The 144,179-nt window shown below is 40.2% G+C and overlaps 1 protein-coding gene across 1 annotated transcript; it reads right to left on the reverse strand.

The window, feature by feature from the left end:
- Positions 1-45,006: 45,006 nt before the first annotated feature.
- Positions 45,007-110,395, reverse strand: COL6A1 (collagen type VI alpha 1 chain). Its single transcript, XM_063430058.1, has 35 exons — positions 110,079-110,395; positions 101,523-101,652; positions 86,936-87,136; positions 86,496-86,655; positions 86,279-86,401; positions 85,073-85,093; positions 84,949-84,969; positions 84,337-84,381; positions 84,179-84,232; positions 83,255-83,299; positions 83,136-83,162; positions 82,346-82,372; positions 75,616-75,660; positions 75,439-75,492; positions 75,214-75,276; positions 74,892-74,954; positions 74,329-74,382; positions 74,205-74,240; positions 72,837-72,899; positions 72,396-72,458; positions 60,380-60,442; positions 57,257-57,319; positions 55,776-55,826; positions 55,232-55,267; positions 55,079-55,141; positions 53,833-53,898; positions 53,471-53,506; positions 53,111-53,147; positions 52,231-52,239; positions 51,653-51,786; positions 49,988-50,097; positions 49,488-49,671; positions 49,226-49,400; positions 48,247-48,276; positions 45,007-46,342 (listed from the first exon to the last, which is right to left on the reverse strand). The coding sequence occupies exons 1-35, from the start codon at positions 110,254-110,256 to the stop codon at positions 45,747-45,749; spliced, it is 3,126 nt and encodes a 1,041-aa protein (XP_063286128.1). The 5' UTR covers positions 110,257-110,395; the 3' UTR covers positions 45,007-45,746.
- Positions 110,396-144,179: the final 33,784 nt, after the last annotated feature.

The following is a 144,179-nucleotide window of genomic DNA, read 5'->3' on the forward strand; positions in this document are numbered from 1 at the left end:
ATTATGTAGAGCAACAGACTGTGCAATATGCCTTTTATCTACAACTCTAAGTCTACTAGATCCTACAGTACAGTAATCCATCTGCCATTCCTAGTATGTCTCTGTGGCAGTGGTTTTGCAGCAGTTCCAGCCTGAGTTTGTTTACCAGATAATTTACAAATCTCAGACTTCAAACATACAATCTCCTGCCGCACGATAGAGAACTGTCTACAGATTAGACAACAACCAAACCTCCAAAAAGTGGAACGTGAAACAAATGCATAGCAACTATTACACTGAACTAAGTCTGCCATTCCAATGAGGTAAATAATTTAAATCAAACGAATCTTAACTTTTAATTTATCCTCCTGAATACCTCAGATTACCTCCAGTTTCTCTCCAGAATATCTCCAACCACACACACTTAGAAGCAACACTTAGATGAAGCAACCAAGCTATATTAGCCAAGCTAATGACAACAACTCTTATGTACTCCTAAAATCACCACCCACTAGGAATGTTTAACACCTGGGTAGGCCTCTGCTTATTTGCAAACAATAGCTAATTTACACAGCAATCAATAGCAAGTAGCTAACTAATCAAATCAAATGCCTTATAATTACCAACAGGAAATCAAACCTTGTGCAATCAGTAACCTTTTCCTACAGATGAATCTTACCAACAGGAAATCAAACCTTGTGCAATCAATAACCTTTTCCTACAGATGAATCTTACCTGTAACAGTAAAAAAGAAAACTCTTAGCACAAATCTTAGACAGTTGAAGCTTCTGTAAAACTCTCCAGAATATCTCCAACCACACACACTTAGAAGCAACACTTAGATGAAGCAACCAAGCTATATTAGCCAAGCTAATGACAACAACTCTTATGTACTCCTAAAATCACCACCCACTAGGAATGTTTAACACCTGGGTAGGCCTCTGCTTATTTGCAAACAATAGCTAATTTACACAGCAATCAATAGCAAGTAGCTAACTAATCAAATCAAATGCCTTATAATTACCAACAGGAAATCAAACCTTGTGCAATCAGTAACCTTTTCCTACAGATGAATCTTACCAACAGGAAATCAAACCTTGTGCAATCAATAACCTTTTCCTACAGATGAATCTTACCTGTAACAGTAAAAAAGAAAACTCTTAGCACAAATCTTAGACAGTTGAAGCTTCTGTAAAACTCTCCAGAATATCTCCAACCACACACACTTAGAAGCAACACTTAGATGAAGCAACCAAGCTATATTAGCCAAGCTAATGACAACAACTCTTATGTACTCCTAAAATCACCACCCACTAGGAATGTTTAACACCTGGGTAGGCCTCTGCTTATTTGCAAACAATAGCTAATTTACACAGCAATCAATAGCAAGTAGCTAACTAATCAAATCAAATGCCTTATAATTACCAACAGGAAATCAAACCTTGTGCAATCAGTAACCTTTTCCTACAGATGAATCTTACCAACAGGAAATCAAACCTTGTGCAATCAATAACCTTTTCCTACAGATGAATCTTACCTGTAACAGTAAAAAAGAAAACTCTTAGCACAAATCTTAGACAGTTGAAGCTTCTGTAAAACTCTCCAGAATATCTCCAACCACACACACTTAGAAGCAACACTTAGATGAAGCAACCAAGCAACCAACCCTACCCCTAACCCTACACTTACCCGAAGTACCAATGCACATCCCTACTGCTTTCTTTTTTGTATTGAGGTAGACTAAATAAAGTGCATGACACACTAATGCAAAATTACACTTATATCCATCAAGTCGTCCCAAGTCAAAATAATTTCTAGGTTGTATAAATATACTGGACCCCTGTTCAGCAAAAATGTTTTCCTGTCAAGGGCAGTTCCAGAACCTAACTTCAGGAGGGGCACTGGTACATTATTTAAAGAAACAATCCAGGTACAATAACCACTACAGCACTTTGTAGTGGTTATGGTGCCAAGAGTGCCGTGGTGCCCTCCCAGGGTAAGTAGTCAAATTTGTTAAAGAACAGTATGACAACTTATCTGGGGGTCTGCCAGGATAAGGGTTGTAGTAGGGGATGGGTGTAGTAGTGTGTGAGGGGTGCAATGTGTGGGGTTTAGTGTGTGTGTGAGGGGTGCAGTGTGCATTTTTGTGAGGGCTGCAGTATGTGTACGGGGTATTGTGTTTGTGAAGAATGTAGTGTGTGTGAAGGATGTAGAGTATGAGGGGTGCATTGTGTGTGTGTGTTTTTTGTAAGGGTGCAGTGTGTGTGTTTGTGAGGGATACAGTGTGTGTGAGGGGTACTGTGTGTGTAGGGGCAGTGTGTATAATGGGTACAGTGTGTGTGGGGGCAGTGTGTGTGTATTGAGTGGTACAGTGTGTGTGTGTATTGAGGGGTACTGATTCATAAACATAAACAGATTCACATTTGCAGACATAAACCTGTAGACAAATTCACACAATGACAGAATCAATTATGCATAGAATATGTCTAGCTTTGGTGAAAGGTGGATGGCTGAAAACAGGGTAAAGGGAGTAAGGTGGCATGTGTAGGTGACAATGAGGTAAGGAAGGCAGTCTATTTTGCAGGAAGGTAACCTGTTTAGACAGCCAGTAGGGTGTGTCTAAACTCTAAACACTGTAATGCAAACATTACAGTTTCTCTGAAACTACAATGTTTTACATTGCAAGGTTATGGGAACAGGGACAGTGCACCAAGACCTCTTTAATGACTTGAAATGATCTGGGTGTCTATAGTGTCCATTTAATGTGTTTATTCATATGTTTATTACTGCATATACACTGATCAGCCACAACATTCAAACCACCTGCCTAATATCATGCTTTGTGCTGACAAAACAGGTCTGGTGCATTGTGACATGGACTCCACAAGACTTCAGACTTCACCCACGTGACCATGATTCCAGTTAGTTATCTACTAACCACTGCATACTAGGAACACGCCCCAAGACTTGCAGTTTTGGAGATGCTCTGACGCAGTCACCTAGCCATTACTATTTTACCCTTTTCAGCATCACTCAGATCTTTTTGCTTGACCGTTTTTCCTGCTTCCAACACATGAAATTCAAGAATGGACTCTTCACTTGCTGCCCCATATATCCACCCCTTGACAGGTTCCATTGTAACAATATAAAAATTTTATTCACTTCAGTGGTCTGTCACTGGCTATAATGTTGTGGGTGATCAGCGTACAGCTGTGCATTATACTGTATTACAGTATGGATTTGAGATAGATAGATACATACATACATATATGTGTATAGAACATTTTCTATATATTGAAGGCAGTGCTCTAGGGTTAAAATGTCATACTCTTCAAATATTTTTGCTCATCTAGGAACTAATTCTGCCTTATTTTAACAATGTACATGTTACTGCTAAACTCTCTTATGCATTAACTATGTACATTAAAGGAAAACTCCAAGCACCATAAACGCTACAGCACACTGTAGTGGTTATGGTGTCAGGAGTGCCCTGACACTTTGCCAATGTAAGAATTTAGACCATTTTAGACTTGGCTTCCTGCATTGCGTCTCCCGGGTGCAGCTGTCTGAAGAGCTAGAAGCTCCTGTTTAGACCTACATTTCCTTTGCTAGATCCCACAGTTCAGGAGTAGCTCGTTGGCTGACAGTATCAGCTGATTGCTTTCAGCAAATGAGCTCATCTCTGCACCAACGGGCTTAGCTCAGACTGAGAACTTACTGCTTACTAAAGGCTGTATTGGAGGTGGGAAGCTGCTGTGATCAGCAGAAGTAAAAAGTTAAAATGTTCTAGAATTGCTTGACTACTCACATTGGATGAGTGTTCCTTTAAAGAAATACTCCAACACCATAACCACCACAGTGCTCTACAGAGCCATAAGCTCTTTGCACTGAGCTAATCCTGGTAATGTAGGGTTTAAATCATTGGCTAAAAGTGAGCTGGTCTTGCACTGCAGGGCATAGCTCAGATGTGCACAGAGGATGCATGCAGAAGTTTCTGCCTCTCCCGAATGATTTGACCAGTGCCCAGTAAATCCCAGGTAAGTTGTCAAACCACTTGAAAATGATTAGATTACTTACCCTAGGGGGTGCCAGGGCACTCCTGGCATTATAACCAGTACATCATGATGTAGTAGTTATGGTGCTTGGAGCGTTATTTAACTTATGCATGAAAATTTCATGTTCTTCAAACATAAACTTCTGTTTCCTATTACTCTTTTCACCATTGGAGGTGACACATTCAGACAAAAACAATCCTAGATAAAGAAGAAATGTTTTGCAAGTTGCAACACCAATCTTTTAATGTGACAGTTACAATCACTTCAACCTTTAGCCTTGGTCTATCTACAACAGGGATGCCCTAAAGGTAGATCCCCATATGTTATTAGAACTACAACTCCCATAAGGATTTGCATGCCTTTAGAAGACAAAGCATCATGGAAGTTGCAGTTTTAAACCATCTGGGGAGCTAGTTTTTGGGTACCCTTGATCTACACGGTCAACTGATCCTTGATCTAGAAGGATTTTGGCCAATCATTTGCGCTGTGCCATAATTATGGTCTAGCACAGCCATGTCAAACTTGCATTCCGCAGGCTGCAGGCCACATGATGTCCACAACTAATATTTATGCGGCTCACGGGCCGCGGAGAGGGAGAGCTGAGTTTAAGCTCTCCCTGCTCAGCTCCCCGCAGTGATGCCGGGAGCTGGAATATGATGTCACTCCGGCTCCCGGGATCACTGTGGCTTGTGAGGGGGCTGAACAGGGAGAGCTTACAGTCAGCGCTCCCTCACTGCCTGTCTGCCCCCAGCCTGCCTGCCCAGCAGCCCAGCTAGACCCCAGGGTAAGAAACCAACCCAGTCTGTGTGTATGGCTGTGTGTGTGTGTGTGGCTGTCTGTGTGTGTATAGGTGTATGGCTGTCTGTATGTATGGCTGTATGTGTGTATAGGTGTTTGGCTGTCTGTGTGCATATGTGTATGGTTGTCTGTATGTATGGCTGTCTGTGTGCATAGGTGTATGGCTGTGTGTGAATGGCTGTGTGTGTATGGCAGTGTGTATGGCTGTCTGTGTGTATAGGTGTATGGCGGTGTATGTGTCTGGCTGTGTGTATAGGTGCATGGCTGTCTGTGTGTATAGGTGTATGGCTGTCTGTGTGTGTATAGGTGTGTAGCTGTCTGTGTGTATGGCTGTCTGTGTGTTTGGCTGTCTGTGTGCATAGGTGTACGGCTGTGTGTGTATGGCTGTGTGTGTTTGGCTGTCTGTGTGCATAGGTGTACGGCTGTGTGTGTATGGCTGTGTGTGTTTGGCTGTCTGTGTGCATAGGTGTACGGCTGTGTGTGTATGGCTGTGTGTGTTTGGCTGTCTGTGTGCATAGGTGTACGGCTGTGTGTGTATGGCTGTGTGTGTTTGGCTGTCTGTGTGCATAGGTGTACGGCTGTGTGTGTATGGCTGTGTGTGTATGGCTGTGTGTGTGTATAGATGTACAGCTGTGTATGTGTCTGGCTGTGTGTATAGGTGCATGGCTGTCTGTGTGTGTATAGGTGTGTAGCTGTCTACGTGTATGGCTGTCTGCGTGTATGGCTGTCTGCGTGCATGGCTGTCTGCGTGCATGGCTGTCTGCGTGTATGGCTGTCTGCGTGCATGGCTGTCTGCGTGCATGGCTGTCTGCGTGCATGGCTGTCTGCGTGAATGGCTGTCTGCGTGCATGGCTGTCTGCGTGCATGGCTGTCTGCGTGTTTGGCTGTCTGTATGTGTGTCTGTCAGTGAGTGTGTGTGAGTCTGTCCGTGAGTCTGTTCGTGTCTGTGAGGGAGCCTGTGTGTCTAATAAAATATATGCAAAAGTGACAAAAATAAATAAAAACAAAATTGAAGATACAGTCCTCTCTATTGAGGCAAATGGACAGCAGGGATATAATACTAGGATCCTGGAGGTGATCAAAGTACAATGCTTTCATAATTGTTAGCGGCTTAAATAGTATGGAGAGAAGGGAAATAATGTCCCAAAAGTATATCTCCTTTTAAGAGTCTGATATGCCTTTGAGGGCAGCCCTGCTACCTACCTAGAGATTGTTGCAGACCACATAAACCCCTTCAACGCAATGGTGATAGTAGTGGCCCCTTTCAGCAGGATTATGCACCATGCCAAGATGTTGCCTTGGCTTACAAATTCTCAGGATCTAAATCTAATTAAGCATCTGTGGGATTTACTGGAACAACAAATACATGCGATATACCACTGGAGATGGCCTACATACCATGTGTGTACCCACTGTGGCCAGCCTCTTCTCCTGGGGGGCCCAGGAGCCGGCCACCTCAGGGCCCCCCGAGGCTGGACCTGGTATCACCAGGCAGGCTGGCAGGCTGGCGGGTGCACAAGGGAGCACCCTCCCCTGTGTGTTCCCTCTTCAGCTCCCTTGCGCACCGCACTGATACCGGAGCCGGAAGATTACGTCATCTTCCGGCTCCGGCATCAGTATGCGGCGCGCGAGGGAGCTGGGCAGAGAGCGCTGAGGGGAGAGTGCTCCCTCGCGCACCTGCCAGACAGCCAGCCTGCCCGCCCGGTTACCGGCCGCCCAGGAGCACAGCAGCACCACTGGACCCCAAGGAATCCCCTCAGCACTCCAAAAGGTAAGGAGGCTGGGGGATTGAATTAAAAAAAAATGTGTGTGTGTGTTAGTATTAGTGTGTGTGTGTGTGTTAGTGTGTGTGTGTGTTTGCGTGTTAGTGTGTGTGAGTGTGAGTGTCTGCTAGTGAGTGTCAGTGAGTGTGTCTGTTATTGAATGTGTGTCAGCTAGTGAGTGTTACTGAGTGTGTTTGTGTGTGTCTGTTAGTGAGTCTGTTTGATGTCTGTTAGTGAGTGTGTGTTTGTCAGTGAGAGTGTATGTTTTGTGAGTGTGTATGTATGTCTGTCGCTGAGTGTGTCTCTGTCAGTAAATGTGTGTGTCTGTTAGCTGGTGTGTATGCGTCTGTTCGTGAGAGTGTGTGTGTGTGTGTGTGTCTTCAGCACTTACCTTTCTCCAGCGCCAGACTCCCTTGGCGCTGGGGATCCCTCCGCCTCTCAGCTCTGAATGCGCATGCGCGGCAAGAGCCGTGCATGCATTCAAACCGCCCATAGGAAAGCATTACTCAATGCTTTCCTATGGACGTTCAGTTTCTTAGAATCGAAGAAGCTCCTCTAGCGGCTGTCAATGAGACAGCCGCTAGAGGCTGGATTAACCCTCAGTGTAACAGCAGTTTCTCTGAAACTGCTATGTTTTCAGCTGCAGGGTTAAAACTAGAGGGACCTGGCATCCAGACCACTTCATTGAGCTGATGTGATCTGGGTGTCTGTAGTGGTCCTTTAAGTGTGTGTGCATGCACTGGCGTACATACTGCGGTCGCAGGAGTCACAGCCCTGCAACGACCAGAGTAAGCGTGGGGGGCAGGGGGGCGCCCACGGATCAATTTTTGCACCAGGGCCCCATGGGTCATGTGTACGCCACTGCTCAGAGGTCTTGTGAACTCCATGTCTCTATACATCAAGGGTAACCTACACAATATTAGGCATGGGGGTTTTAAGGTTGTGACTGATCAATGCATTTGTCTTTTTCTGCATTTCTTTGTATTTCTCCCCATTATCTTCTATTTGTTTCTCATCCATCCATTGTTTTTCCCCTGTCACTTTATCTCTCTGTCTCTTAGTATCCAACTTTCTCTCTCAATCTTCTAGCCCCCTGCCCTGTGTTTTCTGTAATTTTCTCTAGACTGTTCAGTTTACCCATCTCTGTCCCTCAACTCTACAGCCTTAAAATCTTCATTATTTACCTCGAGCGTTGTTCTTCTTCTCTTCTTCATTAGTTATGTCATTATGTCCCAGCTCCACTTTATTTGTGATTATTCCTGTGCCCCTTAGATTTTACCCTCTTATATCTCGTAGTCCCCCCACTTTACATTTGCCTACCACTCTGTCTCTTTGACAACTGCTAGCCCATCTCACTGTATCTCTGACACTTTCAAAACCATTAAAAAAAACTGTTTACTTTCTTGCACTAAGGGGGTGCAAGGACACTCCTGGCACCATAACCACTACAGTGAGTTGTACTAGTTATAGGGCTTAGGGTGTCCCTTTAAGGAAAGTGGCATATATATGGCAGTTTCAGTATATGTGATTTTTTTTGTAGACTGTAGTAGAATTATTTATTTTTAAGGTTACTCTGTGTTGGACTTACAAACATATGTGGTAAAGAGCATTCAGATTTAAAAGTTGCATTTAACTTTAAAATTAAGTTCAGGGTCTGCTGAATTTCTGTGGATATACCACAGAACACAGCCTTAGAGGAAACATATTCTATTTCCCAAGTATTTATTAAGAAGTTTGTCCAGATGTTTCCTTACACACCAAGAGCATCACCCTCAAAAAATGTTAACCCAACCTGTCCTGTTGTCCCTTAAGCAGAGGAGCCGAAACATGATTTTGTACGTTTTACATTAACAAACAGGTGCCCAATGAATGATGTCCAACTTGGACCGTACATTACAAGAGATATTCAGTGTGTGTTTAAATTAAGGAGAACGTGGGTCCCATGTGAGTAATTGTATTTTTGAGATTGCTTTACCACATAGGAAATAAAATAAGCTCAGGAATCTCCAAAATTAAATTAATGAAATTGTGACAAGCAATACAATGTATGGATACATAAGAGAAGCTTTTAAAAGACCTATAGCAGCTCTGTAGTATACATTTTAATATTTATATGCTCTCCTCCTGAAGGATGTGGGATCAAAAAAGGAAGCATATGGGGGGACCTGTCATATGGTTCTACTGATGCCTTCACTCACAGGCAAAAGGTGATAGGGTTGAAAATTAGCAGCTGCATAGCTCCTATATTACCCTCTAACATGTGCTGTAAGCTAGCACTATAAAGTGCGAATTGTCTCCCCATATGTCTATTCACCCATTTGAAGCTAGCGAAGTGTTAAGAATAAAAAGGATCCCTGTATAACTGAATGAAAAATTTCAAATGGTCCTCCGCTACCTCTCATCTGATCTGCTGCAGGTGTCTAACATACCACCTTCCTGCTACTGCTCATCATCAGAGATATGCACTAGGCTTGCACCATCCCCCTCTCCTCACCCAAATTCATCTATACCATATACTGAAACTACCAGCCTTGCAACATTGGCTATTGAGACCAGGCACTGAATTTCTGCTTGTCAAGGGGGGCCCCAAGCTTGGCAAAAATGTCAAATAACTTTTAAAATTTGCAAGGGAGCACTTGGTACCTCTCAGTATCAACTCTGTTACTGGGTTGTCATGGCAATGCTCTAACTCAGTGGTTCCCAAACCAATCCTGAAGACCCACCATTATTTTAGGTTTTGTCAGTGTCTCCATTAGATTAAAACAGGGAAATACATAAATCCTGGATTGTTAGTGGGCCATGAGGACTGGTTTGGGACAACTGTTCTAACCCATTAAATGAGTGCTGACTGGAAGGATTGATTATCGATATGTTTATCGCAGGGATTACGTGTACTATAGTCATTGCTGTCACCCAGGACTAGTGGGAGTTTTAGCACAGGGCTTAATTTTGTATATTTGTATTTGCTTCTATATTATGCAGCCATATTACAATGCTGTCACCCACCCCATGTGTTACCGTTTAAGCATTAATAAGTGTGTAGTGGTTTAGAAAAACACTCCTCTCTGTCCAATTGGAGATTTTACCTTTTAGCTGAAAGCAGCAAGGTGAATTGTTAGTGTAGGACCCACCTAAGAGGTTTGCCTTGATTTGACAGATGAGCTTGCACTTGAATTGCCAATGCAGTGATACTAAAGAAAAATCAAGTTTTTTAAAGGTGCATTGGGATTTGGGAAAGTGTACAAGTAACTTTGTCTTTGTTTTTTATTGTATGTATTGGGGCTGATATGTACTATAGTCATTGGTGCTGCCCAGGAGTAGTGGGAGTTTGAACGCAGTGCTAAATTCTGCATGCTTGTATTTGCTTTTGTATTACACAGCCATGACACGGTACTGCCGCCCACCTCATGTGTAAACACAGTCACATTCCCACACACAATCACACTCAGCCAACCCCCACACTTTATCACATTGAACTAGCCACCACACAGTCAGACTCACACTCAGCCAATCCCACACACAAGGCGAGGGGAGAGTGAAGGAGGGGGACCCCGAGTTTCCAGTTACACAGCTGATCCATACCTATGTTATCTGATAGTAGTGATTTTTTGTTACAGATGAAACCAATGCATTTTTATTGTTATCTGATAGCATTTTTATTTTCTGTCTATAGACGTTTATTCAAACATATGTAAAATCTTCTATGTAAATAAACACAATAAAACAGTCAAAGCAGTAAATTATTGGTTGTTTTGAAATTCAAGTTCCATCACTAAAAGCTTTCTACCTATGCAGCAAATCTCTCTCTCACAATCTGTTTTTATGATTTTAAGATTTATGGCAAAAGTACAAAAATTCACTACCTACATTTGATATGTTTGATTCAAATGCATTCTTATGCATCAAAGATCATCCTTTATGCAGCCTTGATAACAAAGATGTTTAAAAAACTAACTACCTGTTTCCAGAGATAAAAGGTTTTTCACATAAAAGGAAGATGTGAAAACTCTTTAGAACTGCTTTGCCCCAACTCATCTACTGGCATTGGATTTTAAATAAACTATTCTGAGGTCTAAAGGAACCACTCTACGTAAGGGATAAATGTTCAGGCCAAAAGGCCTACAGTTCTGGGATGTATTATTGAAACTATAAAGAAGCCCAAAGTGGTTTCCCCAACACTGTGGGCGCCTGTAGAAGTAACGTCACGTCCGGATTCATGCGTTATGGTGTGTGTCCATGGTCTCTATGAGCTTTTGCATGGCGCTGAGTAGGTAAGGCTCCCTCCGCTGTGAGTCCTTCCCCTGGTAAAGAGAAACAACAAAGGTGTTAGAACATTGCACAACTATAGTGAAAACTGTGGGAATATAGTGAAACTGACATACCCTAACGAATAATTTTAAAACTTACGTTTTATTAATTCAAAATATATACAGTAAATATATCTAAGAATGAAATGCATGTGTTACAAGCTTCATGGTGTGGCAGCCACCCCGAGAGGATGAGGGGTTTCGCCGTCAGAGATGTTCTTTCCCCCTATTTAGAGTGATGCTTTCCAAATCCCAAGGTCGGTAGCTGTGTAGCTCTTATAAGAGCTGGTGATTATAGCTGGTATAGCGGTTCCCTACAAACATGAGATGAGACTATGTTGAGGGTAAGCAGGAACTGGTTTATTGGTAGCCATACTGGGCTTTTATGTCAATCCCCTCTGGACCTGAGAGTAGACTACAGTAAAAATATATACACAATCAAATTGGCTCTCAGGTCCAGGACACCCCCATCCAAAATAGGTTAATCCCTCCTCTGTACTTGGGAGATAATTGAATCAAGCACTGTACCAAACTCAATTATCTCCAGGCACAAAAAAACATAATTTTGACAACATTTTAAAAATACCCTCAAAACACATGGAAACCCCAATATAGTCATATAACCTGATAGCCACGATATTGGGGGACCAACATATCCAAATATGACCGAGATCGGTTTAGGGGTTCAGGATTTCTAGTTTGGCCGACCGCACACGAGGTTCTTGCCCCAAAAGAGTTCCATAAAATCCGGCTGTGCAGTCATTCTCTTTCAGGAGTGACAAATAATATAATAAAAGTACCTAACGTAATGGTTTGGGAGTATAATCAGTCTTTTTTCCTTGTTCGAATGCCATTCAGTTCTCACATATTTTACCGAACTTCTATGGAGGTGGAAGTTCTAGCGGTATTCGCACCGTCGAGTGCCCGATTGAGTTCCATGCACTCGACGACCAAACACCGCTGTATGTGTATGCGGCTAAAGATGGCTGCGCCACATGCTTGGCCATACGAACGGTGGCCACCCAGCCAACCGCTCAGAAATTTTGTATAATTGCGGTTACTGAGGTGCGAACAAAAGTGAAAAGGGCCAATGAGCAGAACACGCCTGCCCTGGGTGGTCTGGCTGTTCGGTAGTTTGTTCGGTATATGAAATAGTTAGGTCTCAGGTGTTCAAGGAGTTCGTATGCCAAACTATGCAGGGTATAAAAATAAACAAAAATTAACAGCATGTAATCCAGTGATAGGGAATCTGTCACACATGGGTTATCTCAGATATTGCCCAGATTGTTGAGACAATTAACTGTATCCAAGGTAAAGGCAGATCACATCTGTTGTAACAAAAAAATTAGTTACAAATGGAAATAATCCATGTATCAAAACAAAAGTGGTAATCACACTCACCCAAGACTCAGATTGGAGCTCACAGTCTGGTCTTGTAGCACAGCAACTTAGTAAGATGCTCCTCTAAATAGAGAGTAAAAGCCAAACAGATATTGATCGGCAGGAGGGGTTAACGGGTTAACTACGGCAGGAGGGAAATATGCCTAGGCTGCCTATATGTACCTTAGAGAGCACCCCCCTGAGATACCACCAACTCCCACTATCTATCGGCTGTTCCTAGCAATCCTCATGATTCTAACTGAAACCAAAAGTGCTGACTAACGTAACTACCAAGATCAGGAACAGCACAAAAGCTGTACTAAAGCTAAAAAATATAAATGGATCTAATACTTTCCTTTGCTCTGTGATAAGTCAGCAAGTATATTTGTATCGTATGATAAATGATAATAGTAAGATCCTATGAGGAAAGTCAGTAGAGCCCCTGGCACGCGTTTCGCACAGTGTTAGCTCATCAGAGGGGAACTGACTTATGGTGCACCAGATTTAAATAGGGAGTTTTTCATTCTGATTGGATCCGAAAAATTTCTAAACCGGAAATTGAGATGTTTGATTGACAGATACAACCTCCAATCTGAAATACGTACAAAGATGTCAAAAGTATTTAACCTTTGCTATACACAAATACAATACGAAGCATGGAATAACTAAGAGATCAAGTCAATTAGACCAACTATGCAGAAGAAGTATGTTAATACACTAAAGTAAAAAAAAATAAAAAAAATAGAAAGGGTCTCTCGAAATCAAACATTAAATAATCTAAATAGGAAAAAAGAAACAGTTAATTTGAGGGTCGGGTAAAATCTCAATCCCAACCAAATATGTATAGATCAATATTAAATCTCACTATGGGTCTAGAATTCGAGTTTTGTCAAAATTTTACCTATAACCAGTGATTATATATATCCCATAGAAGCGATAAAATTGGTTAAGTTTACGTTTGTTTATTCAAACACTTGATTAGGGATCGGATATAAGCATTCGGGCTATTATGAAACTAAGGTAAGTTTTCATGAAAGATGTAGCTATGTATGAAATTCTGGTCATTCATATGTACACTATATTTTATGGTGCTATAGACTGATACATGCCCCTCATAATGGTGGACGTCAAAGAAGTTTCAGAAATAATTATTCTGTTTCACTGGGACCAGATGGAGCGGACACCCCACCTCAAATATGGAAGTAGCAAACCTAGTGCAATATAAATCATAAATACAATAAAACATGGTCTAACGTTGACAGTTAGCTATGAATATCCTTCGTATCTAATAGAAGAAATTAATGCACCAGATGTTATATAATAGAACATGACATAAAAGTCAAATCTATCTATAAGGTTAGAGAATAAATGAAAAGTGCTGCCCTAACACGTATAGGTGGTTGAAAATAAAGCTGTAATGTGAAATAAATGTTACCTGTTCTTACAACCCAGATGGGAACTGAACAGCTGGTCGATAGTTTCTTTGTGTACGAGCTTTTCTCAAGGAAGAAAAGAGAGACAATTTAAAGATAGTCTGTTATGAAAGTACAAAAATAAATGTACAGGCACTCTTCTATCCTAATAGGTGCTAAGTATCTAGGTAGCCCACTTCAAATACCTCAAAAAATATCCATACAAATATATGATACTGCACTCTAGAAGTACTCAATACATTTATATAAGTACATGCTTAAACGCTAGATAAGTACTAGTTCAAAGAATTTATTGCCACATATAATCTGTTAAATCCATGTAGTTTAATATAATCAAATATCACATACACAAATACACAGGTCGCTTTGTTATAATATGGTGTATCATTAATAACGTGTGTTAGGAACAAAATAAGTTATGTGTATTTAACCATTTCAGCGTTTTTCATATATAAATCTATATAAAACAATAATTATACAGGAGGTAAATATGAAGTAGTAAATGAATTTTATATAAATATTGCCAATGCCGCGGAATACGCTTTAGGTCTTCCATGCCGGTGGATATCGGTGGGGGAGGAGCGTAGACAGGGCTGATCTAGCGGAGCGGGCCATCAGCGCTGGACCCAGGTAAGTGACAGAAGGAGTTATTAACTCATCCTGCACCAGGGGGGTGGGCCTTGACAAAGGGGGAAGCTATAGTGCCAGGAAGCTATTACTCCTGCTTATATAGTTCCACCAGCAGTTATCAAGGATATTGTCACATGAAAAAGTGTAAATCTGGTATCACTATTATTTGCTTTGCACAATGTCATTGAAAACTCTAGGGACTCGAAATTAAATAAAAAAACTATCGATCCCTGAATTTGTGCCATACAAGAGAAGAACTTAATTTGTATATGTATAAACTGGTGTTTCTAAGGCACAAGTATGGTGGCATGGCTTTCATAGACTATCACATATCATTTTCAACTAAAGCAGCAACTGCACTTGCTCAATTTAATATCAAAACTGAATCAGTTGGACACCAAACTTTACTGCAGGCATTTTGCAGGCCTAAAAGCTCCAGTATGTGCTGTAAGCCAGTCCTTCTCGCCCAGCTAACCTGTATCCAAATGATCCTAATATTATGATCAGCTCTAAGGCCAGACTTTCAAATACCGGTAAACCTGAGCAGAGTAAACTCAAAAACAAATTGGGATGCCATATGGTGTTCCTTGGTAAAAGCCAAGTCAACATATTGAACACAGCAAGCTGCACATTTCATGCTTGTAGGTTAATTTAACGTTTGTTACTATTTGGTTACTTTAACATTTGTTACTTTAACGTTTGTTACCATTTGTTTACGGGCTCATTCCAGGAATACGTGCCCTAGCAGATTTCTTCCATGTCAATTACTAGCAGAGGTTAAGATTGAAATACTGAACCAGATGTTTGCATCACAACCCTCACCCTCACTGGCCTTATTCCTAGTTTCAGGGTTCTCCAATGGGTTTCACACAGTAATGATCTTTCTTCCAATGGGTTCTTTACAATATAAAAGTCTGCCATCTGCCACAAACAATCCTAAAACAGTTGATGTGCTACTAAGTACTGACTTAAAAAAATTGCAGCATTTAAACTCCACTTTGTACACCCATTGTGGCATCTTCGTATTGTAAAGTAAAGGAACATGTATTAGTTTTCTAGACTCACTTTTGGGGCTTAAAGTAGTCTTAGGCTTTTTGACATATTTACAGAATTGTTATGTTGGTTACTTTTAAACTCATGCTGTTGTCCAACAGTTGTGTTCTGTTTGTTGAGCCTCCACAATACTTGCCAAAACATATTTAAATTCTGCATTAACATAGTTCCAAACTCTTTGTGTATCTATCTCCCATAAAAATAAAAAAAAGAAGGTCCAGCAACACAGTACTTTTGTCCACCAGTCTCCCCAAAGAAAAAGTAAATAGCATTTTAGACACATCCGATTATTCCTTAATTCAAACCACTGCATTTGTAAACAACTAGAGTTGTTAGTAGGCCCTCTCTATGAGAATTATTCCAAATGGAAAATCTGTTTGTTTCCAAACTATTAGATTTATTCATACTTCTCTGACAATGACGCCAGAATTACCGTGGACATCTCAGCTAAAGCAGATCAACATTTGTGGGCCAGGTTTTTGGCAGATTGGAAGTTGACAAACTATGTGTATTCCACAAATTACAGCTGAATACCTTATTGTGTGGACAGACGCTGCCGCAGGCTTTGCTGCATTTTTTCAGGACAATTGGCTGATCAGTCATTAGCAGGTACGAAAAATCATCCTGATAGTAGCACTCTTGGGGCAATAGATGGACAGGCCAAACGGTTGGATGCTTTTCAGATATTCAAGCTACTTGTTGTATCATCAAAAAAGGACAGTGAAACTCTTTAGGTCAGGTCTTTTTTATGCAGGTTGACATGTTTGGCAGTCTCGATTACTTGCATACACATTCCAGATGTGCTTAATGCAACCATTGATGTTCTCTACTGTTTCAAATAACAGGAATTCTTCAACCTGTATCCCACAGCAGAATAATCTCCCACAGCCACCCCAGTTTGGAAAGAGCAGATATTGAATTAGGTCAACTAAAGCAGTATAGTAGGTTCCTCCCTCGAGACTCATTGGCAGATAATACTAAGAAAATATACAATAAGGCTTTTAGTCTGTTTAAGATCTTGATTTTAATGTTTCAAATCCATTTTCAGCCGATACTATCTTGTCTGTTGCCTCCTTTTGCCACATCCATCTATATCTCTCCCAAAGTATAATTAAACTCTGTCTCACAGGTGTATAACATTTAATTCTATTATTTTATATTGATCACGCAGTTTTCATGTTTACCTACCCGGCGAAGTCAGTCCTTAGGGGCATACAGAAATTTGGCACTAAACAACTCACTAAACGCTCATCACTAGATGGGCCACTGTTCAAGGCATTGTCAGAGACTTTGGACAAGTCCACATTTGAGCACTTTACCAAAGCCATCATAAAACCAGTCATGCATCTTGCCTTTTATGGGTTCCTATGATTCTGTGGAGTCTGTAATACACTAATGTCAAAGGGCTGTCTACATTTGACTTAGTGAAGGTAAATTACTTTTACAACCTCACTTTACCATGTACAAAGACTAATCAGACTGGACATTCTTTTAGGATTGGGGCACCTTCAGCAGAATCATAACTCAAGGTCCTTGCTCAGATTATAAAATTCATGGGACATCCCATCACCCGTGCAACAGATTTGCTATGCCTTTGGTAATTTGGATTTGAAATTTTGTTTGTGATGTGTAAATAAATGGTTGATTTAGCAAATAGTGTTCAATTCTCTCTTTGCCCTCTTTTCTTTAGAGGCCTGACCGACCATCAGTTCTGGCAAACCCCAACCAACTTTTTCCTTTTGATACTTGGGTCAGACACAACCACAAGTGTTCAGGCCAAAAGGCCTGCAGTTGTGGGAAGGGTTATTGCCTCTATAAAGTCAACCACAGTGGTTTCCCCGTCACTGCGGGTGCCTTAAAATGTAACTCCTCCCATCTTCACCCTTTAATTCTTCACTGGTAAGTCCTCTTTTCTTTACAGTCCTAACCCGAATGTGGGTTCCAGCACACCTCAGTTGACTTTTGCCTTTTGATACTTGGTTCAGACGGCTTTGTTTTCTGATCACAGACAAGTGATTAAGAATTATTTATGGGCATCTCAAATAGTCCTTGTACAGCAAGACCATTTGATCCTTCATAGATCAATTCATGCAATGAGTAGCAAGACATGAACCACAAAAGTTGATGAGAGAAGAATTGCAGTTTCTAAACTTTTGTCAATGTAGACTCTTCCCATAAGACCTGGTAGTCTCTGCTTTGTCTTATATTTTTAATGGTGTTTGAATTTTAATGAAATCCTAGTGCATTCAAAATGAGTATTTCATAAAGAATTCATCTTATGAAACTCATAAAGCAGGCGGCAGACTTGTTTTAAAATCCACTTTTTGCAAAAATACATTTAACATTGAAAAAAAGAGTATTTTATCAAGGACATATGTGGTAATAAAAAAAAAGTTAATTAATTCAAGGCTAGTTTAATTATTGCAACATTATTAAAATTTTAAATAGGAGTAAAATAAAGATTTTAAAAAACAAAAGCATACAAAAATGAGAAGATTTATCTAATTATGATCATTAATATTATTTCTATTGTTATTATTAATTAAAATGTATCAACATTTTCAGAAGGTCTGAATAATGGGTATATAAACAAAAGCTAGGAAGTAAAGACAACAAAATACATATTGTAGACAAACTGGTACAAAAGGACCCATTATTCTAAAATCTAGTACATATACACTTTTACACAAGCTGGTCCAGGAGCTGAATCCAAAAGAGCAAACGAGGAGTGAGACAAGTGGCTGCTGTAGTGGTACTTACCTGGTCCTCGTGCCGGCTGGGGTCCTCCAGACGAGCCGGAACAGTACTGGCGGGTCACGCACGACGAATGGTCTGATCGGGCGCACGCCGTATACAGTGTCAAGGTTAGTAAGGTTAGGCTCCCATTTCCCCTTTAAGTCTTGAGCATGTTCTTAAAGGGAAAATTGGAGCCTTACCTTGCGGTTGGCTCTCATTGGCCCACGTCATTCTGGCGCACCCATTCACACACGTTTTGGCGTGCAGGCATGACGTGGACCAATCAAATGAAACACAGGCTTATTTAAACTTACCTTGCCCTAGATACTGTACCCTATTGTGGTTTCTGTTCCTTGAGTTATTTTATTGTGTTCTGATATTGACCTTGGCTTTGTTTCCTGACGCTGAATTTCTATTTAACCATTGCCTGTCTTGTTTCTCCTTCTGACTAATTACCGTGTACCTGACTCTGGCTAGTTCTCGTTTTCGCTGTCTCTCCGTTACCCAAACCTCGGCTTGTATTTTGACTAAGCTTAACTCTGTCTAAAGTTAAGTCCGGGCCACTCGTAGTATGTTTATTTTCCTTTGTCCGTTCATTGCTATACTAAACTCTGCATGTTAGAGTTATAATTTTAGACAGTTGCCAGTTTAGTCTGCAAACTCTTAAATGCTGAAAACAGCCACAAACTGCCAGCCAGTCCACAAGACAGACATGTTTCTAAAATATATACCGTGTAAAGTACTGAAATATAGCCTCTTTGTATCATCCTTGCTCATATATTTATTTGATACTTTCTATTTTGTTTCATTTTATTTTATTTTCATTTTCCTTTTTTTTTTTCTTTTCTTGTTTGTTAGTTGCTTTTTGGAGTTTTTTTCTGCTTTCACACTGCAACATTATATACTGTCAATCTACCAGTATATGAACATGTCTGTATGTCAAAAACATCCAGTGAAATAAGTGTTATAAGGTCATCTTTAGCTATGAAAATGTGAACCAGTTTTTGCACAATGTGCTACATTACATACAATGACTGAGAAAAATAGTGTTTTATAAATTCATTTTTTTTGCCTTAGAATTATTCCAGTTAGCCTTGACAAAAAACATACTTCAGAAAAAGTAGTCTTTGTTTGTTAGTTCATCTGCAGTAATGTTGTAGTGTTTACATTGTCCTGATCCCTATCTATACCAGTTTTGCACCCACAATATTTCATGTACAGCTGTATACACATTTTACTTCCTGGGAAATAGAGGAAAGCGTACAATTGCCCAGTCCCCCATTAAATATATCGTATTCCATAATGCTCTTGCATTATAAGGGCATTTGTTGTTCTTTCAAACTTGAACTTATAAGGATATAGCAATCTGAACATGGAAATATGTTTACTGATAAAAATGTTCCCCATTTTGTCATAAAATTTGTCAGTTCTGCAGAATTTCTGGTTTAGAGAATAACAGCATGCTTTTGGAAACAGCAGCTGTGGTCAGCAGTTCAGATGTCTTCTAATCTAATTTGAATTCACCAGAAGAGTCTCCAGTGAATTATGAAACGAATGACTTTGACTACTTGAATGTTAAACAAAACATTGGTCCTGTCTTTTATTATCATATATCAAGATGTTAATTGGGTAGTGATATCAGGAGTATTATAAATGGATCTTTTGTACTCACGTTTACCATACCATTTTTAAGTCAGCATTTTGACCCTCCAGAACTATTTGGGGTCTACAGTTTGTTTACACGCTCATCACTCTGCTAGAAGATACTGCTCTAAGATTAGATAAAACATATAGGGGAGATTTATCAAAGTGTTCTGTTCTAGAACATGGTGCAAAAATATAAATGGGGAGGAGTCATCAATGTAATGTGCCTGCTGGTTTCACTGGCGTCCATGGTGATTGCCCCCAATTCTGGTATTTGAGACCACTGTTTTAGAACAGAACACTTTGAAAATCAACCCCACTGAATAGACACTATAGACTAGTTTTATCAATGTGCTGTGTTCTATAAAACTTTCTAAATTATTAAAAGTGGAGTAATCGCCATGGAAGCCAGCAGTACTAGCAGCCACATTAGGATGGTAACCCCCCCTTTTACATGTTTTGCACAACTTTTAGGAAAAGACTATAGGATGTATTTGGGAAGGAAATGTTATGGCAAGACATGAGGCTTTATATTTGCTTTACTTTCTTTACTCAAACCTCCCAGCAGCAAATAAATGGTTAACAGAGTAAAATGAAAAAACAACCAATCACATAGAAGGTATCAGTAACAAGGGATAATGAAGCTCCTCTTACTTCCTCTTCCTTTGCTGCTTTCCTCCCAGGTGAGTCAACTCCAATTATACTGCTATTAAATTGTATTTTTATCTTCTATTTTCCCCCTTATACTTAATTGTATTTTATCCCCTTTTTTTGTGTTGGGATTATTTTTCTCCTTGTTTTTAAACTTCATTTATTTTTCCATTACTCCTTGTATCTTTTACTTAATTTTTCCTCCCGGGCCGACTTTCTGTGGTCGGCTCGTAAGTGCTTGGTGCCTTTCCCTTTGGTTTCCTCTCCTACACTAGTTTTTACACACCGCCCGGTTTTCCAGCAGTATTTACCTTTTCCACGGCACCCTGACGCGAAGGACTGCAGCCTGCCTGCCCTGTTTCCTCCTACTCGCATCTCACAGTGACGCTCAGTTCCGCCCTCTTCCTCACTCGCTGCGATTTTAAACAGCTTTTTTGCACCCTATCACTTTCCCAATGTTTTTTTTCCTCCCCTTACTCTTGCGACCTGGAGATTTCGCAGTACAACGATCGCGTACACGGATCCTTCTACTACACATTCGTCTAGGGCAGGGCAGCCTTCGGCACTCCAGATGTTGTGGACTACATCACCCATAATGCTCTTACACCCATAATGCTGGAAAAGCATCATGGGAGGTGTAGCCCAAAACATCTGGAGTTCCAAAGGTTGCCTATGCCTGCTCTAGGGTAAGTTTTATTCTATTTTTTTATGGTGCTTGTTTTGCTTTTCTCCTTAAACTTAAAAATCTTAAACTGATTATCCTCTCCTTTATTTTACATATTGAAAAAAAGTCTCTCCCTCCAATTCCCTGTCACCTAATCATATTATTTTCTGACATAATTTAATTGGTCTACCATTAAATTATAAACTTGCTTGCATCTTTTAACAAATTGTGGGTAACCCCCACTATATGTAGCCTCTGATCTGGGTGACCCCATTATATTATTATTTTGCCTGTACTTTACACTTTTTTATTCTGTCTGCTTTTACTATACTACTATGATTCCCTATTCCTACTGATATTAAAAATATAGAAAATTGTGTGGCTAACCTCACTCTGAAACTGTTTGGTGGCTAACGCCCGCTTTATATATATTCATTATACCTCAGGGACTGTGAACTAAATATCATGTTTATTTTCATTTATATAATCAATTTATAATATTGATACTATGTCTGACCTACCAGATGCCTCTATTTCAGCCGAACTTAAAGCCTAGCTTTTTTTATTTTATTGCAGAATCAATACCTAAGGCCTTAGCTGTCCTACAGGAACAGCCCAATTCTGCCCACAAGGCAGCATTACAACACCTCTCTGACTCTGAGGAGTTGCTTGATCACGAGAGTGCTCCCCGCAAACGCCCTTGGGTGACAGCGCATCAGTCGGCAAAGGGAAGGTTAAGGCTCCTAGATTGGTCGGTTCTTCTCTACAATGGTTTCCAGACCTAGACCCTTGTTTAGGGTTCTACGTCACATGGTCTACAGATCGTGGACAAGTATACTGCTGGCTATTCTGATGACGACCTTCCCTTCAATAACAGAGCTAACGCTCCTTCCCAATATGTCATAGAGACTATCATTGATCACTTTACAGAACTCTGTTAACAATTCTCAGCAGGACCAGTCCCACAAGACCCTGCTGGATTCCCAGTGCCAACCCTTAATTGACTCAAGACTGATTAAGCACCCTCGCTCAGCCAAATGGGCTCCACCTGAGCATATTGCTCAGTTTTGCAAACTATGGTAAAACCTCTGGATATAAAGGTCAGAAATAAATTCAGAGCCGTATGTCCTCACCCAATTATCCCAGTCGCTCCACACCTAGGTTTGACCCTATTCTGGTCACATTTCTTACTAGATTGGGTAAAGACCGTGGTAAGGGCATCGAACAAGGCCTTGAGGCTGTGCAAGATAAAATGCTCGATATTGCCGGGTCACTTATTCAGATCTTCATTTTAACTGAAGATACTCTAGCAGACAATGCAATTGTGTGAATGGGCGCAGAGGGCCATTTGTAAAATATATGCCGAGCTAGCTGAATTAGACTCTTGAGAGCTGGGCCCTGAGGCTAACAGCCTCCTATTTGGTGAGACCTTAACAAGCATGTTTCCATATTTAACTCCCTCACTAAAGCCCAATCATCACTCCGCAGAGTATTCCATTCCCATCGTTTATATGGTAGAGCCGGTCGGCTTAGAGGCCACCAGCAGACAAACCTTCTCTGGCTACAGGCCTCGACCTACCGAGCCTTGGAACTTACTACAGTCAACTTTTTCCTGGCAGAGATCCCATCAGAGGACGTGGGTCTGCTTCTCTACGTGGATGTATTAATTCAGGTAATCAACCTTCCTTTGTTACATGTTCCTATAGCAGGCCGTCAAAATGCGGCCTTGCATACAGAACTCTGCAAGCTCAGGGACAAAGGGGCTATCAAACCTTTGACCACACTCCTGACATTCCTCAACAATATTTTTCTAGTCAAGAAAAAATCCGGAGAGTTCCGTCCGGTTATCAACTTAAAGGAACTATACCTTTTGGTCACTTACTGTCACTTCAAGATGGAGGGGATACATCTTTTACGCGACCTTCTCTGCAAGTGAGAGTGGTACTCCCGCTTCGACATCAAGGTGCTTACCTAACGGTCCCAGTAGCAACTTCCCATCTGTGCTATCTCCAATTTATTTGGCACCACGATCTCTGACAACTCACCTGCCTCCCGTTCAGCCTCTCCTCAGCTCCATGGTGTTTGACAAAACTGATGAAACCAGTTATGGCTCTCCTCCGCTCTTAAGGCATCAGATCCATCGTCTACCTCGACGATATTTTGATTATGGCTCAAGACTGTCGCACCCTTCAACTTTACATGTAGACGAAAAATCTTCTCTGATCCCCTTACAAACTGTACAGTTTCTGGGCTTCCAAATAGACTTCATTCAAGCTATTCTACAACTCTTGTCCTCCAAAATAAAGACTTTAAAGAAGGACATTTGAAAACTAATTGGCTCCCCTCACATCTACCTTCGTGATCTAGCAAGAGTCATCGGTCTCCTGTCAGCCTCCATTCAGGCCACCTTCCCAGGCCCATAACATTACAGAGCAATGCAACGCCTCAAGGCCTTCTACCTGCACAGATCCGCTTCATACGATTAACTGATCGCTCTGACAAAGGGAGTCCACTTGGAACTGGATTGGTGGCTTCACAATATGGAGGCATGGAATGGAAAGGCGATTCTTGTCTCACTGCCGGATTTCATCCTGGCATCAGATGCCAGTCTCTCAGGATAGGGCGCCACCTGCTCAGATCTCTCCACTGGAGGACTTTGGACACCATCAGAATGCGCCTTACACATAAATTGCCTTGAATTGATTGCCGGCTCCTTTGCGGTCCGCAGTTTCACCAAACACACATACAACAGATGGACAATATCTCCACCATTCGTTGTGTCAACCGTTTAGGAGGTTCTAGCTCCAAACTCCTTTCAGATTTGATGAAGGAACTCTACCAATTCTGCCTGGCCAGGAACATTTCCCTTCAAGCGGAGTGCATACCAGGTCTGGGCAACTTGGTGGCGGACTGGTTCTCTAGTCACTGGAGAGACGCCAGCGAGTGACATATGGACCAACACATCTTCCATCTCCTTCACTTATCTTGTGGCCCTCTACATCTAGACCTCTTCATGTCCTGCCTGCATCGTCAGCTGGCTGCCAGACCCATCCTGTCAAGCAGTCGATGCATTCCTACAACCATGGCCGAGCTCAGGGGCATACGCCTTCCCTCCTTTTTCACTGATCCCTCGACTTCTTCAGAAAATCAGAACTCTCAGAGTCACAATACTTTTGATTACCCCTCTATGGAGAGTGCAACCTTGGTATCTGTCACATCCTGCTCTGTTCTGTGGAGATGTCTGGCCTTGGTTTCTAGTATCCAGTACTCTTGTTACAATTCTTGCTTAGTTTTCCTTGGTTTTTTGGTTTTCTAGTCTATGTCTGGTTTTCTTTATGCTGGGATTTCTGGGTTCATTCCTATAGTTCGTCCCTGGATTTCTCAGTCTCCAGGTTTCATTTAAATGTTTGTTTTATGTTGCCACACCCGTTTGTTTTCCATCATTCACTCTGTTTCAGTGTTCCTGCAGGCAGCTCCTCAAGGCTTCTGCCTTTTCTTTCAGGTAAGTGCTATATATGTCTTTTGGTTGTTTTAGCATATATTAGGCAGTGTAGGACCTGCCAGATATGGGGTACATTGGCGTTGTTGGCAGGCTTATTCAATGTATGATCATATAGTGTGACTAAATCCCCATAATTTACATATGTAGTACTTAGTTATTTTTCCTCTTGTTTTGCCTATGTTATCTTGTCTTGTTTTAGGTTGTATACCCAGTCCATGTACAGTCCTGTCCAGTCATGCCCATGTTGTGTTCATGTTTTCCTCATGTCTTGTGTATGTGTTCTGGGTTTGGCTCACTATCCTTCTCTGGTTCTGGGTTCTATTAGTTCTGTCTTGTTTTCATGTTTGGTGCCTATCTCTAGTCTTGCCTTGTTTCTAGTACTGGATACAATCTTGCTGCAGAGCCTCCCTATTCAGCTCCTCGGAGGTCTGCTAATTTCCATGCTCCTAGTTCCTGGTATCCGCTGAAGCTGATTCAGGGTCTTGGTATGAGGCTGCACAAATGCTGGTGCACAACACCAGGGGGCGTGCGGTTACCCGGCACCAGACCCTGCTAATCCCCCTCCACACTGTGACTCCTACTCTGAACATCAGGCATACTGGGTCCCGGTCCTGCTCCACCGCCTGGACACTGTGTCTGGGTTCCGGACACCGGACCGCCACCCTGACAGTATCCCAGTCTGTTGGAACTGTCTGCAGACTTTCCTCTCCTCCTTCCTCGGACGTACAACCTTCTCTGAGGTCCCTCAGGAGAGTTTTATCCTCTCCTCCTTCAGGAGCACCTTCAACACTTGGCCTGGACCATTTCAGGGGATCCTTTTGACTTCCATGCTATTGTAATCACACGTGAGGGGGTCCGGTTTTCCATTTCCCATGGATCCAAGATTCTCTCCTCTTCCGTTTTTTACCCCTATTTCCCAGCAGACTAGCACTTTGTGTGGCACGTTGTCTACGTCAATATGTCACTCTTACTACTCCGCTCTGATCCCCATCAGGACCTCTGTTGATCTCCTACGTTCGTTCCCACCAACCGGTGTCATGTCCTACAATTGGTCGTCAGATCCGATGGCTTTTGGATTTTGCTGGTGTTGACACCTCCTTTGGGGCACATTCGGTGTGCAGAGCAGCGGCCTCCTCTGCCTTTGTAGAAGGAGGAGCCCTCTCTGATATTTTGTCCTCTGCTGATTGGTGTAGGGAATCTACCTTCCATACTTTTTACTTCCGTCCGGCTTCACATGGCCTTCTTCCTCTTATATCTAGGTGTTAAAATAGCAAATATGAAGCATCCTGTCTTGCCATAAAATTAGAGATTATTCTAGTGCTAATGACCGGATTATCTAAATTTTGTGAACAACAGGAGGAGAAAATTTTCCCACCCTTTTTCCCTCCCTTCTTACTAACTGTTGACTCTACGTCTTTTCTGGTGGGCTCTGACTTATTTTATCAGATGTTTCTTTCTTCTGCTACGAATAGTCTCAGTTATATTGTTCATTTTCTGAGGATAGTTACTGATGTTAAGCGGTGTTGTCTACTGTTCTTGGATGTTGCTTACTTATATGATTGCCAATAGTCTTAGATACTTTCACAATGTTCCTTTTTCCTTCTAGGGTGAACATTATGTAAATTCCCTCTGGAGGTCAATTGTATCCACTTGAACTTGTTTGTTTCCGGTTTACATGGTTGAGGACACTGTTTACGATTACTTCATTGTCTCCGATGGGTGCAGCTGCATCATACGAAAGAAGAAGTGGGAGGAGCTTAATTATCCCTTTTTACTGATACCTTCTATGTGATTTGTTGTTTTTTCATTTTACTCTGTTAACCATTTCTTTGCTGCTAGGAGGTTTGAGTAAAGAAAGTAAACAAATATTCGCCTCCTGTCTTTAATAAAATGTAGATTATTCGGTCATTAGCACTAGAATAATCCCTCATTGGGGCTGAGTGTGTGTGGGGAAATTGGGGCTGTAGTGTATGTGTGAGGGAGAATAAGGGTTGTAATGTATATGTGCGGGGATAGGAGCTGTAGTATTTGTTGGGGAGGGGACAGGGGCTGTTGAGTTTGTTGTGCGGGAGAAAAGGGACTGTAGTGTAGGGGATAGAGGGTGTGGTTGTATGGTGGGGCTATAATGGTGTGTAAAGGGGCTATAGTGGGGTTATAGTGGGGAAAGTACTTGCAGTGGGGTAGTGTCTGTAGTGGAGGGATAAAAGCTCTGGTGTGGCGAGATAGGGTATAGGTATATAGGTATAGTAGCTATAGTGGGGGAGATTAGCTGTAGTGGGAGGTGGGGCTACAATAGGGGGTCAGTGGATGTAGTGAGTGTAGGGACTATACTGTAGGATTATATCATTAAAAACAAACTTAAAGAAACCTACTGGCTCGCCCCTTAACTCCTCATTACTGTTAACCTTTCTCTGCTGTCTCCCATCCACTGTACTCCCTCCTTACAAATGCCTCTCCTATCTTTCCAGAAATATCTAGATAATTTTATTCCCTCACTTCCCTCTGTGGAATTATCCCTCATCTTTTTAAATTTTAAATTGTAAACTCATGTGGGCAGGGCCCTCTTCATGTACTGTTGCTATATGTCAAAAGAGTGGGGGGTGGAGAGTGGCCAAGAGAGTACTGGACCAGACGTGCTTATGCGTGGAGCCAATACTGCCTCACTATAAATTTATATTTTCCATGGTTAACAGCTACATACCGATCGCCAACCCACAGCACCCCCGGATGACAGTATTAAGTGTAAGCACAAAAAGTCTCACCACCCAGAGGATGGTCCGTTGGCTGCAGTTTAAGCAGTTTATGTATATATTACTGCCAATATAGCGGCATGGATATGGTTATGATCCGCCTCTAATGTCCAGCTGTACCAGGGCTATAGTCCAATGCACAGAAGCATAGCATTATCTAAGATAGTCATTACCGTTTTGTTTGTTTAGCGCCTTGATTAAACCTATTATTTAAGACTATTGATTAGGCCTATTTATTTTTAGTTATCAGCCCTTATTATAACAACAGGCCAGGTGTGCTTATGGCTTTATGCACATAGTCAACTTGTATGCTTTTCTTTTATTAAATGTTTTTATTTTACTTGTACTTGTGGGGTGATGCAACCCCTATTTGACTGTTTTCTTTTACCTTACTCATCTCACTCACTAGAATTCCTGTGCTCCCCTTTCCTACTTCAGATCTCATAGTTTAGATAGATAAGAGGGATATATTATTATTTTTAAATGTGCTCAACATAAGAGAAGAAAAAGTAACATTCTGTCATCAAACTTATATGGTGACCAGGGGTCAAGTTCCTGTAGATCTTTCTTACAGGGGGATAAGCATTACCCTTTGATATGGTAATTGGGTTGCTTCCTTTTCTTCCTTGGTGGATGTGATGTTGGACTTGCAGCAGTGAGCCATTACTAGATGTGAAGGCCTAACCGTGGGTGAGATCAAACGTTTGGGGAAGGGGATTACTATATAGATAGATAGATTTAAAAAGGGTTGTTGCTCTGTGGGTCTGGGCTGTGTGTTTGTGATACATTTATGTGTTGTTGCCTTCTAAATAAATACCTTTTAATGTAGACAAACCTTGTGTAATATATATATATTAATTTGGTTATACACCACAGTACTATTCTCATATTATGATACGGATGTATACTGTGTGTAAAAACGCCAATAAAAATGGGAAAAAACTTGTTTTGTTAGAATTTTTGTATTGTTTTACCTATTGAACAACACTACATAATGTGTTGGCACTATATTATAATACTTGTCATTTGTTAAATAAAGAGATAGTAAAACAATATTAGAAATTCTGGGAAGTGGCAAAGCCTTGAATAGTTCACAGTCAAAGTCATTTCTTAGTAAATAGTGTTACAGTGGCCTAATTACACTGTGATACTATTTATATCTTTCCTATTTAACAAAAGCTAATATCATCTAACTCTTGGCAGACACTGCCTAAGACTGCACATCTACAATTATTCCCAGATCCTTTTAATGGATGACTTCATATTACTGTTTAAACTATGCATAACCTTTTCTTGAAAAATGCATTGACAGTTACCAATACATGTCTGGCTTGTAGAGTTAAGGCCAGTGTAAAAGTGGTAAACCTATCGCTATCTTGATACCTCTTCACTCTTTATATTTATGTAAAATACAAATCCAGGGAACGGACTCACTCACTAAACACCAACTTCAAAGCTTACATAATTTTAAAGATTTTTTTTTAAAGAAACTCCTGTGATGTAATTACAGTATATAATTATACATTGCCACAAGCCTGTCACAATGCCAATATACCCCATCTTTAGCAGGTTCCATTATAGTACCCTAACGACTTAATTTGGAAATCCTTCCTTCTGAGACTCTTTGATGTGCAAGGTTAAATAGGGCCCTGGAATAAACTCCTTCTTTACATATGGCCCCCATCCTTCCTGCTGAATGCCTGATGCCTGTCACCAGCATGTTGTGCTGGGATACAAGCTGTAGTGTGAGTGGATGAGCTGTAGTAGGTGGCTATATCCAGAGGCGGCTCTAGACTTTATGAGGCCTTAGGCGAAACGCAAACATGAGGCCCCACTAACAAAAAAGTGTCACATATACACATTGATGCACTGTCTACCTGTGTATGTGCCTGAGAGTGTGTCTGACAGAGAGTATCCTTGTGTGTGCGAATGTATGTCTCTGTGAGCATGTTTGCGTTTTTATCTGAGACCCTATGTGTATGGGGTAGCTGATGGTGAGAGGGAGCGGGGGGTGTGATGGTGAGAGGGAGCGGGGGGTGTGATGGTGAGAGGGAGCAGGGGGTTGATGGTAATGTGTGAGGGAGCGGGGGTGATGGTAATGTGAGAGGGAGCGGGGGTGATGGTAATGTGAGAGGGAGCGGGGGTGATGGTAATGTGAGAGTGAGAGGGGGTAATGTGAGAGTGAGAGGGGGTAATGTGAGAGTGAGAGGGAGGTAATGTGAGAGTGAGAGGGGGGTAATGTGAGAGTGGGGGGCTAATGTGAGAGTGGGGGGATAATGTGAGAGTGGGGGGCTAATGTGAGAGTGGGGGGGCTAATGTGAGAGTGGGGGGGGCTAATGTGAGAGTGGGGGGGCTAATGTGAGAGTGGGGGGCTAATGTGAGAGTGGGGGGCTAATGTGAGAGTGGGGGGTAATGTGAGAGTGGGGGGTAATGTGAGAGTGAGTAATGTGAGAGAGAGGGGGTAATGTGAGAGTGAGTAATGTGAGAGAGAGGGGGTAATGTGAGAGTGAGAGGGGGGTGATGTGAGAAGGAGGGGGTGATGGTGAGTGGGGGGAGGCTGAGGGTGGTGACGGAGGGTTATGCTGAGGGTGGTGATGCTGAGGGTGGTGGGGGGTAATGCTGAGGGTGGTGGGGGGTAATGCTGAGGGTGGTGAGGGGTGATGCTGAGGGTGGTGATGCTGAGGGTGGTGGGGGGTGATGCTGAGGGGGGTGATGCTGAGGGGGGTGATGCTGAGGGGGGTGATGTTGAGGGTGGTGGTGGGTGGTGAGGGGTGAGGCTGAGGGTGGTGGGAGGTGAGGCTGAGGGTGGTGGGAGGTTATGGGGGATGGTGAGGCTGAGGGTGGTGGGGGGTGAGGCTGAGGATGAAGGGGTAATGGTGAGGGTGGTGGGGGTGAGGCTGAGGCTGAGGGTGGGGAGGGGTGAGGCTGAGGGTGGGGAGGGGTGAGGCTGAGGGTGGGGAGGGGTGATGGTGGTGGGGGTGAAGCTGAGGGTGGTGGGGGGTGATGGTGACTGTGGTGGTGGGTGTAGCTGAGGGTGGTGGGGGTGAGGCTGAGGGTGGTGGGGGGTGATGGTGGGGAGGGGTGATGGTGAGGGTGGTGAGGGGTGATGCTGAGGGTGGTGATGGTGATGGTGGTGGGGGTGAGGCTGAGGGTGGTGGGGGGGGTGATGGTGACGGTGGTGGGGGGTGAAGCTGAGGGTGGTGGGGGTGATGGTGGGGAGGGGTGATGGTGGGGAGGGGTGATGGTGGGGAGGGGTGATGGTGAGGGTGGTGGGGGGTGATGGGGGTGAGGCTGAGGGTGGTGGGGGTGATGGTGGTGGTGGGGGTGAGGCTGAGGGTGGTGGGGGTGATGGTGGGGGTGGGGGTGAGGCTGAGGGTGGTGGGGTGATGGTGGTGGTGGTGGTGAGACTGAGGGTGGTGGGGGTGGGGGTGAGGCTGAGGGTGGTGGGGGTGATGGTGGTGGGGGTGGTGAGGCTGAGGGTGGTGGGGGTGATGGTGGTGGGGGGGGGGGTGAGGCTGAGGGTGGTGGGGGTGATGGTGGTGGGGGTGAAGCTGAGGGTGGTGGGGGTGATGGTGGTGGTGGGGGTGAGGCTGAGGGTGGTGGGGGGTGATGGTGGTAGTGGGGGTGAGGCTGAGGGTGGTGGGGGTGATGGTGGGTGAGGTTGAGGGTGGTGAAGCTGGGGGTGAGCCTGAGGGTGGTGGGGGGTGGTGGGGGGTGATGGGGAGGGAGAGCCTACCTTTCCCTGGTGGTCCAGTGGGCTCCCTGGTGGTCCGGTGGCCACTGCTCACGGTCTGCAGCTCCTCAGAGCTGCAGACCGTGTAATCTTGCGAGATTTCAGAGCGTTGCCGTGGTAACCCGCGGCAACGCTCTGATTGGCCAATTCTCGCGAGTCACATGGTCTGCAGCTCTGCACACTGCGGAGCTGCAGACCAGTGTCTGCGATGGTGGCCGGGCAGCCAGGAGGGGCCTCGCACCCGGCGGCATACCGGGCAAGCCGCCGGGCCCCCTCCTGGTGTCAGGTCCTCGGTCAGTGACCGAGGACCTGACACACTCTGCCAACAGGCGGTTTAGGCGGCCTCGAGGCCCCCGCCAGCGCGAGGCCTTAGGCGGCCGCCTAAACCGCCTAATTAGAGAGCCGCCTCTGGCTATATCATGGGGGTATACGTGCTGTAGTAGGATAGGGCTGTAGTGTAGAGGAAGATAGGAGCTGTTACATGGTGGAGGATAAGTATGAAGCAAGTGGGGTATACTAAAACATACAATGTTTAAAAAGCCAATTTCAATAAGATTAGAGCAGCTCTACAACATATTGACTGGCATAAACTCCTTAGTGATAAAAACACTGAGGATAAATGGAAACTATTCAAACAAATATTAGAAAGGTACATTTCTCAGTATGTACCATTGGGTAATAAATATAAAAGAAACAAATTAAAACCAATGTGGCTCAGTAGAGAAGTAAAACAAGAGATTAAAAATAAGAAAAGGGCATTTAAAGCATTTAAATCAGACAAATCAGAGGCATCCTATTTAAGATATAAGGAAGCCAATAACGCTTGCAAAAAGGCAATTAAAGTGGCTAAACTAGAAAATGAGAAATTGATAGCTAAAGAGAGCAAAACCAACCCCGACATTTTTTTCAAGTACATCAATTCTAAAAAAAAACATAAAATGAAAGTGTAGGTACGCTGGAAACAGAGTTGGGATTATTAGCTAATGAAGACCAGGAAAGAGCTGAAATTTAAATAACTATTTTTCTTCAGTATATATTAATGAGGATCCTATGGCAAGAGATATGCAAATGATTGCTGCAAATAACTTGTGATTGGATAACTCGAGACAAGGTGCTACAGCTATTAAAGAAAATTAATGTAAATAAAGCTCTGGGGCCTGGCGGTATTCACCCAAGAGTACTTAAGGAGCTAAGTAGGGAAATAAGTGAACCTCTGTATTTAATTTTTCAAGATTCTTTTGTTTCAGGTGTTGTACCGGAGGATTGGAGGAAGGCAGATGTTGTTCCTATATTTAAAAATGGTTCAAAATCATTGCCTGGAAATTATAGGCATGTGAGCTTCTCTTCTGTAACTGGGAAAATATTTGAAGGGCTATTAAGGGATAATATTCAGGAATTCATTGGGAAGAATTTTGTTATTAGCAATAATCAGCATGGTTTTATGAAACATAGGTCATGTCAAACTAACCTAATTGCATTCTACGAAGAAGTAAGTAGAAGTATAGATCAGGGTGTTGCAGTGGATGTGATCTACTTGGATTTTGCCAAGGCATTTGATACGGTTCCTCACAATAGGTTAGTCTTCACACTAAAAGAAATTGGTCTAGATGAATATTCTTGTTCTTGGGTAGAACATTGGCTTAAGGAGAGAGTACAACGAGTTGTCATTAATGGTAAAATTTCAGGCTGGACAAAAGTGGTAAGTGGTGTCCCTCAGGGATCTGTTTTGGGACCACTTCTCTTTAACATATTTATAAATGATCTTGAAATAGGCATTGAAAGCCATGTATCAGTGTTTGCAGATGACACAACATTTTGTAAAGTAATAAAATGTGAGCAGGATATTGCTTTGCTGCAGAGGGATTTGGATAGATTGGGGGACTGGGCACTAAAATGGCAGATGAAATTTAACATAAAGAAATGCAAAGTTATGCACTTCGGGGTTAAGAATGCACAAGCAACTTACACACTTAATGGTAGTGAATTAGGGATAACCACACACGAGAAGGATTTGGGAATTGTTATAGACAACAAATTAGGCAGCAATATGCAATGTCAATCTGCAGTTGCTAAGGCCAGTAAGGTTTTGTCATGTATAAAAAGGGGCATACATTCTCGGGATGAAAATATAATTTTGCCTCTTTAGAAATCGCTGGTAAGACCACACCTTGAATATGCTGTGCAATTTTGGGCGCCTGTTCTAAAGAAAGATATCATGGCACTGGAAAAATTCCAGAGACGAGCTAAAAAATTGATAAAAGGAATGGAGCATTTTAGTTATGAAGAAAGGTTAAAAAAATTAAATCTGTTTAGTTTGAAAAAACGGCGCCTGAGAGGGGATATGATAACTTTATACAAATATATTCGGGGCCAGTACAAACCATTATCTGGAAATCTATTCATAAACAGGGCTATACATAGGACTCGAGGTCATGCATTTAGGCTGGAAGAAAGGAGATTTCATCTAAGGCAAAGCAAAGGTTTTTTTTACAGTAAGAGCAATAAGGATATGGAATTATTTGCCTGAAGAGGTGGTTTGTCAGAGTCACTACATATGTTTAAACTGCAATTGGATAAATACTTATCCAAACACAAACATAACATACAGGGATATCATTTCTAATTAGTGGGGTAATAGCTGCTTGATCCAAGGAGACATCTGACTGCTATTTTGGGGTCAAGAAGGAATTTTTTCCTAGTTTGTGGCAAACTTAGAAGTGCTTCAGACTAGGTTTTTTGCATTCTTTTGGATAAACAGCAAAAACATATGTGAGGAAGGCTGAACTTGATGGACGCAAGTCTCTTTTCAGCTATGTAACTATGTAACTATGTAAGTATAGGGCATGTTGAAAATAATAATTATTTTACAAAATAATGATGATGCTCCAGTGATGGGATAGGGACAGTATTGTGTGAGATGAAGGTGCTTCAGTGTGGGGGATATTCGTATTGTGGAGGGATAGGGGAACCATTGTGGGAGAGCGATAGTGCCAGGAATACAGCTTTGTAATTCTGGCACTATAGTATCCCTTTAAAGCCAATGGGATGTAATCAGGTTAATGAATTTTTGCAAAAATGAAAAAACCTAGGACACACTCTTCACGCATAAAACTTTCCAGCAAGCTAATGTGCTTTAGGGGTCTGAAATGTCCCTTTAAATATGAGATTCACTTTGAATTCATGACAGTTCTCACTTTAGTGAATTTGTGTTTCCTCTCCTTTTTTGTTTTTTAGTGAATAACTCAATGAGTTATCATCATATTGAGCTCTTTGATGACACAACTGTAAGCAAGTGAGAGCTGGGGAAAAATCTAGTTAAGCATTTACTTTACTATAATTTGTTTCTTTAGCATCCCTCAGCATTCTCTCATTAAACTATTTCTTCCTATATTTAAATGATTTCCATTAAGCTTGTGTGTGTGTTTTCACTTACATACTAGCCTCTTGTATGGCACCAAATCAAACGCTTTTTCAACACCCAAGTAGATCATAGTCATTCTACTCAAAATTCCTCTTTTGTTTTAACAAAAAGCAAGAAAATTAGTTCAACATGATCTATAAAAATCGCTATTTTTTCAAGTAATCTGATTCTAATTTTGCCAAATATTACAGACAAAATAGATGATGTCAAGTGAGAGAAATTTGTCAAAATATCTCATGCTGATTCTTGAAACTTATGGAACTAAGTGTTCTACTTCATAAAGTGGGTATGTAACAAGTGCCACTAATAATATACAACAAAACTGGTGTCATTGTCTATCATGTATTTCCAAGTCCATCCACCCCACACAAAACCCTCTTATATACATTTTAACACACCAGACGTTGAAACAACACGTACTGTTATGTATGGAATATATCTACGTAGTATGTGTGAATTCATGTATGTAAGAGAAGCCTGTGCAAGACCATGCAAATTCATGACTGTTTTTGATTATGCATACAATGTGTATATGTATACATTTTTGTATCAAATTTTTAATCTGCAGATTCTGATCTTCATAAGTGGTTTTGGACAATCTTGAAGTGCCCTGTGGGATTATTTCTGTAGGACTCAGGTGGGCAACTGTGTATTTAAATCTAAGTGGCCTGTGGCTAGTGATTACACACTGCACACAAATGTTGGTATAAATTCCAATTCAGCATTGGTGATCGACCTATAAAGTTTTGGGACTTTCAACTTTTCACAAAAGTCATAAAAATTGAATATTCATTGAACATTCTACAGCCAGGCATGCTTCATCAGAAGAAAATGTATCAATGGAAAACTAGGCATAGCTCATCATTTACTTGTTAAAGCAGCACTGGTATGCCGAACTTACCTTTCTTGTTATTGATGTTTCCATTTCTCTATCTCTCTCAGAATCTGTTCTTCTTTTCTTCCTACCTTATCTAGTTTTCTTTAAGGCATAAAACAAAGTAGGGACTTTGTCTTATGTATATTTCCTACGCTTGACCTGCTTTGACCAAAAGAGGAGCTTAAGTCCGCTGCATTTCCTGTGGTCAAAGAAATTTCCCCACAATACTCACCTCTCCTCCGTGTTCTCGCGTTTCTTCTTTCGCCTTTCGATCGTCCTGTCAGTTAGACTAGGGCGCAGACGAATTCACCAAATGTGTACAGTTTGTCCATTAGTGTTATGATGAAATTTGTGCATTTTGTTTGGTTCGTAGAATAGCCCCCTAATTCCCACAGTATTAGGGAGCCATCTTCTAAAACGGTGAAATACCAAAATTGGTATTTCAGCCAACTTTACTAACAATAGATAAAGATTACTTAGTATTGGTAAATAAGGGAGAAAAAGGGTGAATAATTGAAATCTCCCTTCTGCCCCTACTCGCTATGCTGCGGACTACTAAACAGTGACAAGCTATAGGTTACAGAAAGGGGGCAAAGTTGGAAACATTTTTATTGTGTTGCTCTTCTGATTTTTTTTTCCATCTGATCAAGAGTTGTGTCGTGATTCATGGATTTCTTTTTGGTCTTTTTTGAGGCTGAAGATAAGAAGATTTAAAAGAAAGATAGGTATTAGTTTAATGCCCCCCCCCCCTCACTATTATTAGGGAGAGGGGGAAAAGTAGGGTTTATTTAATATAAAGATGGTTGACTAGGAGGTTGTGGACCCATGCCCCCCTTACAGCACAGATAATTGTTAATTATTTGATAGCGCTGCCAGTGGGAAAATAACTCTTTTTTTTTTTTTTAAGTATTTACATTTGAAGCTCATTCGGAGCCTTGTATGCAGAATCTGGACATTGCTTAATAGCATGAACAACGTCAATGGCCCCACATGACCTTGGATGGTTTGCCCTGTTTGGTACAGGGCCATTAAGTATTTATAGAAGAACCCTGAGAGTTTACTAGCTGGACAAAATAGGTAAGTGAAGTATCTTAAGTTCTGCCCTGTGTAAATTTCAAAATGTAGGTTTATTAAGTAATAAGTGACAGCAGCATAACAAAAGTTGCTAGTTGGAAAGGAAAGTGAAAAAGCTGAAGCGCACTGCAATCACTCCTATCACCTGTATTGCACAAGCAAAAATGTAGCATTTAGGCTTGCACACGGTGAGAAAATGGGCTCAGCTGAACCAATTTTGTTTGAAAGTCTGTTCAGCTCGGCATAATTTTGGTACCAAAAAAACTAAAACAGTCCAAACAAAAGAGTGTGAAAATGGGCCAATCAGTGCTTAATATATCAGTGGGCCAATGAGTGCTTAACATAATAAAATGCTATGTATACATTTTGCAGTACACTGATAAGAGCATTTTCCCTCCATTTGGTTCACTGCTCAAGTGAGAAAAAGCAGCCAATACAGGGAAAACCAGGATGAGCAGTAAAAAACAAACAATGCAGTTCATTTGAAACAAATCTCCAAGTTTAAGTCAAATTTTCTGCCCACTTTATGAATTATACATTATCTACTTCAACCTTTGTTCTATCGCAAATCTCACTAACATACCTGTCTCACATCCTAAACTACAATCTTATGTTGCCTCACATCACACACAAACCTCTAGAGAAACCTGAAATGCCTTGATCTGCAACACCTTTTCAATTACATTCATCCTCTCTTCTCAATAGTCTTGACTACCACATGTCCTTCTATGCGGTAACTATCCTCTACAACTCTACCCTTTCAAATACCCAAGATAAGCTATCTCCACCCAAGGCAGGTGCAAAGATAAGGTGGCACAGGCGTTGACTGGCCTTCAGATGACAGTATAGTGCTCCCCTGCTGCCAGTCACCGTGGACCGTGGTGGAGGATGTTCTGTACTGTAACGGCACCCCAGGTATAGAAGGGGTTAACGCCGCCAAAGATGTTCCCTTCCTGAACGCAGGATCAGCTACCGAACACTCCAAAGCGCAGAACAGGAAAACACACAAATAATCCCGCCCAAGTACGAGACAAGGCTCTGTATTGAGGGTCAAGCAGGAATCTGTTTAATATGGGCTACATGCCCGGCTTTTATGTAGGTCTTCCAACCAGGGACACTCCCATAAGGGACCTGGTGGAAGACTGTAACCAATCACACCAGTACAGGTATAAACACTCCCCCCTGAATAGTATAGGACCCTCCTCTCTATCCTGGAGATTATTGGGTTAAGTGCTAGAAGTAACTCAATTATCTCTGAGGATAGAACATAACCACCATTTTACAAGGATAATAAAAATGCATAAAAATACATAATTTCAAAACTACCGAACAGAATCCCCAGATAGCTTAAATCTGAGCGCACAATATCACCGAACAGGGCTCAGATCCTATACACACAGTGCAATCGCCATGGAGCTAAAGTCTTTCACATAGTCTTTTCGTCATACGAATGGGCTCCAGGGGATAACTATCTGGGGTGGCTCTGTTCGCATAATAATGTACCAAATGGCACTGCGTTTGTATGAACAGATGAACAAGATGAAGGAAGGTTGGCGGCTTCAGCGCTGTTCGTATGAAAATAGTGTCCATTTTTAGTTCCATTCGTCGATGAACAAAGCTAGGCATTCGAATGTCCAAGATGGCCACCGCCACGTATTCGCTCATACGAATGACGACCACCCAGCTGACCATTTGACAATAGAAAGTGTCTGCGGTTAACCACACGTTCTAATGAGGCCAATAGGTTAACAAGCAGCACACTTCCCTGCTGGGTGGCCCGCCATTCGGTAGTTCTTCCGGGAAAAAGCATAGGGACCGTACGGACAGGGCAATAACCGAACAAACAGACAAACCAAGGTGAAGCAACAGTAATCCAGAGACAGAGAGGTCTGTCACATGTACCCACTACAGTTTAACAGGAAGTGTTCACTAATAGAAACTAGCAAATTCCTGTCAGATGAGGTAAAGGATACGTGGCTCAGCCACACTACAAAAGAGAGGTGAGCAGGCAGGCAGGCAAGTTGGGAAATGGAGGTATATAAAGGGAGACATATAAAAGGGCCTGGGGAAGGGGACAATGACACACACAGAGGGGCTGTGGAAAGAGACACAGAGACACACAGAGGGATTGGGGAAGGGAATACAGAGGGATGGGGAAAGGGACACAGAGACACTGAAAAGTGATGGGGAAAGGGACAATTACACACTTGGAGGGATTGGGAAAGGAGACAGAGAGACACTCAGAGGGGCTGAAGAATGGGACAAATAGACACACATAGGCCTGGGGAAGGAGAAAAAGAGACACTCAGAGGGGAAGGGGAAAGGGGGCTGGCTGGGGGAGAAAGAGACACACAATGGGAGTCTGTGGATAAATAGACAAAGGTGTTAGGGGAGAGACAAACAGTGTCTGGGAAAGGAGAGAAATAGACACGAAAAGTGTTTGGGGAGAAAGAGGCACACTGAGGTGCTGGGGGAGAAATAAACACACAAATGTGTTAGGGTGAAGAGAAGCACATAGAGACTGGGAAGGGAAAAAAGAGGCACACAAATGGGCTTGTGGGAAGAGACAGATAGAGGAGCTGGGGAAGGGGAGAGAGAACAGAGAGGTTGGGGGGATAAGAAGACACCCAAAGGAGCAGGAGGGAGAAAGAGACACGTAAAAGGGGATGGAAGGGAGGGACACACAGAGGGTCTGGGTAAGGGAAAAAGAGAAAAAAACACAAATAGGCTAGTGGGAAGAGACAGATGGGTTGGGGAAGTGTAGAGAGAGACACACAGAGAGGTTAGGGGGAGAAGGGGACACACAAAGGAATGGAGGGAGACAGAGACAGGCAAAAGGGGGCTGAAAGTGAAGAGACACACAAAGGTTTTGGGGGAGTAAAAAACACACATCCTTCTGTACCTCCCTCAGCTCGAGTTCCTCAAGGCTCTGTACTGTGACCTCTTCTCTTCTCAATGTACTACCTCTCTTGGTGACCAGGTATCATCCTTTAACTTTTATTATCACCTGTATGCTGATGATACCAAAATCTACCTCTCTTCACCTGGTATTTATCCCCATCTGTTGGATCGTGATGCCAAATGGACTATTCTCTGTTTCTGACTGGATGACTTTATGATTCCTAAAACTCAACCTCTCCAAGACTAAATTCTGTCTTTTCCCATCTGTGCCTGTTTCAGTTAATGATACAAAAGTGAATTGGTGCATTGTGAATAAAAAAAAAAATATATATATATATATATATATATATATATATATATATATTTTCCCCAAAGTACCAAATAATATATAAACTACACCATTGAGAAAAGAAAATGTGCAAAGTACAATACCCCTTCAAGTTGTTTCAGTAGCAAATAACTATTTCCTTTCAACATAGTAGCAGAATAATTATACTGTGGTAAAAAGTGTATAACCCTTCAAGTAATTTTAGTAACAAATTACAATTTCCTTTCAAAGTAGTGCTTTGGTGTTCCTTTTGGTTCTGGGTCACAAAAATGGCCTGCATGATCATGTGACCCTGAACTGAAAAGGATTTTTTAACCCTTTACCTGCCACCAGGGGGGCCGTGAGGGAGGGGCAGAGAGACCCATAACTGTTAGGAATATGATAGAGTGTATATGGGATGGATAGATATGGCATAGAAGCCAAAAAACTACCCAGGGCAATGGTGTTCACTTAGGCATTATACTGTTTAGCATCACTCTTTTTTGTGGTTATTTTATTACATTCCTTCCATATAAGAGGTTTTCCATAAATGTATAAACTGTCTTTCCACTCCCGTTGTCTTTGAAATCTTACTTTTACTCCCACCTTGTTTGTTGCATATTTATTAAATTATTCAGTTTAAAAGCTTGTAGGTCCCTCTTGTTTTTCATTTGTTTGACACATTTAAGTTCCATTCCAGGACTTTCGCGTTTTAATGGGTAATATATTTATTGGCATCCACCATGATTTATGGAGACTAAGCATTTTCTTTACTCTCCATAAATCGTTATTCATTTGGGTAACTCCTTAGGATTACCAACTCTATTACAAGTCATTTGTAAAGATACACACTTCCACACAATGCAACTTCTAAGCAGTCAAATATATGCTTCTTGGAAAAACAAACCTGTTTTAAAATGGTATAATGTATATTCATTTTAATTAATACACTGGTTTGCTTCTTCATCATATCAGGACCAAAGCCAAGAATTTTGATTGCAAAGAACTGGATCTGCTCCTACCTTACTCCCACATTCAATACAACATCTGGTACATTTTTATTATAGAATGGTCTAGAGCCACCATTATGACAATAAGAAATTCTCACAAAAGTATTGCCATTGATGCAATGGACCTCCACTGAGACAATTGCTTTCCGAGATGAGATGATAAGTGTCAATTTTTCCCCTTTTCTATCTTTCTACTGCCTCAATACTTTACCATGTCACCTTTATTAGTATTTGCTTTCGTAAACATATTTGTACTGTTTAGCTTTTCAGCAATTTCTACTTCTGTTATCAATACAAAAGAATTTTAAAAATCTGATGAACCTTGAAGCTAGGTGAAATGCGCGTCAGGCAACCATTGCTGTGGCTTATCTTGTATAGGTGTCCCCTATCGATCAAGAAAGCATTTGTTATTTTTCTTGTCCTTTAGTTAACCCAATAAAGGCAGTGGGAACAGGTTCCTTGCTTTTCCCCTTTTTCTAAATCGTTACATGAACTTGTTGTTCAAAATAAATTCCTGAATTTTATCTCTTACAGTGGCAGTACTACCATAGTTGCAGGGGTCGCAGCTTTGAGCGGGCCTGTCATTCCAGTGGGTCTGGATGCCCTATCAACCCCTGGTCGTGCACAGAGCAAGACCGGTGAGCCGACATAATTTCAGGGCTGTTGCATGGCCAAATGGGCTCGAGGCACACTGACCCGGGTGAAAGGCAGGATGGGACGGCACAGCACAGTGCTCCCCGTCCTGCCAGTTACTGCATGAAGCATGGCCAAACAGAGAGCAACGAGTAAGATCTTCCTGTCAGACCGGGTACAGTGGTCTGCTCGCCCACACTACATGGAGATGAGCAGGTGAAGGAGGGGATGGGGGAAAGTAAAACGTGGAGGGACTGGGGGGATAAGACACATGAAGGGGCTGGGGGAGGAGAATAAGACACATGGAGGGACTGGGGGAGAATGAGACAGATGGAGAGGCTTGGGGGGAATGAGACACATGGAGGGGCTGGGGGAGGAGAATAAGACACATGGAGGGGCTTGGGAGGGAATGAGACACATAGAGGTGCAGGAGTGAGATGAGACACATGGAGGTGCTGGGGGAGATGAGACACAGGGAGGGCAGGGTAATTTTCGCACCAGGGCCTAGTGGTTTCCAGTTACACCCCTGATCTCTGATTATGTTAAAGTAAATCAATGGTTTAAGAACTATATCTCCTTTGCACGATTGAAACCGTTATGATGCAGAGAGTACCCTGAAGTGCAGCTATAGTTCAGACACAACAAAGGTGTAAATTTCACTTTTTTCTGGAGAGAGTTGAGCTGCAGCTCTGCCAATGGTTGGACAGTTCTCAAAATTAGGAGCTGAGCTGTGAATAAACTGATAGCAACTGCAGTACAGCTGCAATCCCTATTCTCCCGTTATGTCTATCCAAGTGGGTGGAGGTTAGAGAGGAATGAAAGCATAAGGGCAGATTAGAGTGATGGGGATAAAGAGGGGCAGATTGAAGTGATGGGAACATGGGAAACGATGGTAGTTATAGAAGCACAGGGCTGGCTGGGAGTGATGGGAGATTAGGGAGGAAATGAAATAACGGAAGGGCAGAGAGGGAAGAATAGATATGGGTGGATAGGAATGATTGAATAGGAAGGGGTGGTCATGAGTGATAGAAGGACAGGGAGAGAGGGATGGATTTGAGTGACGGGAGGACAGAGAGGGAGGAATTGGAGTGGTGGTAGGTTAAGGAGGGAAAGAATGGCATAATGGGAGCCCTTCTTTCCCGTTCTCCTGATATACCCACTCAAGTTCCCTTCCCTGCCATATCACTCCTCCCTACCCCACCAGTTACACCTTCTGCTTTTCAGCTACTCTTGCATGGTTATCCTCAATCCCTTGCTGCTCATCAATGACTGGCAAATACTGTATTTATATATAAAGGGCTGACGGAGAAGTGCATTATGGAAACTGGCCTTGGTGCAAGAGAGAGGATATATCTTTCTCTATATCTAAACTAAACTCCATGTCAAACTGTGTCGGATTACCATCTAGCCTTATTTAGATTTGTTTTATTCCTGTGTCTGCTAGTCATGTGTGTGATATAAAGCTTTGTTTTTTCTGTAAGAGTAATTTGCCTTTCCCCATCTATTTGTTCCCCCTTAATACATGCTACATAAATAAAGTATTTCTTTATCATTACACCCTGCAGGCACATTGTCGTGGTGTGCTCTCTAACTCTGTCCTTTCCTCCACCCCTTACAGAAAATCTATCACCAAATTCTGTCACTTTCACCTTAAAAAACAATTCTCACAATTACCTTTTTCTCACTCAGGAAGCAACTAAAATGCTTGTCCATGCTCTCATTGTTTCCTGCCTTGATTATTGTAATTAAAAAAAACACTCAGGTTGCCCCTCTACAGTCCATAATGAACACCTCTACCAGACTACTTACATCTTGTAACTTTCAAACCTGACCCCTCTGTCAATCTCTAAACTGTCTTGATGTTTCATGTAGGATTCGATTCTTGAGCCTAACTACAAACCTCTCCACTACTGTTTCCATGCTTATATTTCCTCCCTCATTCAAAGATACATTCCAGCCTGGCCTCTTTGCTCCACAAATGACCTGTTACCATACTGTTCTCAAACCCACACGACAGACTCTAATTTGCAGGACCTCTCCAGAGCTGCACCACTGGAATGCTCTCCCAAGCCACATCCAACTCTTCCCATCTTATTGGTCCTTCAAAAGTCCATAAAAACACACTTCTTTCGAGAAGTAATTAAGCTCTCCAATTAACTCCTCATCCCTTACAACCTTCCTCTGCCATCTCCCATCTACTGTGATCCCTCCTCCCAAACACTCTTCCCATCCTTTCAGGTATATCTAGATCATTTGATTCCCTCTCCTCTCTCTGTGGATTTGCAACCTCATCCTTTAGATTGTAAACTCGTTTGGGCAGGTCTCTCGTCACCTACTGTTCCTGTATGTCATACGTGTTTTGTTATAAATGGCTTATTTTATCTATTGTACAGCATTGCAGAAGATGTTGTCGATATATATATATATATATATATATTAATGTACCATCTGTTTTGCTCTTACATTTTTGCCATTAATATAAAAAAATTCTGTCATTTGTCATTTTTTAGTTTAGTCCACCTCGTTGCCTTTTTACACAATACCCTGAACGATGTCATTTTCATAAATTATTTATTTTTATGATATCACTGACCCTTCTAGCATGTCCCATTGGTTTTCTGTGTTGGTATTAATTTCCTAAAGGCATATTTATATGTAGAAATATGCAGATATTCCATTCTGTACACAACTGTCATTAACTAGTAAAGCTGTCCATATCTAGAGTTTATTTAAAGTTGCTCATTAACCTCAGTGATGAAAATAACAGTTTGGCTTATTATTTATTACCAGATCCAATCAAGTATCTATTAGTGCTAGATTATGAGCTTCAAAATATGAATTTGTTTTTGTCTCTTGTGCTTAAAAGAATGTGGGCCTGGAGCTTCAGCTACAATAGCTCTTATGGTAATCTGAACCCGTAGAACAGCACAAATAGAAAAATTAAAAAAAACATGCTCTTTGATTACAGTTAAAGTTATGTTTTTACTGATTAACAACACAAACTCAGTGGTGGAAAAACCCTTTATTCAGAGATAAAGTGACTAGAGGTTGCATGACATGGGGGGGGGGGGGGGAGGAGGGGTTACAAGACCCCAATTAAAAGAGCTGTTTATTTAATTTCCACATAACCCATCCAGCACCAGTGGCACAATATGCAAATAACAGATACCACCCATACACACAGATATATTGGGTTATAGGATATCACTTTCTCTGAATGTAGCACCAATAAAATGAAAAACACTCATGTTGAATCTTCGCAGTATTAGGGTGCTTCTCACATCTCACACTTGTTGTCTTTCTGCATATCTATGTTAAAGATTTCTGTACACACCCAACATTCGACTGCACTACACTGTCCATAAAATTAACTTCTCTCTACTGTAGGAATTCTGCAAGGGAATAATGAGGGTCCCTGTTGGATTATGTAAATCCCCTTAATTTAATGTAAAAGTTAGACACCAAAAAATACCAAAGACAAAGAAAAACTAAAATGATACTTCCACGTGGGCCATTAGGCCCTTTTACAGACAAATGCATTAAAAAGAAAGAAAGAAAACAGTAATACAATTTACAAACCATCTGTAGAAATGTTTCCAGCTAAAATAGATTTGTTTTGTTTCCTATAAATGTTTCCAATATTCCCAGCCCTAATTCTGTATGTCAGTAGGCAAACAACGAATATCTGACAAGAAACACTATTGTGTTAATCTGGTAGTTTTTATATGCCTACAGCACCTACTTTTACCTCATTGGAATGAACATAACCTCAAATCAATGATATTTTTCTCACTTACAACAAAACCCCTCTATTCTCATCTCCCCATTTCTAGAAATAATGGCAGAAGAAAAAAAATGGTCGATGGTATGGTGATGTCTAAAATATTATCAATAAAATAATGGGCATCAAATGGTACAGTGGTTGCTATCCTTAACTAGTTTTTAACAAGGCACAAGCATGTGTGTTTATTCATTAAAAAAATACACACAACAAAGTTTGAGAAGGAAATACAAAATGCACCCTTGTTGGGAACTTTTAATTCTAAAGGTAGAGAATGCTAAATTAGCATTCTGATAACTGCAATGTATTATTAATGTAACCTTCCAAATCAGGTTGCATACTGTGGAAAATGGGTGTTCAGCATCACTAAAACATGAATTTAATTTATAATTCCTCACATCGGCCATTTTAAAAAGTCATTAGAAAAATTTGAGATGAAATGTGATTTCAGTACAGATCATCTCTATACACGATGTACCGTAGAATACATTTGTGGATCCAAGAAAGATTTTGAGGGACTGCAGGGATTGGGATGGGATTACAGTCAAAGAATAAGGTTAAATTTCTTTGACTATAATCTCAGCACACTGCATCAGTGGAATTCTGAGATGTACAATCTCAGGCTTTGTGTGCTGTCAGGAGAAGGGAGGTTTACTCTGTGCCCTTATTGTTTGGGATTGAGGGAAACTCTGCGGGTGATGGTCTGGTACAGAACGCCCCGAAGCAGAGAAGGATAATCAGGGACACGGAAGAGCTGACGATCAGGGACAGGAGCACCTGTTAGCAGTATCTTCAGGTTAGCTTCGTTTGGTCGGTTTCCCAAAGACAGTACAGAGATTTCGATACCAGCAGCCTGTGCGTCCCGGATTGCTTCCTGAAGTGTTCCTTCTGCAATTGTATTTCCATCAGAGAACAGCAGTAGCTTCTTGCTTGATGTTGGTAGGGAATCTTCACGATAAAGCTCTGTTACAGTCCGCAAAGCAGCTCCTACATCTGTGGCACCATTCAGGAATTCCATTTTATCCACTGCATCAACTACCTCAGTGTAATTAGCCAGGAATTGTACTTCAACCTTCTGTTGGGCAGTCCCACTGTACTGCACCACAGAAAGACGTACGGCATCAAATGACGGACTTTTAGCTTCCAGGAAACGTTGTGCCAAACGCTTTATAAAGCTCTTGGTAGTCTGAAAGTTCAGGCTTCCTACACTAGCAGAACTGTCCACGAGCAGTGTGATATCAGCTGGAACAAAAAATTCAACTATGGAGATAAAAAATAAATGTATTATTGCATGGCAAAAAATAGGTCCTAATCACATCATTATGATTAAATTCATCAGATATGTACATGTGGAATTATGACATCATCTAACTTTTGCCTTAATTTTATTTGTTTTGATCATCATATCCAATGATCACTCTCTGTTAGCAAACTTTTCAAAACATTTATTTACAGAAGTCACCACTAAAAGGTACCTGTCATGACAAATACAACTTAAACATAAATGAAAATAATCACATTGCATCTATATATTGTGCTAACAGAAATAGATTTCTCTAAAATCAGAGGTTAAAAAACAACCCTTCCCCCTACTAACACTCTTTCTGTGCCAGTCTGTGCCAGTCAGCACAGAGATAAGAAAGCTGTGCTCTGCATATCTGTTATCAGGGAAAAACTCCCCTGTGCATCTCTCCTGCTTGAATTCAGCCCAAGGGAGAGCAATGCCTGCAAGGGGAAGTAGGGAGAAAGGGTAGGCTCTGTGTGAGAGCAGCACCTCCAGGGAGAGAAACAGCCAGAATGATTTTTTGCAGCAGTTTTGGACAGACAATCTGAGAATGGAAAGAAAACAGATAGCATTTATTTACACTAAGCCACCATAAAGTGTTGGGGATTTTTAACTTGTTATGAGATGCTTGTCTGTGCTTCCCAAACAGAGTTATGCAGGATATGTGTTCCTTAAAGCAAGGGTAACACCCACTGAAAACATAATTGATGCTCTGAGAAGGAGACAGGTGTTATGGAAATAAATTAAAAACATAATACATGGTATTATGTGGAAAAACACTTAATTGTGTAACACAAGCTAAGTCAGATGGTTATAAAACTGCAAACCTATATCTGTCATGACAGGTTCACTTTCAAACAGTTTGTTCATTTGGAAAGCTGATCCAAGCAAAAAAAAATCAAGGCCTTAGTCTTTTTTTTATATCTTCTAAACCTCTCTTTTTTTTTTTTTACAACGATTCATTGTTGTTCAGTGAATGGAGGAATAAAGATTATGGCACAATTAATTTTAACGTTCACCTGAAAGCTTCTAGTACGATAAGATCAGCATTGGTGGTTTCTCATCCAGAAAATAGTCATCAGTTTGAATGCAATGCCTATATTTGGCACTACAAAACAAGTGACTACTAGTACACCTTAACTAAACTTAATCATGTAATTTCTTTTTGCAGCTCTGGGCAATGCTCAGATGTTCTGAAGCCCATGTAGTTGAAGATCAGAAAAAAGAAAGCTTCTTTGATGGAGTATTCTTATATAACTTCCTCATCCTATATCTACTCACCATCTACTTTGGCCATTCCTTGTTCCTTGCAAAATCCCTGGCCATGACCATGTTTAGATCTTCCTGTCCCAAAGTGAATGATACCACTACTTCCTAAAATCAGTCTCAGATCTACCTCTTTTTTTTCTGTTCTTTATCAGCTACGAAGTTTTTCCCAAGTGCTTTTAGTCACAGCCTGTTACGTTTCAGGCCTTTCTTTGTAGTGGTTGTATCCTAGGGTGTCCCCAGCTAAAACCAGGGTTCTAATGAAAGGCCCTCAAACCTGACACTTTATTTTTTTTTATTTTTTTTAAACAGGGTATATCTTCAGCTTGCAGAGAATCATAATTGTTAAAAGAGCTTGAAAATAATTAACTAGAAAAATAATATACTTATGATACACAAAGTAATGCATATATCCACCCATAATGGGTCAGGTTTTGGTGTGCACAGAATAGTATATTCAATGTTTCCATAGCAGATGTTATGGATCTCCAAGCACTGATTGGGAATTAGTGATGGGAATCAAGATTGGTTTACTAGAGAATCTTCATTAATAGTTTGGTAAGTAATTCTTCCTTTGGATTACAGATAATATAGTCAAACGTTGCATACTTACTGGGGCAAGTATAATCTGGGCACTTCTTCTCTGTAAAACAGAATTTAAAACATCAGTAATGAGGTGATAGAACAGGTCACTGTCAATGCTTGGTGTTAGCCTTCTGGTCTATACTATGATTATTTGATAGTGCTTCTTCTGCTGATGTCTACATGTTCATGATGCCAACATCTGTTTGGTCAATAATTTGATATCTAAACACTCTTTAACCAAGTATGTCAACTGTCTTAACTAACTGATACAATGTTTTAATCACCCAATTTTCTTGTTTTTAATTAACTTTGCTCAAACCTCAGAATTTTATACATTGAAGGAGAAATCAGCACTTTTATAAATCAATAAAGAAACGCATCCCTTGCTGATAATCAGACAGCAAGAGAGGTGTTCCTCCTCCTTCCATTAGCTCCCCTGAGAACAGAAGTGATAGGAACAAGCCTATATTCTCCTACTGGTGCCAGTGAGCCTGTGAGTCCACTGAGCTCAATCCTACCATTTTTTTGTGACTCCTGAGTCCTCCTCCCCACCTGCAGCTTCTTCCCTAGTTCTCCTTGCGAGGGTACACTTGTGGCTTAGAGGTTTTGCAATGAGAAATTTTTTGATTGGCTATTTTCCCATCACAGACTGAGGGCTTACAAAGGCAGAAAACAGACAGAAGAACTGCAGCTTTTGCAAGCTGTTTAAACTGTACCCCTGTGTCAACATGCATAACTAAATGCATTCATGTTTTCATTGGGGTTTATCTACAAAACATATATTTTTGTACATTTTATTTATTTATGTATTTAGGTTTTAATTTTCATGTGGAGTGTTCCTTTAAAATTAGAACATTAGACTATATAAATCCAAGTAATCACAATGCACTGCCGAGAATCCTTGCATGAAAACTAGACTCTCTGATAAAACACGTGAATTGAAAAGTAGTGAATTGAAAAGTATTTTCGTCTGGTTGTCCTTTCATTTCATCCAATTTGGTTCTCACCTTTGCAGATATGAGCAGTTACATTCTGCAGGAAATGATCATCTAGAAGCTCAGCAAAGTTTGACTTCTGCAAGGTCAGACCTCCACTGTATGTTGTCCCACCACAAGAAATTGTCTCTATTTGGTCTGGGTTAGCAGCAGCCTGGAAAATGTCACTCACTCCCACAGAGATTACCTATATTTAGAAAAAGATATATAGTGTGACTATCATATGAGATTAGGAATAATTTGCATTCTACATGAAATTCTAGCATTCCCATACCGGAGTGACTTCACAAAGGGTATTGAGTGGAGTCTTGTCCCTCAAGACATCAGAATGGCCATCTGTCAGAACAAGTGCCACTCTCTTTTTAGAAGAAAACATGTTCAGTAGATTGTCTTTAGTGAAAGCCAGGGCTTCTCCAGTCCATGTTCCACCTGCGATCCACTTCAAATTCTGTATTGCCCTACGACATAAAATATGTATTTCTCCCCATTACTGTACAAAAGTCAACCTTTATCTCTGGTTTGGGGAAAGGGTGCATGGATTTCAAAGCTTTGAATTTTGCTCTCCAATCAATCAATTAATTTGGCAAATACTCTAAAATGATAACCAAATGCACCAAAATGTTCAGTTCTACACGTTTCATTTTTGATCAGTGATCTTAATTGTTACTTAGCACGAACAAATGATATCCTTCAAGTGCAATAAACAGCGTACTATGATATATAATTTATATTATCATGTATATAATACTGTCAATGGGTTTGAGTTGTACTTACTCCTTCAGCTGTCCAATGGTTTGGATGTTTGCATCTCTCAGTGCAACAGCTTCTTGAGTGTTTCCATGACTGTATTGCACAACACCCACCCGAGAGTCATCCGCTTCAAACTATGAAAATGAAATAGAACTTTCTCAATGTTGTAAAGAGGATTACCATTGCATCCCAACAACAAGAGTATAAAAAGCACACTATGTGCAGTATCACATAAGCAGGACTACCATGGCATGATGGTATGTAGATTTATTGTCATTGCTTGAGATACAAACACCAGATTGCTATTACCGATGTCTGTGCAATATGTTGTCAGCTTAGGGTTTTTGCAGGACACATATGAAGATATCATGCTTTGTGGCTACATATGAAAAATGCATTGGTATTGAGTAACATTTTTATGTTACAGAGATGAAAACATATGATTGCAGTAAGGAACCTATACTTTATTTGTTTTCATCCCTTGATTCGTACTGACATTGGTCATTTTTATGCGACGTTCAAAATCTTAAAGTTTTCATATGGGGTCTGCACAGACATAGCGATCTCCCAATCTTACCGATAAAGACATTTACTAAAAGCTGTCATACATACAGAGGTTGCTGAACTAGCAAGAGAACAATTCTATCCGTATATAAGGATGGAACTTGATAACCCTATTTGACACATTTCACTTCCATTTTTAATAAGCTGATCTGATAAGAGTTATTCCTCCTCCAGAAATACTTTAAAAATGCATATTCCTTTTCTACTGCTAGCATAGGGAAATGAGCATACCTATCAGCAAAAGTTAATCTGTGCACATGTAAACATTTTGATTGGTTTGCATTAGAACTGAACTCAACAAGCTTGGCTCAATTTGACTATTTTGAATATTCAGATAAAAGCAGTTATATTTTGTAGCAAGACTCTCTCTGTAAGTCAATGATTTCATGCATTGATGAACAGGACTGCCTACCCCATAGAAATGGGTAGACCTATGATAAAAAGAAATACACCGAAATGCTATATAAACCCCTGGGCATGGTAGAGTAAGAATCCAAAGTTGTTTGGCGTTTTTCTTTAATGGCACAAGTTTGCAGTTTGACAAAAGTTAGACTTTTGCTATTATACAGTGTGAATGGATTTTTTTACAAAATGTTTCACTGTTAAAAATATATATTATAAAAAAATAAAATAAATATATATATATATATATATATATATATATATATATATATATATATTAAATGTTTCTATCATTCCGTTCTTCCTTACCACCTTAATCTTCTCTCAGGCAGTGGAGCATAGTTGGCCAAACATAGAATAGAAGCAGTAGTTATATCACTACTCGTTTATGAAATGAAAAAAAAAACCTTAAATCTATTTTTTCCACACAATTTTCCTCTTAAAAATAATTACAATGTACTATACTCACATCTTACTTTGCTCAGTAGCTAGTGCTTGATATCTTGATACAAGAAAGTAGCTTACGAAGAACTTATTCTCTCCTGCGAGGTGTCTGCTAAATCTACCACGGTGGGCATTTGCATAATGGGTAGAGTTGGAAGACCTTAATTTTTATTAAAAATCCCTAATAAATGTTGTTTATACCCAACGATTGACTTAAAAGTATCACAGTAAGAATGTTTTCTTCAAGATATAACCTAATAGGCATATAGGAATTCTTACATTGACATGTTCATCTCGTATTAGACGATCAATAACTTTTATAATAAATTCTTTAGCAAGTTGGAAATTGGTATGACCGATACTCTCTGAACTGTCAACCACAAACAGTACATCAATGGGACCACAGATGCAATCTGGGAAGAAAAATGGATAAGGAGCTGGCATTAGCTCATTTACAAACACACATACACACATGCAAACACATACTTTAGTACTGCTAACATGACTGATGAAGAAGCATAGGGCTGAGAAATTTAGATAACATTTTGCCAACATAATTCCATCTTTTAGCTTGCTCATATCTAATGCAGAAATGTAGGTCTGCAAGTAATGGGAGGTAGCAAGTTCAATATCCAACTTGCAATTCAATGCATTGTAGTGGAATTTGGGAACAGAGCATATTGTTTGTGCAGTGGTTAAAAAAGTGAACTTAATACGAAGAAAATAAAAAGATGGAAACTTACGGGCAGGTTTAAAAAACGGTTTAAAGGAGACGGAATTGTGAATTATAATAGGGAAATGAGATAGTGGAATGAGTGAATGGTGACAGATGGTTGGAGGGTTGACTTCATACTTACCACAGCAAGCTGCAATAAAAGAAAGGAAAAATTAGGTAACTTTCGAATATAATTGAAATGAATGTATCATTATGTGTATTTAATAAAAAAATATTTAATGTGTATTTAATAAAAAATATGTCAAGCACATTTACAATGAGGAAAGGTGTGATTGGTTATTCTGGGTACAGATTTCTCGAGAGCTGCACTGTTCCTGTGGAACCTGCTTCCCTCCTTCGTTAGATGCTCACCCAGTCTCCACTCCTTAAAAAAATTGTTAAAAACCCACTTCTTCATAAAAGCGTATCAATCAAACTGTTAATAGCTCCCGACTGATTCCTCTTCTGCAACTGTCACTAGTCTAATACTATCCTAACCTTTTTGTGTCATTTTACCCCACTCCCTCTAGCATGTAAGCTCATTGAGCAGGGCCCTCAACCCCTCTGTTCCTGTGTGTCCAACTTGTCCCGTTAAAACTACATGTCTGTTCGCCCACCCATTGTAAAGCGCTGCGGAATTTGATGGCGCTGTATAAATACCATAATAATAATAATAATAATTAGCAAAATGTTAAAAAGTTTAAGCAATGCTTAAATATGTGAACTAGTGAATGGAAGAACAGCTAGAAAATGTCAAGTAACCAATCAAATTGTCTTACTATATTATATCATTCTCTTGTGTATAGTCACTCATTCATAATGTGCAGTTATTCTAGTTCAGTATAATATTATTATTTACAATTCAAAAGTTAATGCAATCAGGGCCACTAATAACTTCTGCCTCTTTGTATTACAGTTTATTAAGGCCATTTAATGTAAATTAATCCTCATAATGTATGTTTTGTCACTCATGTTCCCATATATATAGATAGACATAAATATAGAAATTGACTGGCACTCACAACACATTTTCATTATAATGTCCAGGATCTCACACTCCTGAAAGCAAAAAAAACATTCACTGTTATCAAATCATAAGGGAAAGCAACCAAACAAATGTTTACAGCAGAACAAATTGTTTATCTGACCACAAGAATGTAAACACCATAAACATGAAAAATATTAGATTTGTTGGTTACATGTTCTTTGGCAGAAGAAGAATGGGATTTTGCTTCCGACCCAAGAGAAACGGGGTTAGATACACAATGTCAACTTTCCACGACAATCTCTCACAATCACACATCAGGGGGTTGCTAGTTTGTTCATATATATGTTGATGATTGCTAAGCACGCTGTGCCAACACAAATAAAATGTGACTCACATCTGGGCCTGGAGGTCCTGGGGGTCCTGGAAGTCCCTAAAAGAGAATATAACCTGTCTGTAAATGCAGTGACAATGACAACAGAAAGAACAATTAATGTCTTGAAGGGTAATATAAAGCAGACAAGCACACAGTGAGTTAAGGAGAATATAAGCGTAAGACAGTATGAGGCAGAATTTTTTCAGGATTATCCCAAGAGAGACTGGGCAGAAATCTTAGCTACTGGCAGTCGTGCTGTGTTATGCTGAGCAAACCCATGTTTAGACAGAATTCAACTTGCTTTCCTTATAAAGCTGGGTTATCACACAGAATCCGAATATGGCGATTTGGGACTCTGCTAAGACGTGCTCTGAGTAACTTACCGGTGGTCCCTCTGAACCTCTGTAGCCTTTTGCTCCCTTAGCCCCATCTGGGCCAGGAGTGAGATTCTGCAACAAGAAACAAAACCTAACAGTTACTAATCCTTCAGTTTCACTGGCTATATGATGTATGCATGTATATAAGCTACTGACAGGCAGAACATCTCTAACTACTTCATGCTAATTTATATTATATAGTCTGGGGAGAATTGTGATGAGTGCAAGCTGTAAGGATAGTACACTATGTCTACATTTGTTCCGGAATGCACACATTTATTTTCTCTTGTACGCATATATTGTGTTCTGAAATCCAATATATGCTAAATACCACGAAGTAGTAGATTAATGAATATTACCCACTCTCTATATTCTCTTTATATACTACTGGAAAAAATAAAGCAGTCCTAGTGGTGGAACAGGTCACTTTTTGCGAGAAGTTGTATAGTTTGTAGTAAGTGTTATGATCAAGCAATGTTGAGGAACTTTATGTTCTGTTTGCCTGACGTAAGGAGTCAGGTTTCCAAAAAGAAAGCCTGGGCACTTTGTTAAAGTGGAAAAACAGCACATTTATTTAGTGATGTTGGAATAAGTCTGTAATCCCACCCATTCATTACAGGTCCATCAGCAAAACCTTGCCTATCTCCACAATGTTTTTGTGATAATGTTTTTTCCTTTGTCCCAAAGCCTTCTAAATTTATATTTTAACATTATTTCAGGCATGTGGAGTGCCTATAAGCTTTATGCCTATGGGTGTTTACGATGTAATTGTGGCACTTGAACATGCTGTTCTAATTTAAACCTTGAACATGTATCCGCAGGTAATATATGGAGACTAGAAGAGGCATGGTTGAGTCCATTTTCAAAAATAAAAGTTGCAACAGGAAATAATGTTGATTGGCTATTCTGTGACCCTGACTAGACTATACATGGACACATGGTATCAACCCAACTGTTGTAGAATGATTCATAATGAGAGTTATAATTTAACAACAGCTGTAAGTCTATCTAGTGTTCTTCCCTTGCCTAGGCTTTCTCTCAAATGACTCTTCAACTCTTTCCTTATCTCACTAGTCAGTAAATAATCTGATTATCAACCTTACACTCAAAGAATGTTTTAATAATAGTGAACGAAAGATCAATTGCTATTGTTTCACTGTAATTCTATATCACCAGTTAAAGATATCTTGTCACTAACAACCTATTGTGGTATGATTGTACCAAGGACTTAAAAGTCTGTCCTCATACTTACATCATTACCAGGGTCTCCAGGTTCTCCCTCATCTCCTTTTGGTCCAGGATATCCCTTAGTACCCTAGAAAAGAAAGCAAATTTGGATGAAATTTGGATTCCACCTCATTTTCCACATAATATGTAAGGAGATAGTCCTAGATAAAATACTTACATTAGATCCGGGTTCTCCACGAGCTCCAGGATATCCCTGAAAAATAGAGATAATTATCACTTAGATGGATTTCTACTTTTAAGAGATTAAGAGATACATTGTTTGGCTCAATCTCAGAAAAGGGTATGGCCCTGTGGGTCATCGTTGTTCAAGACTATGTAGTGGCATGACTTCAGTGTTTAACACAGAGAAACAGAGATATAATATATATATATATTATGATTATAGAAGAACTCTATGACTTATGTTAGGACTCTTGGTCAGTTAAATTAGGTGGGTGCTATAAATAGGTGGAGGGGTGATTAGATGGTGTGATGCTAATGAAGAAGGCAGGGAAGACAAAATTAAAAAGGGGGCCTTTTATGTGCTTATTGCCTCTTCTCAAGCACTTAAAATCCCCCCTAATATCTCAATGTCTCCACAAAGTTATCAAATAGCTAAAATAATACTTTTATACAATTATAAAGAAAGTTAATGAATGTCTCAAGCAGTCTGGTAAAGAATAGCTAATTAAATATAAGGATTTACGGTGTCAGAAGCTCACCTGAAATCCTGGGAAACCATCTGTCCCTGCTCCTGGAGGTCCATCTTCCCCCTAATGAATGGAATTAAATGATGTTTCAAATCTCTTCTGGCATTGCATCTAGGAGTAAATGCCCTGCTTCTTTCTTTCACTGGTACATTCTCAACCCGTCATTTAAAATATTTCCTTGTAAACACGTACTTAACTACTGTCCTATACCATTCATCATAGGGCCAAATAAGTCCTATGAGATCCTATTGTAAAGTGTTTATTCAACACTTAATACCATATTTGTCATAGCTAGCCTAGTGCAAACATTTATCAAACATTTTTAATTTGTTTCAAAATAGATTGGTAGGTCAATCATCTTTGCAGTGGAGCAAAGGACATTACTGCAAGTTTTATTGTTGTGTTGCTCTTTGATAAACTCCTTCACACTGTACATGATTGTGAGTTTTATTGTTGTGAATCACTGTGATACACTCGTACACTTAGCACATTACTGTGAGTTGTGGAGCTCTATGATATATACATAGCACATTACAGCAAGACTTATCGCTATGAAGCTCTTTTTTAAACTTATATATGCTGAATGCTACTGTTAGTAGTATTGCCGTGGAGTTCTGTGATACAGTCATACACAGTCCTAAAGCAAATTTCTGAGGGTTTTACTGCTGGTGAGCTATGTGATACACACACATCAGATTGCACACACATATATAAATGTACACACACATTATGTTCCGCCCATGTGAAATCTGGCCCACCACACTAAAGGAATGTGACATCACTTATGGATATATTCCTCTCTGTAAATACCACATTGCTAACTCCTCTTAGGTCTCCAGAACCTCCACTTCCTAATCTCTTCAAATCCTTTGTTGGTGATGGCCTGTTACTCCTGTATCCAAAGTAGTCAATCAAAGATAAATTCAGGTGGAGGCTCAACCACCTTAGATTTCAGTTAGACTTTTATTGAAGCATCAATATAATATCATGATATAAATTTAATTACGCATGTTTAAGGCAAAGCTGAAATGTGCAGAGATTTTAGCCTTGATGTTTCAATAAAAGTCTACCTGAACGCTAAAATAGTAAAAAATAAAATAAAATAAAACTCAACACACACTGTGCTCGTATACAGCTCATTGGCTCATTTGCATTTTAAACATGTATGCCCTTGCCCTATATAATGTCCACTACATGTAAATACTTATTACTTATTCTGAAATATTTTTTCTGTATGCTGTATTTGGCCTCACCCCTGCAGTATGGGCTCCCTCCAACTCTCTACGTGTCAGTTTAGTCTGTGTAAAATACACTCACACAGGCAATTTATCTAGTACACATCAGCCAAGTCATATATAAAACCGTTATCTACAACCCCCTCCCCACCTCCACTGGTATAAATCATGTCACTCTACTGGTAGTCTAAGTACTGTTTCTTCATTTGTGTACACTATAGGACACCTCGATATATCCTCGGAATAATAAGGGCTTACTCTGTCTCCTGCAGGCCCCTGCTCGCCGGGTAATCCTTTAGCTCCTCTTGGTCCTTTATTTCCCTAAGAAATAAAATAATAAAGCCACACAAAATTACAGAAATAATAGTGAGGGGGAGAGGATTTATAGTTAATAAAAAACAGGAGACACAGGAAACAGCTGCAGATGATTCCAGTTTAATACACATGCTGGACAGCGCAGTGGAAATCACAAGCTACTCATCAAGTCTCAATCTGGACATTTGTCCCCTGGGCTCTGGAACAGTTTACATTCTACAGACAACACAAAGCACAAAATACTATACACCCGTTACGGGACACATTGACGGTCACACAACTCATATGTAGGGAACAGTCTGTGCTACAGATGCATTAAACACATTAACGCATTTTATTTCAGCATGATGCTTGGGGTACAGTATGAATTTTATATTGTGAAATATCATGGATGGATACACAATATAGGATAATACTGAGATATTAATAACACATTATTTAATCGTAAGAAAGGGCACATTTGCATTTCTGACAATTTTTATATACGTTCTATGGTATGCATTTTACTACCCAGCTCAATGATGCATTATTTATTGACCTTGAAAAAATTTAAGGATGTGCAATGTGTATCTAATTCAAAAGATAATGTTGCACTCAGGGATCCAAATGGTAACTGCTACCACTCCTGGAGTACCATTGGAGAGATCCATAGTCCCTTTGAAATATCCAAAATCCAAATGTTTCACAATGTATACATGCCTATATGTATATGGTTTTGTTCTCTTTATCCTGAATAAACTTCCTTCTACTGCACCACACTGTGAAGCCTTTGGATTTTGCCATTAGTTTTGTCCCAAACAGAAATTTGAACAAAATGAATATGCAAATAGAAAAATAACAAATCAAAACGCGCACGAGCTAATCATAAACAAACCGGAACACAAACTTTTTGGATCCATTCATTTTGATAAGGATACCAAATTAAAAAGTTATCTGCTAAACTACTGAAAGAGCAAAATTAAGAAAAACGCTTTGAATTTTTATATTTTAGCTGCTTAGTAGACAGGTCCCTAATTTGGAATCCTTAAATATCCCTCGCCAGGATAGCAAATTTGGGAGTTATTTACAAATTATTTACAAACAGCTGGATGATCACAATTTTGAAAACTAATTTTCAATCCTTTTTCAACTGTTTAGCAGATAACTCCCTAATTTAGTATCCTCTAATATCCCACGTAATCCCATATAAGGATACCAAGTTAGGGAGTTATCAACGAAACAGCTGTAAGATCAAAATTAAGGAAAAGGCTTTTATTAAGTTCTGTATTATATTTCAGCAGTTTAGCAGATAACTCCCTAATTTGGTACTTCCTTGGTAACTTTGTTACCATGATCTTTAGAAATGTGGCCTACAGAATATGGCCTTCGGAAATATGAAAACACACATTTCTGAACCGAAATTCAGTTAGTCCGAATCGATATTTTTCAAATTTCAGCCTCGATTTTAATATTGTTGTATAAACTTTCCAAACAATTCAATATTTTTGGATGAACTTTTACAATTATTTAATAGTATGAAAACTATTTATATGTTGTAATATTTTTATATATTCATATTTTTTTTATATTTGACATATATTTTGATATTTTAATATGTTGAAAAAGTCATTTGAAAAGTTCATCCAAAAAATTTAAATCATTTGGAAAACTTATCGAACAATATAAAATCTAGGCCTTTGGAAAAACTGAATTTAGAAAATAACAAATCAATCAAACAAACCGAAACAAATTTTTCCCCATGCACATGGTACAAACATTAACATCATTCAATAATAGGACAGTGAGTAGGCTGTGAGTAAAGTACATCAATACAGGAATAAATGAGTTAAGGGGTACTAGACTATGGTCTCTTTAGTAAATCTATATTTGTTTACAACATTTTCTGCAAGTTCTTATTGAGGTAAATGAGAATTAGGGATTAAAGTAGGCACTACTTTCAGAGATCTACAACATAATGTATTTTGTTTGTGTATACAATACACACTTAGCCATTATCTATCTTTTTTTATTACATGATACTTAAAGGGACACTATAGTCCCCAAAACAACTTTTTGAAGCTTAATGAGCAGTTTTGGTGTATAGATTATGCCCCTGCAGTCTCACTGCTCAGTTCTCTTCAATTTAGCAGATCAATCACTTTGTTTTTTTAGCCCTGGGCACACCTCCCCTGCATGTGACTTACACAGGCTCCCTAAACACTTCCTATAAAGAGTCATCTAATGTTTACACTACCTTTTTTGAAAATGCAGTTGAATGTAGAATTTCTTATTCCCTGCTCTATTAATAACTAGGTGGACCATGAGGAGCCCCCTGTATGTAATTCAAGTTCAATTTACAGAGCAGGAGATAAAAACTTTTATTGTAAGTTACATCTGATTGAAAATCAAACCATTTTGTTTCCATGCAGACTGTATGAGGCAGGCTGTATGAGTAACATCCAGGGGAGGTGTGGCTAGGGTGGCATAAACAGGAACAAAAGTGAATTAACTCCTAAATGGCAGTGAATTGAGCAAGACTTTAGTGTCCTTTTAAAGAAACACTATGGCATTAGGAATACAAACCTGTGGCTTGTCCCTAGTAATATCCAGGGACCGGTCTCTATGCAGTACAATTTAAAAAAACAACAACCTTTTTACTCACCTTTATCCAGTGCCAAGACCCCTTTGTCCAGTGTCAAGACCCCAAGATCCCTCCACCTCCCATGATGCCATCAAGAAGACATGACTCTTCTGGCGATAGTCCAATCCAATGCTCCCCACAGGGGAGCTAGTGCCGCTCGCACATCCCAACTTCTCAATAGAGAAAGCATTGTATTTATTGCTTTCCAATGGGCTTTTGAGTCACTTGACCAAGTTTTCCTCGGTCAGTGCAGTGGAAGCGCCTCTAATGGCTGCAAAGTTTTATATTGCAGGGTTAAAATGACAAGACCACTGCACCCAGACCACTTAATTGAGATGAAGTGGTCTGTGTGACTTTAGTGGTCCGGCACAAGAGTGATGTGTGCATTATTACCTGTTTGTGACAGGAAACAAGTGAGTGACAATAGTGTGTAAAATGGCACGAACCTCTGGTCCAGCAGGACCTTCATCACCTCTGTATCCTTTTGGTCCCTGAGGTCCACCTTCGCCCTACAAGAAAAGAGAAACATCAAAATTGGCTGATCTACATTATCACATAAACAAGTATAAAAGTCTCGACCTCGATGTAATGAAAATATAAACAACATAATATACTGCTTATGCTAATGAATGCTTTGTAAAATATATTACAACCATATACTTAGTAAGATTGTTATTTTTTATAATAGCAGTCCACTGATGGTATGTGTGGGGTGCTGGCTAGACTACAGCCCACCCTGCACATCACTTCTCAAACTAACAAAAACCAGACAGTTCTCAGAGAAGAAGAAAGAGAAAGAGAAAACCACGAAGCGAAATGATAAGGGCCATTTGCTAATTATCTGTGCTTATCATGACAGGATATTATACAGAGGCATTGTGCAGACTAATAGGAAGCAGCACAAACAAAAGGCATCTGGAGACAGTAAAACCAAATATAAACAAAGAGTGATGATAAAGAATTAGAAAAATCAAGTATAGTAAATTCTTTTACTAACTACCAATTCCCTAACAGTGCATACAGGCTGACATTTTAATAGTGGGTTTATAGGTTCATGGTGGATATAACCAGGAGCCATAAAAAGCCATGGAACAGAAATGATGATTACTTTTAGCAGCAGATATTTTCTTGTGTTATATGCATGGTTACCTTAACATGTTTAAATGCATACGATTGTGTCAATGATATAAATGTGAATATAATTTAAGATAGCAATTGTGCCATGCCACCAACATACAGGGTTTGTGCACACACATTTTTGCATTACAGGGGCGGTACTGAACGATCTCTCATAGGCTTATTTAAACACATTTTGGCTTTTCTTCTGTGCCGTATTAGTTTCCATTCACTGGTTATCAGAGAGTGCGTTTATCTTGTATTTCTCTTTGACTTTTCTGCCTTTGGCTTGTTATGGACTATTTGTCTTTCCCTGACCTTTTGGCCTGTCTTATCGTACTTGTCTCATTTTATATCCCTGACTTTGGCTTGTCTCAGACTATTCTATTTTGATGTTAAGTCTGTAGCCCCAAGGAGCCAAAGCGCAGCTTAGCGGAGGAGGGCCTTGACAGGGGTTAGGAGGCGGGCTTAGGAGGAGCCGGCCAGGACTGGGTGGTTGTGGGTAATAGGGCTGGTCTACTTAAATAGGCAGCCATTTTAGGCAGAGCACATTTAATTTCTTACCTAGCCGAGTTTGTCCCGCCCACCCTCCCTTGGGTTTTTAAGATCACTAATGGTTTCCCGTTTTGTCACAGCGGCGGGTTAGGGAGCCGAGGAGGAGGAAATAGGCTCCCATGAGGAACGTCACGGACATGGAAATTGTGGTCACTGGTGGTTGGTAGGTTTCGAGTCCTGGAGGTGGCTCAGAACCTGGTGGGGTAGGGGTATCCGGGTATACCCCTACCGTGGTTATTTATGGTTGGCACTTAAATGGTTATGTTGGAATAAGGTTGAAAATTGTTAAAGATATATTTATGTGTTGGTATGTTGGGGGTCATTGCCCGTTATATTAAAAGAAGGATGCGGTTGCGAGGGCGGAGTATGGGGGCAATGACCCATATTTATATGTTAAATTATTATTATATTTATGATTGTTATTATTGATGATAACTTATTATTAAACAAATGGTTATAATGGTTAATAAAAGCTGTGGACAATTTTACCCATATACCCTAGTGTCAGTGTCTTATTGGGTTAGGGATGTGGGGGTTTTTGTCCTAGGTTACGACTGCCCATATGGCGACTATACACCTGTCATGAGCAATCTAAGGCCTGGAAACACATATAATTCACCAGGCTTTATTGTACCTTGTGTCATTACCTAGGCACTGTGTGTTGGGTCATATTGTATCCTAACACAGTGCTGCTACTCTCAATGTATCCATGCTATGAAGAATCGAGAACTCAGACAAGAACTAGATCGCTGTGAATGCTATGTTATATTGATGGAGACTGGAGGGATATATAAAGTCACACCCAGAAACTCTATCAGCCTCCATTCTTTAAACCCATATATATTGTTTTCATTGTAGGTACATTGAGAAACATGAGTGTCATGTACAAAAAGGCTACTCATTTGTACTCGCCTCCCAAGCCACAGTTTCCAGTCCCCCACTTAATATAGTTCTCTTTGGATAGACTTCAACTTTGTGAAAGCATGTTTGGCTTGTACAATGTCTGGAATATAAGCAAAATCCCAATATTGTGTTTGTTAAGGGGGATTGTTGCCATCTTTATATGACCGATATCAACGGACTAAAGCAGGCTCTAAAAACACAGTAAATTCCTTGACTTGTTTTCACTACAGTAATATGGTATCAGTTTTAAAACTGCCTGTTCTGTATAACACTTTTATTCACAACTCTAACTGGGTGAGGTACCCACTGATTTTAGAATCTGCAGAAAAATATATGAATAAACCTTTGAACCTACTAAGAACAGTTAAAGCATAATCAATAATTTAATTTAAAAAATACATTCTAGTAACGCCTCTAGGACAAGAGTATGTAATAGGAGAGGGCTGGAGACCCCTGCATTAAAGAAAAAAATGGTTTCATGGTACTGAATGAATGTGTCTCATAGTTAACCTTTGGATGAAGGATGTAAGGATGGACTAACGGGGAGATCTGAGGAATCGAAAGGAGAGATAGAGAAGCTGTCTTGCTTAAATAGATAAGTAGAAAGAAAGTTTAAGACACTAAACGATACAGTGAGAGTGAAAATGTGCAGAACGCTCTGGATGTGGACGGAGGAGAATGCAGTTTCTAGGGGGAGGCAATGACAGAAGTCTGTGTGCTCTGATGGATAAAAATGCTCAGAGCAAAAAAAAAAAAATGTTGATAAATGCCAAGAATCCAGCTAGAAACACAAAATAACACAGTGATATATTACAAGAATGATTCCAGGATGTCACACGAGGAAAGAAAAGTTCCAGAAGTCCAAAATTAAAGCTTTTAACAAAAACCTGAAGCTGGAGTTGACAAAAAGGAAAAAAAAGTCACAAATTCATTATATTGCTTGACATTCATATAAAACAAGCAAAAATTTAATATTTTTTAAAAGGGATGTTGAAAGGAGAGCCAAGATAGATATGTAAACAAGGGTTATTTTTTGTAAAACCAAACAAACAAAAAAACAGAAAGTAACCAATGCATAGAAAAATGTAAAGCCTATGGTATTGATTTGCTGCTGTTGATGAAAGTAAGTTTTGTTATATCATTGACTGTTTAAGCTTAAAGTGCTGAAGAATTACAAACAAAATGTTATATTGAGCTCAAGTTTCATGAAGGAAAGCTCAGATTAAGCATCAAGAAGAGAAACACTGATTAGAGGCACAAATTATATTGGTTCCAGGACGTAGCTTGAGGGAACCAAATTCAGTAAGTGATCCAAGAAGAATTATTTCCAGAGCAGTGTCATTATACAAATATTTTCGGGGCCAGTACAAACCATTATCTGGAAATCTATTCATAAACAGGGCTATACATTGGACACAAGGTCACGCATTTAGGCTGGAAGAAAGGAGATTTAATCTAATGCAAAGAAAAGGTTTTTTTTACAGTAAGAGCAATAAGGACATGGAATTCTCTGCCTGAAGAGGTGGTTTTATCAGAGTCCATACAGATGTTTAAACAGCAATTACAGCAGATAAAACAGCAGATAAATACTTACAAAAACACAACATACAGGAATATAATTTCTAATTAGTGGGGTAATAGCTGCTTGATCCAAGGAGATATCTGACTGCCATTTTGGGGTCAAGAAGGATTTCTTTCCTAGTTTTTTGTAAAATTGGAAGCGCTTTAGACTGGTTTTTTTTCCTTCTTTTGGATCAACAGCAAAAACATATGTGATGAAGGCTGAACTTGATGGACGCAAGTCTCTTTTCAGCTATGTAACTATGTAATACACTGACAGACTGCAATACTAATGGCATAGGATGGCAAAACATGTAAATCTGAACATTCCTAAAAGATGGACACACCCAGACATTGAATAATTATTTACAAAAAAATCACTCAATGAGTGTCTAACTACTGCCCAATTTGGTAAAACTACAATATGCAAATTATTACTTTTACATAATATTCTGTAGCCTAGATCATGCATTTAAGTTGATACAAAAGTTTCTCCGTTCAGCAACAGCATATTTAAATAATATAAAATTAAACAGACCTGCACAGCCTATAATCCAAGTACTGTAGCAACATATTCAAACAATATCCAATGTTTCAATATAGTAGGCCTAATTACAGACTCGAAAGAAAACAGTAAAACAGCTGTTCCTCCCAAGTGTCTTGTATCTAATGGAGGTGGTGCTGGAGGAAACTCACAGGATATATTTATAAGAATACGCACACCCTATGCTAATCTCTCACTTTCAACTCTCAACCAAATCCATACCCCCAAACAGCAGGGTCTGATAAAGCAGTACGTTGGGTGTGGTAAAAGGAGGTAGGCCAGTGACACAACTCACATCCCTAGCACCGCCCAAAGTGGCAGACCTGCTTGGAAGGGGTCTTCCCTAAGAATTGAGAGGCGTGAATGCACGTCAGGCTGCCTGCCAATCATGGAGGCCCACCAACTAAGGGAGGACTATGAAAACAGCACTGTTACAACACCTAGAGCTTGCTGCAAAAGCATCTAATGATGCGCTAATGATGCGCTTCCATGGTTCAGTTCCATGGTGTCCCCCAGCACTCACTTGTCCACTCTCTCAACTCCTGGTAAGCAGTCTGAGGCAGACAAAAAGGTGGATGTAGTAAATGTAGCAGAAAAGGACCCTATAGAGAGACTGAAGCAGCAAAGCATTTGTACAGTGGGCAAAGTAAGCTTTTTGTTATCTTATAGTCAACCAGTCCACACTAGTTTTGTTCCTTTGTATCCCTTCTAAGTTCCCATACCTAATTCCATCTGCACACAGCAAGAACACTTTTTTTAATCAATGGGCCTGGAGCATCAGAGGTAAATCTTTAAATGTTCGGACATCGGGAAATGTATTTCAAGGACTTGTTTGTTGTGTCCTGCAAATCTGAAAATTTGAGGAGGCCATTATGTCCTTTCCTTCTGGCATGGCCTGGACTAGCCGTGGGTCGCGATGGCTATTGGCCGAAGCCGACAAGGGAGATCAGAGGATCACACTACATTCCAGACACACACTACATTCTTTATACAGGTCTGGATCCTCTACACACACTAGATCCCCACACACTCTACATCCCCTATACACATTCTGGATCCCCGACATACATACTGGATCCCCTACACACACAATAAATCCCCTATAGACACACACTGCAGCACCTATACACACTCTGCATTCCTGATATACACACTCTGGATTCCCTATGCGCACACTAGATTCCCTAAACACACTCTCTACAGCTTTTACACACACTAAATCAGCCATGCACGCGTACACTTACAGCCCCTATACACATGATACCTCCTATACACACACACTCTCTACAACTCCTAGCCACACATAATATCAGTAGCATACATACCGCGGTCGCAGGGGTCGCAGCTGCGACTAGGCCCGTCACTCCAGGGGGCCCAGCCGCCCTGTGGACCCCTGAGACCAGGTGCCCGCCACCATGTGTTGTGGCCCTGGCCCGCACGGCAAACCGCCGGGGCCGCACGTTCAAGGGGCCCATCGGGTGGCCTATGCTGTTAGGGCCACCCGATAGAGATAATTTTTCCAGGGGGCCCTGGTCGCACTGATGACATCACAGATGGGAGGAAGTGACTGTATGTCATGCCTCCCAGCTATCAGAGAGAGAGCCCACGCAAGAGGAAGTTTGTATGTATGTGTTTTTGTGTCTGTCTGTGTGTATGTGTCTGTATGTTTGTGTCTGTCTGTGTGTGTCTGTATGTATGTGTGTCTGTATGCCTCTGTATGTATGTGTCTCTATGTCTCTGTGTGTATGTGTCTATGTATGTATGTGTGTATGTGTCTTTGCCTGTCTGTCTGTATGTGTGCCTGTCTGTCTGTATGTATGCCTGTCTGTGTGTATGTGTGCATGTATGTGTCTGTGTGTATGTATGTCTGTGTGCTCAATAGGAATTGTGTAGACAAAACATAAATCCACCAGTGTATGTTGCAAAGATAACATTTCCACAACTCAAAATATATTTGTATGTTGATGTGCCTCTATAGATGTGAACTGCATTGAAGATCACTCTAATATCGAAGGGCTTTTACTCCCTCCTTCTATCACATGCAGAAATATTTAAAATCTTGGAAAATTTGTTATCTTTGCATGGTTAGTTACAAAGTAAAGAACAGCTTTAATTTCAGTTGGTTTCAATTTCCATTTCTTATTGGCTAACAATGCGTAACCAAAAAATTACTTGAAATACACAATTAATTTGGATACAAATTGGATCATCATAATAATTTATATGGCTTTACACTTTTTACTTTTGCATCACTTGTCCATAGCAAGTAGTTACATACACACCATTTAACTCTAGAATTGTCTGGGATGACAATGAAACACACATCAAACAAGATGTCATTAACCTCTTATATGACACTTTCATTATAGTCAATAGACAATATGGACTATTTTTGTTTATTTTTCCCATTGATGCCATTTTATATAATCAATATTAAAAGCTATTCTGAAGAATTTCTTAATCTATTGAATTTAAACAGACACTGTGGGCACTCAAAGCCAATCACAGATGGCCATTGCTACTCAGGCTAATGCTTACTCATGATCCCAAGAAACACAGAAGGGATGGGCTGCTGGGATTCTCGTTCAGCAATAAAATATTCAAAACGGTTTAATGCTGAACAGAAAGACAGCACCAGGGACTTCAATGAGGTGAAGCAGTTACAGTGCCTGCCGTGTCTTTTCAAAGAGGATTTAATTTGATTCAGGTCTCTGTATTGCAGTTTTGCACAGGAGGTGAATTGAGTTTGCACATGTGTTCATTTTGTTGTCACAATAATGTCATAGAGTAATTATGATCTATGGTGCGCTACGGAATACATATGAAAAGGGAAATAAAAGTTGCAGATTTTTCATTCTGTAACTCAATAACATTATCACTGTTTCCAAAGCAATGCTTTTGAGAAGGAAATTCAAAGCTGTCTTCCATCAAACACAGGACTCCCTGGTGACACGATAGCTATTCAAAAATCCCTACACTTCCTTAAATGTGCAAGCTAACATGTGAAACTTTTTGAAGATCACAACATGAATTGACTCTATTAAGAGGTTTCAACCACTTATAGATGGATAACTTCCAGGTCCAGGAATATATTTGCACATTATTTACTGATAAAAAACAACACCTTTTTTTTCCTTCTAGAAAAGGCATACTTATTAATAAAAATGTTAAGGCACTGAACATAATTTTGTCAATTCTGTAAATCTCTATAATGCCATGTCTAAGCACTGTGTTTTATCTTGCATGGATATACCAACAAATTATATTGGTGCTTTCCATCTCAATTGTATATTCTATTTTCTATGCTTTTCTTTGAACATTAAAACAGATGCTATCTAAAGGGCAGCTGTCTAAAGGACAGCACTCTACTCTCTCCTCCAGCTCTGCTTTACTCCCACCCTATTTGATTGATATTTCCTGTCCTAACGTATCTTATACCCCACCTCCTATAGACTGTAAGCTCGTTTGAGCAGGGTCCTCTTCAACCTATTCCTGTAAGTTTTCTTGTAATTGTCCTATTTATAGTTACATCCCCCCTCTCATAATATTGTAAAGCGCTACGGAATCTGTTGGCACTAAATAAATGGCAATAATAATAATAATGCTATGACTAAGTGATAAAAAGAGAGGTTTTAGGATCTCACGTAAACATCTTTCCAATGTCCAAATCATGTCCAAATCCTTTCCAACTTGTTGCCATCGATTAATGTTGGTCAGTTCTTTTTACGTATGGGAAAGTCTTGGTAAATAAATCCACATCATTTCGCCTAAAGTTGCCGTATCGCTTATCGAGAGGGAGCTGGCCATTATTTCAGATCTGGACTTTAGGGGTCGGATTAGTCTGATATGCAAATAGTTTAGGTTCTCTATAAAATTGCAAACACTGAGATAAGCATATGTGAAATGTGTCCATTTTGATACTCTTCGTACAATTGGCTCTCCAAAGGTTGTTTTAAAACCTTGGAAATGACAATGTTTTTAATTATATGTGCTACTAATTTATAATGTAATGAAGCTAAAAGTTCTAAAATGAAACCTAAAATAAAATTCTGTCATACTGAAAGAGATCTCCATTCCTCTCTAAATAAAATGTACAAGATATTACAAGTTTGATATATACCAAACTAAAAATAATTTAAATTATATCAATGTAAGAAAACTATCATCCATAATGAAAAAATATGGACTCAAGTGATCCAGTTGATTTTAATTCTCCATATGAACAAGCTAAAAACCGAGTTCTAGCAGAGAGAGAGCTTTCAATATGTAAGCCAGCCTAATATAAGGTAGATTTCTAAAACTGGAAAAAGTCCTGTTCGGTGATTGGTGTTTTGTGGTGAAGAACACACCAAGCAGTTGGTGGCTCTGCTCTAATGTATAATGATGTATAATGAGACAGATGGCATTTTGGATTGTAAACAAGATTGGACAAGAAATCTGACCTGTATGTAGTATTTTTTATAGATGCATTTTTGTCCTCTGTTACCATCTGACATCAGCATAATTCATATACTGCTCAGAAAAGAGGCTGCTGGAAGTAAGTGATATAGGCATATAGTAGTAGATCAACAGATCTTTGACATTGACTTCCGTGTTCGATGTCATATTGCATGGGAATGGGAGAGGTGCTGTGTGAACCAGAAGCTTGTAAAGATAAAATTTAGTTTATGCTTAGCTAAAGTGAGTACAAAGAAGACCATTGCTTCTCATTTTAGCTGTAGGAAGATGTCCTACTCTGAAGATGAAACATGGTTAGGCTTACTTTTGTTGCTAAAGATCCCTTGTTGACGATTTCATGTAGATCACGTTAAGCATTGAAATAGGAATGACAAATTTAATTAGCCGTTTTTCTTTTATTACCTACTATTAAAAGCCAACTGTCTCTTTATTACACATTGGCCCTGACTTACACAAGGGGAATGTACAATACTAAAATCAAGTTTAAGGTAGGCAAACCTGGATATATGGCCATTCAAGAACATCAAAATGACCTTGATAGTAATGCTTACTAAAACAAATGACGCATATAAAAAGGCTGATTTCAATAGAAAAGGGGCATCTTTACTAAAACAAAGAAGAAAAACGTACAAGAAGTCCAAATAAGGGGTATAAAAAGAGAGCGATATCTAACAAGAAACCCCCTGGAAATTCTTGTACTCTAACAGCAACCCGGGTGTAATTCTCATAATGAGGAATAAAATGTAACTTTTAATTCTAATAGTTAAAATAACTGTAAATCAAAAGCAAATAGATAAAAAAAAACTGGGAGGAAACAAATGATAGTTAGCCCGTGCTGCCCCTGTCTGATTAGCAAGCACAAGTAGCACAGGAAAAAAAATTAAAAAAATAAAAAAAAAGTAAACCAATCAGGATGGAGGGCGGGATATTTAAATAACCGATCGGCTTTAACTCGGTTCCCTTTGAAGAGCCGATACTCAGCGAAACGCGCGTCGGGACTACTTACTAACAAGAGGGTGGAGGGGGTGGACAGGGGACCATGCTGCAAACATTATTTTCCTCCGGTCTAGCCACCCTACTTGATGATCTTATTATGTTTAGTTAGGTAGCCGTGTGGACAGCTCGGCTGCTGTTCTACTGCAGAGGGCAATTCGATTTTGCCGTCAAAGGTGGCACAGAATGATGGGCGTTTGGGGGGTAGATAATTGAACTATATACCAAACAGTATTTTTTGTCTATACCCCCTTCTTTTTTCTTTTTTCCCCTGTGCTACTAGTGCTTGCTAATCAGACAGGGGCAGCACGGGCTAACTATCATTTGTTTTCTCACAGTTTTTTTTATCTATTTGCTTTTGATTTACAGTTATTTTAACTATTAGAATTAAAAGTTACATTTTATTCCTCATTATGAGAATTACACCTGGGTTGCTGTTAGAGTACTAGAATTTCCAGGGGGTTTCTTGCTAGATATCTCTCTCTTTTTTCCCCTTATTTGGACTTCTTGTACGTTTTTCTTCTTTGTTTTAGTTAAATTACACTAGGGGTTACCCCCCACGAATATTCAGCAACCTGACACACTCTCTCTACTCTTTCTTCACTTTAAAAAGGGGCATCTTTACTAATTAACTATTTAATGAATATTAGAAAAGTACACTTTCCAGCATATATAATAAGGTAATAAATCAAAAAAATAAAAAAGTAAAAACCAATGTGGCTTAGTAGAAAGGCAGTCAAGAAAGTAAACATAAAAAGGACATTTAAAATAGATGGATCAGAGGCATTGTAAACAAATATAATATGCCAATAGTACTTGCAAAAGGGCAATTAAATAAGTTAAACCATAAAATGAAATCTGGGTAAAAAGAGGTCAATACAAACCTACAAATTTAAGAGCACAAATTTTGCAGTATTCAATAGTAAAAGTGTTGGCTCATTGAAATCAGAGGTGAGTATGTTAGTAAGTTCGGATTAGGATTTGGTTTTAGTATAGTTTTAAGTATTGTTTGCATTATAAAGCAACAAAATACCTTTAGTTATGCAAATCACCTCTAAAAATACCTTTATTTAGAATGGCAAAATATAACACCTGACAAAGTACTATAGAAAACAATGTAAAAAACAAAGTCCCAGGACCAGATACTATTCATCTAAGAGTAATTAGGGAGTTTACTTTGGTAATATCCAAATCATTGATTTTAATTCTGTTATTTCATGAAACATGCCAGAAAATTATAACAAGGAATTAAAAACTCTGTCCAAAAATTACAGACATATAAGCTTAATATCCATGATTTGGAAATTATATGAACACTTATTTTGGGATTATATACAGGAATTAATTCTGGACAACAATGCAATTAGTAGTACATTTTCTTACTAAACAATGTGGTGTATTGGGATATTAATTGATTGCAGAGGGATTTGGCAGCCAACTGGCAGATGAGAATTTATGTAGATAAGTGTACATTTTTTTTCTAGTGAGGAACACACAAGCAACTTATTTTCTACATATGAATGAGAAATAGAAAACAATAAATGCAAAGGACACGAGTTGAGTTGTAAGCAACAATGTGCAATGTCAGACAGCAATTACTAAAGCCATTAATATATAATCAAGCATAAAATTAATTCACAGGGCTGAAAATATAATTTTACTTCTATAAAAATGATCACTTTGATAATGTGTTGCAATTTTAGACATGCATCTTAACAGAACTTCAGAGTTATAAATAAATACACTGATTTACATCGATTGACAGCTGAGAGTGTGCAAATTAGCAATTTACTAAAGTGAAGATTTTGAAATCTTCATTTTTACAAAGTATGAAAGATGGGCCACTCTGTAAAACCCTAAAAGGCTTTAGTTAGCTGAAAAGTTTTCATGGTTTGGAGTGTCCCTTTAACAACAAATGTTATGGAACTAGACAAAGTGTAGATGAGGGCTCCAAAATTAATAAGGGGAATGGAAGAATTATGATGAAAGGCTAGACACTCTGAACTTGGTCTCATTAGAAAACAGTGTTTTAGAGGGGAATTGATAATATCATAGAAATAGTTACATGACCAGTACAAACAGTTCCCTGGTTACCTGATCATTAGTAGGACTTTACAAAAGACACAATTTAAGATTTAGACTTGATGAAACGAGATTTTGCCTGTGGCAGAGGAAATTATTCTTTACAGTAAGACATTGAATTTTCTGCCTAAAGAGATGGTTCTATCCAGTCTAGTATTAAGATGTGAAAAATGTTAAGTTAATGAATCTGTGTTACGATAGCTAAGAGTAACAATGTCCATTTATCACAATATAGATAAAGCTTGACTTACTGGATCGCCGGACAATCCAGCTTGTCCGTCTCTTCCTTGTTCACCTTGTGGTCCTGGTTCACCCTAAAGTTGGCAAAGAAATGTCAAGACTCTTAAAATAGACTAAATGTTTACTGAGATAGTAAAGTACAACACATAAAATCACAACATATAGCATATAGTTGTCACACTATACCTTGTATTCTGTGCCAACAAAGTAATGATCAATTAACAGTTAAATATAATAAATTTACAGATGCACTCTAAAACACTTTGTTGCAGAAAAAAATTTAATATCCTGACTTATCAGTATACATCTCAAACAGACAAGCGATTATATGATATATTCACATTTTTACAAGAGTCACTACCACCAAAAAAAAGAACATAACAAACTTCACATCTCTTACAACACACTTCCAATGACTGTGCATAAATTGTACATATTCCTTCTAATATTACCTTATCTCCTCTAAGTCCACGTACACCAGAGACTCCAGGAGGGCCACGTTCACCAGGTCCACCCTATTTACACAATGAACAGTATTTATTCACTATCATCAGAACATTAAAGGAACCCTCAAACTCCTTAATCATCTCAGATATGCTCCCCACAGGTTATGTTTTCACACACATCCACACTCTGCAATGTCATAAAGCTGACACAGATACCCCTTATTAGTTCATGACACCCTTGCCAAGCATTTTTTTTTTTTTCATAAATGGACGTATCTGGCAGACAGGATTGCTGCCCACTTTAAAGTATCCAATAGAAAATGGACATTTCCAATGCATATACCACAAGTTTCTGCAATGTACGAATTTAAAGGGTATGCAAAGGGCCTTCTTACAAAACAAAGGCTAGTAGCTTTAGCCACTTCCTTGTATCGTAAATGGGGGAAATTCAAAGTTGATTTTTGGGATTCAAGAATTTAATTACCATTTCCATAATGTATCAAAAAGGAGGTTGACTTAATTCTAGAGTGCCCCTTTAATTAACAGCATTACAAATCAAGGAAATTAAAAGCCAAAAATATTACCTACTCCCTCCCTGCAACTGTGTTTTCCAAAAAATTTGATAAATGATCATTGTTTTTCTTAAAAATGGCTAAAATTATTCCACTATACAAAATAATTTATGTGACACACACAATGATATCACTATTTGTCTTGGCTACTGGTGTATGTTTTGGGAACATCTTAAAAAAGTGTAAAACTACAAGAAAAAATTTCACAAGAACATCAGAATGGTCGTACTGAAAAAGTAGAAGATTAAAATGAAGATAAGCTATGAATAACAGCTTATCTTTTGATATGATACCCTTGAGACTATAATAGCATGAATGCTATTGTGAAAACAATTTCCCAGACCTTAACCGGGCTCGTCCCATGGAAAATCCAATATAGATCAAGAACTCTCTCCCTCCAATATAGATCAAGAACTTTTCCATCTCAGTTTGTATTGTCTTCTTGCTTTATTTTTTTCTTTATTTTTTATTTGAGCAGCAGATATTATGTTCAAACAGTTAACTCGGTCTCCTCTATTTTTTTCTATAATCATACTCTTTAAAAATGTTAACATTTTGAAATTATTGTATGGCCTGTTATCATATTTTCCCAACCCATTGTATTTGACGTTTTAATACAGTAATATGTATCTTATTGAGTATTCTATCTCTTAGATTGTAGACTGAATAGTTGGCATGACTTGTTCCGGTCATTAACTTTCTCTCTATAGCACAGGTTTCAAACATCTACAATTGTTTCTAATATGACAACACCTTGCATCTCAAATTTCAACAGTATTAAATAATTATGTAACTATTTTACCCGTTCACCAGGAGGTCCATCTGGTCCAGCATCCCCCTATAATGACAAAGAAAGATAAACATGTATCAGTACTGCCATAAGTCATCTGTTTGGATCAGTGTGTAAAGACAACACCTCAAAATACCTCATCTCCAGACTCGCCCTTCTCTCCTTGTGGGCCATTGTCTCCTGGGTCTCCCTGTAAAACAGGTAAATTGTAAATCAATATTCACCAACAAAATTCAATGTATCCGATGAAATTATGCAGCATATATTCAGAAACTCAAAGTTGAAAGAGAATGTTTTTTTTTTCATTAGACTTGTGATTTATTTTTCAAGATCAATTTTTTTTTAAATTTTTGAAACTAATAGATCATGTAAAGGTAATGGATTTAAAATCTGCAATTAGGTCTGAGATCATGGTTTGACATCAGTTTGTATATGTCTGGACAAAAAATTGTTTCTTCATGAATACATAAGGTGTAGCTTTAAACGCTCCACATAGCCAAAGAATGATCATAAATAATTGACGATGTAATTGACCTTTAATTCCAACTACTTGATAGTAAGACATAAAATATTAGTGGGTCCTTTTTTTTAGTGCAAGGTTTCTGTTCAAGTCCTTGCGGAAGCCTGCCACAAAGCATGGACTAGAAGGTTTTTTGAGGTAATTAATTATTTGTCCCTTCAATCCTTGAGCCACCTTACCTTATCACCTTGATTCCCAGTACTTCCAGATCTGCCTGGAATCCCTGGGGTTCCAGCTTCACCCTGAAAAAATATATATGATTCAGTTGACAGATGCCTGTATTGTAAGGCCACACTTGTTATTTTGGTACTTTTGCATACACCTCTCCCACATTCATTTTTCTATGTGTCTTTTGTTTTACGTGGGACATGTTTCTCTGTCTGTGAAGTAGCATTAATCTACCTCCAGTTTTATTTTGTATCTCTAGATGTCTGGTATTGCCCATGTATGCAAACAGAGTTCTCTGTTTATGAGTTTCATTATATGAATAGGGGGACTTACCTTGCCTCCTTTTGGTCCATATGAGCCAGGATCTCCTTTTGGTCCAGGGCCTCCAGGTTCTCCCTATTAAGAAATTAGATCAATAAATTTAACTTTGAAGATCATCAGATCCTCCATGTTGTTAGGCATAATCATTTCAGCAAAATAAGACATTACATGGTATCCTTTGCAAGAAGTTTTTGGTAAGTCATACAAATTGCTCTTATAGTCCTACTTATTCCTTACTTCAAATCCAGGAGATCCTTTGCAACCAGAAAGTCCAGGGAATCCATCATCCCCCTGTCAGAAAGAACCAGAATGTATCCATAAAATGACATACATTTGACAAAGCAATGAAAATGGCAAATATGAGTATGTGTGAGAATGTAAGATTTTACTGCATGAACATGACTTCATACTGACCTTCTGCCCATCAATTCCATCAATTCCTCTTTTTCCCTTTTCACCCTGCACAAGATTAAATATATGTTAGAGATAGAAACAAGCATTTCTGCTGGATTTCATTGGATGGAAAAACATTAACATGAAAAGGAAAGCAGTGAGAATTGTGAAAAAAGGTATTTAGATAATTTGGGGTGAGTGGTCAGTGGATCTCAGTTAAAGGGTAAATAGAAATATGACTAGAGGCAAGTCAAATTGATTTATTGGTTATTGGTTGAACAAAACAAAAAGAAAGGAAAAAACATAATGCAATTGAGAGTTAGCGGTTTCTAAAGTTTCTGATTATTTGCTGATAATTTAGATACATGAAAGTTAGTGAATGTTGTGCCCATTCACAAGAAAGGTAGTAGGGAGGAGTTGGGCGACTATAGGCTAGTAAGCCTTACTTCAGTAGTGGGAAAAGTGATGGAAACCATGTTAAAGGATAGGATTGTTGAACATCTAAAATCACATGGATTTCAAGATCAGAGACAACATGGGTTTACTTCAGGGAGATCATGCCAAACTAATCTTATTGATTTTTTTCATTGGGTAACTAAACTAATAGATTAGGGTTGTGCAGTAGACATTGCTTACCTAGATTTCAGTAAGGCTTTTGATACTGTTGCACATGGAAGGCTTATCAATAAACTGCAATCTTTAAGTTTGGATTCCAATATTGTTGAATGGGTAAGGCAGTGGCTGAGTGACAGGCAACATAGGGTTATAGTCAATGGAGTATATTCGAAGCATGGGCTTGTCACCAGTGAGGTACCTCAGGGATCTGTACTTGGACCCATTCTCTTTAATATTTTTATTAGTGATATTGCAGAAGGTCTTGATGCTAAGGTATGTCTTTTTGCTGATGATACTAAGATACGTAACAGGGTTGATGTTCCAGGAGGGATAAGCCAAATGACAAATAATTTAGGTAAACTAGAAAAAGGGTCAGAGTTGTGGCAACTGGCATTTAATGTGGATAAGTGCAAGAAAATGCATCTTGGATGTAAAAAAAAACCATGGGCAGAGTACAGAATATTTGATAGAGTCCTAACCTCAACATTTGAGGAAAGGGATTTAGGAGTAATTATTTTTGATGACGTAAAGGTAAGCAGACAATGTAATGGAGCAGCAGGAAATGCTAGCAGAATGCTTGGTTGTATAGAGAGAAGTATTAGCAGTAGAAAGAGGGAAGTGCTCATGCCATTGTACAGAACACTGGTGAGACGTCACTTGGAGTATTGTACGCAGTAATGGAGACCGTATCTCCGGAAGGATATTGATACATTAGAGAGAATTCAGAGAAGGGTTATTAAACTGGTTCATGGATTGCAGAATAAAACTTACAACGAAAGGTTAAAGGATCTTAACATGTATAGCTTGGAGGAAAGACGAAACAGAGGGGATATGATAGAAACATTTAAATACAAAGGGAATCAACACAGTAAAGGAGGAGACTATATTTAAAAGAAGGAAAACAACCACAACAAGAGGACATAGTCTTAAATTAGAGGGGCAAAGGTTTAAAAATAATATCAGGAAGTATTAATTTACTGAGAGGCTAGTGGATGCATGGAATAGCCTTCCAGCTGAAGTGGTAAATGTTAAAACAGTAAAGGAGTTTAAGCATGCGTGGGATAGGCATAAGGCTATCCTAGCTATAAGATAAGGCCAGGGACTAATGAAAGTATTTAGAAAATTGGGCAGACTAGATGGGCCGAATGGTTCTTATCTGCCGTCACATTCTATATTTCTATGTCTATGTTTCTACACAAACAGAAACTAGTTAGATGCATTGTCAGTAAAATAGTGGAAGAGATTTGATACACAGGCAGAACAGGAACCACTATCAATGGCTGGTTTACCAAGTCGAAATATCTCAAACCATTACTTCTTTTTATGTTGCCGCCATCTTGCTCTTTAGGCAGATACATGCAATCCCAATTAACACACTTAAATAACATATTGAAACATGAAGACCCAAATTGTAACAGGTTGGATCTACATATAATCTCAAATGTATTCATCAATCTCTATCTGCATCCTTTGTTAGCCTGGTTATACTATTCCTCTGAATGACTTTAATCTTGTTATTTGTATCTAACTGGCTTCTGTGCTGCCTGCCAGCCATGAACATTATCCTTTCCTTCTATTGGTTTACTCTTTAACCCTGCAACTTTGGTATCTTTTTCATTTGTACCGTGGTTTCTGTTAACCACATTTCTGTTTATTGGATTTTTATCAGGTAGTCCCTGCATGTAAACTAGCCAAATGCCTCATCATGCAAGTGAGCTGTCTGCTTTTGAGAAGAAGTAATGGGTGTTTGTCAAAAATTATAAGGCTTGAGCATCCATCCTCTGGCATATGTCCAGAGATGACAGACTGTATAAATACAATCTGGACAGGTTTAACCATAAAAATATATTGGACTATTACTCATAGTGATCTGAAAAAATCATTAATGTAAGAATGTCCCTGCAGTAAGGATTAACTTATATTTTACTTGCTCAGTGATGTAATGATCAAATGCTTAATTGTGGCAGGATGCTGTAGCCATGATTGCCTATTTAAATCTTGCCCATTGTGTCTTTTATTGCCCGGTTATTGAGTTCCTTATACTGCCTTGCAATGTGAAATTCTATTCCTTCACAGCTTTAGCTTGTGAGGACCCAAGTACCCCATTGTCAGGGTACTCACCTGTGAGACAGACGGCCAGACGTGGTCGCTCCTGGAATTCCCAACAGGGGACTTGAACCGGGGTACTTATCTATCCTAGTCCTGCTCTCTGCCTCTGAGCCACAGCAGCTTTACCAGAGACTACTGATTCCGGTCTTGTTCATCCTGGCTTGGCTACTACACCGGGGGCTGCACCTTGACTTGTCTGTATCTCACCTGACTCTGATCTTCATCAGCAGGGTATTTAAACCCAGCCTCGCCCTGTACTCATTGTCAAGTCTTTGATCTAGTGTTCCTGTGTCGTACCAGTGTTCCTGTTTATTCTGCTTCGTATATTTGACCTCGGCTTGTGACTACGTTTATTCTGACCTCTGGCATCCTTTGACCTCGGCTATCCCTCGACTATCCTGCTGGTTCTGTCCTTGCCTGTCCTGCGAATTTGGTACTGCATCCTGCACAGCCCCCGTGCACAGACCCACAGGCCAGGTGAATTCTTACCTGACCACCTCGGCCTGTGGCTATCTGCAAGGGTGAGCGACATATCTGCGCTACAGACTCCCAACTCAGGTAAGACCCTGACAAAAGACTTGACCAATATGGAGTCCGCAGAAATGTGCTCACCCTCACTCCAGCAAGTGTCCAGCCTGGCCCAGACTGTTTCGGAGTTGCAGCAGGAACTTTTTTCTCTTAAAGGCGCAGTACATCCAGCTCCGGAACCCTTTGTCATCATGCCCGACAGATTTGATGGTAACTACACGTCCTTCCAGTCATTCAGGATGGATTGCGAGGTATTGTTCTCTTTAAAGCCTCGAACTTACGCCACGGATTTCATCAGGGTCAGAGCGGCTATCAACCTGTTGTCTGGACGCATTAAAGTTTGGTCTTACCAAATGTTGCAGAGGAAGAGTCCTGTCCTTGTCAGCTGGGAATCCTTTATTATTGCTTTGGACTCACAGTGCAGGACCACTAAGCCCAAGCCAGCTCCACCTACTAAAAAATCGCGGAGTCTACGTCACCAAGGAACCGAGTACTATCACCACACCCCAGTGATACCCTCTTATGATCCAGTTCCCAGGAAAACTCCAGAGGTATCCTGTGTTCCACTTGATCCTGAGGAACCTATGCAAATTGGACGTGTCCACTGCAAAGTCACACCTGGGGAGAGGGACCGAAGGAGAAGCCATGGTCTGTGTTTTTACTGTGGAGAAGGAGGACACTTCATCACGCTTTGTCCTGTTCGCCCTCCTAGACCTCCAGCTCTCCGACTGGGTAATAATATTCTTCGTCCAGTGTACACCGCTTATCAGCCTAAAGAGCTACAAGAGAGCCGTTATTCCTGTCCAGGCTTGGCTTCCATGGAGAATGCTATACCCCCTGCTCCAGAGTCGTCTGCATCTACTACCAAAGTTGCTTCCTGTAGTACCACCACTACTTCCTGCTCACTTGAAAAGGATTTACCTAAGGATTGTGTCATTGCTTCTAATGGCACTACGGTCTGTAAAAAAGACCTGGAAGTGTTCGAAAAAGCACTGCTAGCTACGAGCACTGTCCCTCCCGAAGTTGTGGAAGTTTTTGTCACCCCTACCCGGAACCTAGACCGATCGTCAGCCGTACCAGAAGCTGGTACTGGGAAATCCCGAGCTAATCAGGGATTCCATACTGAGGACTTTCACTATGGGGACTTGATGGATTCTGAGAGTGACTCTGGAGAGACGGATTATTTCAATGAGGAGCCTACTTACGCCCAGAGGTCGTTTTTGAAGGGGGAGGTACTGTCAGGGTACTCACCTGTGAGACAGACGGCCAGACGTGGTCGCTCCTGGAATTCCCAACAGGGGACTTGAACCGGGGTACTTATCTATCCTAGTCCTGCTCTCTGCCTCTGAGCCACAGCAGCTTTACCAGAGACTACTGATTCCGGTCTTGTTCATCCTGGCTTGGCTACTACACCGGGGGCTGCACCTTGACTTGTCTGTATCTCACCTGACTCTGATCTTCATCAGCAGGGTATTTAAACCCAGCCTCGCCCTGTACTCATTGTCAAGTCTTTGATCTAGTGTTCCTGTGTCGTACCAGTGTTCCTGTTTATTCTGCTTCGTATATTTGACCTCGGCTTGTGACTACGTTTATTCTGACCTCTGGCATCCTTTGACCTCGGCTATCCCTCGACTATCCTGCTGGTTCTGTCCTTGCCTGTCCTGCGAATTTGGTACTGCATCCTGCACAGCCCCCGTGCACAGACCCACAGGCCAGGTGAATTCTTACCTGACCACCTCGGCCTGTGGCTATCTGCAAGGGTGAGCGACATATCTGCGCTACAGACTCCCAACTCAGGTAAGACCCTGACACCCATCTAGTTACTCTCTTCATCATTGGTTTCAGATCCTATCTCGTGCTCCTGACTACTCTTGTCGATCATCCTTGTCCTTCATCATTGACTTCAGACCCTGGCTCTTGTTCTTGACCACTCTAGCAGATCACCCAGGTCTTTCATCATTGGCTTCAGACCCTGGTTCTCATCAATGACGTACAGATCACTCTTGTGTGCCTGCTTCCTCATCAGCTTCCAACTTTGATTCCTGCTACATGACTATGCTCACGGATCATCCACCTGTTATTCTACAATACCGGTAACAGACCTCAGCTTCTGAGTCAAATCCATTGTCTCATTCAAATGGAATTTATGTCAAGTGCTCAACTCATGGAAAACTCCATAATTACCTCATACCTGTTTCCACTTTTTCAAAGACTCTGTACTCACTACAGTTCATACAGATTTTGTCTTTGTGTACTTGGTAAACCTCACCATTGTTTAATTATTGCTTCCACCAAGCAAAGACTCATATCTCACTAAACCTCTTTACTGCCTCCACTATTCTTTGGGCAAAATCTGCAGCTCACTGTTACTCCTCCATTCCGGAACTTGCAAACTGCTCTAGTCTGTCCCCATGTAACCTTCTATTCTCTTTTTTTAACATTGGTTTCCTTACTCTCATTTCTAAACAGTTACTTTACTGCCAAGCTATATTTTTCATTCCAACTTATTACAGAAGATTCCTACCATTCTGAATGTTATTCTGAATAATTATCTCTAACCAAATAAAAATATAACTGACTTATGTTATACAGTTAAGTGTTTCTTCCCATAATACTACTAAAAGCTCATATTTTTTAATTATTTCCATTAAAACTGTCTCCTGCTGGAACATTAATTATGTTTTCAGTGGATTTTTACACTAACAGTAAGACACAGCTTTCATAGATACCCATGTTTGGGCAGCACATACTTACTTCCTATAACAGGCTAAAAGGACCCAACATTTTATGTTGGCTTTGTGTAAATAAAATGTTCTCTCTATTCTCATATTACCTGTCCAAAGCTGCAACAATAAATCGTTCTGGCTGTTTCTCTCTTCTCTCTGTGTTTGCTGCTGGTGCTGTTGTCACACATGGCCTGCCCCTCCCCCTTACTTCCCCTTACAGGCATTACTTTCTTTTAGGCTGAATTCAAGCTGGAGGCACACTCAGAGAAGGATTGCCCAGGTAACAGACATGCAGAGCACAGCCTTCGTATCTTCGTGCCGATCATCACCAATATATTTCATTGCGAGGAGGATTAAAGGGCTGGGTTTTAATCTCTGATTTTTGAGAAATCTAGACATTTCTGAAAGAAATTCTGCTAGCCCAATATATAGATGGAATCTGATTCTCTATAATTGAAGATTAAGTTGTAATTGTCAGGACAGGCACCCTTTAATTCTAATATGTATGGGCTCTTCTGTCACAGCCTATGCCAACAGTGATAAAGTCATTTATTCTACTGCTTAAACTATTTGTCCTCTAATTACTGTACAATAACATGCATATATATATATAATAACATACATGCATTACACCATCACTACCAGGAATCCTGACTGTTAATAATTAGAAACATAGTAAGAATTTAGATTACAAGAAGAAAGTAAAGTGAGACATTTAGTAAATAAAATGTTGTGATATTATTAAATCATTACATGTACTGGTTAATACTCACTTTTGCACCTTTACCGCCTCTGAAACCCTGTAAGAAAGCAGAGATTGATGGGATAATGATTAAGTTATATACAAATATTTTTCCCAATTACTATCTCTGTCTCTGTTTTCCCATTATTAAGTCTCTATGACTTTGTTCTCTCTTGACCTCTGTCTGCATCAAATGTTTCCTCTTACAATCCATAAATCCCAGCTTTTTCAAAAGTCCTACGTCCTCCCACCATTTTTGTCTCCCGATGATGTTCTTTTCCCTATGTCCCATATACTCTCTCTCTCTCTGTTTACCTTGTAGAATATTGTAGTTCTATACAATATTCAAACAGTATACTGACTTCATTGCTCAACAACCTTTTGTTGTTTTATAATGCATCCCCTACTTTGTCTGCCTCTGTGCTACTATGCACTCATTGTCTGCCATATTTTGTATATGCTGCTTATTTTTACTATTACTTGTAAATTCTACCCATTGTGTCCTCAAAATGCCTACCCCCTTACACAAAAGCCTCAACGTACATAACATGTGGCTGACTGAGCTCCCAGTGTCTATTGTAGGTGCTCTAACAGGTCAAAAGCACTTCTGCTTCCATATGATAGCTGGCCTCTTTGAAATTTTAATTGCTTCCAGTAAAATAGGATATCATGTAGAAACCTAGTTAAGAGAACCTCTATGAGAACCATCATTATTTCCTCCAGTATATCGACTATATCAGTTCATGTGATGAGTCAACTGACTGCTACAGTCATATTGGTAATACAGAGCAATCACATAAGACATATTTCGGATGACTCACCTTCTCTCCTCTGACACCTTGGTCTCCCTAGAGAAAAGGGGAAAATAAGAAAGAATGTAAAAAGTCCATCCCAGACCCTCCCAGAGATTAACTAGAATGTGGGGAACAATGACACTGACCTTCATTCCCTGGTACCCTTCAGGTCCAATATCTCCTTGCCTTCCCTGTGGAGACATATAAAGATTGTCAAAAACAAAAACATTTTTCAACCCACGGAGAATTGCAGACATTTTCTTACAGGCACCAAAAGTAGGCTTTTAGTTTTAGTGTAAATTTCTCCTGTAAATGTAAGTAACATCCTGAGTTTACCAGTAGGCCACTATATTTTTGCATCCAAAAACAGTGGTTCTCTAAACTCATTCTTTTGACACTTTGTTTTTTGATATGGAGTGGTACCAGGTTTAAATTTGATAATTTTACAGCTTTTGCGAATTGTAACTCTGTAGGTCTTATTTTGACCTTTGACGCTTAACATTCTACCATCAGAGATGATCATGCCTGCGTTCTTGAAAGCACTTGGTTGTAATGGCTTATTTTGCATTCTAAGTTCTCAATAACAATTTTCATAATGGCCAGTCCGTAACTTTAGGAATAAAAAGTACTTTGGATGAGTACTTAAGAGAGGAAGCCTAAAGCTTGGCTCAAGTTTATGGGCAAGGACTGCAAACAGCAGATAGTTCACGACAAAAGAATGATTTATTATTTAGTACAATTGGCCCACATTCTTCTGATTTTTTTAGTATAATGTTTTTATCAAACATAGGGAAAATCAGGAATATGGCAGATTAAAGTTATGGCTGTATTTTGTTCAAATGTGGTGTTTTACACCAAGGAATATACTGGTTGTTCCTGTTACCTAAATATTAATATCTGACACAACACAGTAGTCTGTAAACAAGGCCCATTATTCATCAATGATAAAACAAATTACAAATGGGTCTGATGATTTGACACTTAAAGCAGAGCACAGAGCAAAAAGGTGGTATATCATTTTAGTGTAAAATGGCTTTCGCCAATGACACCTCTCTGCATTATTTACTCACTGGATCACCAGGTGGTCCTTTATCTCCTGGGAGTCCTGGTTTCCCGTGCTCTCCCTGTAAATATATTCATAATAAAAACAAATGAGCGATCAGCACTACAGAATATTACAAAAAATCAATCAAGAAAATAAATACAAATACTTTATCATGGCACTCACGTCAGCACCAGCTGGACCTATATCTCCAGTAGGTCCTCTGGGAGCCTAAGGTAAATAAAAAGAGAACAGTGAGGCAAGTGCAAGACAGACAGTTAAATATCAATATCAATAAGTGAGAAAATAGAGCACATACAATAATGCTCTTTAACATAATGCTTTAACTCAGTGTAGGTAAGCAGAAATCAGTTCCACTGGACTGGAGAGTTGTAGTTAAATTGCCTGAATTTACATAGGAAATTAAGGGATGTGGCCTAATATAAAATTGTCAAAATTGTCACTTGCAGTTTCTGCTTGGACACATTTTTTTAACGAAGAAATCAATTTAAACTTATTTATAGTGTCTTAAGCTATCAATGCTTAATTAACATTGATTTGTTGGTTAATGCTTTAGAACGTAAATCAATCTTTTCGATGTATTGTATGTTATTTTATTCTTTTCCTTTTCCCTATCTTTCCAAAACTAGGTACATACAATCTTTTTTAAAATATATTTTTATTCCTCCAATGCGTGACAACTTGTTGTAGAAATGTAATTTTAATTAAATAAACACACTTTTACAATGGTCAATAGTTTCGTTCGAACCAGCACGTGTGAATGTTAGACTTTCGTACCTGACACTCGTAACTGCAGCACTGCAAGAAAAAAAAAGAGAGGTAAGTGATCAGAGCTGAAAGAAAAAGTTGCCTATTCGCCAAAATAGTTGAAAATCCCTTCAAATAAATTCTTAGAACTTACCCCATGCTCACCATTCATTTTCTGAAAGAAAAGAAAACACTTATTACTTCATATCAAATCTTCATCGTTTTACAGCATAACACTTTTGCTTCATATTTTTGCTGGTGGATACTAGAACCTCACATGGTTATTGTATAGAATCTCAATGTATCATCATAATTAATCGTTTCGCACATATTACTGAAAAACAGTCCAGTATGCCACTGTTATAGCAATCCATCGCAATATGAAATTTATGTACTGCATACAAAAAATGTGATTGATTTGGATTGTATATTTCTAAACAATACACAGAGACAGGGTATTTTGTTATGTGTTATTTAAGTTTGAGCACAGAACACAATCACTATATACTTTGATGAAGGTGAGTTAAAACTTTCTACTTTCCTTACTCCAACCCTTTTATGCCATTGTTTTTTTGGCATGATGTTTTAGGTTCCCCCACCCTCCACGGACATTAAAATAACTAAGAAAACAAAGCAATAATTTACCTGAAATCCAGCCCCAGGCAAAGCTCCCAGCACTTCTCTTAAATTCCATATGACATCACCAGAGTCGTCACGAGATCCAATCAAATGCTTCTTATATAAAAGCATATGATTGGAGTGTTTCACCAGCTCAGAGCGCATGCATGCACTCTGAACCAGTAAGGGCCAGTAGGAGTGGGGAAGGAGAAAATGACTATTTAAAAAAAAACTAATGGATGGTATAGGGATTCAGGGAGGGCTTAAATGAAGGAGTGAGGGAGGGGAGATGAATGCAGCCTGCAAGAATCTCATTATATCTGTGGCCAGAACGCAGTGTATGTTGACGACAGATGTCATTTTTGTACACAATTGATATTAGGCAGTTTGGGACAGAGTCCCGGGCTGCCTAGGTCATGTGTGCTGGGGGTGCAACTAGCCCCCAGCACAAAAGTGCAGATTTCTCTGTATGAGCAGTAATGCAAATAGAAATATTGCACATTAGGATTCCAGCCACCATGACCACTTCAAGCCAGTGAAGTGGTCATGGTGGTTTAAGAAAACAAAAACGGTGATGTGCAGAAATAAGAAAAAATAACTAAGATTGGTAAAGAGATTTCTGGATAAAATATGCAGTAAGTAACTATTTCATTTTATCCCTAGCTCGGGGACTAAACCAATGCAAGACACTGAATGCTATAGAGAACATGCTACTGTAGACCTCTTGCCACAGAAAACTTACAATGGTATCAATGATAGTATCTATAGTGTGATCTGTCTCCTCAATGGGAAGTCCAGAGGCACTTGTAGCGGTGAAGTTCTTTCGATAATTTTGATCAAAGGCAATAACACCAAGGCGGGATTCCTAAAGACAAAAATAAATGTTAATGAATGAGAAGGTTTCCCAAGCCACCTCTCCGTGGTAGTCACCTGCATTTGGGTGTTCTATGAAATCTTACCAGATGGTTTGGTGAAATGGCAACAGAAAATATTTTAACACCATGATGTTTGGCTTCATTAGCTGCGTCTTCAAGTCCTCCACAAGGTTCCTTATAACCTTCCAAGGGATGTCCATCTGTTACCACTATGAGATATTTGTTTTCATTCATGTGCGAGCCCCTGAAATAAGTAAAAGATGCATATTTATCTTGCCCCTTCCTATGAGGATGATGACTTTTGGAACATGCAACATCTACAGAAAAAGACATGCCCCTGGAACGTTGGAAGAATGTTGTATATAATCTTAAAGTATACAATCTGTTCAAATCAGTATGGAAGACACTAAGATAAGGTCTGTATAATAAAGAGATACAGAGTGAATTTGGGTGATAATTCTGAAAGGCACATAAGACAACATTTACTCAGAAAAGTGTGTCAGTAATGATATTGCTATACCAACCCAACAAGGATTTCTTCAAGGCCCCTTTTGATAGCACAGTCAGTGTGTGTTCCTTTCCCAATGTATTCAACTTTTTTAACACTTTCTTTCAAGGCATCTTTCTCGTTGGGCAGTGGTGTCAAACCACGAATAAGGATTACTTCATCACTGTAGTGCAAAGCTCCAGCATTCCACACAAGGTTACGGTCACAACGATAATACCTGAAGCAAAGAAAAACAAAATGTTTAGAAGGCTCTCACATAAATTATTAATAAACTGAAAAAATATCTGTGTATCAAAACCTTTTATTTGTATACATTTCTTTAACTATTATGGTTGATGTTTAATTTCATGAAAAAATGCTTTGGTGTGTTTGATGATGATGAGTACACATGTGAAATTTTGCCAAAAAGGAGATTTCCTATGGCAGTTGGCTCTGGATAATAGACAGACCATGTCATCAAATGTGAGTTGTTCTTCATATTCTGCCTTTAACGGATAGTATTGGAAATTTTCTTTGACAGTCATTCTGTTTTGTTTTGTAAAGTTTCAAGTATTTAGTGCACATTATCATTATCAGTTACAAAACTAAACTATTTTCCAGCAAGGGTGACAACATTTGGATTGGATCTGCGCATATGTATATATCCCTCTAACCTCAGTTAAGGAAGGTCAGAATTTGTGGTTGCTTTATAAATAATAATACTAATATTAATATAAACATGAATGCAAAAAAATTAAAATTGAGGTCGGGCGTGGCCAGCTAAGGAGCTGCATGGACACATCCTGCTGAGTTCCCTGAGTTCCCGGAATCTCGCTAAAACGAGGGCAGAAATTGTGATATGGGTAACCCCAAGAAAGGCCACTCCAGCCACACTGAGCCAGGGAAGACCCCCAATGCAAAAGGTGGTTTCCTCACCAAGTATTTTTGTAATTCCTCGGAACCACAGTATGAACCGTAGGGTACCAAAATGGCACAGGCAGCACAATTCTTCTACAGAACATCTGTGACCGAGAGCTACTGATTGTCTCTCCACACAAGCTCCCTATTGGAATACAAGTGCACGCACCTGTGGAAAATGTCCCACCACTTCCAGATACACCGACCTCCCCCACCACTTCCAGATATGTGACACAAATTGTTGATGGAAATAGACAGCTACACATCCGTGGAAAGTATTTACAGAACGGCAAGGGTCGGTGCTTCATATTCTTCCCGGTGTCTCCGAACAGATTGATCGTCCCACCATGAACCCAGGCATATGGCACCAACAAACCTATGCCAACTGCTAACTTGCTTGGCAGGCTATCACAGAGCACGACAACGCCTGGACTCAGGTCGTATCTTTTTCAAACTCAATAAGGCAACCATGTTATGCAGTTGGGACACCTATTACAGAGCAGTGGACTATCACATTCACCATAATAGGACCCTTGATTACTAGCCCCAGTTAAGATTTTCCATGCCCCACTACTACCAGCCGTTATATGGAACAGTTTTGGGGCATACTGGCCAGTCCCTAGGAGGCACACTGGGCCACATTGCCACCCTCTTTAGTTCCTTCCCCTGCCCCATAGGGCATGAGACAGCATGCTACACATCCCTGTCCCTTCCCAACCCCACCGGGAAACCCGATAGTGCCCATATAGTTGTTCAAAAATAGGGGAAGACGGGAAACTGTATCAATGTCAACCACTGGCAGCACGCCTTAAAGACGGGGGAGGGTTGTTGGGGGAGGGGGGGAGGAAATGGTTAAAGGATTAGGTATGCAAAAAAATTTAATGTATTTTTAAAAAGAAAGGGAAAAAAACAACAAAAATCTAACACTAAATTCTATAAAAGGTAACCAACTTGGATTACATAGTTACTTTTTTCTTCCTATGCCAATTATGGGCAATGTATTTATGTGTACTGTATTGCTGGATATAGTGCACTGTAGATCCGATGTTTACTTGTAAAACTTTTATCACACACAGTTCATACTCACACAGCCTTCTCCCCATACGACATGATCGGATGCAGTTGCTCTGGACATGGAGAAACCAGGAAGTTGGTCTCTTCACAGTCTAATTTCCCCAAATAAATTAGGCTAATCCACCTTACCCAACCCACTAATATTATTTTTCTCATGCTAAATCAGTGATTCCAGCTGTTGAATTATTATTTGTTAAAGCTATTTGCTACATCCCTTAATCTACTGACCGATTATTGGTTAGTCGATTAATCTGAGCGGTGTCACATCCACATCCCTGTTGGCATTTCACCCATTTAGGGATTGACACCAGTACCCAATTTATAAACTTTCTACACCCTGTATTGTTTTCTAGTTTTGGAAAACTAGTATTTGTTTAGATTGTCTTTTACTCTCTTTTTACGCTCTTTCTGGCACATAGTTACCTAGGAAGTAAGTCCCCAAACCCCTCCTCGCCCCCCCCACCCCATACAGCACAATCTGTAATGGCCACTATTCGGGTGGTATCCATTGACATTCGGGGATTGAATTCACCAGAAAAACAATCCTTGACGCTGACGGAATCCACAAACTAAAAGCTGATGTGGCTTTTTTTCAAGATTGCAGCACACTTACCCTTCTCTTATAAAGCTCACAAATCTGAAGACACAGGCAGATTGATCATGGTGAAGGGTCAGGTGGGGAGGACAATGGTTACGCTGGTTAACCTGTACTTACTAAATAGAAAACAAGGTACATACGCAAGTACTTGAGCTGAGTTGACGAATTTGCAGAGGGAGTTCTTATCTTGGGGGTCGACTTGAATTCCACACTAGACACTATCCTAGACTAGACCTCTACAATGCTAGACACTATCCTAGACTAGATGTCAGGTTTCAAAACTGACATGTAAGACTTTTTTCGGTTATTACTGGCCCTTTAAGTGAACTTCATGATTTTCTCCTCTAGTGGCCTCCCTAGCCACTAATCTTTTCTCTCACCCTATCATCCTCACCTGGATTAACTAATTAGGATGATTGATAAGTCTACTACCAGCACACAACAGTGCCTTGACATTGAAGTCTATGCTCTGATAAAGATGAAGTCCATGCTCTGATAAAGAATCTCTGTTCCTGGTAATATCCTGTATTTTATCTACATGATTTTATTCTGTAGAGAACTTACCTGCAGTGCCTCATCCTGTACTCATCTGCATTTCCTCATACTGAAAGGCACTAACCTGCATTACTTCATCCTGAACTTGCCTGAAAGACTTTTCTTATCAGCTTCCAAGAATCCTGATTTGTGGCGTATTACCTTCATTGAAGAATCTTAACTGCTTCAATTGCTGCATCACTGCATGATCTCGTAAGCAACCTGCATTATATTATTTTGGAATGTACCTACCTGTTTCAACCTCTACAACTCTGCATGATCCTTTATTGCTTTATCCTAAAAGGTATTTACCTATAACTAGCTGCATTGCAAAGTATCCTGGAAATCCTTAACTACTTGGTATAACCAAGTCTGCTTGTATACAAAAGATTTTATTCATTTACTTTCTAAATTGTTTGTGGCATATCGCCTAAACCCTGTTTTTTCTCACAAAGTATCCTGTTTGTGGCAGACTGCCCTTTATTCTTTATTTCAGTAAATTTGTTATGTCTAAAATGACAAATAAAGTCTTAACCAATAACCTTTGCAATGATCTCCTCTCTGACCTGCTCAGGAGCATGACACTAAACCTCTACAATGCAACCATATCAATCATCCACACGTAAACGCCTCATTGACTTACTGGACCGGGCTCAATTGAATGACAGATGGCGCATACTTCACCCCTCTAGGCGGGACCATTCCTTTTACTCCCGGGCAACCAACTCCTATTCACGTATCGTTATGCTATTTCTGCCCCACATATATTTACATTTAATACAATCAAGTACATATGGGCCTATCACATGGTCTGACCATGCACCCCTGTCTCTTGCCATTCTCATCCCATCACTACCCACTACACTAGCTCAGTGGAAGCTGAATGACATGCTCGTGAATGATTCCAGGGTTCTAAACACGCTCAGGGAATCTATCAAACACTATATCACAGAAAACCCCAACTCCAACTCCTCCACCACCCCTACCACTACTTTGGAAGCACATAAATGTGTTATACAGGGAGTTCTGATAGCATTATCTAGCAAAAATAAAGAAACGAGAGAAGCTAAAGTTAAAAAACTTGTCTCTGACATCAGGGACCTTTAAAATAAGCACTAGGCCACATTGTCACTAACAGGCTATAAAATCCTAATAAATGTGAAATCCAAGCTTCAAATCCTACTAAATATGCAAACCAATAGGAAGCTGCTGCTTACCAAACATAAATACTACTCCCAGGGGGGCAAATAGACATTTATAGAAAAAATCAAACAAGCACAGGGGACACCTCATCCCTGATACCCGACATCATGAAAGCATTCCATGACTTCTACACATCTCTTTACAACCTTAGAGCTTCGCCACCTCCCAAGGAGCGAGTAACTCAATACCTAGAAGCCATTATCATCACTATCCCCCGTAATGCCCTACAGGTATTTGATGAACCCATGCAAATTGATGAATTACGTACAGCAATTAAGCATCTACCATCTGGTAAAAGCCCGGGCCCAGATGGGTTCACGGCTAAATATTATAAAATGTTCCTTCATGAACTATCTCAATCCTTCCTAACAGCATATAACTCACTCACTTCTGATACAAGCCTCCCCACTCAGCACTAGAAGCTCACGTTACCCTTTTTCCAAAACTCGGAAAAGACCCAACAGAGTGTGGTAGCTACAGACCCATCTCCCTAATTAATGTTGGCCATTCCTGGGAGAACTGGTCCACCCTGATCAGGTGGGTTTTGTGCCAGGGAGGGAACCTAAAAACAACACCACTATCAACCTCTGCTCAATCTCTCCTTCTTTCTATAGACACCGAAAAGGCGTTTGACAGGGTGAACTGGTACATGCTGCTAAGCACTCTGCGGGCCATAGGATTTGGCCCTAATTGGATAAAGTGGCTCCAAGCCATCTACTCTGAGCCCACAGCTTGGCTTAAAATTAATGGACAGCTATCTGACCCCGTAAACATCAGGAACAGCACGAGACAGGGGTGCCCCATCTCCCCTCTCTTATTCATTCTGGTCATGGAGCCTTTTTTACAAGGTATAAGGGACAATCCCAGTATCCAGGGGATGCAAATAAACAACGTTAACCATAAAGTCGCGGCATTTGCCGACGACTTATTATTTATGGTCACCAACCCAACAACTCCCATGCCACAGCTTCTCCAAGAAATCTCACAATACAACGAATTACCTAACTTTCAAGTCAGTTTCGCTAAAAGCAAAATGCTGGCATTGAACATAACACCAAACGAGTGGGCCAATATCTCATGATGGTACCCATTTAAATAGGCCCCAACGGTCATTAAATACCTGGGAGTTTTCCTACCCCACACATTGTCAAAATGATTTGAGCTCAACTTTCCACCACTTATGCTAGAGGTGACACGTGATTTTAAATTATGGCTTTTTTTTTTCTTACCAACATATGGCTATGCTATTTCGATACCTACACTTCCACCAAACCGACAACATGAAGTCACTCCTTGTTACCCATATACCTCAGTTTCTGTTGAAGCATAATAACACAACTTATATACAAGTAGAGTGGACCTCCCAAACTCCATGTATACACCATTTAGGTACAGACTTTTAATATTAAGCATTGATTGCTACTTATATGCTTTGTTTTATAATCTGATGTTTTATACTTGTTCCATCCCATTATGTAACCAGACAGATGTATTTTTCTATTGTATTTGCATTTCTTTACCTTAATAAAGTATTATTAAAAAAAAATAATAATAATAAAATTGAGAAGAGAAAGTGATAACCCATGTCTTGTTTAGTTGTTCTTTTAAGACAGCTGTGAATGGTTTCAAAGTGTTCATTAATATGCAATATTGCTTTAATTTGTTTGCTTTCTTGAGGGGTTTTAGAGACCCAACAGACACATTTTCTCTGATGACTGTTGGAATGTAACAAAATTGTAACAAAATTGTTATTTGTGGTAGTGTCAGCTGCTAGTAGGCCATTTAAGTATGTATTTTGATGCTCAGTGTGAAGTGATAGAGATACGCAGACTTAATTGTATTTTAAATGTTGCCTTTTTTTTAAACAAAATTATGAAATGAAATGAGAAACAATTTAAATACAAGCATAACGTGAAATTAACAAGCAATAAAATACAATTTTCCAACAAGTGGTCGAACACGTTTCATCTTCCCATTAAAACGATTAAAATACAATAACTATACTACAACCTACCTGGAGATTTGGTAACAATAAATCTCTTCAAATACCTACCTGAAATGTGTTTATAATAAACCTATACCTACTTTCAAATATATTTACAATTATTATTATTATTATTGATTGTTATAGTCATTTTGGTCCCTGAGGAAGTCTGCCAGGTGGATGAAACGTGTTGGATCACTTTTAAATTTGAATTGTATTTATACACACACCCTGACACAGATGCAGATACACAGACACTTACAAATGAACATACAGGTACAGACACACACACACTGACAAAAATGCAGATACACAGGCACAGTGATACACACAATGACACACATACAGATACACAAGTACACACAACAACACTCATACAGATATAAACACAGGCACCTACTGATACACAGATGCACACACAGACACCCTATAATTACACACACTCACTAACACACATACACAGACTCAAAGATATACACACTGACACATGCAGATACACAAACACATATACAAACACTGACTATTGCAGATACACAGACACACACAATGACATACATGCAGGTACACAGACACACAATAACACACATGCAAACACACATGCAGGTTAAAATGCACACCTTTTAGCCATCCACATGTTTACTACATTTTGGTCGCAAGAGGCTTCTACTGGCTGAAGCTGTTGGGAGTTAGGAGCTGGCTGTCTCGATCTGTGCCATTTCCCCTCTGTCCTCTCTCATTCCCGCACTGCCCTGGGTTATCTGGGTGGAAGTGACCAGCTCTCACCTCCTTCCAGGCTGCCATTACATTGTTAAAGGGGACTGGTCATGCTATCAAAGCACTGCAGCGAATATTCAAAGTACATTTCAAGTTCAATGTCAAAGTAGCCAAAGTCAACGCGTAGCTGACTAAGAACATTTTTCCAGGTTAACTATATTGTCCTTGATTTTGAAGTTCACTTTAGTTTTGAATTCTCACTTCAGTAAATAAACCTGTACCTCCATCTTTGTGTCCTGTGAATATTTTTTTTAGGCTCAACCACTTGCACCTGGCAATCAGCATACGTAAAGCATATAGAGAAGAGGGGAAAAAAATAAACAACATTTCAATTTATCTTCTTTACTTGATTATGAGTTCATTTACTTAATCTTCACTATAAATATAACACAGAAATGGTTGTTAATACATTTCACTTTTCCAGATTTTAAAAAGGAAAATAAATGGTGCAGCAATTGATAGGAAAGTGGTAAATACAAAATACCATTTTCAGAGGGGCGGGGCCTGACCTGCAAACAGAGCAGCCGCATGTTGGAGGAGCTCCCGCCATACCAGCCACTTATTGGGATATTCTCGAAATCCTCAAGCCTGAAACGATGCCGGGGCACGCCACCCATGTCGGGGGCTCCCTGGTGAAGCATCCGATACCGGACTCGAGCGCATCCCGTAACGAGAAGACAAGGCGGCAGGCTGCGGCCTGCGGTGGACGGAGCTGGGGGGAGACGGCCGCTCCCCTCGCCCCAACACCGGAGGCACTAACCTACTGAATACCCGTCCCCCCCCCTCGGGACCGGTGGGGGTGATCCCGGTCCAACCCCCCAAGGCAGGGGAGCTAACTCATGCACTGAAAGGTGAACCTCTCAGACAGCCCTACACTACACAGGCCCACAAAATGGCGGACGCTACATGTCCCCATAATAGCCAAACGGAAAGGCAAAACTTACACCACCAGCTTGATGCCCTATTCGAAGCCTTTTGGGCGAAACTGGCTAGCAGAGGCAGACAGGCTGCAGAACCAGGGCACTCACCCAACAGAGAACCAGCACACATCCACCAGAACCGCACGGGCCCCCGTCCGACGAGACCCACAAGATGGCGCCGGAGAAGGAGACCTCTCCCGCCCGCACATAAACAAGCAAGACCACACTGTGCAAGGAGGCCTGCTCGAAATAGCCCACAAGCCCTTTACAGACCTGGCAGGAGCCTGAGACACACGACTAGCAAGCACCCCACAGAGCTCAGAATCCACCTGAAACCACAGAAGGCCTCAGAGTATCAGAGGGGAACACCACTCACCTGCGTCACCAGAACAGACCTTCACTACAACGAGCAGACAAACCAACAGCTGGTACCAACGACACTGCACCTTGCTGTGACCAACTCTAACATCTCACCTACAACCTTCCCACTATTGGGCATCGGCTGATAGGGGTCTCACAAGATGGGAACCACAAAGGTACACATCCCAAACCTTTGTTACAACAGATGCTGGACAGACCACATTAAAGCCTCCCAAATAGAGACTTATCAACAATGCAAAACCTGTTTAATGTTTAATGCTAATGTTTAATGCTAATGCTTAATGCTAATGCTTTAATGTTTAATGCTTGAACACTCTAACCCAGCTAGCATCTCACAGTACACCCTACATATACCGCAGTACTACACGCACCAACACGCTCTCAAGCAGCCTATCACCCAATCACTTAGAGAAGCTGAGCCCGACTGCCTGGTACTCATGGAATATCTTTACACGCGCAACTTACACGCATGCATCAAATCTACGTTTAACGGCAAAACATACACACTGTGTCCTGATCATTAATATGGATGTATCTCTCAATTGCCGACTTAACCAATTCACTCTTAACGAATTCACTTACAAATACAACCTGTCTTTACAAAAAAATGTGCAACTGTATATCATCTTGATATTGTCTACATCATTCAGCCCGTGATTGCTGTCGTGGCACCACGGGCCTGTCTGTAAACTTTACTGCACCAAAAATAAAGAATTAAAAAAAAAAATACAATTTTCATATATCTGAAACTAACATACAAAATAAAGCCCTGCGCTTAAATACCCGCTGTTCCCAGGCAGCAATGACTGTAGTACACATGAGCCCCAATATATACAATGAAAAATAAAGGCAAAAGTGATATGCGCACTATTCCAAATCCCTATGCACATTTAAATTGGAGGTTTTGGGGGGTTTTTTTGGAGCCATACTAAAAATGTGCATACAGTTATTTAAAAGTGCATAGGGAGGTGGGGCAGAGCTAGCTATCGAGCAGACAAGCCGCATGAATCCTGAGCTTCGACACCACTACGGCAAAACAACCTCAGAACCCTCAAAATCTACCTCCACAAGCCGGGGAAAGACGGAGGGGAATCCAGTACAACATGGGGAAGCACTCACGGAAACCCCGAGGGTCGTCCACGGGACACACCCAAGATAACGGGCAACTCTTGTCCCGGGCCTGCAGACCCAAAATGGCGGACGTCTTTCAAACGATGGGGATGGAGTCACTATCCGCTTCAGAGGATGACTACCTGAGCGATTTGCCGACACAGACACCCCACAGGAAGCAACAAACCGCTCCAAAAAGGCAATCTGAACCACCATTGGCCACTAAGGACGACTTGTCAGGTATGGTGACTGACCTCAAGGCCTTCTTTACTGCAGAACTAGCTGGCCTCAAGACAGAACTGAACACTCTCACAGGCCGCATGCGAGCCATGGAAGAGGTAATACCGGACTTGAGAGCACAGCACGACGCCACGGCGAAGCAAACACAAGAGCTCGTATCCACATGCTCACAACTCAACACTCGAGTGGGGCAGCTCGAAGAGATGGCGAGACGAAGAAATATAAAGGTGAGGGGGATCCCGGACTCAGTGACGGCAGACGAATTGCCGCTCCTCATAAAGAGGTTGCTGCACACTGCCCTACCAACCAAACAGGCCAAAGGACTGACCTTAGACAGCCTATTCCACATACCAGGACGCCCAAGCAATGCCCCAGATGCCGCAAGGGATGTCATCATGAGCTTTAAATCCCGCTCGGACAAAGACGGATTCCTCCGTGCTGTCAGGGGCCAGACCCCGTACGCTTTTGAGAATCTAACCTTGCACTTCTTCCAAGACCTGAGTCGTCAAACATTGCAGTGGCGGGCTTCCATGAGAGTAATCACAACACAACTAAGAGCAGCGGACATACAATATAGATGGGGCCACCCCTGAATGCTGATTGCCACACATGAAGGTCAAAACCACCGGCTAACAGCACCAGCAGAAGCACCACAACTCTTACAAGCCTTGGGTATCCACCCCACGTTAGGTGCCAAGGCGAAAACACCACACCGGTGGGACATAGCCAACATAGCACCATTCACCCCATTGGGACAGACGGCCCCAGCGGGAAGCAGCATCATGCACCCACCCGATTCTTAAGCTGATGAGTGCTGATACACTGACTAATGCAATGTTCCCTCCCCCTCTTGTTCTCCTTTTGTGTTTTTTTTTTTTTTGGGGGGGGGGGGTTGGGTTGTATTTAAGTTTATGCCTAAGTTGTATGCCACTTACGATTTCTTCTTGATGCCGTGCTGTAGATCAGACACCTGGTCAGCTTTCCGCAGCAAACCCCCCCCCCCCCCCAGACTCCGGGGTTAAGGAGCCTTTTAACCATGATATATCCCCACAATGCCTCTAGCCACCGCAACACACGCACGAGAAGCGCTATGTGACGTAACTCACCTAACTTGCAAATACACACAAATCACCTTAAAGCATAGGTTAACCATAGCGACAAAGCTTAGAACCGCAGCTGATTCACCTATGTGTCAGCCTCTACGCTCACTAGTCGAACACCTGATATCGCCGACTATATGCCAGCCTGTTACAGCCTGTTCCCTACATATCTCTAGCCTGTACAATATAAACCTAACTATAGGTGCTACGGTTCATGCATATACAACTCACCTGCCTGTAGGCTAACACTCCCCAAAATCAGAGGCACAACCACTTGCTTGTACCCTACCACACTACTACCAAGCTACCACAATGTATTATGCCTGTTATTAAAAAAAGTGATATCTCTGTCAATTAAGCCTGTACCAGACTCTGGTACCTTAGATATGCATGTCTAATTATTGTCAGTCCAACACAAATGTCCTGTTATATTTTACTAGACAATAATGTTCTCTCGCTTGTTTTCTTTTTTACTACAAAAAAAAAAAAAGTGCAGCATACCCTGTCTTTTACATGTATACCAACTGTTATGTCAGTCATCAAGTTTGCCATGTGTAATTAACTCTGCACTTTGAAAATAAAGAATTGAAAAAAAAAATGAGCATAGGGATTTGGGATACTGTGCAAGTAACTTTTTTCTTTGTTTTTTACTGTATATATCTGAAACTGTAGAACCTGAACGTTTCAGAATGTATTTTATATTTCTTACAGATACAATAATAGTGATGAAGATGATTGGGACACTCACGTTTAAAAGACCATTAAGCAAACGGGCGCTAAACGTGCAAGCTTCCGTGCCTTTAAGGCGGCAACACTACTTACTTTAGTGGTTTGAATATCTTTCAGTGATGTAAATATTAAATAAGTATGGAGAAAGAGAAGCAATACAGGAGTTACTGTCTCCAAGCTTGTAAATGAAATTCCAAATATATGGTGACAATACCCTCTCTGAGCCCAGGTTGGAGTTAATCAGGACTGAGTCACTGACTTGAATAGTAAATAATTACATGTATTTCAAATATGTAAAAAAACTATAATTAAAAATTAGATTAAAATAATGTGCAGTGATAAACTCCTGTCCTTTCTCCTTTTAAATCAATGGCCTCCAGTTTCCTTGGGTTCTCCTTTAAAGGGGAGGGTTCTTAATTGTTCATCTAATCTGCTCTTCTCTGTATGGAGCATTGTGTGGTGACATGCCGCTCTGTCCAAGAAAGTAGTGTTGCCACCTTAAAGGCTCTGAAGCTTGCATGTTTAGAGCCAGTTCTTTAAAAGGCTCTTTAAATGTGAGTGTAATGCCAATGCTTTTCATCGAATTTGCACAGAATTATACAAAATTGCACTATTATTGTTTTTTTTATTTGTATTCTCTAAAATACTTGTTTATCACCCCCCCCCCCACCACCCCCCGCAAAAAAAAGGGGTAAGTTAACATATATTTTTAGCTCTTCACACATTACTTTTGTGTTTTTTTTTGGGGGGGGGGTTATCACCTAAACACTTAGTTATAACACCAGAGAAATGTCCACATAAAGTGCTGCACAAGTGCATTATAAGATGCGCTACCTCTGTGAAGAGTGCTTTAGAAATGCTATGCTCAAGTAATGCCCTGAGCGGAACTGGCCAGAAAAGCTGTCTGACATGACACCAGGCTACAGTACTCACTTTTTTGTGCCCACTCAACCTCTTTTCAGTCCAGACTCCTTTTACATCACACCCTGTCCTCCTACGTGGACCCTTCTCTTGTTACAAGTTCAAACTTCCTGTTGTCGGAAGGTATGTAAGTAGGGTGGTTTATGCATAGTGAGGTTTTGGGGTTCTGACAACTGTGGCTATTAAAGGTAGTATTTAGTATTTTTTTGAGTATTTCTCATTTTTACTTTGATGTTGGTTCTAGAAAGAGCAAATCAGAATCATTATTTCATAGCATACATTTGTGCTCTAATTGTTCTGTAGCCTTACTTAATTATTTAAATGCATCATAAAATTAACAGCTATGTTATATCTACTAGCGCGGAGATGCTGAATGTAGGTGCTGCATACTGTACACTACTGTGATAGGAAGAACCTTTAGTGGCCGGCTGAGTGACTACATCTAAAGGTGTTACTAGGCAGCAATGTAAAAACTGCCTTTTTGATGAAAAGCCAGCGTTTACATTGAAAAGCTTGCAGAGACAGGCTATAGACACCAGAACCACTAAATTAAGCTGTAGTTCTGTGCAGTTCTGGTGCCCATAGTGGCCCTTAAAAGGCTTGTGTGAGACTTATTATTTTTAACAATTAAAATTTCTTACAAAATATTTGCACTGGAAAAATATATGATTGAATACATTAAATTGAAAACATTTTGCACTATTCAAATGAAATATTTTCTTTAATACTGAATATTTAAACAAAATGATGGTTTCTGTCACAATTTAACATAATCCAGTAGACCTGTTATCATGATTGTTTTGTCACAGTTTATACGAGTACATTTTGTATACATTGTACAGAGGATTTTATTGATTATTTTCATTATTTATACAGTGAGATTTTTGCCATTATCTCATTATCATATTTAAAAAAATGTATTTAGCGGAAATAAAAAGAGAATGGTGTAAACATATGGAAATGTAACAAAAAATACAATATATCCTGACCAAACAAAAAAGTTACAAACATGCGCACAAACATTAAAGGAACACTATAGCATTAAACGTGTGTTCCTAAAGATATAGTGTTCCCTACTCATTTAGAAGTTGTCTTGCCCCCCAGGCAGCCAGTGATGATTTAAAAGGTAAGTTTCAGTTACTTTTCTTCCCTCACCAACCTGGTCTTGTGAGATTGATAATCTCAGTCAATTCAGTGCTTCCCCGTAGGGAAAACCACACTGCGACAATTCATTTGTGCTCTAGGAGCAGTATGTGTTTGAGAATCGAGTCTAACTCAGTTCTCACAAGGAAGCGCCTCTAGTGGCTGTCAGGTAGACATTCATTAGAAATGTATTAACTTGCAGTGAAGACATTGTAGATTCTACTAGACCGAAATGTTTTGCGTCCCAGGGTTCAAAACTACACCCCCCCTTGCACCTACACCACTTCATTTAATGGTCATTTTAGCAAGCTTATTCACTAAAATAAGAATTTAAAGTGAATTTAAAAGTTAAGACCAAGGTAGCTGAACTGAAAGCCTGCATGACCTGGAACATTATTCCAGTACAGAATTTTTGTGTGTCTAACTTTTCTTATAATGTGGATCTTTTATTCTGTATTGTTCTGTTGAATGCACGTGGGGAGGTGACAGATGAACCCTACAGAGCGGATACTGATTGCATCTTGCATTTATAAAAAGAGAGTGCTGTCAGTAAGTCAGTGAATGGTGAGAGATCACTAGACATAATAGTGTGTATCTGCCTGCCCTTGTATTCGCATCCAGATGGTCTGCATTAGGTTGTGCTAACAGTTTTTGATACAGAGTTGGTGAATGGCATTTGCATTCACAATATAGTGATATGTTGCTTACCCTCTTGTATTTTTTTTTATTTTATGGTTACACTGGAGTATCGTCCAAAAGGTTTACTTATAAAGATGGTTACAGTGTCACAATCTAAAAGCTAATACTATTCTACTTAAAGATGTGCACCACACTTTGTATATAATTTTTGTATTTGAGACATTTGGGAAGCATGTTGGAAATCAGTCATGTAATACTATTAAAACAACAAAGCACCACACATCTATTATTGCACAAACCAGGGATAATGAATTACGTTATAGCAACATGAGTTAGGTTTAATATGGATTCCGTACCTGGAAGTGAGTTTATCTATAAACCTATTAGTAAAGTCCTTCACTTGATTGACCAGCGTCTTGAAAGGTTTCACACGCAGGGCAACACTTTCTGATGTATCCAATACAAAGAAGATATCCACAGGACAATCTGAGTATAGAAAAGATAAAAAATGTTACAGTAACTTAAATGATCCAAAAATGACACAAAAAAATGATAAGAATCTCTACATTCCAACGTTTACTTCAATATATAAAAAAAAAAAAAAAAACACCCCTATTATAATTGAAATATAACTGTGAACACATTAAAAGGTTTTGGAATTGTATATTACTTTACTATTTTTGATTGTTTCAAATTTATCCATGTTATTGAATTTATTATGCTATATATATAATATTTATTCTATTTGCCTTGTGTGTATTGCTTCCCCCTTTCTTGTGAAAATCTGAATTCTAACCGCAATGGCAATTTTCATATTTATTAAAGCAACAATTGTTGAGGTGTATTTGTTGTTCGAATTTAGGATCAGAGCTCCTTTTTCATGCAAACCATATATAAAGTGAAGGATCCAAAACATTCATAAATCACTGATTTCACAAAAATCTGGGACTGAATGCATTCGGCAGGATGCTTCTTAAAAAATTGTCATTCACTTATCTTTTGCAGGTGAATGATACTTTCAACTACTAGTTGCCTGCTGGCAGCACTAGCAATCAGTGGGCACATGGTTAGAAACAGTCTGTTTAAAGGACCACTATTGGCACCCAGACCACTTCAGCTCACTAGTCCCTCCATACCTCCATCTGTGGGCATCAGGTAGGAAACTTTAAATAAAAAAATTGGTCATGGACAGATCATTGTCCAACCACCTGAACCCACCCGCGCCCAGAAGGTGGGGGCTGTTAAATTTAAAAAAGGGGGGCACCCTACTTATTAAATGGGGAACTGGTCCTTCCCAGCCCCCATTGACTGTGAGTGGTGGATAGTATAACATAAGGAGATCATCCACGCCCCGGTCAACCCCTTAAATTAAATTAACCTACCTACCTCACCCTAATAATAGTGAGGGGGGATTACATTTATACCTGTAGCATGAAATAATTATAATTACAAACAGAAATGATCTTTCTTCTAAATCTTCTTTTTTTCAGCCCCAAAAAAGGCCAAATTAAAATCCATAATATATGTAACAAATATTAAAAGAAAAAAACACCACAAAAAAATCAAAACAGCAAGGGCTTTGCACACAATTTGGCTTAAAGGCGGGAAAATACTTTATAGAGGTTTTCCCATGATTTGAATTCTTATTGGAGAACTCTGACAGGCGAGTCTCACTTCTATTAAGTCTTCCTATTAATTTTTTTATTTTTTTTTAATCCAGGTCCATATTTGAAGCACACAGGGTGGGATTTGAAGCATTCGGGTCCAGATTTAACGCAATGTTCGTTCTGGCGGAAATCTCGGCCAGTTCAGACTGGTTTAGAGCCTGAATTGCAAAATCCAGACATTATTAAATAACTTGAACAATATCCATATTTTGTAATCCAAATACTGTCCCAATTCTCAGCAAGATAGTTTTGTCACATTCAGTATGGGGCCATTTGGACTTTAGTGAAGAGCCCTATCACTTGCCTTTGCTTCATTAAGAATGCGGTTTCTAGCATTAGAATCAATAAAACACATGAAGCACTAGATGTATCTTTCTATAGTGTCCCCTTAAAAAAGCGGTTTACTCCTTAAATCAGGAATTATGGTGACATGACAGGGGAAGTGCAAATTGAGGACCAAATATCCCGGTGGGAAAACTTGGTAATCAGTTTGGAATTGGTAACAGCATTTTCCAACTTTAAGCTGATATTGCACCACTGTTATCGAAGTGAACACAATCTGTATTTCACAAACAATTTTCAGCAAATGTTATCATCTTAAAACCAGACCAGGCTGATATTGTGAGGTTAACAATAAAAAGCAAAAATGGCATCTTTAACACGGGTTCAAGGTTAAAGAAAGCCAAGTGCAAAATTAATGCTGTGTGCAGTGTAAGGTGACATGTGTGCAGTGTCTGCATGTGCAGTTCAGCCTGCTTTCTACATACATTAATGTAGTTTAAAGACACATTACTTGGAGTATTATTGATGTGCATCTATGTTATACACACCAACAAAATGGAGGTCCTAGAAAAGTTAGACATTTAAATAAAAAAGAGGGACAGTGGGATTTAGGCCAAAAATAGGGACTGTTCCACCTAAATAGGTACACTTAGGACATACACCATATAAAATAACTAGTCCAACTAGTCCACAGCAGCTTCAGTGAAAAAATAACGACTTTCATTACTATTGGTAAATTATAAGGTAATTTATTTTATGCTAAATTCTACCATTTCACAAGGGAACTAGTTTGGAGTCTCCCATAGTAACATCAACATTCCCTCAGAATTATTTAAGAATAAACACGCATTATCACCATTTTTCTAAATCTAATATCTAATAATTAATAACCTAAGTCACTGTATAAGTAGTTATAAGCTGTTGTATTGATGATCATTTGCATGTCTCAGCTGACACTCCCAGTTCTTCATTGTGACAATTGGTAGCTTTGCAATCTTCACATTATACTAAAGCAGTATAGCAGTAACACTCAAAGCACAATAACCACTACAACTCGCTGGACAGGAGTACCCTGGCAACCCCACCCCATTGTAATGTGTCAAACCCTTTTAGAGAGGTGCTCCCCACAGCCATTACTTCAGACAAAGAGGTGGAGGTTCTCTGTCCGGGCTAAGCATAGCAGTACAGGGTTAAGCCTATGGGCAGAGAGCAATCAGCTGACATTCTCAGCAAATGAGCTAGTCCTGCACTGCCCTGCAGTGGAGGCGGTAAGTGGCCTGTGGCAGATAAGAAGACAAACTGTTCTAAAATGGTTTCATTACTTACAATTTAAAGGGCACCAGGGTGTGCTGTAGTGGTTATGGTGCATAGAGAGGGGGAAGAGAAACCACAGAATGGTAGGACATTGCGATGTCACAACATGGGGAGGGGGAGGGTGGCATATTATTTTTTGCCTAGGGCAGCAAAAATTCTTGTACCGGCCCTGACACCATTTTATCTATGACTTCTACAAATGATGTCAGGTTGACATTTTGATAATAAATAAATACAATTTCACAGAAATTACCAGTCAGATTGCATGGACAGCTTCATTGCACCATACCCACTACACTGTAAGATATAAAAGAGGCATGGAAATGTGAGTGGTCATAAATTGGAAAACTAGCGATTTGACCTGACAATTGCCAGGAGTCAAAATCAAAAGTGAAGTGGTTGCCAGTACACTAAACTAATACACACCTTACCATCAAGTCAATAAGGCCTAAACATGCAGATACAACTGCAGAATCATTATACTTATGGCAGAAATGCCCAGTAAGGGTCTTGTTGGGCAACTTGTAATGATGTACTCCTCATATGGTTTCCTCTGGCTTTACTCTGATGACCTAGAAGCTGATACCCTGAGATGAAGCAAAGGATAATGGGACACGGTTTTTCAAATTCTAGCCATCCCGCTAGATCTAGGACTGTCAGGAAGTATGGGACTTGAAGATATCAGCACAGGTGTTTCAATTAAAATTACTTAAAGTCACCAAAACAACTTCAGCTTAATAAATTGGTCTGTGTGTAAAGATCATGTCTCTGAAGTTTTACTTCTCAATTCTCTGCCATTTTGGAGTCAAATCACGTTTGCTTTTGTTTATGCAGCTCTAGCCACATTTCTCCTGGCTGTAATTAACACAGTCTGCATGAAAACAAAATGGTTTCATTTTTAATCAGATGTAACTTACTTTAAACGTTTTTATCTCCTGCTCTGTAAATTGAACTTTAAAGGAACACTATGGTCATCGGAACAACTACAGCTTAATGTATTTGTTCTAGATAGTATAAACAGACCCTTCAGGCTTTTCTGCAGTAAATACTGTTTGTCCAGAGAAAATGCAGAGTTCACATTACAGCCCAGGGATACCAACACTGGCCACTCCTCAGATGGCTACTAGAGGTGCCTCCTGAGGCAGTGCTGCACACTGTGCATCATTGACATTCAGTGTCTCCACCCTCTGCATGAAGAAACTGAATTTTTCTCCTTCACAGATTTTTAGACAATCATATGGGAAATCATTGTGATTGGGTCAGATCACCACTTCTGATGATGTCAACCATGCAGGCAGATCAGGGGCAGAGCCAGCAGGCTGGAATAAATGTAAAGTTTTATTATATTTAGGGAGTAAAGGGGACCCTGGCGGGAGCTAGATTGCATTTTTAACACTACAAGGTCAGGAATACGTTTGAGTTCCTGACCCTATAGTGTTCCTTTAATTACATACAGGAGGCTCATGCTGGTCTGGTAGAAAATAACAGAGCAGGAAATAAGCAATTCTAAATTAAACAGAATGTGCAGTAAAGGTAGTGTAAACATTAGATGACTCGTCACAGGATGTGTTTAGGAAGGCTGTGTAAGTCACATGCAGGGAGGTGTGCCTAGGGCTGCATAAACAAAGTGATTTATATTAGGTAGTAATATGCAATGTCAATCTGCCGTTGCTAAGGCCAGTAAGGTTTTGTCATGTATAAATAGGGGCATAAATTCTCGAGATGAAAATATAATTTTGCCTCTTTATAAATCGCTGGTAAGACCACACCTTGAATATGCTGTGCAATTTTGGGCACCTGTTCTAAAGAAGGATATCATGGCACTAGAAAAAGTGCAGAGACGAGCTACAAAACTGATAAAAGGAATGGAGCATTTTAGTTATGAAGAAAGGTTAAAAATTTTTAATCTCTTCAGTTTGGAAAAACGGCGCCTTAGAGGGGATATGATAACATTATACAAATATATTCGGGGCCAGTACAAACCATTATCTGGAAATCTATTCATAAACAGGGCTATACATAGGACACGAGGTCACACATTTAGGCTTGAAGAAAGGAGATTTCATCTAAGGCAAAGAAAAGGTTTTTTTACAGTAAGAGCAAAAGGATATGGAATTCATTGCCGGAAGAGGTGGTTTTGTCAGAGTCTATACAGATGTTTAAATTGCAATTGGATAAATACTTGCAAAAACATAACATACAGGGATACAATTTCTAATTAGTGGGCTAATAGCTGCTTGATCCAAGGAGACATCTGACTGCTATTTTGGGGTCAAGAAGGAATTTTTCCTAGTTTGTTGCAAAATTGGAAGCGCTTCAGACTGGGTTTTTTGCCTTCTTTTGGATCAACAGCAAAAGCATATGTGAGGAAGGCTGAACTTGATGGACGCAAGTCTCTTTTCAGCTATGTAACTATGTAACTATGTAACTATGTAACTCCTAAATTGCAGAGAATTGAACAGTAAGAATGCAGGATCATAATCAATACACCAAAACTGCTTCAATAAGCTAAAGTTGATTTGGTGACTATACTATCCTGTGAAAGGGACACTATAGTCACTAGAACAAGTACAGCTTAAAGGGACACTATAGTCACTAGAACAAGTACAGCTTAAAGGGACACTATAGTCACCAGAACAACAACAGCTTAATGTAGTTGTTCTGGTGAGTATAATAGCTCCCTTCAGGCATTTTCATGTAAACATTGCCTTTTCAGAGAAAAGGCAGTGTTTACATTGCCCCTAGGGACACCTCCAAGTGGCCACTCCTTAGATGGCCACTGGAGGGGCTTCTTTGCTCAGGGATGCACAGTAAGCAGCCCTGACATTTAGCATCCACACGCTCTGCACGGATACGCTGAATTATACTCATAGAGATGCATTAATTCAATGCATCTCTATGAGGAGGTCCTGATTGGCCAAAACTGCAAACTGCCAATTGGCCGTGCTGATTTTAGCCAATCCAATGCTTTTAGCCAATCCCTATGGGAAAGCATTGGATTGGCTAAAAATCGGCCATTTTGATGATATCACAAAGGGACGGAGCCATTACTGGCAAACCCGCTCGGCGCTGGATATAAGTTGAGTTTTAAACTTTTATAAGGGGCTAAGGGGGGGACGGGGCAAGACACCTAAATGGTGGGTTTAGCACTATAGGGTCAGGAATACATGTTTGTGTTCCTGACCCTATAGTGATCCTTTAATGTAGTTTTTCTGTTGAGTATACTGTGTCCTTGCAGGCTTTTTAATGTAAGCACTGCCTTCTCAGAGAAAAGTACTGCATAAGAACACCTATTGTGGCTGTCACTCAGAGAACCACTAGAGATGCTCCCTGGGTCAGTGCTGCACATGACGCTTTGCATGGAGGGGCTGAATGTTCCCCCTAGAGATGCATTGCTTCAGTGCATCTCTATGAGGAGATGCTGATTAGTGCAGTGAGGCGTCTTTTGTCACTCATGCACAATAGCCTCCCAATGCTTTCCTACGGAAAGCAATGGATTGGCTGAGATTGTCAATTTTGATGATCTCAGCCAAGGAGGCGGGGCGGGGTGGAGCCAGCTGCAGTGGACCAATGCAGCATTGGAATAATGGTGAGTTTATTACCTTTTTAAAGAAATTCATGGGGGAGCGGTGTCTAAACTGCATTTGTAACACCTTAGTGACAGGAATACACATTTGTATTCCTGTCACTGTGGTGTTCCTTTAATTTCCTCTGCACAAGCAAGAGCATTTCTTTTTATCAATGGGCCTGGAGCTTCAGCTCCATCAGTCCTATGTTAATCCAGCCATGGGTTCTGGCTTCCCCAAAGCAAGAACCAAATAAGGAGCCGCTACATTTGATGTGGATCTACTTTGAGGTCATTGGTGAGGTAATTGCAGAAAACTTGTATTTTTAAAAGGCATGCTGTACGCACCATAACCACAGCATATTATTGTAGTGGTTATGGTGCAGGGAGTCTTTGACTGTCATCTGTACAGCTTGTGTCAAAAGGCTGCAGCTTGCTCATGCAGAAAAAAAATATTTCTCCAACTTGATGAGAAATAATGTGTATTTTACCCATAATTTATTTAAACCACAAGTTGTTTTATCTGGAAAAGGGAAAACGCGTTGGTATCCTACACCCTTAACGCTGCAAGGAAGATTTTCCTAATACATTTTATGGAAATTCTGAGCCACTGAGTTGCTTATTTTATGTAGTACATGGGGAAACAGTGACCCCAGCCATGGTCAGGCCGAAATGAGAAGTGCATTCAACTTTTCTGAAACACATACTTTGATAAATGATGCAGCCCAAGAGAAAAGTAATGTTTATCTAAACTCTAAACTAATTAGACAACAAATCAAGGTTGTGAAGAATGGCCAGTGAGAATAAGATCATAATAGTTCCTTGCATAGTGTAACTATGTAGCAAGTTTGGGAAACTGCAGACATCCATCTTTGTTTAGTCTGCAACTCCCATCTTGCCAGCCCACGGTGGTGGGAGTCGGAGTCCTCCAACAACATTAGCAAGCCTCTGGCTCTCTAATGAATTGTGCATTATTTTTCACACAGAAAGTTTCATAGGTAGATATCACAATTTTATACAATATGTCACATTGTATAGTATATTAAATTATATAATTAAGCATACAGGTCTAACAACACTAAACTCAACACAGGGTCCTATCCCAGGGATTAAGAAAAACTGGACCATTACCATGTTCCTCGTTCATTTATTGCAATGTCTCCATGCAATACAAGAGCTAATATCCCCCATGTAATATACAAGCTAGACTGTCCAATGTAACACATTAACATTAAAGTTCTGCTGGGTCCTAAACAGATTAAAGCAGTGTGCTTTTACATTGAATTAATAGCATAGGGGGAACATTAGATAAGATAACATGACTATCCTACCTGCAGATGTCCATTATGTTGCCCCTTTTATTAAAATTGGCCTTGGGATCTGTTCTAGATTATTATGTTGGTAATGACCCTATACATAACACTTCCAGTAAAACGACTACAGAGAAACAGTTAAAACAGATGGTTCAAACTCCAAAGAAATTAAACTCTCTCTTTCCCTTTGGTAGATACAGTATATTCTACAGATACAAATGGAATACAAATGGAATACAATTTTGTATTGGTTTTTTTTTGGGGGGGGGGGGGAGGGGTGGGGGGGGGTGTTTTTTTTACTCACATACATATATATACATACATATATAAACATTTACTACAACTTTATATACCAAAACTTAATCTGATCGTTATATACACACAAACAATGACAATAAATTAAACAATTCAAAACTTTGCGTTCCTGTGAAGGGACTTGCAATGCTAAAAAGCCTTGGGTTCAGATAATTATTTCTAGACCTGAACATATCCATTAAAGCATAACATTAACACTGCTAACATAATATAAGCATTAACAATAAAAGTAAATAGAAGGACGTTTACTAACATAACTGTTAGTCCCAAGAGCTGACACTTTAATCAGCCCCTTCTGTTAATATAACCATACAATGTCAGGTGAGCATTAAACGATCGGGACATGTCTCTAACGTGATCCTTAATCAGGCACACAGTTACATTTTCTTTGACAGTAAAAAATGAGTGATTTTCTGATTGCAATGTTTGTTTCAGGGTACCATTGAGAGATGTTACCTTGGAAAGAGTTCGTTCTCTCTGGTCCAGGGATGATGATCTGTGTCCCTTTCTCTCCTGTACCAGGTTGTGGTGGTTTCTTGTCGGGGACCTGGCCCTGTTGTTGAGTAAATCCACCACCAACCAGTAGTACAATCTGCAGGAGGGTGAGTGGCAAATCTCCCTGCAGCATCTTCATGATGCCAGCCTGCACTTAGACTAGCAGGCAGAAGGGAGAGTGTTGGAATTCTTCTGACTGACTGAGAATGCTAGTGAATGCTGCGGAGAGGACAGAACGCAGGGAGACAGATTTTAGAGAGTGAAGGGAGGGGACTCTCTGAGTTCTGAGGAAAAAGGGGAAGGACTGAGAGGGAGGGTGGATAATTAGTATGAGATGGTGGGGAGAGACAGTTCAGACTGGGAGTGAATAGAGAGACTATTAGAGGGGTGTGATGACACTGGTGAAGAGGAGTGATTTGGACTGGGGAGATGAGTTGCGCTTTGAAGAGCAGTTTGTGGACAGTGTTCTGGGATTTTACAAACACTGAAAGGATATATAGTAGCAAGAGAGGTTAGAGATGACAAAGGTTCAATGATTTCATTTCTTGTCACTGAAGGGGTAACATCACCTGTAAAGCAAGGGTATCAAAATGGTGATAGTTTTCTACTCAAACACAACCTGGCCATGAATTATGAGGTTTTGTGAATTATAGCAATATTAGTTCACTATGTAGGTGCCACATTTTCCCACCACTATTATAAAGGAACAAAATAGTTTACTCAGGAATCATCAGCCCAGGGACAAGTAAAATGTACTTACTGCATGGTACAACATACCTTTCAAATGGACAAAGAGGGACACTTTAATTACAGGGGTGTGAGTGCGGGTGTGGCCAGGGTCGGGTTGTTCTGAGAAATTGTAAATTAGATAATATAACAGTGTATCTTATTTACACAAATTGATATCTAATCACATATATTGTAGTTTAAAGACACATTACTGTGAGTATTATTGGTGTGGAGCTCTGTTATACTCTCACTCAGACACACCAACAATATGAAGCTCCTAGAAAAGAGAGACCTTGGGACAGCAAAGAGGGACAGAGGGATTTGGGACCAAAACAGACACTCTTCCTCTTGAATAGGGGCAATTCGGAGGTATGGTACAGATCAACCTATGGACAGGCAGTGTATTTATTAAAATAAATTCAATTATATAAATGTGTTAGAGTCAGTAGTAATTTCTAATAAAAGAATGTCTGGGGATATAGCACTTCTACAGTTAAATCGGTTTCCTTGGTATGAGGGCCCCAACACTGATACAATAGGCTAAAAGAAAGAAGTATCCCTATGTTGACAGCGAGAAGATGTGAAACCCATCAAATTATATGTAGTAATGTAAGTAATGAGGGGCGGGAACCTTGTGATGGGCTCAGCTAATGAATGGCGTTAAAATATGGATGATATTAATATTTAGAATGAAGAAATGAAATATCCTCATTAGCAATTATGGTGAGTTGCCAACCTGCTCAAAATAGCCTTACCAAGAACCAGAGTATGACACTCACAGCCTCATGGCACCATAATCACTTCTATGCTTTTTTTTACAATTTCCATGAACACACAAGCTAGTTATCATCAGATCATCACAGGAAGAACAGAAACTATCAGGTCTAAATAGACACAAAAAAATGCTGGTGAAAACATTAAAAAAGGTTATTTAATAATAATCCCAATAAATAATAAACAAATATATAGTAAAATTAATTATGCACGCTTATTCGCTAGAGAATTCCAAATTTTAGGCCAAAGTAGCTTATCTGGAAGCATAGCTTACTAGAAGATTTTATTTCGCATTTTCGCTGTTTGTGTCTTACATTTGAAATAAACTATGAATTTATGACAATTCTCGTTTCAGTGTATATCCCTGTTTATGTTTTTTTTTCTTATCAAACTGTGCTTAAAGTGGCTCTCCAGTGCCAGGAAAACAAACTTGCAGTGCCCCCTTACCCCCACCCCCCCCCCCCCACCCCACATTGCTGAAGGGGTTAAAACCCCTTCAGTGACTTACCTGAATCTAGCGCCATTGTCCCTTGGCGCTGGGTCAGGCTCCGCCCATGCTCCTACCCTGCCGAAACCAGCCAGCGGGGGAGACCTAATGTGCATGTGCGGCAATAACCTCCCCATGGGAAAGCATTATTTAATGCTTTCCTATGGGGATTTAGGCGACACATGAGATCCTAATACATAGCGTGAGGACATCCAGCGTCATTTAAAACCCTTTTTGTGTTTTAAGAAGTCGGAAGTCCCTCTAGTGTCTGTCTGATAGACAGCCACTAGAGGAGAACTTACTCTGCAAGGTAATTATTGCAGTTTATAAAAAATGGGTTAACGGTGATGGGAGTTGGCACCCAGACCACTCCAATAGGCAGAAGTGGTCTGGGTGCCTGAAGTGTCCCTTTAATTATGCTGTATGAACATAATGTAGGTTGTTCTACATAATGGCAATTATTTTCCTATAATTCTTCAAGTTGGATCATAAGTATAAGTTATCTCAGGTTTATTTACCAAACTGTAAATTGGGATTGAAAATGGGTTGGATTCTCTTAACAGTTTAGTCAGTTTACTAGGCTTATGCACAGCAAAAGAATTTGGTTCGGACAATCAATGCAGCTGAAAAAACAAATGTAATTCAGTCCACTGAATTTTGTTGACGGGGTGGTTTGGCTCGTCCAAATAACATCCATGCAAACAATTTGCAAAAACCTATTCTAGAAACCAAAAGGGCGTGAAAAATGAGCCTATCATTTTAGCTAAATTCATACATAATATTTAAAAGTATATATTGCAATACTGTTATAGTCTCATTTTTAACCCTTTTAATGAAGCTAATTCCGGTTGAAATTTCGTCGACGGACTTCCAATTCTAATATAATGGTATTTTACTGTTCAGCATCGGTACACATTCGGTCAATATTCGCAATTTTAGTATACCCCTCAATATTTTACCCTCTCAGTCAGTAGTTTACCCCTCCATTCCCTCTTCCAGCTGTCGCAGGTGAGGCATGAGGGTTTTGGCTGTGTGCGATTTTTGCTTGATTATTTTTAAACATAAAGTTGCTAAGTGTTTATTTCAGCTAGTCCCTGCTTTATTTCTTTATTGCTTTAACCCCTTAAGGACCAAACTTCTGGAATAAAAGGGAATCATGACATGTCACACATTAAAAAAAAAAAAAAAAGATTTATTTCATTATTTATTTCATTAGTTGCTGTCCCTTAATCATCATTCATCTTATTTTGGCGCCATGGACAAAACAGCAACTCACAAAGCAAACAGACATATTCAGCCATTGTCTGTATAATTATTTTTTACATACATCCTTATGGTGCATTGGAGTTACATAATTTGGACAATCTGAGCAAAATTCGGACAAATTACAATTCTTTGAAACCAAATATACAAGGCAACAACTTACTGAATGACACTTCCACCATTAAAGCTCACGGGGAAATTGCTATAATAGACCCATACCTTCCTAAAAAAATCTTGTGAAATGATGGTACTGTACACTAAATGTCAAACACCAAACCAACCGCATGCAATGAAAATGCCATTCGGTTTTCAATATTTTTTCTCTTTCAACTAAATATCGATCTGTAAATGCTGATTTATTTTTCCAAATCAGCAGTTTTGCCATTTGGGTCTCAATTCCTTTCAAATTGGAGAGTAAAAAATAAACCCCTTAGTGAACAACCCTAAACTGTGACTTGCTAGATATTGTGCTTGCAATCTGGCTCTCTACCAAAGACAATGGGATACCCGTTTACTGCAAATCCCTGCACATCTGCACATATTTAAGAGTTTATGAGGAATCATATGAGAATTAGATTTAGATTACTTAACTGGGGTTTGAAATGTGAATTGCAACTTTTAGACCTAAATAGCCAAGCTGGAACTACTGTACAACTCAGCTATTTTTCCAGTTTGACTATTAAGGTCTAAATATGCAGTTTCCTTTTTTTTTTTCATTTTTATTTTACCACACTAGTTCCCCCTCCATTAACTATATTAGAGCCCAACCTGCTGCCCATGGTCAGGGGTTTTAAGGAATATTAGTTTTCCTTCCATTATCAAAGTTATAGCCCCCGTTTTAGGTCCCCTACTGTTTAATAATTTGAGCCCCATCTGCTGACCACGGGTGGAGGCATAGGGTGACACTATATCCTCCTTGTATTATTATATCATTAGAGCCTCACCTTGGTGGGGGTTAGCTTTGTGCATTAGTTTTTTTAATGATAGCCCATACATGGGGGACAGGTGGTGGACAGTTATCTGTCCACTTCCTGGTCTTTAAATTGAAGCTCCAACTTAATTGAAGTATAAACCTCCATTGTGCTAATGTGGGGGTCAAAGTGACCCTCTACAGACTATTTTTAACTGTCACATACAGCTATTTGTATTGGAATCTGCACTTTTTGTAAACATTCATCTCATGTGACGCTAAAGTAGTTTATGTTTTGAGTGTTCCTTTAAAGCGACACTAAAGTCACCAGAACAACTACAGCTTATTGTATTTGTTCTGGTGAGTAGAAAATGCAGTGTTTGCATTACAGCCTAGTGATAACTCCACTGGCAACTCGGCAGATGGCTACAAGAGGTGCTTCCTGGTGCAGTGCTGCAATAGTCTACACCCTCTGCATGCAGACACTGAACTTTCCTCATAGAGATGTATTGATTCAATGGGAGCCAGGGGGGCAAGGTGGTGGTTTTAACACTATAGGGTAAGAAACACAAACATGTATAGTGTTCCTTTCATATCCAACTGAAATGTTGTAAAGTTCAGCTGTGGATCACACAGAATGAAGAGACTGCAAATTTCCTATTCATCTGGGTTTAAGTCAATTAATGAAAACACATGGTTGAACATATACTGAAAAAGCCCATGGTCATTTGGGCATTAATTTATTTTGCATGCGTTGGTCAACTCTTTTATGACAGATCACTTGCTGGGTCGGTCAAGTTTAACAACCCTTTTGGATTTTTAATGGTGCCACTTTGAGTTGCCACCATGTTTTCCATGACAAATGTCACTTCTTCATCATGAGATACTGTGTGTGAAAAGTGCTTCCCTGCAGTATGTAGAATTCCTATGCTGCAGGATTCCTCTATAAGTAATATAATGAATTTTCTCTTAAGATATGTGAGTTCTATGTACTCCATGGCAGCACTTTTCATGTACCTCCCATCATTTTATAACTGTGATATGTACAGGGGCGGACTGACCGGTCGGGCACTTCAGACATGGTCCGAGGGCCCGGCCGGGTGGGGGGCCCGCCATCAGGGGGCCCGGCCGCCCCTTTAAATGCTGCAGCCGCCTGAGCGCTCTCTTAAGAGCCTCAGGCGGCTGCAGCTTCTCACCTCCCCTCCCCTGTAGCGTGGCCGAGCTGCTCTGCGGTCCGCGGTGCCCGGCCGGAGTGATAGGAAGGTGCACACTGCACCTTCCTGTCAGTCCGGCCGGGTACAGGAAACAGAAACTCCGCGCGGAACAGGAGTGTCTGTTTCCTGTACCCGGCCAGACTGACAGGACTGTGCACCTTCCTATCACTCCGGCCGGGCACCGCGGACCGGAGAGCAGCTCGGCCACGCTACAGGGGAGGGGGTGAGGGGGGGGTATATGTATCCATTAAAGGGGAACTATCAGTTCGAGACAGAGAAGTGACGGTTTCTTGTTCCTTCATCCCAGTAACACTATTTCAGCAAAACATTCAGTAAAAAAGTGTGATTTCCTTTGCTGCACTTCAATGTTGCAAAGACTCTGGTCTCCCATAATGCACCAGGGAGATGCATGCACACATAGCTATCTAGTGAAGAAAAGCATGTACATTAAAATAAAAGAAAATATAATTATTATTTTTTTTTAAATAACACAACTAATAGCTAACTTTTAGTGCCTCCCCCCCCCTCCCCCTTAAATCGTGCTGTACAATAATCAAGTAACAATGTTTCTTTATAAATCAGAATAGATGGAGTATAAGACACCCATCATCTTTTCCCATTGCGGTTCATGGCTAGTTCGGTCCTCTTTATTTCTCAAATGAAATTCTGTTCACCATTATCTTTTACTGGAGAACAGAGAGACACATAGAGTATATAATATTACTAAAAGGAGTAACATTCAGAATAACAAAGGACAGATAAAATTTGAGTTTTTAATTTTTTAATTTTTATTGGCGAATGATATATGTTGATATAACCAAATACAGGTGTAATCAGAGCTGGATTAAATCCGTGGCCTTGGGGATTTGATAGGGGCAATGAAAATATGAATTTGCTTGCCCTCATTACCTATCCTAATGAGAAGAATAAAAGGGGTGGAGGGGCAAACTGGGACCCTGTCTATGGCCCTAGGGGATCTTAATCCTTCTCAGCGTGTGACATAAAAGGACATGTTTGGGAATTTGAAGATGTGTTTTTGCATTTTATTGTCCTTGTTAAAAAAAAAAGTATTTGGGAACAGGTTTAAAATCTAACCGAGGCAAGCATCTGCCATTCATATAATCAAATATGTCTTGAAAAACACAGAAATTCTTGGGAAATATACTAAAGCACAACTGGGTCATTCTGGAGAACTATTAATGCTAAGCATTTGCCAAATAAAATATTTCTATAGGAACTGGTGCAACGTGTAAAATTCTACTGAAAGGCGTATTTAAAAAAAATGAAATTGATGTAATGTAAATGAAATTGTTAGTCTTCCCTTTTGTTTTTACATATACTTTAGTTCCTTGAGTAATGGAGAAATGGGGAAGTGAACTTGGGTAATGGAGAAATGGGGAAGTGAACTTGGGTAATAGGGAAACGGGGAAGTGAACTTGGGTAATGGGGAAATGGGGAAGTGAACTTGGGTAATAGGGAAACGGGGAAGTGAACTTGGGTAATGGGGAAATGGGGAAGTGAACTTGGGTAATGGGGAAATGGGGAAGTGAACTTGGGTAATGGGGAAGTGAACTTGGGCAATAGCACAGGAAACTTTGGATGTCAATGATATCCTGGAACCTATGGGCTGCAGTGGAATTATGTCTGTTTTAGTTACTAAATGCACTGCATTTCTACTTTATTGTGCCATAACCTGTAATATACTGCGTATATACAGTACTATATAAACAAAAATAAATAATAAGGCACATGGAAATGTTCAGCTAGTCTCTGCACTGCAGACTTCACAATCATCTAGTTACCCTTTGAACTGTAGATGCTGATTGGCGCCGCATTTTGCACGGATGCACAATAGGCTCTTAATGCTTGCCAATTGGGAGACCGGCACAGCGTGGGTTAAAAAGGTAAGCTTAAAAACTGTTTCACTTTTCTGACAGGGCTAAATAGTGGGCTTACCACTATAGTGTCAGGAATACGTGATTGTGTTCCTGACGCTATAGTGTTGCTTTAAGTTATCTTGTATAATGATTTGCTAATCAATTATGTATTTGTTGATTAAACAAATTTTGTTGCAAACAGTGGTATTCTCTAATTCAAAAATTGTTGGGGATTTCCTAATCTGTGATAGATCTGAATAATTCCCAGTCTATTTATTTTATTATTAATCTATGAAGACTGTTCTATAGTGATGTCCCGAACGTTTCGCCGGCGAATAGTTCCTGGCGAACATAGCATGTTCGCGTTCGCCACGGACAACGAACATATGCGATGTTCGGTCTGCCCCCTATTCGTCATCAATGAGTAAACTTTGACTCTGTATCTCACAGTCAGCAGACACATTCCAGCCAATCAGCAGCAGACCCTCCCTCCCAGACCCTCCCACCTCCTAGACAGCATACAATTTAGATTAATTCTGAAGCTGCATTCTTTTTTTATTTTATTTTTTTTATTAATTTTTTTATTTTATTTTTTGTATTTGTGTTTATTATACATTATCCCTCCATAGCCAGTAACCTGTGTTTATGTTTCATTATCCTCCCATAGCCAGTAACCTGTGTTTATTATACATTATCCTCCCATAGCCAGTAACCTGTATTTATTATACATGATCTCCCTCTATAGCCAGTAACCTGTGTTTATTATACAGTATCCCCCCATAGCCAGTAACCTGTGTTTATTATACATTATCCCCCCATAGCCAGTAACCTGTGTTTATTATACATTATCCCTCCCATAGCCAGTAACCTGTGTTTATTATACATTATCATCCCATAGCCAGTAACCTGTGCTTATTATACATTATCCCCCCATAGCCAGTAACCTGTGTTTATTATACATTATCCTCCCATAGCCAGTAACCTGTGTTTATTATACATTATCCCTCCCATAGCCAGTAACCTGTGTTTATTATACATAGATTAATTCTGAGAGTGATTTTTTGTTTTGTTTATTATACATTATCCTCCATAGCCAGTAACCTGTGTTTATTATTCATTATCCTCCCATAGCCAGTAACCTGTGTTTATTATACATTATCCTCCTATAGCCAGTAACCTGTGTTTATTATACATTATCCTCCCATAGCCAGTAACCTGTGTTTCTTATGCATTATCCTCCCATAGCCAGTAACCTGTGTTTATTATACATTATCCCCCCCATAGCCAGTAACCTGTGCTTATTATACATTATCTTCCCTATAGCCAGTAACCTGTGTTTATTATACATTATCCCCTCACAACCAGTAACCTGTGTTTATTATACATTATCCCCCCACAACTAGTAACCTGTGTTTATTATACATTATCCCCCCATAGCCAGTAACCTGTGTTTATTATACATTATCCTCCCCATAGCCAGTAACCTGTGTTTATTATACATTATCCCTCTATAGCCAGTAACCTGTGTTTATTATACATTATCCCCCCATAGCCAGTAACCTGTGTTTATTATACATTATCCCCCATTGCCAGTAACCTGTGTTTATTATACATTATCCCTCCCATAGCCAGTAACCTGTGTTTATTATACATTATCATAGTTACATAGTTACATAGTTAGATAGCTGAAAAGAGACTTGCGTCCATCAAGTTCAGCCTTCCTCACACCTGTTTTTTGCTGTTGATCCAAAAGAGAAAAAAAAAAAAAAAACCCCAGTTTGAAGCACAATTTTGCAACAAGCTAGGACAAAAAATTCCTTATTGACCCCAGAATGGCAGTCAGATTTATCCTTGAATCAAGCAGTTATTACCCTACATTGAAAGATTATATCCTTGAATATTCTGTCTTTGCAAGTATGCATCTAGTAGCTGTTTGAACATCTGTATGGACTCTGATAAAACCACTTCTTCAGGCAGAGAATTCCACATCCTGATTGTTCTTACAGTAAAAAAACCTTTCCTTTGCCTTAGACGAAATCTTCTTTCTTCCAGTCTAAACGCATGGCCTCGTGTCCTATGTAAAGTCCGGTTTGTGAATAGATTTCCACACAATGGTTTGTATTGGCCCCGAATATATTTGTATAATGTTATCATATCCCCTCTCAGGCGACGTTTTTCTAAACTAAATAGGTTTAAATTTGTTAACCTTTCTTCATAGCTGATATGTTCCATTCCTTTTATTAATTTTGTAGCCCGCCTCTGCACTTTTTCTAGTGCCATGATATCCTTCTTTAGAACAGGTGCCCAAAATTGCACAGCATATTCAATATGTGGTCTTACCAGTGATTTATAGAGAGGCAAAATGATATTCTCGTCCCGAGAATGAATGCCCTTTTTCATGCATGACAATACCTTACTGGCCTTGGCCACTGCTGATTGACATTGCACATTGTTGCATAGTTTGTTGTCTATAACAATTCCCAAGTCCTTTTCGTGTGTTGTTATCCCTAATTCGCTTCCATTAAGGGTATACGTTGCTTGTGTATTCTTTACGCCGAAGTGCATAACTTTGCATTTTTCAACATTAAATTTCATCTGCCATTTGAGTGCCCAGTCCTCCAGTCTATCTAAATCCTTCTGCAGCAAAGTAATATCTTGCTCACATTGTATTATTTTACAAAGTTTTGTGTCATCTGCAAACACTAAAACATGACTTTCAATGCTGTCTTCAAGATCATTTATAAAAATGTTAAATAGAAGGGGTCCCAGAACAGACCCCTGAGGGACACCACTTGCCACCTCTGTCCAGCTTGAAAATTTACCATTAACGACAACTCTTTGTATTCTGTTTTTAAGCCAATGTTCTACCCAAGAACAAGCATTTTCATCGAGACCGATTTCCTTGAGTTTGAACACTAATCTTTTGTGTGGAACTGTATCAAATGCATAATAAGCCAGTAACCTGTGCTTATTATACATTATCCCCCCCATAGCCAGTAACCTGTGTTTATTATACATTATCCTCCCATAGCCAGTAACCTGTGTTTATTATACATTATCCTCCCATAGCCAGTAACCTGTGTTTATTATACATTATCCCTCCCATAGCCAGTAACCTGTGTTTATTATACATTATCCCTCCCATAGCCAGTAACCTGTGTTTATTATACATTATCATCCCATAGCCAGTAACCTGTGCTTATTATACATTATCCCCCCATAGCCAGTAACCTGTGTTTATTATACATTATCCTCCCATAGCCAGTAACCTGTGTTTATTATACATTATCCCTCCCATAGCCAGTAACCTGTGTTTATTATACATTACCCCCCCCCCCCCCCCCATAGCCAGTAACCTGTGTTTATTATACATTATCCCCCATAGTCATTTATCGTTGGACCTAGGCAGCATGATGTCTTAGGCTGGCCCAGAGAGTGAGTGAGTGAGTGAATAATGTAATATATATGTTCAGAAACATATTAGTAATATATGTAAATTGGGTTCATGCAAAGAGGGTGAAAAGGTATTAAAGAAAAACACACTTATTGCATCAAATTTACAAAGCCAAACTTTTAAAAGCTTTTAAAAGCTTTCCTCATTTCATTCTCGGGATGAGGAATATATCGTTTGTAGACTGAGGATTTCCATCTGCCCAATCTTTTAATAATATGCACTGGAGTGTCAGTGTTGAAGGAGACCGAAGCTGCCCCTATTCTAAATGAAAGACCCGAGACATGGATACAACCCAATCTTAGGAGTAGTGTTCTGATGTAGAAGATGAATTTAGCCGTAGTCAGAGGGATTCAGTGAGAGTAGTGGTGAAATGTGTGTGGCATGACTGAGTGTGGGTAAGTAAGAGTCAAGTATTTTAACTGGGCACTAGTTCTAGGTGGGATAAAGTGGTATAGCGAATGGATAAGTAGTTTGGTTCGTTTTAGAGGCTTGTAGGGAAAGTATATAGTGATCATGATTTTTAGCGATATCCAATATTTTTAAGGTGGTCTCAAATAAACATAAAATGCTATATAAAATTTGTGGGAATATCGAATAGTAGTGTACAGCAAATCAGAGAGGGCTCAGAATATCGAACCATCGATCGGTATCCAACCTTGTGCAAATGGGGAGTTTGCGGTTGTGCAAATGGACTGTTTGCGGTTGTTTGCGGTGCGTTAAACGAGTTTGATCTGTCACTGTGAAGCGGGCGTAACCCTTACACTACTTGATCGATACAACATCATACCTGATGTTTTAAAGCACGTTATTCCAAACAATTTAGGAATGTTAGGTGATTTATGCCCTTTATGGATTAAAACCAGACTCTGCATCAACTATGTAATTTTCCATGGGAGTTTTGCCATGGATCCCCCTCCGGCATGCCACAGTCCAGGTGTTAGTCCCCTTGAAACAACTTTTCCATCACTATTGTGGCCAGAAAGAGTCCCTGTTTTAAAATTCGCCTGCCTATTGAAGTCTATGGCGGTTCGCCCGGTTCGCCTATTCGCGAACATTTGTGGAAGTTCGCGTTCGCCATTCGCGAACAGAAAATTTTATGTTCGCGACATCACTACTGTTCTGTGATGCACCAAACCATTCTTCTACCATAGAATTGAGAGTTACCATTTTAAACTGACATTGATATAAAGTATCAAAGCTTTCTAAATATTTCTGAAAACAAAACTGCAAAATATAATGAGATCATTTAATTTAAATGAGCTTCTTCTAGTTAAAGGAACACTGCAATGGGAAAAACTATCTTTTAACAAGTTAGTAGACATACCCTTAATAAAAAAACAACATGCATGCATTTAATTATGCTATTTTTCATTGGGGTAGATCTCTTGTCTGCAGCCTTTGTGAACCCTCCTCTTCTAACCAAGGCAAGACATTCTGGGGCTACCCAATCACAGACTTCCCAATGCAGCTCAACGAGAAGTCTTTGCAAGGCAGATTGTCTGAGCGATTTCTTCCATCTTGAGTTTAGTTAACCAAACCAGGAAGTAACTGAACCTGCTGTCTGCTTGAAAGCCAGTGGGGTGTAACCAGGTTAATTTACAAAAGTGTCAATTTCTATTGAAATCTGCACTTTTTGGAAAATGAAAAAGAGGAAACACTCTTCACACACAAAGCACTTAAGCAAGTTAAAGTGCTTTAGTTGTATAGAACAATCCTTTAACTCCACAGTGGTTCCAGAAAACAAGAATGTGAACAGTTGTCCTTATAATAATAATAATAATAATAATAATAATAATAATAATAATAATACAATAGCATAATAATATTTATCATTATTATTACTAATAACATATATCAAGAATCACTATGGCTGGATGGATGGGTAGGGGAGTGAATTTAGTGATAAACAGCTTGTGCTATTCCTGTGCTGTCTTCATCATCTGGCACATGTCTAGGCAGATGTGCAGCAAGTGGAGTTAAACAAATACTGTGGTATGGCATCAGAAAGTGGTACTTTGGAGCTCACAATAACTTTTTATTTCAAAGTTTAAAAGAAGTGACCCATCAGAGTAACTTTACAGTCTGCCATGTAATCACTGACCGCTGCACATGCTGCGCATCAGCCACTTGCCAGTCAAATGCTGAAACTAGTTAAAACATATATTTTTTAGTTTATATTAAAGGGGTGGGGGTATACTGGGGCAGAGATTCAGCAATTGTAAGTGAAAGCCATGATTCACAGAGATAAGTAGTGAAAGGCTCCATGAAATACTCAGGATCACCAACAGACAAGTGACACAAGGGACACAGACAAGGGTCCCTTGTCTATATGTGTTTAAAAGGAACAGAGGGGTCAGTGGTTTACCCCTCCATTCGCTCCTTCAGATGCCGCAAGTGATGTGCGAGGGCTTGGGCTGTGTGCAGAGCGAGCGACGGTTTGTGCATGGGTATATGACCTATAAATACTGCCGTCCGTGTGGGCCACCAGAAGAACTTTAGGAGATACAGCTTCCCTCCCTTATTGATTTCCCTTCAGTTGTATCCGTTTGCATCTTTGTTTTAATTTGTTATCTAGATCACTGGGGGTTAATCGTAGTTTGCTTATTCTGGGTAATTAAGGCAATTCTGGGCAGTTAGCCTGGGTATTCAATGCCGGGTTAATTTGTGTAAAAATAAAGTTACATGTACTATAATAGTGTGTAGTTACTGTGTGTTTTGAAATGCCTTTAACCCCTTAAGGACCAAACTTCTGGAATAAAAGGGAATCATGACATGTCACACATGTCATGGGTCCTTAAGGGGTTAAATAAAGACCATGGTCTTACTCCAACCTGAGTGTCTCAGTGTGTTTCTTTCAATTTGCTCTCTTTATTCCGTTTAATACCACATTATGAATGGACGTACACTGTATGTTAGTAGGAAGTTTAGTGCTGTGTGCGAGGTGCCCTTCATTCATCATTTATCATCGATGGGTAGTTCTAGATATCAATTTTGCCAGAAGGCTTATTTGGCTGGAGCATATCTATTGATAAAAAGCACTCTATACGTTTGATAAATTGAACATACAGTGGGTTAAAGGGAACACAGACTGCCAAAATAAATCACTGCTTAGCAGATATCCCACAATAAAAACATGCATACATTTAATTATGCAATTTTTTTCATGAGGGGTATTTCTAAAAGCAGCTTGTAAAAAGCTGCAGATCTCTTGCCTGCAGCCCTCCCCTTCTTTCCCAGCTAAGACTTTCTGTGGCTGTCCAATCACAGACTTCCCAATGCAGCTGAATGAGAAGTATTTGCAAGGCAGGTCCTCTGGGCAATTGCTGCCTCCACTGAGCTAAAGGGGGGGGGGGGGGGTGTAACAAGGTTAATTTTAGAAAGTGACAATTTCTATTGAACTCTGCATTTTTTGTAAAATGAAAAAAGAGGACACACTCTTCTCACATAAAGCACTTAAAGGGACTCTCCAGTGCCAGGAAAACAAACCGTCCCATGTTGCTGAAGTGGTTAAAACCCCTTCAGTGACTTACCTGTACCCAGCGCCGATGTTCCTCGGCGTTGGTTCAGGGTCCGCCCACATTCCTCCCCCGCCAACGTCATCTGGCTGGGGAGACCTATTGAGCATGCGTGGCCGCCAGCGGGGTAAACCTAATGCGCATGCGCATTAGACTTCCCCATAGGAAAGCATTGAAAAATGCTTTCAATGCTTTCCTATGGGGATTTCAGCGACGCTGGAGGTCCTCACATAGCGTACTATAAACACTGAAGTGCCCTCTAGTGACTGTCTAGTAGACAGCCACTAGAGGAGGAGTTAACCCTGCAAGGGAAATATTGCAGTTTATGAAAACTCCAATGGGCAAAAGTGGTCTGGGTGCCTGGAGTGTCCCTTTAAGCAAGCTAAATTGTTTTTGGGGGTCTGGAGTGTCTTTTTAAGTACCAAGGGATGATACATACTTTAAATAATGGAACAAACATACTTTTTAGTGATATTTTATTTCAAGTGGCATTTTTTTGATAAGACAAGTATATGGTCGTTTGTATATTAGTTATACTGTTATTGGCCTCTAACGTCATATGCATGACAATAAAATGTCTTTGCAATTCATAATAAATGTTTGTTTGTTTTTTATTTATACTTCTGATGATACTTAGATCATTGACAGTGTCTGTGAAGTCAAACGGCTTATTTGGGCTTATTTTAACATAAAGGCCTTAAAGGAACACTATAGTCATCAGAATGACTACAACTTAATGTAGTGGTTCTGGTGTCGATAGTCTGCCCTGCAGGCATTTCAATGTAAACATTGCCTTTTCAGAGAAAAAGCAATGATTTATATTGTTGCCTATTAACACATCTAGTGGCAGTCACTCAGATGGTCACTAGAGGTGCTTCCTAGTCCAGTGAAGCACAGTGTGCCATGTACTCCATGTACTGTATGGAGATACTGAATGTTCCCCATAGAGATGTATTAATGCAATGTATCTCTATGAGGAGATGCTCATTGGCGTAGCATGACATTTTGATGCGCATCCAACATAGCCTTCCAATGGATCATCAAGATTGATCTCAGCCATGAAGGCAGAGCCAGGAGGGGCAAGCCACTGCAAGACCGACGTGACGTGGGAGAAAAGGTGAGAAAAATCTTCTTTTTATTAAGATCGGGCCGGGCCGGGCCTGGTAGTCAAAACATCCACTTTAGTATTATAGTGTCAGGAATACATGTGTGCATTACTTACTCTAGAGTGTTCCGTTAAACGCACACCATCCACTTCATTATTAAAGGAACACTAAAGTAACCCCAGCCATTTTGTTTCAATAAACATATCTAGATGCAGGGGTCCTGTAGGCTTTTACCTGCATATTCTGATCGAGAGTAAATCTTGGTGACGTGATGCAGAAGCCCCCATAGGAAAGCATTTGATTCAATATTTTCCAGTGGGGAGCTTGGATGTGCGGACAGCATTGGCTCCCCAATGATCCTCTATGAGGTGTATTGGATTTGACCATCGTGGACAAGACCATGCCTCCTTGATGACATTGTGGGAGACGGAGAGGTCAAAAAAGTTATATAAAACGTTCATTTTCTTAACTACTATTGCAAATGGCTGTGGGACCTAATAAGCCTAGAAACAGGGCCACTAAAACATTAGGAATACGGGTTTGTGCACATTGACAAAACCCATATTTCATATTTCTCAGTATAAAGCTTATTGTACAGCACTATACAATTTGTTGGCACTTTATAAATAACAATAATATTGTATTTGATACAGAGTACACCTGCCTACATGTACATTTGAGTTAGTCATAATGATAAAAACGATGTTATTCAAACATGGAGTTCTTGATCTGTTATACTGTAACGGATCATGTAAGTATAAACTAAAGATAGCGTATTTTACTATTTCACTAACAGTGATCATTTATGCATGGTTCAAATGCTGTATGTAAGGAAGTATTGCCCAAAATAAGCTACAAGAGGTTAATAGGGTCCTGCTCAAATGAATTATGCTCTCCTTGGAACTGAAATGTTTTACAATCCATGCAAAGTTCAGCAGAATTTAGGAAGAACATTTCCCATTTTGCAGGTTAGCAGCTGGTCAGTACATTTGCAACCCCCCAGCCACCATTTCTTTACTAATGAGAGAGAGAAAGAGAGAGAGAGAGAGAGAGAGAGAGAGTGTGTGTGTGTGTGTGTGTGTACAGATCACGCCAAGATAGACTCTCCATTTCAAATGTTTTTTATGTACATATAAAAACCTAGCGAGCGGTTATTTCTTGTATACATGCAATGCCTTAGGAGATCCTGTCCCTTCCACAGATGGAACAGATGAACACAACCTCTCTGCACCTCGCATTCTTACTTTGAAGAACAAACTGCTGTAATAACTCCAGGAAAGAGTGTGTGACACAAGCAGAGTCTGCACTCAATCCCTGTCCATATATGGCTGTTCTAACACATCTGGAAATGATCACTGACACATGCTTTTAGCAGCCACACATCTGTGCCAAATCTTTCTGAATTGCACTTAATGGTTTGCAAAGTGGGATGAAACAACAGTGCCACCTAGAGCACTTGGAGAGAAGTATACTGCGAGGGGAGTGCAATCAATTAAAAGGGAAAACCTAAGGGTTTGTTCACTAAACAGGGAATGATGATGAATCAACACCAAGATACCAACAACCACACATACATGTATTTCCGCCAATCCAACTTCCCTTTTCTTAGATTTCTCCCTGCTCCCCTTTAACTGAGCAAACTCCCTCTGCATTGTCATATTTTATAGTTCAGTTCCCTCACCCCCACCATCACTAGATCCACTGTACAGCGCTGGCGTCCCACAACTCACACACCCATCCACTTTATATCACATGGTGCAGAGTCGTCAATCAGTGAACAAATGTAACCCTTGCTTACTGTAAAATTGTAGCAGCTGTAGTGCTTAAAGCCTTACAGATAAACACATTAAGTTTAGGTATATATTGAATATACAACTTCAATTCAAGTGCAAACATTGTCTTCAGGAAACTGTGTGTGATGTCATTGACCCATTAGTTATGACATATATTCTCTTGTAGTTTGTACTGGAAAGGGTAAAAATTTTGTTCTCACTGCTTTGCACATCTGCTTACAATATTTATTTAATATCCGAGACTGTTGCACACGGTTTGGCAAATGTTCTTTTAAAGGAAGGGAAAAGGCGGTGGGGAGCAGATTAATACTCGGATGAGAAGGGGGAGAACGCAGGAGGGAGGGAGCATTTGAACAAAGGATTTGGGCAAAAAAACTTTGTTTTTGTGTGTTTCGAGGGAGGTGGTTAAGAATAGGCTTTTTAGCATCTGGCTCACAGAAGACTGGTCCTTATACTATCTGCATAAAATAACAAAGAGAAGGTTTAAGACTAAAAGCATTGTCTAGAGTAAGTTGACACAATCATATAAGGTAAAAAATTTTTTACAAATGCAGGTATAAAACACTAATTCTACCTGGGAAAAAAAAACTCGTAACCCATAGAAATAAGAAATTATAAATGTATTAAGATGCCAAACAGTATTCTAATATATATGCTTTGCATAAGAAACACAGTAAAATTATTTTAAAGGAACACTATAGCCACCAGTCCCTTAACCCTGCAACGGCAATTATTGCAAATTTGAATAAACTGCAATTATTACCTTTGAGGGTTAACTCCATCTCTACCAGACAGCCACTAGAGGGACTTCGGGGTTGTTATGCGACATTAGGTCACCTAACAGATGCTGGACATTTTCAGGGCATGCATGAGGGCATCCCGCGTCATGTAAAACCCAATAGGAAAGCATTATAGATGCTTTCCTATGAGGGAAATACTAATGTAAATGCAGCCACTCTATGAGTAGCATTGTATTGGACATCAGTGGAGGAGGCTATGCCTCTTCTAAAACATCGCCTAGGTAGAGGCACAATCGGAGGCAGCTGATCGGGTGAGTACCCTCATTAATTTTACAAATGTATATTGTATCTGTCCTGATGAAAGCTCCGTACAGGAGCTGAAACGTTGACATGGATGTACAATTAAACTGAAGACTTGAAAATTCCCAGAGTGACGGTATTTTTTTTTACTTTCTATTTGATATTTTACCCGAGCACCGGGTCTTTAAATATTATGTTGGAGTGCAAGAATTTTATTATTATATATATAAATAAAGAGGGTGCACTCCAGGGCATTTTGGCAAATAAGCTTGTTATTTTTATTGCATATTAGCAATGTTTTGACCGCTATGTGGGTCTTTCCCAAGATGTCTATGATCAATGTTTAAAAATTACTCAATCATTTGGGGCAGCAAGACATAGCCATATTTTTTTATCTTATAAAGTAATATTAGATCTAAGTACACCACTAATCTATTTTAATAACTTTGGGTGTATTCCATCAGGCCCCATTGACTTATTTGTCTTTACTTTTGACAGTTGAAATAGAACCTCTTCATATGTATTACTAATTTGTCCTTTTTCATAACTGAGGCCCCTTTCCTTCATTTTCCTCTGTAAATACTGAACAAAAATATTCATTGAGACAGTCAGCTAGACCTTTATCCTCTTCCACATACCTATCTTCTTTGGCTTTTTAATCTAACTAATCCTTGTTTTACTTTCCTTTTCTGATTTATATATCTAAAAAATGTTTTGTCCCTTTTTGTTTTGTTTTTAACTAATTGTACTATTTTCTCTTCTTTGTGTGATTTGGAAGTTCTTATAACTTGCTTAGCCTCTTTCTGTCTAATCTTATAGATCTGTCTATCTTCCTCACTCTGGGTTTTTTATAATTACGAAATGCTAACTTTTTGTTTTTTACTATTTTGGCCACACATGCAGAGTACCACAGTGGTTTCTTTCTTACATTTTCTGCTTTTATTGACAAACCTAATGCAATTTTCTGTTGCCTTCAGCAGTGCAACTTTTAAATAATCCCATTTCTCTTGGATCTATCTAAACTGCTCCAGTTTCATAATGACTCCTTTACACATATTCTAATTTTAGAAAAGTTTTTTTTCTAAAGTCTAAAACTTTTGTCTTTGTGTGGTGTGACTCAGTCACTGTTCTTATATAAACCACACTGACTGAAATCATCACCCTCTCCCTCACACCATCATCCCGTCCCTCACAGTATTACCCCCTCCATCACAGTATTAACCTCTCCCTCACAGTATACCCCCACCCTCACACTATTACTCCCTCTCTTCCAGTACCCCCCCTCCCTCACAGTGTCCCCCCTCCTACAGAACATGACCCCGGTCCCTCACAGTATCACCCTCCTCCCTCACAGTATCACCCCCTCCTTCACAGTATTACCCCCTCCCAACACCGTCATCCACTTTCTCATAGTATCACCCTCCCACACACACTATCGCCCAACTGTCCCACACAGTATCACCCCACTGTCCCACACAGTGTCACCCCACTGTCCTACTGCCACGATAGTGACCCCGTCTCACAGAGTGTAACCCAGAACAGAATGTATACCGGACCTTAGAATGGCCGGACTAACGTTTAGAGTAGTCAAAAGGGATAGCCAGAGATCAAGGGAGTACGGAAGACGGATAAATGATATAACCTAGCCAAAGTACGGGGAACCAGAGAGTAGAGTAGTCAAAAAGGAAAGCCAAAAGTCAATAACCAGGAAACAATCAATAAAGAAGCTTAACAGCACTAGAGGAACCAACAAGAACCACACTAGGGCGCCTTACAACTGTCAGGGATGCCCTTTTATAGTGTGGGGTATATTGCTTTAAAACCACGCCCCCAAAAGGTCCGGGGCGTGGCCGCGTACAAATTACGTTGCCATTTACTTGCCGGCTATGGTGCACATGCAAAAAAAGACGAGCGGTGTGAGTGGCCGGCGTCAGAAGGGCTGTGCCGCTCACCGGAAGAGGATGCCTTGCTGCGCGGGTCCGAGTAGGAAAGGTAAGGTATCGTTACAACTACACAGTATCACCCCACTGTCCCTCACAGTATCACAGCCTCCCTCACAGGATCACCCCCTCCACACAGGATCACCCACACACACAAACACACAGTATCACCCCTCACACACAGACTGTCACCACCTCCCACACACTTTCCCCCTCCCTTATACGCACTGTCACCCTCCCTTACACATATTGTCACCCCCTCACACACATACTGGCATGCCCCCCAAACACTGTTACCCCCACAATGTAGTGTCACCATACTCTCACACACTGTCTGCCTCCCCACACACACTGTCAGCCTCCCCTCGCACTGTCAAAAGCCCACACTTTGTCACCACACTGTCATCCTCCGTCCACATGTTCAGCCCCTTCATGCATCCACACTCACATTAACCACTTCTAATCCTTTTAATCTGACCCCCTCCAAACTCACCTGACCTCGCTCTGCCACACTCATCTAGTCAAATTAACCCCCCTAATTCTGTCACACTCACCTTCTCTCACTCTGTCACACTCTCCCCAACCCTGCCACACTTATCCCATCACATTAATGCCTCTCATCCTGTCACACTCTTTCACACTCACCCTGTCACATTAACCCCCCTTAATCCTGTCACACTCCTTCCTCCAACCATGCCACATTCACCCTTCACCCAAACCCTGTGATACCACACTTACCCTGTCACATTAACCCCTCCAATCCTGTCACACTCATCCCTCCTACCATGCCACTATTGCCCTGACACACTTACGTCCATTCACCCTATCACACTCCCTCATCAAACCATGTCATACTAGCCCTCCCTCATTCTCTCTCACAACCCTCCACCCTGTCCCATTTGCCTCCATCCTGTCACACTTTCCCTGCTACTGGTACCCCTTTACTCGCTCTGTCAAAGTCACCAGCTGCAAACATAGCATTGGTCAATTATTTTTTTAAAGCTTTTTTGCTCAAACTAAATTTTCATTTTTGTTTTCAATAACCCCTACACACTTATGTATACACGACTGCCAGGCTATGTAACCATACCCCACAATTGTGTTGTGTATAAACGGTTGGCATAATTTAAAATTAAATTTATTGCAAATTCATTTTGTTTGCAAATTATGCTACAACTACAGCCACAGAGCTCACAATTGCAGTGCACAGGAAGCCGTGACACTGCAAGCTTCTGAACAATGAATGCAGAGACTGACTCTCTGTATCCAGCACTGCAAGCCCGCCTTTCAATATAGTTACTGCTCCTTACACACACACAAAATACAACCCTATTATTTTATACTTTGGTTGTTAGAGGGGCCTCATGCTTAAATTTTCCCTAGGCCTCATAAAGTCTAGAGCCGCCTCTGTCGATAACCTATGGAAAACCTGGGAACGGGTTCAACAAATCCTTACACAAAATTACAATTTGTTCAAATCTAATGCTGATAAAAGCGGACATGCTCCCATTGTGTATCAACCTGGAGATAAGGTCTAGTTAAGTACCAAACATATACGTTTAAAGGTGCCTCCCATGAATTTTGCTCATATATATGTGAGCCCTTATAAGGTTTTAAGGCATATTAAGGCATATCAACCCTGTTGCATATATCTGCTCCCCTCCCACACTGGATTTTTCAGCTTGTTCCAGTATTTTTATTTTGAGATTGAGAATACTGTACATTGCAATACCGGCGCCGACCAGTCGGTGGCGATGTGTGTGGAGAGAGGCAGGGATAGGAAACTACATCGTATCCCTGCTTCTCTCTCCTGGCTGAAACCGCAGGGGAGCAGCACATGCAGCCAGCAACTCTCTGCAGAGACAGCCTATAGATCAGGTAAGTGAGGGATCATGGGGGGGCAGCCTACAGATCAGGTAAGTGAGGGATCATGGGGGGGCAGCCTACAGATCAGGTAAGTGATGGATGGGGCATTACTGACTTACCTACAGATCAGGTAAGTGAGTAATGGGGGGACGGCCAACAGATCAGGTAAGTAAGGGATGGGGGAGGGAGACAGCCTATAGATCAGGAAGGGGCAGCAATGAGAAGGAAGGGCCAGCAAGGAGCAGGAAGGGTCTTCAAGGAGAAGTAAGGGTCAGCAAGGAGCAGGAAGGGTCAGCAAGGAGCTGGAATGTAAAGCAGCACAAATATAAAGTAGAAGGAGTAGAAAGGAGCAAAAAGGAACAGAAAGGAGCAGAAAGGGTCAGCAAGGAGGTAAGTGAGGGATGGGGGAAACAGCCTACAGGAAGGCTCAGGAAAGTAAAGTAAGGGAAAGAGCAGAAAGGAGAAGGGACAGAAATGAGCAGGAAGGGGGGGCGGGGCCTGGGCTTCATGGCGGCTGGACTTGCCTCATGTGAGCTCCAAACTCAATCTTCCTTTCCAGCCTGATTAACTGCTCACCAGCCAGCCACAACGCTAAAACCCCAGACCTACCTGCATCTGGAGCCAGCCAGGGTGCCTCGGGTCCGCTGCCCGCCGGGACACAGCGCATCTAACGGAGGTTTCTGGAGTGAGGCCTAGTCAAGGCGCCGGACGGGTGAGGCGGCCGATCCCCCGTTCTGAGCGACTTTGTTCCCTTCCAAGCTTGCCTCTCAGCCCTGTCCCCCCCCCCTCTGGACCAGCGGGGGTCATCCTGGTCCACCCTGGCTTGTACCCTGCAACATGTGAGCCTAAGCAACCTAATCTGCTAAGTCACAGCCTCAGCAGACATACACAAAATGGCGGCTTGAAATCCCCAGCAGGACTCCCAGCACTCTGAGACAATGCTTCTCGATCCGGCACAGTTAACTCAGAGGAGGCTGGACAAAGTCTTCGACCGCTTCTGGGCCACGTTAGAGGCACGCCAAACAGCAGCAATGACTCACCATCAGGAGGACGATCAGGAGGTTGAGAGCCGGGTGGTGAGTGGGCCCCCTTTGATCACTCATGTCTCCAAAGTACACAAACCCCCTATCAAGAGATCACCTAGGCCGAGGGCCACCATAGTTACATAGTTACATAGTTACATAGCTGAAAAGAGACTTGCGTCCATCAAGTTCAGCCTTCCTCACATATGCTTTTGCTGTTGATCCAAAAGAAGGCAAAAAACCCAGTCTGAAGCGCTTCCAATTTTGCAACAAACTAGGAAAAAATTCCTTCTTGACCCCAAAATAGCAGTCAGATGTCTCCTTGGATCAAGCAGCTATTATCCCACTAATTAGAAATTGTATCCCTTTATGTTATGTTTTTGCAAGTATTTATCCAATTGCAATTTAAACATCTGTATAGACTCTGACAAAACCACCTCTTCCGGCAATGAATTCCATATCCTTATTGCTCTTACTGTAAAAAAAAACCTTTTCTTTGCCTTAGATGAAATCTCCTTTCTTCAAGCCAGGGGCAGAACCCCACGGCATCATCCACACAGGCGGAGGAACACCTGCTATCATCGGTCACCTACCACCAAGACCTCCTGCTTACCCCCTACAGGGGAGGACTGGGACCCCAGGAGCACCCATGTCCGTGGCAAGAAGATGCTGGCCTGTCAACTGGCCTGGGGCTGGATGGATGCCCAACAGAGCCATCAGAGTGCTGCAGCCTCCTTAGCCTTCAGTACATGGCACTCCCATCCTCGGGCATAGGCTGAATACAAACTCGCTGCCTAAAGCCGTGCCACCATTATGGGACTAACCACAAACGACAGTTGTCACTGATGGGACTTAAATACGTAACCCACACATGATAGCCTAATTGGGTTTCCCATATGCATGCACACTGTGGCTGTTTAATCTTAATCTTTATGTTTTTCTTTTTTAGTGTTTTCTTTGCTAAATAGGTCTTAACCATTAACCGGATATCAGCCTTACATACTATAAAGCTATATAGATACAGAGCCGGTGGTTTCTAACTCCAACGAATCAACTCATGTCTAGGAATAACCTATTGATTGTTTAACTAACTGATGCTTAGAGCTTAGACATGTGTACAATCATGATAACTTCTCTACATAATCACGTGCCTATCTAGTTATATGCCTGCAAAAATTAATACGCCTGTAACTGCTATATATAACCTTTTACCCAATCTACTTAGTACGTGATGCAATCGATTAATCGCATATGCACTAATCGCATAGGCAGACAAGCTTATCAGTTCTGGCGAACTTCTGACAACCATATTCCTACACTTATGTGTCTACTTAAATATAACATTTGTGCAAGTACTTAATACCTCATTCTTACAGCTGTTTTGTCAATGTATGAGGACTGTCGTTGGGGTACCTCACGCAAGTATGTTAAATTGCAATGCACTAAAAAAAAAGAAATGAGCAGGAAGGGACATCAGGGGGCAGCAAAGAGCACAAAGGTAAAGTAGGAGAAGGAGCACAAAGGAACAGAAATGAGCAAGAAGGAGCAGGAAGGGTCTGCAAGGAACAGAAAGGGTCTGCAAGGAGAAGGAAGGGGCAGCAAGGAGCAGGAAGGGGCAGTAAGGAGCTGGAAGGTAAAGCAACACAAAGGGAAAGTAGAAGGAGCAGACAGAGGGAAAAGGGAACAGAAAGGGCAGCAAGGAGCAAGAAGGGACAGAAGGAGCACAAAGGTAAAGTAGGAGAAGGAGCAGAAAGGAGAAGGAACAGAAATGAGCAGGAAGGCACATCAAGGAGCAAAAAGGGTCAGCAATGAGCTGGAAGGGGCAGAAGGAGAACAAACATAAAGTTAGCAAGAAGCAAGAAGGGGCAGCAAGGAGCAGAAAGGGACAACAAGGAGCAGAAATGGGCAGCAAGGAGCAGGAAGGCTCTGCAAGGAGCAGACATAGTCAGCAAGGAGCAGAAAGGGACAGAAGGAGAACAAAGGTAAAGTAGGAGAAGGAGCAGAAAGGGGCAGCTAGGAGCTGGAGGGGACAGCAGGGAGCACAAAGGTAAGGTAGGAGAGGGAGCAGAAAGGAATAGAAATGAGCAGGAAGGGTCAGCAAGAAGCAGAAAGGGTCTACAAGGAGCAGAAAGGGGCAGCAGGAGCAGGATAAGACAGAAGGAGCACAAAGGTGAAGGAGCAGAAAGAATCAGAAGGAGAACAATGGTAAAGTAGGAGAAGGAGCAGAAAGAAACAGGAAGGAACGGCAAGGAGCAGAAAGGGGCAGCAAGGAGCTGGAAGGGACAGCAAGGAGCTGAAAGGGGCAGAAGGAGTACAACGGTAAAGGCGGAGAAGGTGCAGAACGGGGCAGCAAGCAGCAGGAAGGGACAGCAAGGACCAGAAAGGGTCAGCAAGGAGCTGGAAAGAGCAGCAAGGAGCAGGAAGGGACAGAAGGAGCACAAAGTTAAAGTAGGAGAAGGAGCAGAAAGGAGATGGAACAGAAATTAGGAAGAAGGGACATCAAGGAGCAGAAAGGAGAAGGAACAGAAATGAGCAGGAAGGGACGTGAAGGAGCAGAAAGGGTCATCAATGAGCTGGAAGGGTCAGAAGGATTACAAAGGTAAAGTAGGATAAGGAGCAAAAATGAGCAGGAAGGGTAATGCAAGGAGAAGGAAGGGTTAGCAAGTAGGGTGAATTGGCAGCAAGGACAAGGAAGGGTCTGCAAGGAACAGAAAGGGGCAGCAATGAGCAGGAAGGGACAGAAGGAGCACAAATGTAAAAGAGCACAAAGGTAAAGTAGGAGAAGGAGCAGAAAATGGTAGCAAGGAGCTGGAAGGGGCAAATGGAGCGCAAAGGTAAAGTAGGAGAAGGAGCAGGAAGGGACAGCAAGGAGCAGAAAGGGCAGAAAAGTGGCAGCAAGGAGCACAAAGGTAAAGTAGGAGAAGGAGCAGAAAGGGTCTGCAAGGAGCAGAAAGTAGCAGAAAGGTAAAGGAGCAGAAGGAGCCAAGGAGAAGAGAGGACTGTGTAAGAAGAAAAAGAAGACTGTGTCAAACGAAGGAGAAGAAAAGGTGATTGGAGCAGGATAAGTGAAGTAAACCCTTCACTTTATTCTGGACACCACATCATAAGGCTTTGGTACCTGGGCCTGGCAGGGAAACTTTGGACCTTCTCTTCTCCCCAGGTAAAAAAAAAAAATATCAGTGTTAATGTGTTCACTGTCGCTGGGTAGGGGTGCCGCTGATTGGCTAGAGTGGTCAGCTGGCATTTTAAGCCAATCAGTAGCTCCCCAATCATAAAAAGTAAAAAACATTTATGAACCAGGAACTTGCGATTGGCTTAGAGCGTCAACTGACCACTCTAGACAATCTGCGGCACCCATGCATGACGCAACCTGGAGATCTGGAGGTGGAGGAAGCCTTTGGGGTTAAACCATCTGAGTGGTTTAACCCCTTCTTGGTATCATAGCATTTTCATTTAGATGAAGTTGTTATGGTGACCAGAATGTTCATTTAATTTGCTTAAAGTAACATTATAGTGTCAGGAATACAAATATGTCTTCCGGACACCATAGTTGTGAAAACGCTATTCACCCTGGCTTTATATGATAATGACTATGCCCCTTCCCATGCATGACACTGTCAAAAAGGGACCAAGCATGGATGTCATTTAATTATGCCAACCCCTCTGGAAAAATTAATGTGGACGCCCATGGGGGTATGGTCTTGAGAAGTGGTCCTGGATTGATTCCTCTGACGTTCACGCTCCCCACCTTCTGCAGTCCTTCCATTCCCGGTTTGCTTTTCGTCCGGATACTCTAAGCTGTGGGCGGTTCTTGAATGAGGGGTTCTGCCATGTTTAGCCACGTTAGGGACTACCAGCAGAAGGAGAGGGTACCTATCCCCAGTCCCATACTTCCTTTCAACGGATCCAACGCCGGCTGCTGTGGCTCCCCTGACCTTGGCTTGTCATTGACATTCTCTGTCTAAGTACAGCCCGGCCACTCTAAGGTCTGGTATATGTTTTTCTCTCATATCCTGCTAGTTGGTTCTTAGGAATCCTGACAAGAAGGTGAGTTTTCATTCTTTTTAAGGGGGTAAGGGGAGCGGGGGGCCTATAATGGGTATTTAACACATTAGTATTAGGAATACAAGTTTGTATTCATGACACTATAGTGTTCTTTTAAATGATACAAAAAGCATACTCACAGATTGTAGCGAATTGCATTGGGCTGTCCCGACAATTTTATTTTTACAGCTGTATTCCCTGTGTATCTATCTATTGTATGTAGCATTCGTCTGGTTGTTCTGTAAAAACTCCTCCGTTCGACATACGAACAAACTACCAAACAACCAGACCTCCCCAGAGTGAAGTGTGCCCCTCATTTACCTCCCACATCAATGTTCTAACCACATCGTTAGCAATTAGACGAATGTATTATGTGTTCTCTAGGTGGCCTCGTTCGGCGGCCATCTTGCCGCACGAAGGATCAGCGGTGTTTGGTCATCAAGTGTCTGGAACTCAAATCAGACACTCGACTACACGAACACCGCTGAGACCTCCAGACTTCCAGCATTTCGTATAGAAACTACCAAACGGCCCACCGTTCGGTAGAAATAAACCCACGAACAAGGGGATTTATCCGAATCCAAGCCCCGGTATTTTTGTGCATTTCACCCTCTGAAACTAGACCGACTGCAAGGCCAAAACGTGTGGATCTAATTTTGGCTACTAACTCCTGTGCGGTCGGTCATACGAACATACCCCTGTAACTCCCGAACCCCTGATCCAATCTGGATGATTTTTGAGTATGTTGTTCAGCCAGATCAGGGCTTTTAGGGGATGTAATATTTAAAGGTGTATCTCTAGTATTGGGGGTACATCCAGAAAACAGGGAGAAATGTGTCCTGCATAATGGGATTATGTGTCGTACTGAGGGGAGGAGATGTGTGGGTGGTAACCCATGTATGATTGGTGTACTGTATAATTATTGTCGGTGTCTCCCTTGCATGGGAGAATTGCTTAAAAGCTGAGTGTGTAAATAAACCTTCAGTTCTGCTCCTGATGCTGTTTGTCGTCCAGTCATTGGGAAACGTTATGGGATCTTCTTGGATTATTTTATTTGCTGTGGATACTGTTCTCTTGGGATTTATTACTTATTCCTGAGCCTCACTTGGATTACTAGTGGATATAGGCTGTGAGAGACCAGCTCTCTGCTACACAGATAATCTCACTGACACAAGCACACAAGCTCACTGATATAAAGGCTCACAGACAGACAGTCTCATTGACACACACAAGATCACTTATACAAAAACACAAGCTCAAAGATACACACAAATAGGCTCACTGACAGACAATGTCACTGACACACATAGACAAGCTTACTGGTACACACACACACAAGCTTAGTACAGACAAACTCTCAGACACACATTCAAGGTTACTACAGACAAACTCACTGGTATTCACACAGAAGCTTACTACAGACAAGCTCACTGACACACAAATGGTCATTACAGAAACGCTCACTGACACATATACACATGCTCACAACATACAAGCTCACTGAAACACACATGCTCACTATAGGCAAGCTCACTGTCAAACACATGTTCACTACAGACAAGTTCACTGCTGCACACATGCTCACAGCAGACAAGCTCACTGACACACATGCTCACTACAGACAAGCTCACTGACACACAAGTTCACTACATTCAAGTTCACTGTCACACACATGCTTACTACAAACAATCTCACTGACACGCATTTGCTCACTACAGACAAACTCACTGTCAAACACATGCTCACTACAAACAAGCTCACTGTCGCACACAAGTTCACTACAGGCAAGCTCACTGACGCACACAAGCTCACTACAGACAAGCTCACTGTCACACACATGCTCCCTACTAACAAGGTCATGGACACACACATGCTCACTAAAGACAAGCAAACTGACACACACACATACAAGCTCACACACTAGCAGGCCAGACACACACAAGACCACTCTCAGTCATGGACTGCTGAGTATTTGAAGACTTCCTGGCACTAAAAGCAGTGGAAGAACTGGTAGGTAAAGTTCCCAATTTCTGGTCTCTTCCTGACAAAGTCAGCTGCTTGAGACTGGGGGCAGAGCTTGAGATCAGAGCAAAGCTTGAGAGTGGGGTGGAGCTTATGTGTGGGGTGGAGCAGAAAAGTCAAAGAAAAGTTCCCTACCTACAGTGCTCCCTCCAGCTGCCAGCAGACTTAATACGGCCACACCAGCCACCAGCAGTTTTCTACTTAATTCCCTTGAAGTCTCACAATCTGAGGGAAAATAATCTAAATGGTACTATTAGGCCTGCCCTCCCGGCCCCAAGTGTCATGCCCACTGGGAAATTTTACAGGAATCCCTGTGGGCTAGTCCGCACTGGCTGCACCAGTCCTAAAGATAAATAGCTGTATAGGCTGAAAAAAGACTTGCGTCCATCAAGATCAGCCATTCTCATATATTTGTTTTGCTGTTGATCCAAAAGAAGGCAAATAAAAACAAATTGAAATGCCTTTTAATTTGCAACACACTAGGGGAAAATGTTCTTGACCCCAGAACTGCAGCCTGATATCTCCTTGGACCAAGAAGCTGATACCCTAAATATAAAAAAAAATGACATGCTTGAATATTGTTTTATCAAGAATCCATCCAGTTGCTGTTTAAACATGTGTACATACTCTGACAAAACCACCTCTTCAGGCAGAGATTTCCACAGGTCTTATTATAAAGAACACTATATTTTGCCTTAGACTAAATCTCCTTTCCTCCAGTCTAAGTGGATGACTTATGTCCTATGTATTGTCCTGTATATGAATAGAATTACAGACAATGGTTTGGCCCCGTATCATCATCCCCTCTGACGAACCTTCCACTCCTATTATTAATTTTGTAGCCCAACTCTGCACTTTTCTAATATCCTTCTTTAGAACACGTGATCAAATTTCCATGGTATATTCAAAGTGTGATCTTACCATTGATTTACAATGTACTTAATGTATTTAAAAAAGTTTTTGGAGGTGTCTTGTTCTCTTTTCGCTATCACTTTCTTATTTTCTAGTTTAGCCCATTTAATCACCTTAAGGTGATTATGGTGCATTGATTGTTTCAATACTGCCTTCATAAATTGCAACCAGAGTTGCAAACATCCTCTCCAGCAGAACACAATTTTCTTCCTTTCAGCGCCTTTTCTTTTTCATGATCTCAGATATAAGTCCTGTAATCTTTTGCTGCACGTTATTGGCAGTGTTATCTTTGTACCAAAACTGAAACTGAATTATTCCAGGTATTAATCACTTGTTGGAAAACTCAGTTGGTGATACCACGGCTTAAGGTGAGAATGACATAATTCCTCAGGAAAGAGAAATTACACTTGTAATTTTATTAAATTTTAATTATTCTATTTTCTCAGCACTCTATAAAACCATAAATACATCTACTACATATTACCTTACAGCATTTTGTTTTCTTTTTCCCTTAAAGTCTGAATTGTTACTGCTCTAAGCAGTATACATTATAGAGAAAGTATGAAGCTAATGTACCAGCTAAGGTGCAAGGACCTAGGCCCAAAGTCCAAACCTTTGTCTTTGACAAAGACCAGGTGGATCGAATCATTAGCTTTTTGTTTGGCACATTAAAATAAAGGATCACAAGACAAAGATTTGTGCTGGGCAATTTTTTTTTCTTAGCAGGGTACATGACTGTAAAAAAAGTAAACTGGCCCCATTGGCTTCCAAAATATCTTAATGGGTCAGGAGGAATATGAGGAATGGGTCAGGAGAAATATGACTCTCATGTTTCGCAGGGGAAAACTTCAGTATTTGGTGGACTGGAAGGAGTATGGTATTGAGGAGCAGTCCTGGATTGATTCCTCTGACGTTCATGCTCCCCACCTTCTGGTGTCCTTCCATGCCCGTTTTCCTTCTCATCCGGATACTCTAAGCTGCACTTATGCCAAACTATAATAAGGATGTGAACCAATTTATTTTGTGCTGTACTGATTCAATATTGAAAAAGTAAGAAGAATATTTACAGATTTCATCTGCTCGGATTTCCTTGGAAATTGAAGAACACATTAAACAGTTGAATTGACCTGGCTGTACTTACTGCTAACATTTCAAGACTGGGGCTGTTTTATCAAAGAACTGTCATTGAGTTCCATATATATCTACAGTGGTTATCGTTACATTTGTTAATCATGAGGGGGTTGTATGTTTATGATACCATGACACAAAAAGATCACTAAGCTCATGATTTTAATCCGTTCAATATGATTTCTAAAGAATAGACAGAACATCTGTTTTGAGCATTTAGTAACGGAAATAAAAATATTCCTTTGTATTGGCCAAGTTTCTAGTGCACTAGAATTTAGTTTGTTTGGTCTGAAAAATTCCCTATAGCCTACTTTTTGAGCTACCCATAAAATAAAATAACTAAAGTCGTAGTACTTTATAAGGGTTACCTGCCTTTAACATCTTACAGCAAAATCCAACCATGAAGACTCACACAGAGTTTATAACAGTAATTAATGACAGAATTACATCCAATGGGTTCACTGCCACTTTATTTCCTTAAAGTTACTACTGTGCAACTGTACATGAAACTAACCAGATGTTGGTGGGGTTATTGTTGATGGTCAGACCTTCACACTCATAGCATATGCTGCTGATGCACTTCATACATGAACAACTTAGGTGTCATTGACCCAACATTTACATTCATTTATAATTTCCTTCGAAAAACTATCAGACTACAAAGTTAATATTGAAAAGTCCATTGCTCTTTCCTTAAAGTCAGCTTTGGTTGGGACTGTCAAGATATACATTTCACTCCTGAATCCATTAAGTATTTAGGGATCCAGATCACTGAAAGTGTGGCTTCCTTGGTAATCTCTTCAGGGATGGTAAGGGCCCTGGGATGGCGTTCCTGGTGGTCCCCACCTTCTCATCTTATTTCTGCCTCTCTTTTTCCTCTTTATCTTTACTCTAAAACTCTTTTTTTAAAGGTGTTCCCCTTTCCAATATAATGAAAATAAAGATAAGTGAAGCAATATATAATGTATTTTGTACTGCACTGCATGTTTTTGCTGTCTGTCTATAACTAAAGATTGTTTTTAGGTCGTTACACATTTAAATAGGAGGACTATACCACATATTATCAATTTATTTTTTTGTATCACAGGAAATGTCATGCAACTACTGTCTATCACTTTATTTAAACGTTATGTGTTATTTCTGCAAATAACGACCTTTTACTTACACACCAGCACAATTCATGCAAACATACTTGCCCACATGCAAAAAATATTGGATCACAATCCAAGATGCTCAGTAATTCATCCCACAGGAATTTTGCAGTGGGAGAATTCTGGATCTCAATTCCCAATAAACCTTAGCGGTGGTAACCAGTAATAATTTCAAAGGAGTTTAATCCAAATATTTATGTTGGAGAAGTGACAAAATGGATGACTACAAGACACCACACATATCAGATAAGTTGAGGACCTACATATTCCAAAACTCTGAAATACCCACAAACCAGGACATTTGTGGAGGTGTTTATTTTGGTATTTGAAATGTTCAGAATAACTAAAATAGTGCATTGTTAACCGGCTGATAGTGAATATAATAAGCATGGATATAATTGAATAGAAAAAAAAAATGATTCAAGAAAATTATGTGAGTGAAGAAATAAATAGAATCAGGAAAGGAGGTTTGATTTCAGAAAGATATTATCAAAGTGTTCTGAAACGTGACGGTTAAATTCTGTCATAATTTCGATCATATTTTTTAAAGTGCTCTAAAAGTGATCTGAAAAGTAAGGGGTTTCTTCATAGTACATAACACTAGTTTTCACAGAAATTTCCATTTCAGACAGGGCCAGATTTACATGTCCCATTGTAAAGCGCTGCGGAATTTTACGGCGCTCTATAAATAATATAATAATAATAATAATGTCAGGTGCAAAAACTGTAATCACTCAAAGCATAGAACTAAACCAAAAACTTGTAACCAGAACTTTAACTCCTGTTAATAATTAAACAAACCACGTACTCCAATACTACATGTTACACCATTCTGACCTCCAACCCATTGATTCTAATCACCATGTATACCACTCTCAAGCTTTACTGAGTGCTATGGAAAATGAAAAAGTCCAATAAAAAGTCCAAATCTGCTGAAATGCATTTCACTCATGCCTGAGCTTCGCCAGTCAGCTGTCAGCACTTACTATATATGTTTTAATTTGTAATAAATACATTTTAATATTTATCCAACAAAGTCCTCTGAAGCCTTAGAGAATCCTCATTGGAGTGGTGCCATCCCCAGAAAATTGACACTTTGCTTGTTACCTTTAGAGGAAAAATTTGAAGGCTCTAAACAAGGTGAGCTTAATATTTACCATTATATTTAAGTTCACAACTGAAAGATACTACACATTGGTTGTTTCTCTTCTTATATCCCCTCTGGAGGAGACAATACCGTGAGAGGGGTGTGTTGCCGCCCTAACAGCAAAAAGCTTCATCCTACGGAGCCAGTATTATATAGGCTCCAGAACATGTGAGTGGTTCTAGTTTTTTGTTTAATACTAGACTAGAACTATTTTATACCATCTGCACTATTATTTTTTATCTTGTTTTTTCTTGTCATTTTATGTATCTTCGAGTATATTTCAACACTGTATTTGCGGGGTAAGTTTAAGGTAACCCTACACAGGCCAGATAGAATTATTTATTAGCGCTCCACCAATAGGTATGTTATACCACATTTGTTTGCTATTTTATGAAGTGTGAATAAAAGGGTATTCCACATTAAGTGTTGAGCTGCTGATCACCAAGACACTTTATTGTATTACATATTACCTCCCATCAGAGGTAATTCTTTAGTTTCACATTATGCACTAAAACAGTATAATGTACTTCAGTATTAATCACACAGATCTTTATTGTGATCTTGATCTGTTGGACCCACGCTCCAGCTCTGTATCCACAAATGTAATATGAGGAAGTCTTGCTGACCATGCATTGCCTGATAGTGCCACCTAAATAAGTCTCATACAT

Source organism: Pelobates fuscus, chromosome 8 (genome assembly GCF_036172605.1).
Source record: "Pelobates fuscus isolate aPelFus1 chromosome 8, aPelFus1.pri, whole genome shotgun sequence".
In the NCBI taxonomy this organism is placed as follows: Eukaryota; Metazoa; Chordata; class Amphibia; order Anura; family Pelobatidae; genus Pelobates; species Pelobates fuscus.

Excerpts from the sequence above, each read along its gene's own strand:
- COL6A1 (XM_063430058.1), bottom strand. The coding sequence starts at position 110,256 with ATGAAGATGCTGCAGGGAGATTTGCCACTCACCCTCCTGCAGATTGTA. Across the intron at positions 84,970-85,072 it reads AAATGAATGGTGAGCATGGG|TGCTGCAGTTACGAGTGTCA; the intron begins GTAAGTTCTAAG and ends TTTTTCTTGCAG. Across the intron at positions 84,233-84,336 it reads TAGGTCCAGCTGGTGCTGAC|GGAGAGCACGGGAAACCAGG; the intron begins GTGAGTGCCATG and ends ATATATTTACAG.